This window comes from Serinus canaria, chromosome Z (genome assembly GCF_022539315.1).
Source record: "Serinus canaria isolate serCan28SL12 chromosome Z, serCan2020, whole genome shotgun sequence".
NCBI lineage: Eukaryota > Metazoa > Chordata > Aves > Passeriformes > Fringillidae > Serinus > Serinus canaria.
The window spans coordinates 59654032-59798210 of NC_066343.1; the positions used below are offsets into that span (position 1 = coordinate 59654032).

The 144179-nt window shown below is 36.9% G+C and overlaps 2 protein-coding genes across 2 annotated transcripts; both read right to left on the reverse strand.

Annotated features, from left to right (window-relative positions):
* Positions 1 to 1723: 1723 nt before the first annotated feature.
* Positions 1724 to 73995, reverse strand: ITGA1 (integrin subunit alpha 1). Its single transcript, XM_030237179.2, has 30 exons — positions 73247 to 73995; positions 44818 to 44938; positions 42567 to 42679; positions 41582 to 41670; positions 41378 to 41492; positions 40599 to 40726; positions 34650 to 34798; positions 32822 to 32972; positions 31054 to 31219; positions 28973 to 29046; positions 27845 to 27989; positions 26580 to 26722; positions 24777 to 24920; positions 23026 to 23280; positions 22477 to 22607; positions 20405 to 20568; positions 20078 to 20214; positions 19066 to 19176; positions 18500 to 18585; positions 18179 to 18314; positions 17147 to 17227; positions 15336 to 15412; positions 14562 to 14651; positions 13401 to 13503; positions 11547 to 11660; positions 9857 to 9961; positions 8672 to 8776; positions 7935 to 8027; positions 6350 to 6466; positions 1724 to 5524 (listed from the first exon to the last, which is right to left on the reverse strand). Exons 1-30 carry the CDS (start codon positions 73272 to 73274, stop codon positions 5480 to 5482), a joined length of 3516 nt encoding a protein of 1171 aa, XP_030093039.2. The 5' UTR covers positions 73275 to 73995; the 3' UTR covers positions 1724 to 5479.
* On the reverse strand, positions 62013 to 67415 carry PELO (pelota mRNA surveillance and ribosome rescue factor). Its single transcript, XM_018920635.3, has 2 exons — positions 66492 to 67415; positions 62013 to 65396 (listed from the first exon to the last, which is right to left on the reverse strand). Exons 1-2 carry the CDS (start codon positions 67215 to 67217, stop codon positions 64965 to 64967), a joined length of 1158 nt encoding a protein of 385 aa, XP_018776180.2. The 5' UTR covers positions 67218 to 67415; the 3' UTR covers positions 62013 to 64964.
* Positions 73996 to 144179: the final 70184 nt, after the last annotated feature.

Here is a 144179-nt window from a genome sequence, read left to right on the forward strand (position 1 = left end):
AGGACCATAGGTAATACTGAGCTAGATAAGTGAAGCTTTGCAATAAATATTAACTTCCGATATCAAATCAAGCTGAACCATAACCAAGAAATGTGTTTTCACCACCACTGAAAGTGAAAGGGTGAAGGGGATGGACAAAGCGTGCCAAGACAAATTGCCTCGCTAGATCTGTAAGTTAATCTGCTTCGAACACCTCTGCTCCCTATCCCATGTCTTTTAAAATCCCCAGGACATGCAACATTCAGAGAGCCCTTGAGGAATGTCTGTCCTTTCCGATAATGCTCAGAAACTGAGAAAAGAAGAAGGGCAGAAGGGTAAGAGCATGAGCAGGGAAAAGCAGAAAAGTAGCTCTATACCCCACTGTGCTAAAGTCAGAATCAAAATCTGCCTAAGGTCTTTCAGTGACTTTTTTTTTTTTAATTAATGAACAAAATCCGATTATCTCTGAGGTGCCAACCCTCAGTCTTTCTAACTAAACCATGATTTCACTGATTATAGCTCATTTTGTCTCCCACTTTTAAAAGCAGAATCCAGTTGTGCTGTCTAAATTGTGGTATCAGCCATTTGTTACTAAAACTCCATCAGCACTTTAATCTGTATGACTCTTTATTGTCACAGGCCTCAAATCACACCCACTGCATGAAATGGTATTATCTCTGAACTGTGAAGTGCTAAGGTCTTCTTCTGATAAACACAATGAATTATAATCCAATTCTGTGAAAATCACACATCACATTACAGTTCCTGCTGTGAGAAAATGATTCTGGTTATTCATTAATTCCACTGAAAAGCAATTTAGGCCAACCAACCAAAACTAGAAATTGATTTTTTTTCACCTGATTTTCATTGAAATGCTCCCACTGTCAAGGTCCAGCAAACTCTTAATGATCAGATACATACAGAGTAGTTAGTTTGGTCAGCACTCCCCCATGACTAGACAGGATGTTGCTGTTAGAGAGCTGTGATTCAGCATCAAAGTAGTCTTCGATGAGAGAACAGTTATTACATATTTTGTAATGTTTTCTAAAAGTTAATGGTGATATAAAAGGTATAATCTTTGCCTTCTAGGAAGTTTTGATACAAACATTTACTAGGTCTAAGGACATTAATGAAAATCATTTATAATTATGCAAGACCATAAACTATTTGGGTTACAGGAATAAGTTGTGCAGAGGAATCTGTGGACAGGAAGAATGTTAGATGAATGAATGAATGTGTCTTTCAACTTTTATTTAGTGTCATGGAAACAACTCTATGCCAGGAAGTCATATGATCTTCTAAAAAGCTTTCAAAATGGTTATTAAGCACAAAGTCCATGAATCTAATGACAATGTATTTCTGACAGCTTGACCACATCAAGCTTTCCTGGATGTTATGCTGTGCAAGAATGCTTGTTTCAACAATGCCTTTCTATTGACAGGTAGATGAATCTGTTTTTAGATACTGAGATGAGTTAATATCATTCTTATATCAATAACAAGCAAACAAACTACACAGGAGACTTGTTAGACTCTTAATTTCTTTTTTAATCAATAAAGCACATAGTATACTTTTACAGGAAAAAGAAAATGCTGTGCAGAATGTTGTGGTTTTCCTAAAAAGTATGTAAATCCCCGTTTATTCCTGTTAAGTGGTATAGTTAGGAGCAGTACAGTCTGATTACCTTATCTGCTTTTATTTTTGAATGGTCATCATCTATACAATAGGCAATTAGAGAAATTAACCAATTAGGTTATGCAGAATTCATTAGATGACTATGACCCTAACTCCAGCCTCTTGGTGCCAGGTGAGATGAAAACCCTTGGCTTCAGTTCAGGGTGGATTCCCCTGACTCAAGCTCTGAAGAAGAGGAACACTATGCTCAAAATGATTCAGCACAGGATATGTACTAAAGGGCTCAGGTAAAGGGTCAGGGTATGTGGGCTGTGTCTGTAGTAATGGCTCATAGTAATGACTTAGAGTGAAACCAGACAAACAAAGGAACTGCCCACGGAGCACAAGCAGCTGCTCAAGATTGCTCTAAGGGAGCTGTTTCCTAAGATTTGTAAAATCATGTATGGGATCACCAATCTCTAGAACAACCTGATATTGAGGCAGGAGTGAGCAGAGAATCCCTGCCCTATGAAAAAACAGCTTATCCATTTCCATTAAGTCACCTACTTCAGTGCTGAAGTTAGGAACTGAGCTGGGTGGGCCAGAATCCTTTAGTTGCCTAATCTCTCATTACACACCCAATTTATTATTAATTTTTACACAAATTTGCTTCAATAAAAAACATTTATCTTCATAGTTATTAGAATCATACTACAACCCTAATGTGTCTATTTTTAGCAATAAAACTGGTTACATGCTATAAAATTAAGTTCTGGTACCTTTAGTGCCTGCCAAATTTAAGTGAGATGTTCCTGATACTTGCAATATTGCTTTCAGTAGGTTTTTGTTGTATATCATGAAAAGCAGTAAAATACTGCTCTTCCAGTGCTGTGTGGAAAGGCTAGTATGGATAAAAATAGCAAGTTTACTAATGGCTAAGAATTGTGTAAGAATAATGTGCTATAGTGCTATCCCCTTGACATACTTGTATGTATGTATGTATACTTATCTTTTAAATAGATATTATAATTGAAAACATGATAATAGAACAAATTTGAAAAGAGAGAAAGCATCATGAAAGAGGAAAGCAGTGTGGTTATACAAAGCTTATTACTGTTTTTACAGTGCAAAGAAAGTCTAAAATGAAACACTGATCTTAAACATACTCTACATTGATAAATACTATTGATTTATTTTTGCATAGTCTTCATCTAGGGAAATAGACTGTTCTTTTGACTTATATATTTTTCAGTTAGGCTGATGCTTTAAAATAAGATATGAAATGTCATGGGAAAAATGAAAAGCTCTGGTTAACAGCTTATCATAACTAAATAGTGAAAGACTTATTAAAAGTATGATGCCTAAGAATTACATGTGTCTTAAACAACTTGTGAGTAATTTTATGAAGCCAGGAAAAATGACCTCATTGTTAACAAACTGAATGAATAATAATAAATACAAATATTTCCTCATCTACCATAGATTTCCTATGTGTGCATAGGTGAGTCACAATTCCTTCAAAATTCTGTTCCTTTACAAACTCATTAGAGCTTAAAAACACTGCTATGCCTTTTCAGAGATACTGTGAGAAAAAAAAAAATTACAATTTCAACGTGTTCAAATGCTATGGTGACAAGTGCTATTTAATCCTTTCAAACAAATGGGCAAAAAATACATTTTCCTAAAATAAATTTTATAAATCATTTTCCTAACTGAAATCACTGCTGTGATTTTTTACAGTTCAACAAATAGATTTTTGGTTTCTTTCACAATTAATGAAGCAGGGTTTCTATCTACAATTCCTCTATGTCACTTTTCTGCTTCCATTCCTGTTCTGTGCTCAGACCCCCTTCAGGCAGGGGGCCCTTCCAGCTGTCCAGATGAGCACAGACACCACATCCCACTGCCTCAGCAGATCTCCCAGGCTCTGCAAAGCTCAACCACCCACAGTGTTCCCACGGAGGGCTCTGCCCTCTCCTCTGAGTCATACTGCTACCTTCAGCAGACTGCTGCTATGAAATAACCACCTTTCCCACAGACACTAGGAGAAATTGCCAACACTTTCGAACTCAATCCTACTTGTTGCAGTCACAAAAGCCAGCCTTTCCCAATAGCTACTTTCTCTAACTTAGTTACTAAATAAAAGGTACTGAAGAGGAACATCACCTTTCAAGCAATGAAATACCTTCTGGCACACTTTGAGAGTTTTACCTGTCAGCGTGTTCAGCCCAATCTATATTCTCTTCTTGAAAAATAAGTGTTTATAAAATTTATCACTCTTTTTAAGCTTTTACTATAAAGACAGTGATAAGCAAAAACATTTTGGAAAACTTTTTTTTTTTTTTTTTTTTCCTTCAGTGATATTTGTCCCAAGAGGAGGAACAAATTTTCCTGGCTTCCTTAGCAAGGCAAAGCTTTTCTGCCAACAAGTATTTCTTACAGAACTTAGAACACCTCCTCAGCATTTTCTGATCTAGTGGCAATCAATACTGAGTCATGCTGAGGCGGCATTACACTTTGCCAGCTTGCATCCTTTTTCTCCTGTTAATTTCATGTGGCTCCAAGAAACACAGGAAGCTCTCAAGGTCATGGCACAGCCATGAGCCTCAAGGAGAGATCCTCATGGGAGGAAGACAAGTGCATGAAAGAAAGGAAGAAACTGAATGATCTAAATAGAAAGAAAAATTTTCTTAAAGAAACATTTTGCTATCTACATTTCAGTGTATTCTCATATAAACTTTTAATCTTTGACACAAAATAAACATCATTTTTAAGTGCTTATTTAGTATGCAAATTCTTCATCACTTCTTAAATTCCTAAGTAATACAGATGAGCTGTGACTTATAATACTAGAAGAAGCTTGCCAGTGATGAATTTCCTATCTGTGCTCTTTTGTTAATTTTCATTTTGTACACTTTAAATTCATTGGATTAAATAGCTACACAAGAAATTTACAGTGACAGTTTATGAAGCACCCTGCTGGCTACTCCAAGATATACAGCAAGAGTCAAACTTTCAGGGTGCCTCAAAACATTTTCTGCATAAATATGGACATTTCAATTTGCAGATAAAATTATGCCCCTGCTTATTTGAGTACAGTGTGCAATCAGATGGGCTTGAATGTCTTGTGCATTTTTAGGCCTGCCAAAAATATATTTCAAGTTCAAAGTGTTATGTGATTTAATGGATCAACCCTTTATGGTCCTTGACCATAAAAATCTCTTTCTTGGAATATCTTTCATTCAGCTGGATATGCTAAAATGAAAAGAAAGAGAAATCCATGGCATTTAAGTAATTTTTACCCAATATTCTGAAGGTGCTTCTGTCTTCTGAGTTGCCATTGCATCAGCTATCACAGAGTATTTGGTGCATTCTCAAAGTTTGCATGTTCTGCCTTGTGAATTGACAATCTACTTCTACAGAACAGACATTAGGAGGGAATTTTAAAAATTATGAATTTTCCTTTTGAAAATCTTAAGGTAATAAAAAAGACTGGGATTGCTACATACAAGCAGATGTGTTGTGTAATTTGGAATGAAAAATTATTCCACATACATAGGTATATAAAAATAAGATTACAAACTTTCTGTATTCAAAAATGTTAGAATCTTTGAACTCAGTTACTCTCCAAAAATGAGTAACGCTTAAAGTTATATTCATGAAGATCACAAAATGCTGCAAGGTTGTTAATTCTTTTTTTGCATCATTTCTTTGCATGTGCGCTTGGTTTTCTCCTTGTTTTTCTGCTTCTTGGGTTTTTTTGATGCACCAGCACTTGAAAGCATTGTAACCACTGCATATAAGTTCATAATTTTACAGTAACATTTTGGAGGCAGACCTGAGCAAAAAAATTTCTGTCTTTTTTAAATTTTCTTTTTTTTTTCTTTTATTTCTCCATTTTCTTCTTTAACGGCCTTTTGAAAAATCCAGCCTGCAGAAAAGAAGAAACATTATTAAGAACTGCTCAAAGCATACAAACCATACTGGTTACATTTATGTGTTTGTTCTTCCTACTATTTTAGTACTTGCACTGCTGTACAAAGTTAATGAATATGTTATCACGTCACTCTTTTTCCTGGAATAGAAAAGCTAAGTACAGTTAATATATAGTAGAGTGATTGCTGAATCATTGTTTTAACATATTGTCAAGGGTTAAAATGCTTCAAGTAATATTTGTTACTCAGTTGAATAAATAATATTTTATTTTATAAAATAAAATATTATTTAAAATTTAAAAAATGTAAATTAAAAATTTAAAAATTTTTTAAAAATTTAATTTAAAAAATTTAAAATGTAAAAATTTTTGAAAGATTATGAACGTTGAAATTTATAAACTGTAACCTTCTAACTTAATTATGAACAAAATATTTAGCCTGGGGAAGAGTGCCCACTTGTGGCAAGACTTACACCACAGGGCCTATCATCTCTTGCCCAACAGAATAAAAACCTAGTTGAAAAAGGTCACAGCAAAAGCTGATAGAAAAATCCCTTAATAAACCCTTGCTTGTACTATACTATCCTATTTTTCTTTTATTAACATCAGGGCAATATAGATTTCAATCAGGCAGCACTGCTCGCTCCACATCAGAAAAATGTGGTGTAATTAGTTATTTTGTAATTTCTTCAGGATTTCACGTTACTACTTTATCTAATACTAGATAAAATTATTTTCTTTGAGGTTCTAGTTATGAGAAAGAAATGACGGAGAATTTCGCATATTTGTTTAGGCTCCTGAACACAGGGACGTGCAGCTTACCTTCCACAGAGCAAATATAAGCAGTGCAAGAATCAAGAGTCCGGCGAAGATACTCAGGAGGATAACCCATAAGGGGACTGTACCCGGTGGGTGTTCTTTGGAAATCTTGATCATGGTCTGCAAAGTGTTCAGAGCATAAGGAGTAAATAATGTGTCCTTCTAAAATATCAAAACAGCAGCAGCAATTAATCTGTATGCAGTGATTTCCCAGGATACCACTTCATTTTTCCTGCAGGAATTAGTAGGAGGGAATTAAGAAAATAATCTCCAGCATGAAAGGCTGTGTTTACACTTTTGTAAGTATTTTGCATTTTTGTAAGTATTTTGTAAGTGCATTCATTTTTGATAGTGGCCCTGCTACAAGTCAGTAATCATTGTTCTAAAGGACACAGGACCAAAATCATGAGCAGTGGAAGAGTAAGCTAAGGAGTTTCTTCAGTACACTCTTCCTCACTCAGTGCCAGCCTCCCTGAAAGATGGAGGTAAGCAAAGTGTAAAAGCCTGTGTAGACACTACCTGGATTTTAAACATGGCATAACTGGTGTAAACCCAACAGAAACAAGTAATATTCACTTTTAAATAAATGTGATCATATAGGAGTTTGAATTAACTAAAGACTTTATTAGAGACCAAATTTATACATAAAAAGAGCGTTGAAGAACTGAAAACTAAGCATGAAATTGTCCCTAAAAAAGTTAAATCTGAAATTCCATGTCTCTCATTATCTGCAAGCCTCTCAGCTGTATTTTTACTCCTTGACTAAATTTTAATCTGCCACTTAAAAGAAATTTCTAGATACAAAACCAGCTAACAACGGACCATGAATTTTTTCAAATAATTTTCAAAAATATTTTGTGCAAGATGTAGTTCACACTGAATATTATTCTTCTAAATTTTGGACTATAAACAATAAAAACTCATAATAAGACTTCTGTGTAAAAAATGGACACTGTAGTAAGTAAGCTCCTCCATGTACAAGTTATCACAAAAGACCAATGTTTAAACATTATAAATGCTTAGAATTGAGAGTTGTAAAAGGATGAATAATACCTCTAAGAAAATTTTAGACATTTCTGTTTATGCCTGATGCCACTACTGTCATGTAATATATTTCCTTATCTAGGAAAATCCTAATGAATGTCTGAAAAATAAAGGGTCCTGTTTCAAATACACATCCTGGGTAGAAAAGTAGAAGGAAAGAATAAATAAGGAAATAGTAAAGAAAATACCAAGTATGACCAATTTGAATTGATTCAGAACAATTTTCAAATACAATTGATTCCTTAAAATAATCTTAATTATATTTTTAATTTACATAGCTACAGGAAGTATTTATATTACAGCAAGCAGAAAAAATCAGATAGTACTTATCCCTACCTAATTACATTGGAGTGCACTGGGCTTTTGGTGTTATATTCTGACTAATTCTGACATTTCTACTGTAATACAAAATCACTTCTGTTTAGAGTAGGTTAATGCATTACTAAAGTTAACAATCAGTTCGTTAGTAATGGATGAAAAATAATGTTTCCATAGCACAACAAAATTCTATGGAGAATAAATACATCAATTATCACACTCTTACCTCCAGTTTTTGATGGTCATTTCTCAAAATCAGTGATGAGTTCTCACTCCTAAGTAATGCTTTTACAACAAGGGTTAAGCTGTGAATACTGGCCTGAAAGAAGAGAGTAGTTGCTATGGTTTACACTTAGGTATTTTTAGTAGAAAACTTTGTAGCAATGAGAAGAGTGAAGGAAAAACTTAATGCTTTGGGAGGATGCTCAAAAACATGAAATTTAGTGAAACTGCTCATGTATGTCACTTCCAGCACACATTATTACTTGCAAGACAGCAGTACTGCTTTGAAAGTGTAGATAGCAGAGATTTCAAAATAATATTAATCAGTTCTGGAATACTAATGCCTCTCTTTTGTTTGGTTTTTTTTTTAATCAAAAAAATGCTTTCTAGAGTTTAGAAATCTTCACAGACTTACTTCAAAAATATGTGCTCCTTCTTATATCTGCTGGATTAGACTTTGTGGATGCATAAGTAGCTATTAGAAAAGGACCATCAATACAGAATAAGTAAGGATTGTCTTCTTATCATGGTTTTAAACTCCTGCTAAATTGTAAGTACTTTAAGGATAAGAAAGTGCGTGTGACCCAGTTTTAAGGAAATTTTAAAATAGCAAAAGAAACTACTTCAAATACTAGAGGAAACACTTAAGATTTGAAAGGCACAATTTTAATAGACATTAGAAACATTGGCTTACATTTCTCAAACCTGAAAGTATTCTGAATACAAACAGGATTTACTTACTTTTATGATGGTAGGTTTCCATACTCTCAATGAAACATTCACTTGATATATGTCAGATGGGACCAGGGCACAATTAATAGAGGCACAGCTGTAAGTATCACAGTCCTGTTTGAAAGGCACCAGCATGAGGTAATAGGAAGAGACTTTTCACATCATTAAAATAAAACCACATAAACTACTTTATATACAGATCACTTGCTATGATACCCATAATAAACTGGTATTGATTACTACAGCTTTTTATGTAGAAATGACACTGCATTATGTAAAACAGGTTGAGATATTTATGCTGTGCAGGAACAGACTCAGTTTTTGCAGGCTGGCAAGCCCTGAGGAATCTCTGTAGCTGCAGCTATGGAGTAAAAGTCATCAGAGAACTCCTAAGGGAGGCTCAGCTTGCAAGAGCAAGTGTTTTTCTACCAACCCAGCTATGGCTCTTCTGAAGTGTTTTGCAAATCTTGGGACGCCTGAATCTCTCAAGCAGGAAAATATGTGTGTGTGAAAATTCAAGTAGCTTTACTTCCTAGTATCACTTGCTAGCTGGGAGTACAGCAGGATTATGTTGTAAAAAGTTGGAAACCACTTAGCCTAGACTTTTTTCACCTCTGTGAAGGACAATTGTAGGCATGGCAAGATACTCTTCCCATGACATGGTTTCATTTGCACCAGAAACTCCACTTTCACCTCTGTGTGAGGACACCTTCCCCCGACAGGCTAACATAACTATAGCATCAAAATCCCTCTGTAACTCTTTCATCTAAATGTGAAGGGCTAGGCTTTTCCAAATGGGATCATCAATTACAGTTGCATGGGAAACCTGCCAGGTCATCTGGATGTCTAAAGAAGCTGAAAGGGACATAAGAAGCATCTAAAATATTACTATTTATTAATTACAATGGAAAAATAGACAGTAATGATTTATTCAGCTGCCAAATATGCTACTGCTATTTGCACATTTTTAAATTAAACACCAAACTATCTAAATTCAGTTCCACATTGACTTTTGCAGCCAAATAAAAGCCAAGCTCTAGTCAACATAAGAAAGGTTTTCTAAGTGATTAAAACAAAGTGTGATTCCAAATGATAACATTTCAAAACAGCTTTTACACATCTTTTTCAGAAGTACTCAGCTCCAAGATCTGGATTAATGTCTGGGATGAATATATATACTATGAATAGGCTTACCATAATTGTATCCCTTGTAGGTTCTTTTATTTTTGACAACACAAATGGTTTCCCAGTGCCAATCTTTAAGGGATCAACAGGGTAACTACTTTGGCAGATGGCATTCTGCAAGCAGAAATACAAATAAATATTTCTATTGTCTGGATATGCAATCTGGAAAAAAAATCTGGAAACAAGTCAACATTGATAATATTTAATATTTAATAACAATTATAATGTCTACTAGCCACTAAAATAAAATAGCATATTGCAAGAATGCAGAATAGAAAATTCAGATGTCTATGTATTGAAGTATCATCATTCAAACAGCACATGAAATATTTATGAGATAATTTAACTTTAACTCTATGCAGCTGCTTTAACACCTGTACAAGCAAACAAGAGGTTCCTGCAAGATGACCATTATGTGAACCAGCAAGAGTTGGCTATTAAATGAGCTAAACAGCTTTTGCATGGGAAACCACAGAGCTTCTGCCCTAGCAAGCAGACAGACAGGTTAAGTGCAGGATGCAGAATCCTCACTGGCAATATCCAGGGAGGGGGAGCGGATGCTGGAGCACTGATGGATCTCTGCGACTGCTCCACAGGTACCTAGGAAATCCTTTGGTGCCTTCAGTGTGCGGAAATTGATTTTTTTCAGTCAGGTCGTTGACTTTCACACTGCTAGCATGAAAAGGATTACAAATCCTCTGTAATGCACTTTGTCACACTCCTATCACTAGGTGTAGCTAGCAGGACATGAAATTTGTCTCAGAAAAAAACAAGGTTTACTGAGTTTATATGTAAACGTGTCAAATGGGGTGATTGACTAGGAATGACAATAATGAGGAAAGGAAATCAAGAACAGACACAAGTTTTTTGTGTTCTAAATATGGGTTTTTTTGCTCATTTGATATTTGTTTTGAAGTGAACCTCACTCATATATTTTGATTTATTTTTCAGCTGGGCAACACTGCAAAACTAAGTGAAATTATTAGCAGGGAGGTTCATGTGTATATGTCTCTGAGGGAAAGGAAAAAAAAAGGAGGTTTAGATCACTACTTAGTGAAAGCTGGGTTTTTCAGCCATGCTGTTATTGATATAGCTCTAGCTGTAACAACTACAGCTCTAGGATAATGGAATTTGTTGGAATTGTGATCTTTGCCAGTTGCACTGGAGGACTGAAATGGAAAAACTCAAATGAGAGCTGCAGTGAAGAGCATTTGAAACATACGACCTACCATCCCCTTCAAGAAGTCTCAGTGCCCCAGAGAAGGAAGAAGCCAGAGGACTGCTAGTGCTGGAGAGCAGACATGCATGAAAGTTAATTTCAGTACCCGAAAGAAGAGAAGTGACAGGAGGTTGGGCTCTAGATGAGCAGAGTGGTATTCGAGCGTTTGCAATAAGCACTTCTGACAATGAAGAGAATATGAGGCTCAATCTGAGTCTGGACATCTCAGCACTTGCAATACAACAAACTAGCCTTGTAACAGTACAGTTATTGTTCAACACCATTTTATATCTGCTTGTTTCCTTTTATGAAAATTTGTCCCTTTGTCTTCTTATGCACCTCTGTACATACTTTTAAAACAACAGTATCTTGTTATTTAGACTAAAAGCAATGCATAATCCTAAATGTTTGCAATTTACAGTTCCTTAAACATAAATTTCAAATTTAAATTGATCATAAAAATAGAAATTCCTATCTTACCTGGGAATGTGACAATGCAGTAAGGTAGAGAAGAGTGTTTTTGGCAGCTGTTACATTGGGAAATAAGATCTGCAGTGTGAGGTTTGGCATTGGGAATTGTTCACCTTTTTCAATCTATAAAAAAAGAAAAATGTTTTGACTAGTATTTTCCTCTTTTTGTTGGAATTTGATTGCGAGTTTTTTCCTTTCCTGTGTTTTTATTTTCTTCTGCTCCTTTTTATATTTTCACAGTTAGTTATGCAAAAAGTGCTTTATAGAGGAGAGAAGCCACTGTATCAGTGGGGCTCCTGCTGGCTCCTCCTCAGGTGTGCTTAGGTAATTGCTCTTGTGCTCTCCTGTTCCTCTCTTCTGTTTTCTCTGATGACAACAGGACATACCTGTAAGCAACAGCTCTTTCTGGAAAGACCTGCTGTGGTTGAGGATTGGAATTCCTAGGTGGAATTGCTAGCAGGGGAATTGGTGATACCACCTCTGAAGTGGACAAACTTAATAAATGCTCAAGAACCTTTTAAACTTTTTTCCTCCTGGCTACTTATTTGTGATTAGGTGATTGCAAAGATGAGTTTTAATTTACAAGACCATAAATGGTATGCTCTGCAATCCAGCAGCTTTTTGACTCAGAAAACATAGACTGGCAAATTAGATGAATAATGCCTCAGATATCCACAGCAGACAAAGAGAAAAGGTAGCAGAGAAAAACACTGTAGTGGCCTAAAAGAATAGGAAAAAACCCCTTTGTCATTGCTATTTAGTGAGAGCAGGAATTTTATCATATCCCGTTTTTTACAGATGAAAGTTGATTTAGAGACTTTCATGCTATTATTATATGGGACCCTTGATCAGTTTTGGATTTAACACTGTGAAACAGGATGCTCTCAAAATAACAAAATTCAGTTTTGCTGCAACTTTAGGTCAGACTTTTAATCACAGAATCATAACATTGTGGACTAGTTTAGGTTGGAAGAGACCTTAAAGATAATCTAAAGTTCCAAGCTCCTGCCATGGGTAGGGACACCTTCCTTCCACTAAAAGATGCTGCTCAAATCTGGCCTTGAACACTTCTAGGATGGGGCATCCACAACTTCTCCAGTGCCTCACCACCTAATATCCAATTTAAATCTACCTCCCTTTCAGTTAAAAGCCATTCCCCCTTGTCCTATAACTACCTGTCCTTGTCAAAACTGTTTCTCCTACTTCTTCTGCTCTCTTGAAGCCTCCCATCAGGTACTGGAAGGCCCCAATGAGGTCTCCAGAGAGTCTTCTCTTCTACAAATTGAATAGACCTGACTGTTCCAGACTGTCCTCACAGGAGTGGTGCTCCAGCCCTGTGATCATCTTTAGGACGCTCCTCTGGACCCACTTCAGAAGGTCCATGTCCTTATTTTGGGAGTTCTAGAGCTGGATGTAGTAGTCCAGAAGGATCTCACAAGAGTAGAGTCCACTGAATATCTTTCTCATGTGATTTTACTTTGCAGTATCCATTCAAGAAGGATGACCACGTTCTTGGAGTGTGGCATTTACCATTATAAATGTGACAGGATTTTGGAAATGGCTGTTCTAACCTGCAGCAGGGGTAGTCCAAGTTCTCATTTACCCAGGCATGCTCTCTTTTCCCAGCTGAGAATAGAATGTCTAAAACCCACCAGAACTACTCTGCAGGAGACCGACCATCTGAGACCTCCTAACTCACTGTGTTCCAAAGGAAGGAAGGAATAAAAAAGGTTTTAAGCACAACAAATGCATGTAGAGGGTTTAACATTTTGTATACTTGTTATTTAAGTAATTCAAACTGAATGGAAAAAAAACCCCACATTAAGACAGTACCTATGTCATACACTTTTAATTGTTACTTACCCTGTAATGCAGAGTAACTTCATCCCCGATCTGCTCTGTTGTGTTAATAGCAGTAGGGACAGTATCATTTGCTGCAATTATAACATGGTGCTCTTTGAAAACACTGTGGGTTAAAAAAACACGCAAAAAAGTAAGTCCACAAACTTCATAAAAACCCCTAGGAGTCAATAATATAGCTATTTTTATTATTTCATGAATTTCAGGACAGGTCTTGCAATTAAGAGTGCATTGCTGCATCCACTGAAGTCCAACTGCTCTGCTCCCTGAATAGACCCCACTTTTTATCACATACATTTAGAATGCTTTGTTCAGATATAACTACTAAAAAAGAAAATACTATTCCTAAAATTAATACTTTAGGATCTGATTTTGCTGTCCTTATTCTAGGTGTGCAATTCCTTATCCTGGGCATTGACATGTGAAACAGGCAGGATCCTGTAAAAGACAGACTTTAGCAAAACCAGAACAAAGCCAGCATACTCTAAATTCAGTCTTATTCCCTATAGGACACACAAAGTCTGGATGTGAACCACGAAATACATGCAAAATAAATTTGGCTTAATTATTTATACCTGAACACCACAAAATGTTGTTACCCAATAATATACAGAATGCTTTTCATCGATGGAATCTAACTGAATTCTGGATGTTTCTGAAAATAAAATGTACTACAAGACCTGCATTAAAGTATATGTCTGAACTTAAAAAAGCCCAAACACCCAAGAACCTAAAATGAAGGCTAATTTTCGAAGATGGAAATCAAACACCATACCATGCAATATTACAGCAATACTAATCCATGGCCATCAGGAAGCTGGAAGTATTTGCTTTCTTATGTAATGCTTTCTTATGCTTCCTTCATTCCTGAAATGCCTTTGAATGTATATAGCAAAGTGCAGGAACCAAGCAAAAGCTGCTGTTTTACTTGCAAACTGCCGACCAAATTTAAGTGGAGAACATGGAATTTCATCAAGTTAGGGACAGTAACTGCTCCACTATTTCATTATTTATCTTTTCACTGAAGCCTATACTTCCACTTTATGAGCTTTGAAGCTGTTGCCTGTAGATACTGAGCACATTTCAAAAACAAAACAACACTATATACTTTGAACAACTGCAATTTACTGTGCTAGCAAGTAAAGTACAGAGAAGTGACAATACCTCACAAATATTAATCCTACTTCATATTTTACTGGAATTGTAACATGTCCTCTGTTGTCACTCAGGGTCTCAGGTGGTTCTTCACTGTCACTGAAACAAAACAACATATGTCATTCAGATTAGACTGCTGGGTGGAAAGGGATCTTAGAAAATGAAATACCTATAGCTCTGGGTATGAAAGCATACTACTCATTTTCAGTCAAGTACTGTCTCCTAAAAATAAATTAAAAATATCTTTTACAAAAATGAATTATTTAAGTCCTGCACCAGCCCCAGCTCACAGATGCATCTTTGTTAAAGTTACAGATGGCAGGTGACTGAATGAAAACAGATCAATTAAAAGCCACACCATCCCTAGGTTTTGTAGGGACAGCAAACAGCGAGGGCAAGTGCATTCCTTTACCCTCTCAGGGACAACTTCTGCAATGCTCTTACTCTTTGAAGGCCAAACTTTCTGTTAACTGTGATTCATGCAAAAGTATGCAGTAATTCTCTAGGAGAATAAACCTTTGCTGAAGGTGAAATAACTGGAAATTATGACTTGCTTATAACTCTAAGGCTATAGAGAGTGTCAGCTATTTATTTAGTCCACTTAACCCACTGCTGCACTGAGTACATCTGTAAGGATGCCAGCTCTACAGAAAGTTTATCTGTAGCTTTACAGAAAATTTAAGTGTTTGTGAGCTCAGAAGCCACTCATGTTTTACTATGAAACACAAAACTGTGGAGCTTTCAAAAAAAAAAAAAAATCAGAAGGCAGAGATTGCGACTAACCTTGTTGCATATACATGAATAGTAGCATTTTCCAGGAGATAGGATGCGTTGAATTGGAATGATATTTTGAAGGAAATCTGTGTAGAGAAATACATTACACATTTTGAAAGGGAAAAAAAGCCCACCCTAACAGGGATTTATATAACGAAAAATGCACCAACTTTTGCTTTTATCTAGGGAATCCTTATCAATGTTTTACCAGTTTTCTATGAATCTGAATGAATCCACTATTTGGAATTTGCCCCAACCAAGAAGGAAATCCAATAGTTATTACTTATTAAACAAAAGCCTCAAATTTTCACAAACCTCAGGAAAAAAAATTATGTAGTATAATAGAAACACATGGCTAAATAATTCTTAACTGAAAGCAATTGGTCTTACAAGCAATTTATCAAAATCTCTTTTTCTTCTAATTAAAAAAAAAAAAAAAAAAAGAGGCTTCAAAGCCTGGCTATTGCAGTGGAGACAGTGGAGATGAGCTGCCTGTAGAAGGCTGCTGGATTGACACCTAACATACAGTAGAACCCCTAGAATACCAAAATAAAGGTTTACACTCTAAATAAAGGAGAGACCACTAGGTATCAAAAAAATCTGACTGTTATTACAATCAGGGAAAATCTATCACAACTTGGAATTACAAAAAATTTAGGAGCACTGTCGCAAATGTTCTTCCTCAAATATGACACTTAAGGGTAATTTTATACAAAGGAAAAGTTTTCTTATTTGTCACTGTATGAAATTTTCAGCTCAGATTTTTATCTTTCCTTTTATGCGTACAAATCTTTATTACAAAGTGATCCACAGAAAGCTGTTCTATTTATAATATTTAAAACAAAAAGCAGCTTTAGAAAGGAATATATTAGGGATCCTTATCAGTGAATCAGAGATTAATTGATTTTTGAATGCAAAGAAAAGTGTGAAATTTCTAAATTTAGGGTTTTACAGCTACAGACAAACTTACAAGCAAACATGAAAGGAAAATGTGAAAAATCCAGTAAAGCTGTGAATGGAACACTGTGGGCAGAGACATTGGACAATACACTTATTTGGCTTCAAGAAGGTAACAGCCGACTTTATCCCTACAAGTCCAAGACACAGGCTGGAATATTTGTGTGGGAGGCAGTGTAAGAAGACATTTCTCACGATCCTCCAGATCATGAGAAATGAGCATGACAGAGGGGCAAACAAGAAATTGCCAGGAAAGATTGTCTTGTTTGTAGGCAAATTGATATTTCCCAATTTAAGATCAAGGTTTGCTTTTTGAAGCCTTAGTTTAACTAAAGCTCCCTTTCCATCCCAACAGAGATGCAGACATCACTGGAGCTGTTCAAAATGGAGTTTGATTTTAAGTGGACTACTTGCTGGGAAGGCCTCTCATTCCCCACTGAGCAGAGGTGAAGTCTTGGTGCCTGATTTTGGCAGATCTGGGTTAGCACTTCCACACAACATCTTATTCTGACTTCAATGAAGGAACTACATTTTATATACAAAATAACTAAACTTTTAGACTCCAGGCTGTGGAAAGCCTCAAGACAGACACTTCTGGCCAGGTGAGCCACTTGTGTCACTTGCATTCTGACAGGCAATATGCATCTATTACATCCTTATGTACCACATCTGACTGCTCAGCTACTGAAAATCTGATGGTTTTCCATCTGGCTTTGTGCAGCTGATGTCAAGGATAGCCTGGGAAACACATATGGAGAGTTTTTGGGATGAACACAAGAGAAAAGGTCTTCACAGGTGATATAGACTGCCCTGGCTTTAGAATGACATAGGGCAAGAGAACTTGCATGCAGGGGACTTTTTACCTCTTCTGAAGGTTTTAGAAATGGATATCCCACTTTACAGGTGATGTTGTGATTAGATTCACAGCTATCTTTCTGTATATCCTGAAGGGAAAAAGACAGTGAAATCATGGCTTTGTGCAAACTCCTTTAAAATTTTGACTGAGCATCACAGACCTGTTGAACACTGCCACTTTTCACTGTCAGTATACTGTGAGAGTCAAAGCCTTAGCTGAACTAGAACAAACAGATGAAGCCACAAATTCTGCAAGACAATTTTCACCTATGGAAATTTATATCAATTACTTGCCATTATGCCTTTCCAATGACAGCGTTTGGAACAGTCACAATTATATGCCTACTGGATATCATGCAAATTAGACATGGGGTCTAGCAGACAACATATCTGTAATTACACAGCTTTCAATTGGAAATATGTTCTTAATGGAGCAATAAAAGTCACATTCATATTCCGTCAATTATTGCCCTAGGATCAGCAGCAGTGCTATGGATCCCTGACTACTCCTGATGTATAGCATCAGGACTGCTGACAGAAAAGAAACGGCCCTAAGTGCTTCCCATCTGAACTAGGGTGTATTTGGACCATATCTGCTGAGGCAGGAATAGAAACAGCCACTTTTGGAAATGCTGTCTGACGTAGGGTAGACACAGGCACTGATAGATCCTGTCCTACCATGACAGTGCTTTTCCTACACATGTGCAAAAGGAGAATTTTAGAGGCTCAGGAGTTCTACTGATAAAGAACAAGGCACTTCTGGCTCTACAGATGTACATCTGATGTTTGTCTAAGAGGCAGGCACTTTTTCTATGTGGCATTGTGAAATCTACATCTGTATTTTATGAACAGGGAGTCCACTCATGTCAAATAAATACACTTTTTTGGAGGCATAAGCAAGAAGAGCAGCCCTGGGAAATCTCTTTCAAACAACTGAAGTGATGCCAAAGCAGAAAAATTAGGGTTTAATACAAAGGCTTCCTCATATATCTCTAGCATTATATGTTATGATAATTGTGATAATGTAAAAATAATCCTACCTCAATGCCAGCAAAAATAATATTTGGAGAATACTGAACCAAAACTCTGGTATTATAAGCACTATCTTTTTTGTTCTTCACAGAGAGCTGGATGGTGAACTTATCGTTGCGTGACTTTACAATGAATGGAGAAGAGCTGTAAAATAAAGTAAGAATGTTGGACACTTTAACTATTGAATCTGTTTTCAGCATAAAGAGAAACTTCTTTCAGTCTCCAGACTATCTTGTTTCTTAATTAGAAAGGAAGCCCTGACAGAATTTATAATTCATATAGAAACTTTGTACAGATATCAAGCAATACAATAAACCCAGTGCAGTTACCTGTCTCCAGCTATGCTTGCTTTTACAGTCAGAACAAGATCAGAAATGCATACATTTTTGGCTCCACAATCTTTTGTGAAAGGAATCTGCAAAAAATAATATGTTAATTCTTAATTTTATTACATTTATTATCAAATGCTTGCATTTTAATGCATTATTTAATTTTGGTATGGGTAAAATATAAGCTTTCTCAACACTCCCTTCTAAATTATTCCCCTGGATTCTGAAAAGAGGCATTACTGGAAATATGAATGATGGCAAGCACCACCAAAGTAAAGAGGTAACACTCTGCTCCACCTACCTAAAACCTGACAATAAAATTTTTGGTAACTCTCTTCTATCTTCAGTCAGCTATGGACAACTTTGAAATCCCAGCATGGTTCACAAGCACATTGAATCAAACTTTTCATTCCTGAATATTCATTTGGAGGAAACCTCTCCTGGACAGCTCAATGACCCCCCCCCACCTTTCTAGACAATTTGTGGGCAATAGTTTCTGCTCTTGTGTGGGCTATGATTTGTACCTTAAATAAATTGGCTATTGAGACATAATCTTTCTGACTTACATATTCTGCTATTGAATTTGGCAAGTTGCTATCAAGAACAGGTCCACTCTCTGGATCAGAAAAATTGAATTCCAGCAAAACCTTTACAGAGTCCTGAAAATCAGGCTTATCCTAGAACATAAGGAAAACAAAACTGCTGTTATGGAAACTCACTTTGGTATCTAAGGAAGTTAAAAAGACTCAAAAATGCTGAGGTAAAAACTGTTCCTGTCACATTGTTGCCATTCTTCTAGAAAAGCATCTAAATGCTTGCAGTTAATGATGAAATATTAAATGTGCCAGGAATTTCTTATAAATATTTACTAAGGTTTTTGTGTATCTTATTACAAAATTTCAAATAGCCTGAGCATATCCCACAGACTTTCCTTAAAGAATATCTCAACTATTGACTCACAGACTTTTTTCTTCTAGTTGTGGTCAAAGGATCAGTAAGATAAGCATCAGCTGCATGACCTTTTGTGAAGTCAAACTTAGGCCTGCTGTTTGGTGAAGAAAATTCTGGGTATCATTTACCATTAGTTTTGCATTCAGACACAACTGTGAAGTTTTAAACGTTTTAAATGTGCTTACAGTATGCAACTCCACACATTAGCTACAATTTCAGCAAATTCATACTCACAGTTGCTTATTATGCTTTGCATGAGTAAATAATCTCTACTCCAAACCTAAAAGTTTATTTAGTGTATTTTATTGGGAGTAATTGCACCAAAATGCAAACTGAAGTTCTCTCACATGCTCCTGCTGAGTTTTGGGTGCACCTGAACTGCTAACCATGACAGCTGCTTGGTTCCACCAAGTGAGGTATGCTCTTTCTTAGACACAGAGACATAGCTAAAACAACTGCATATAAAAGTAAAATGTTAATACATGTATAAATAAATAACTCTAATTTTATGTACGCTTAAGATTAATTCTGAATACAGATTTTGTTGTCCAATGTGCAATTAATGGAATATATACTTGGGTAACACTAGTGTCAACATAAGAAAAATACTTTAAATGATTTACTTGCCAACATGTAGAAGTTATGTTTCGTACATTCTGATCCTTTGATAGTTATCTTTTTTTGCATTTTCCTCTCATGGCTTTCTGTGAACAAGCTTCGAGATATCTGCCTTTGTGCATCAAGGGTAATCCAATACTGCAGACCTGCAAAGGAGGTTGAGATCAATTTTATGAAGCACTTTGCTTCTACATATTCTTTTTTCCCAAAATATCTTAGATGCACTTTGAACACTGAATTTAGAAGAGCTGAATTCAATTTTTTAATTAATAAATGCATGCAAGCATAGAAGTTTTATAGCTTAAAGCTTCCATAGCTTAGTGCTTATCTACTTACTGGATTCAAATATATCTTCTTTTGACTTTAGTCTTGTCTTAAAACAAATAGTGGCATCTATGCATATTGTTTTTCTTATATTTATCTGACAATTCTGTTGCTGAATATTGATGCTTTTAGGTAAAAATTGCATGGAAACATTTACTTCAGCCACATCACGAGACCTTAGGAAAAAAAAACACAAAGAAAGTGCTTGGAAATAAGAGCAGCAACCTTTTTAAACTTAAAAATGAACTCACAAAATATGCAGCATTCAACATTCAGATACAGACACAGAATCACATAGAATCATTTAGGTTGGAAAAGACTTGAAGACCATTTGAGTCCAACTGTCAAAAATTTTATAGCTAGAAAGAAAAAATTCCTTAATGTTCTTTGGAAAATAACAGAAGCATAAAATCCACAACTGAAGTGAGATTCCTGTGGCACATGTTGATGGCACCATGCTGCAGTACAGCAGCTGACACAGCGTTGGCCATGTTGTGCCAATTAAGAGGCCATCTATTATTTAATGTATTCTGTCTTGGCTGTGTGATGCTATAAAAAAAACTGGCAGTTGCAATGCACTTCTCTGGCACATTTTCAGTCTGCATTTGTCTTTCTCCATTTAGGCAGATTACTGCATGCCTGTTAACTGCCATCACAGAGAGAACTCATCATACAGAAAACTGAAAAGTGAGCAACAAAAAGAGGAGGGAAAGAAATGTCCTCAGCAGCCAAAACATATAAAGCACTAGAGCATTTTTTAAAGCTCAGCCATCACTCAGGTGGGAAATACCCTGAAGAACTGGGGACAAGAACAACACGATGGTCAAGAAGAGTAATTAATTATATATTCTACACCTAATACCAGTAAAAGAGGAATTATGGAGGAAACAGTCACAGGATTTCTCCACAGTGCTGTACTTGTTTCAGAAAAGATAGTAGGTGAAATATTTCCAGAATCATTTAAGCAACTCTACAGAGTCAGATCCATTTTAAGAGAGACTGAAGGCCTAGACCTATCCTTGAGAGCATCACAGATGAGCATAATATTATACATAAGCTGGAGGGTATCAAACCATCTCTTAAGTTGTGGTAGACAAACAGCCTAATATTTGTCCCCAGTTTGTTTCACTTTAAATGTCCTTCGCCCCTGCAATGCATTCCTGTCTCATCCCTTAGTCCAATTCAGGTTCCTTTTGGGCATGAGATGCAGCATGTCAGTGTACTAAACTGTCAAAAAATTTAGCTGGTAAAGTAACTTTCTTCAGAATTGTGGTCTCAACAATGCAGTGAAGGACATCACACTGTGCTTACACATGGAACATTTAGAAAGACACTACTAGGTGAAGTTCAGAAGAAACTGGGATCTTGAGGAGGGTAGCAAGCCTTGACAAACTTGATCACATACCGGGTGAGTTAGGTGAAACAGCAGGATGGAGAAAGCAAGCAGCTGGGTTAACAATTGCCTTACCAGAAACAGAAATAGTTTAACTGCAGTTTAGAAATGAGGGATTGAATGTCATACTGTTTATTTGTCTTCTCCCTTAAAAGTTATATTGCTCACTACTAGATCTGAATCATACTCATATGAAGGAAATGAATTGACTGTTAAGCAGAAGGCTTAGTTTAATTTTACAGATTTTCTGTACAGACTCACATTGCAGTTTTCCTACTAAGAAATAAAATCAGTTTTCTTAGTGACCTCTTTACATTTGAACCTGTTCTTGATATTGTTAGTAAAATAATATGCAATATACTGTGAAAAAGAGAAAAATTCAGTTTTTTCCTATTTTACTTAGTGCCAAAGTGGAATCAGTTGCTATTTTGAAGGCAGTCTAGGAGAACAAGTTCTTCCTTCTAGGCTAGCAAGATTTCTATAGCATCCCTGTATTTATAATGCTATATGTTAAGTTTAATGCTCATTCCTCTAGAGAGATGTGAAAAGATGAATATTTGCAGTCAGTGTGAAAACATGGGATGAAACCAGTAACCTTACAAATTCCAAACAATCATGCATTCAAGTTACGCTGGTATCCAAGCAAAAGTGGGTTTTTTTCTGTCCTGACAGTTGCTGTGATTTTCCGTACCAGAAGAGGGCAGCCCCACCAAGGCCTCCGATGGTAACATCAATCAAGCCGTCATCGTTTAAATCCATTTCTCCGTGCACAGACTGGCCAAAAAATTTCACTTTTTCCCCATCTCCACCTGATGCAATACGCTGTGAAATGCATAAAGAGGTTAATGCAGTGCACTTAGTAGGGTTTTGTAACAGTCAAGATGCATTTGACGGCACTGAGATGGGGTTTTGGCTTTTTAACTACGTTAAATTTTCATTACAATACCCCTAAAATAGTTACCATGGTGATGAACACACTATAAATTTTCAGATTGCAAAATATCTGCTTTTCTGGCTGTTTAGAGCATGTCAGAAGGTTTCTAATAAAACCATGTGAGTATATTCTTTAACAATATTAAGACTCAGATTCAGTTAAATCAGTATGAGTATAAAAGCATAGAGCAATTTGAAAAAGCTGTTACAAGTGGTCAAGCCACAGCCTCATTCTGTGTTGGAAGGCAGGCTTATAAACATTATATACATTAGAGCAGCTGGCAATCTGCGGAGTTTTGCTTCATACCTGTGAATATTTTTTACTGATTGCTTTGCCACGGCCGTGATAAATATAAACAGCCCCCCGATGGTCATCCTCCAAGGGAGAGCCTATCACAATGTCATTGTATCCGTCCAGGTTGAGGTCCTTCACTGCAGCAATCGCAGTCCCGAAGCGTGCCCCGCACGGCTCATTCTTAAGAACTTTGCAGGTGTCCTGTTTTAATGGGGAGCAGCAGGTTTGCTTTATGGGTTCAAGACTCATCTGATATTCAAACTTGGTCTGTGGAAGAACAGATTTAGAGTTTGTGAGTTTGCGCCAACATTTCAGACATGCAGACTTTTAAGAGCTCCTGTCCAGAAGACAAATGGATGAATTAAACAGAACAATTACAAACTATTCCTGGTGATTACGTGCACTGTAGAAACTGTGATTCTACAACTATAATTCAAGTGTTCTTTCTGAGCAGCAAATGGCAATAACATTCTTGTTCCCTCTCCTTCTAGATGCTTCTGCATATTTCTTGAAATTAGAGGTTCACAGGAAAGCACAGTATCATAACAATGTTTGAATGCTATTGTAAGTAAACCACTTCATTCTTTAGGGAGTGTAAAGAGTTTTTTCTAAAAGCATTCTCTTAATCTGAGAAGCTAGCCAAATTTCTAATGAAACACAGATGGCAATACTGTTATTGCAGAACAAAAGATAGCATTTCTTTTACACAGGCAGAATTCTGCCCCCAGTAGACACATACGCTGTGGCCTAACACACATCTTCTGATCCAGTGTGTATACTGGACCAAAAACACACAGATACAAGGGCATGTAACCAATCTTTCCCATGAATTCCATGTCAGAAATAAGAAGCAGCAAGCAGTTACTGCATCTCCTTTATCTGGAGCTGGGTAACAGTAAACACAGGAAAAACAAATTTCAAACCCCACACTACTGGAGGACATGGAATTATTGTTTTCTCACCAATCCTATTCACCGGTAATTTGTTGTTGGCAGCATGCATGTAGAGACTGTAAGAATTCCTTGTCAAAAATATCCAGTCTCTCCAGGTCCTTTTCTTGAAATAGGGTTTTAGGAAATCATCATTGCTAAGACATATTTGATAATTGTAAAAACAGTACATGATGAAGGAGAGGGAGAGGGAGAGGGAGAGGGAGAGGAGAGGGAGAGGGAGAGGGAGAGGGAGAGGGAGAGGGAGAGGGAGAGGAGAGGAGAGGAGAGGAGAGGAGAGGAGAGGAGAGGAGAGGAGAGGAGAGGAGAGGAGAGGAGAGGAGAGGAGAGGAGTATGCACAGACAGTGGAAGAAAAGATTTAGATAATTAATAAAGTGAAGAGTATGTGGTATAATCCTCAGTCTAGTCAGACATTTAAAAGCTCTTGGGTCTATGGGGTTTAGCTCTAGGTTGCTAAGCCAGTCACAAGGATACTGGAGATCACACTTTTAGGATGGATGAGCCTTATTGTTCCCTAATCCATGAAAGCAAAAAAGAAGTGATGGAAACATAATCCTACAAATTTGTATCTGGGCCAAACCTCAGCCTATAATATATAGTACTTATCTACGTAATATACTCCATTTTCAAACTCTTGTTTGAGAATGGAGTTTATAATTAAGTTGCATTATAATCTCATTTGTCAAAACCATTTTCCCCTATTTTCAACAGGTCACCTTCCCCAGTTCAAATTACTGTGTTTCTTTAAAACAAGGATAAGAAGGCAGTAAAGAGCATGCTCTATTCCTTTTCAATAAAAATCATCTCCTTACCTTGTTCAGACTGTAAACATATACTTTCCCTTGCTCCTCTTTCTCAGTTCCCATATACATAGGAGCTCCAACAAGAAGAAGGTCTGTAAATGAGTCCCTATCGATGTCGACTGTGGTAATAACACCCCCAAAGTATGATCCAATCTGTAAGGAAACACAAAGTATACATCAGAGACAGAGTCAGCAACTTTGTGCTGCATTTCCTTTTCAGACACCTACTTCTTGCTTGCAACATATTAACCACTAGGTATAAATTTTCTTTACTAGCTAAATGTTTTTTGCCTGTTTGTCTTTGGAGCTTGTTTTCAGTTTTAGCATTTGGTGTCTGAATTTTTTTTATTAACAAGTGGGCCATTCAACTTTCCACTCTTCTGAGTTTGAAAGGATAAAAGGGTGCTTTCTACCTGTTATGGGGAGCATGACCTCTTAAGACAGCATTGGAATAAGAGTATCTTGGGGAAGCTAGTTTTCTCTTCAAAAAACAGGTAGAAAAGCTTGGACAAAAGCTCTGAGACAGCTCAGTGTACACAATCACCAAAATTCTCAAGTAATTTTTTTCAGAGGAACAAAGTCTACATGAAGAGATAGATACATTCTTAGATAGGAACAATCTATAGGATTTATCTGATTATATTCACAAATAAGCAAGATACCCTGCATTTCCTTTACACTTAAAAGGAGAAGCAGCCTCTTCTAGTCCAAGATACATCTCCTCTCACAGAGATGTAGTCGAGATGTCTCAAACCTTAAAAATCACAGATTCACAGAATGGGTCAGGCTGGAAGGGACCACAGTGAGTCACCTGGTCCAACCTCCCTGCTGGAGTAGGGTCATCCCAGAGCACACAGCACAGGATTGTGTCCAGATGGTTCTTATGGTTCTTAAATATCTCCAGTGAGGGAAACTCAAAATCTCCTTGGACAATCCATTCCAGTGGTCACCCACAAAGTAAAGCATTTCTTCCTCACGTTCAGGTGGAATTTCCTGTGCACCCCTCACTGCCTGTTGCCTCTTGTCCCATTGCTCGGCAGCAGCGAGCAGAGCCCGGTCCCTGCTCTGACCCCTCCCTGCAGACACTGACAGACACTGATGGGGTCCCCTCTCAGTTTTCTCTTCTCAAGGCTGAATAGGCCCATACCTACTTTAGTTCATTTACTCTAAAATGTTTGTTTGATTGAGTGATCGATTGATTTATTAGCTAAGTTGCAGACATCAGCTATAGATGAAAATTAGGTAACCTGAATGCTCCTGAGAGAAGCTGATACTGCAGCCTGGGGAGATGAGAATAGGCAGGTCTCTCAATTCTCATAAGAATAATAAGCATACTATTATCATAAGCATAATATTATCTTAATAATACCATCCTTAATTATGCAATTACATGGAGATTTTTCCTCATATGGTAACAGCGCTCAGTGAGCTGCTACCCAGTGTAACAAGCAACTATTCAATACTTCACTCTATCCCAGAAGATACCCTTGCACAGAACCCTGCTTGTCAAAACTCTTTCCTCCCAGTGACATGCTCTTCCATTCAGCAGACAGAAAAAAATTGCACGTACAGAGATGGCAACAACCACTTTGACAGTAGTGAAGATTTAACCCCCAAAGACAAAATTCCCAAGGATCTACTGTACAGTCCAATTTGCATTGCTAATTATACCAGAGGATCTGCCAAACTTTTTCTTCTGATCTTGCTTACAATTCCCAGTTTCATGTGCTCTTCTAATGAGTTCTCATTTAAAATACTTATTATTTCTTCTGCTATATTCTTTTTGTATGTTAATTATGAATGGATACTTACTTGTTCTCCATTTAATCTCTGAATCACTTGCACCTCTTTTCCTTCCATCTTATAAATGATAACCTGGCCAGTGTGATTGTATCGTGGCTGTCCTGCTATGTACAGCACACCTCCAGGTGTCAGTGCTGAATTCACAGTATATCCTAGGGAGAAGAAGGAAATCAAGATGCAATACACACAGAATGCATCAGATATACTTGCTGTGATTCAGAGCCTTGTAAGGTTTATTCCATATTTAGTTCTATTCATGGTAGAGAGCAATAGCAGTTAATGAAAAGGCCTTTTTTTTTTGTTTATAGTCTCAGAGTGAGGAGCACCCCTGGGTTATTAAGCCTGTTCCCAGGCTGGTGAGCCATGTTCACTTTGCCATTCTCACACAGCACGAGAAATAACTCATGAATAGCTGGTTGAAAAGCTACTTTCAAAGAACAGTTGTCCCTGGCCCACTGTCAAACTCAGAGTCTTCAATAAGTGATCCTGGGGATGTTTTGAACTCTGTTGTTTAATATTAACAACAGTTTGACAACTTTGGTGAAGGAAGACTTGAAAAATTTGCCGTGAAATTAAAACTGAAAGAGTTGCAAATATTACGGGAATTTACAACCTTAATTTGAAAACTACATTACCATATTAGAGTTGTAATAAAAGGCAACAGCTAAAGGCACTTGGCAATGAAAAAAGCTGTACTTAGGGAAAAACATTAAAATATTCTAGCATTGATTCTTTGTCAATGGAAGTATGACTTAAATGAGATAACAGAGGAAACAGAAGCATGAGGTACAGAAAGCAAGACCTAGAGGAGAGAGCAAGGCCACTGAAGCTTTTAGGCAGAAAAATAACCTGTCAATATGCAAAACATTATTATTAAAAAAAAAATGTTGGTCTTGCTGGTTTTGTCCATTGAGTGACAGAAAACAGCCTAATTTTAAGCAAATATTTGTACTTAATATTGCACAAGGCTTTTTAACTATCAAGGCATAGAAAAACTTAATAACAATACAAGAGGAATCTGTGAAATATTCTTTGAACAAATTAAACGTCTCTCTTGGGAAAGTCTAAATATAGTTAGGTCTGTGTTTGGACTTGTTTTCTAGTTGTAGGAGTTGCTATTTATTTTTTTAAAAGAACAAGAAGATCAGAGAGTAGAATTGCTCCCAGGCTCCTGTGATATAAAATATTCTGCAACATACTTCTTTTGAATGACTTTTGAGAGATGTCTTGTAGCATTTTTTGAAAAGTGCTGCAAGGTGGGCTATTTCTCTTACCTAGGTAGGCTGCGAGAGGTTCATTTCTCTCTGAACGCCTGTCACGAAAGGTGTCATTAGTTGGCATGGCAATACCAGTGTCTTTCACCATCAGCACTGTGCCATTCCAGTCATATGCTCCAACTGCTCCAAGCATGATCCAGTCCTTAAGGAGAGTGAAACAAAAAGCCTGTTCTCTATGTGAATCATCTTTTGTCTATGTGAATCATCTTTAGACATCCGTGGTTCAGGATGCTCACATTTGGGTAATGCTTCCTCCGTACTTACAAAGTTAGCCTTGCTTTTCCTATTATGGTATGGATCCTACAATCATAGGGTCATTGAAAGGCTTGGGTACAAATATCCTGAAAGATCATCCAGTTCCAACCCCCACTGCCATGGCAGGGATGCCACTAACTAGACCAGTTTATTCAGAGACCCATTCAACCTGTCTTGGAACACCTCCAGAGGCGCAGCATCCACAGCTGCTCTGTACAATCTGTTCCAGTGCCTCACTTTGCTCCAAGTAAAGAATTTCTTCCTAACATCTAATCTAAACCTCTGCTCCTTTAGTTTAAAATTTTTCTCCTTGTCCTACTGCCAGCAACCCATATAAAAAGTCATTCTCCCTCCTTTTTATAAGCCCCCTTTAAATACTAGAAGGATGGTCTAAGGTGTCCCTGGAGTCTTCTCTTCTCCAAGCGAAATACCCCAATCTCTCTCAGCCCGTCTTCACAGGACAGGTCCATCAGCCCTCTGGTCATCTTTGTGGCCCTGCTCTGGAACTGACTTTCAAGTTAAAACATTGCCCCTGGTTCTGTCACTCAGGGCTCTAGGAAAAAGTTTTTACTTAACCTTTCTTAACATATTTTTAGGCTATTTTCCTGATAGAAAGTGCTATGGGAACACTAAATTTAGAGTTCATGTGAAGTTTATATGTACTCTCTCAAGCTTTTTTTGTTCATAGATGCTCTTTACATACATTTTATAAATTTTATAAAAAAGGTAATTGGATTACAGGACACTCCAAAACTTCCAACAGCAAACAGGACTATACAAAGAAATCCAAAACACTTATTCCAAATTCATAGAACCACTAGCAAAAATCTACTTTGTAAAATAACTTCTATTTTCAAACAGTCTGTTTACCTGAGAATAATGAGCACTGAAACCAGCTTGAGACATTTCCATTTCAAAAGAGGAGGCCTGCTGATCTGTTGTTGCTGTTAAACAGAAAAAAAAAAATTAAAAAATAAATTTGTTGCAATCTGAAAAAGTAACTGAAAAGTGCTGTGAAAATGATCATATAATTGCAAAAGATAGCATAATTAAATAATCTATTTAGTGACTATAGTTTACTATACAGTTTTATAATAAACACAGAAATAAAGACCCATGTTGAATGCTACTATTAAGTATGGGAATTTCCATTTTAAGATCATGTCTCAGAACTTGTCCAACAAAGTTTCTGGGCTAAAACTGACCAGACTTGAACTCAGGCTGATGGTAAGTATGTTTGGAATGTTTGATTAATATGGTTAAGCCATTTTCCACTTGAGCTAAGTGAACAATAAAACACCAGCCATGTAACCCTGGCCTTGTATTCAAGCAACTAAAGTTTTGTAGGCATCTGGAGGAACTTTAAATGAAAAACACTTGATGTTTGTATGAACCTTTGCAAAAACAACATAGGAAAATCTCTGCTGTCCAAGATTCATAAGCTTCAGCAAAGTGCTTGGGAATGATAATCCTGCCCAGACAATTACATGAAGATCTGATTCTCTTAAATGACTTTGTATAAAAAAGTTGTATCAGGTGATTTTGTACTAGCTTCAGTATCTTGTCAAGTAGTCATATGCATGTTATTAAACTTTGATGGGCTGTTTTTCTTCCAGGTAAACTTGAAATATTGTCAGAGAAGAAAAAGCTCTTCCTTTTTCTCTACTTGAATAGAAAGATAAGCAGCCTATAAAAGATAATAGTCAAGGACTATTTTGCTACTCTAAGTGGCCAAGTAAGGGAACTATATTCTGTATGTTGATTCTTCCTTAAGAGCAAGATATGCTAACAGCAGTAGAGGCAAGCTATGAAATCTGCTCTAATACTGGTCCAGGAAGAGTTCACAGTTTGCTACCAGCTGAGTGCTGCAGCAAACCTTCAGCTGTGTGAATGAAACTGAGCCAGAGCAAGCCATGGTTGCATGAATTTCAGGCATCTGGACTATTAAATACTACTGAACTTTTCATACTCGGGAACTAAACCCCAGCAGTTGATTCCAGGGACGTGATGGCTTTCCTAATTGTCACAATTACAGCCAGTCGTAGGAAGGAGACATGATCTCAAATACAAAGTGTTTGGCATACAAACGAAGACTATCATGTTTCACAAGATGTAGCTGCTTTGCTGAGTCTGAACAAGTCATTTTTAGGCATAAAACTCTTAAGCTGCACATCTGCTGATAAACAATATTTTCATGCAGTAAAGGATGCTCCTTAATGAGCTGAGAAAGACAGGATTCTCAGCCTGAGGCAGAGGACAAAGCTGGTACTGTTGGAGTGTGCAGCTCAAAATACTACTTAGATAATGGCCCTTAGCCTAACTTTCCATTCAGATTTAAACTGCCAAGCATCTTACAAAGGATATTTTGTGAAAAAACATTTGTGCCTGCCTACGGGTTGGATAAAACATAAAATTGCTGTTAAAAGCAATGTCCATGCCATGAGACACAGAGGCATATGAAAAAGATTATGTGTAAAAATCCACTGACTGTCAGCAGGGGTTTTTGTTGGATTTGATTTTTCAAATCTCTCTCAATTTTTCTTCGAATTTTTTTAAAGAACCAAAATGAAGTTAAGAAATCCAAGAAAAAAAATCAAATGTAGGACTATACTAGCAAGAAAACCAGATGATCATGGGTTAGTTGGGGTATGATCTGGAAATGTTTTTTACCTAAAAGAGGGCAACTTTCTATTATCACATTAAAGCAGTTGTGGTTACTTACCCTTTTAGACTATTGTCTTCACAAGCTCCAACTCCTATGCATATAGTCACATCTGTATCTACTATTTTGATGCCTATTATAAAATATTTTTATAACTAGCACGGAAGAAATAATAGTATAATAAATTTCACAGAGCAGAATGCATTTCAGAGGAAGGTAAAACCAGATGTTCTTCTATTTGTTTCAGTTGTAATATAGGCATAAAGTAAAATTTTAAATAATGTCATACCTTCCAGGGCAAATATTCTCTCTCCAAGTGCTTCAACAATGGTTAAAAGAGCTAATTCATCTGAGACATTGAAAAAATGCTTTTCAGTAGGCTTACTGGCAATTGATTTTATTTCCTCTACAAATTTCTCAGTACTTAAATTTCCTCTGCTGTAGCTGCCAAGAATCTAAAGAAAATAAAAAAATCCCAAAGAAACAAAAAATAGTCAAGCGTATTATTTCATAACCTGTTTAAAAAGATATCATTGAGGTAAGTTGTCAGAGAATGGTGGAAAATCATATCTAACCTTAATATGTTCTGTTAAAACCTCTCTCAAATTGATTTGAAGCCATTCTTTCTCAAGGAGAACAGAACTCTATGATGGCTCAATTGTTTTTTTGAAAATTTCATTTGACAGGAAACAAAGCAACAAAATGGTGTGCCGTCTGCTATCCTCAACTGTGCTTTTCACCCCTTCTTCACAAAATTGTAATAATTCATTCTCTGATTTGTTGAAGTAGGCCATAATTTAAGGAAAAACCAACAAAACACTTCCCAACCCAGAGTACAATTTCACTGGCTTCTGCATAACCACCAGTTCTTATCAAAACATGCTACACATGCAATTAATGACAGGTGGATTAGGCACAGAATAGTTCTTTATTCTGTGAAGATTTGCCCTACAAATACATATAAGAACAACACTTCCATTCAGTGTTAACAACTTCAACACAATACAAGACTTTAGATTTGGTTTGCAGTTTTAACAACACTTCTGTAACAATTCAGGATACCTCGGAAAAAAATCACCTCACTTCTCTTCATTCCCAGACAAACAGACATTTTTCATATGAATAAAGGCTCTATAGAGTAAACTCAATTTGAGAGGGAGACATAAACTAAATTCCTATGCTCTAGCATCTCAGCCCACTGGAAAAATTAATATTTGGTTCTAAACAGGGATTTTATTGCTAAAATTGTTGCAGTGCCAAGGGCAACTTTTTCTTTAATTATTTCTAATTTTATGAAGAAAAACACTGAAAATCTGTATGCTGCTGGACTCAACTTTTGTTTTATGTATTTCTTTAAATTAAGTATAACATCTTTCTTTAAGTTTCATGGTTTCATAACGCCTCATTTTACCAAAAATATAAGATAGCAAAACAAAGAAAGATAACAATGGAGAGGCAACAACCCAATGTCCCTTCAAAATTAACAGCAGAAATAGAAGATTTGTGTATAAAATACACAAATATAGTGCAGTATTAACACCAAATCCATTACTAATGCTTTCATATTTCTTGATATGGTTTAACCTCTTTCTCATTCAGCTACTCTTTAGCATGCTTAGACATGACATACATGACAGCTTTAGAGTGCAAGCATACAACACAGACATAATGAACAAGTATTTTTTGATGGTTTACATTTCCTTTTTTTAAAAAACAGGTAATGTTTCTATAGAAGTTGCTTAGAATTTTATTAGTCCCTTTGCTCAGTGTTGCTTTTAACAAAAAGGATTTGGTTTAAAACTGTTCCTCAAACTCTTCCTCCTTTTTCCTCACAGAGACACACACACACATCATCACAAGGAAGACAGACAAATTGCTTGTCTTATTTCCTACAAAATCAGAAAGCAAATTTTTAATGGTTTTTTTCAGCTTTTTCCTCTCTGAAATAATTATATTTCCATAAAGATTCTGTGAGATGAACTTCTAAAACTGAAATTACATTTAGAAGACGGAACATGCTTTTAACATTCTGAATTTTCCCATTAAATTTCACTTACAGCAATAGCAAATCTCTGAATGTTTTCATCTTCACAATCATCAATCACTTCTTGTAATCTGTAGTTGTCATGTGATTCCCCATCAGTCACAATAACCATTACTTTTTGTACTCCTCTTCGTGCACCGTGAGCCTCAGTAAAAGCTTCTTCCCTAAAGGGACCATAAAGTGTTTTAGAGAAAAGCAATGTCAGCATTTAGCACATGCATCATATTTGCATAGCCAACCATAAATTACAAGATTTTTTATTAACTAGGAAGCAGGAAATGGAGATTAATGTTAACCATGAACAAACAACTGCAATTGGAACTTACATGACAGTTCACAGCCAAAGTTTCACAAGCATTCATTCATCATGCACTCACTTGAGAGCAATAGCACAAAATACAAATCTGGATAGTGAAAAATTCTTCCCCTCTAAAAATAAACTTCTGGCACTTCAAAACTGCATTTGGCATCTTAAAAGAAGACCCAGACAACACCCTACCTTTCCAAAAACCCATGCAGAAAACCCTCACCTACTTCCACCCTACAGCAGCACCTTCAAGTGGTCAAACTATTTACTCAGCTACCAGCCCACCTCTGCACACCTATGTGAATTAACCCTGGGTGCTGGGGACGTGGCAGAAGTAGGTTGCAGGTAAATGGAGGCAGATTGGGGCGCCCACTTGAATTCTACAGTTGCAGGTGGGCAAACAGGCTCTGAGGTTTTGGGTAGCTGTTCGCCCAGACTCTGGACCTAACAAGGCAAGGTTGGATTAGGGCTCTGGAGGACAAGGAAGGAAGCAGGGCTTCCTCTTTTCAGAAAAATGCCACTGAATTCTAGGACTGGCCACATGAGTGAAAGCTGAAATTTACCACTGAAAATGGCCAAGGGGGGAAGACTGTGAGAACAGAAGAAGGTTTTGATGACAGTTTCTGTATATACAAGCCTGCTGTAGTTTGTGGTGTGCAGGGGCTTAATGAACTAGATGTGGTTTCTGAAAACTTGGCAATTCTCAACTGGCTCTGCTTTCATGAACTTGTTTGAACTCCTAAAGCTTCCACTCCTATGTCAGGAAACCCTTAACATAAAAGAATTCAATTATACACCACATCAACAAAACTTTGGTCAGATAATCCAATCGTTCATCAGAAGGATGCTGCATATTTCATTAAATAGTTGTTTGTAAAGAGTGAATGCAATCTTTTGTACAATAAAAGCATGCTTTTGTGACGGAAGAAACAAGCCCATAAAAGAAAAAGGATACCAGGACAATGCTGTACAGTTTGAAATTTCCTGAGAGATTGACATTTACTGTCAGTTCTGTGAAAGTCAGATTTCATTTTTCTCATTTAAGAAGCATTTCTAAATATTGCTATTGCTCCAACAGGTCTTTAATCTCCCAGTGATCGAGAAACTTCAAAGATTTAGGATAGAAAACTTTTATGCCTTCTGACAAGTGTAGGCCCAAACACTATAATATTCAACTTCAGAATGAAAACAAATTAACGTTAAAAATTCTGTTTGTTTTGTTTTTCCTCTGAAAAGCTTGATTTTCCTCATCCCTCTGGTGATATTATGAGCCCTTTGCTTAGGCTTACAATCTTGCTCCGTATCTATTACAATAATTTTCCCAATTCCTCTATTCAGAAGACATCTGCCTTTCATACTCAATTACTCTAGGCGCTGGATAGAGTCCCTTTATCCACCTTCCTCACAAATAACGCTTGCTTAGCTAAAATGACGTTGTACATTAGCCACCCCATGTTTATAACACATAAAATCAGAATCACCACCCTGCCCTGTTTGTTTCTCCCACATGCAGGACAGCATCTCGTGTGCATACCTGGCCGTGTCTATTCCCAAGGCTGTCATGGTTTGTGTGCCGCCCCGCTGGCGTATTCTTGAGGCTGCAGCCATCACATCTTCTGTTGTGGAGTATGTATTGAGGTAAAATTCATGGACTACAGTCTGTCCATACTGAACAATTCCAACCTGAAACACAGAGTTCATGATTAAAATTTACTTCCCCTAAAGAAAATAACCCTGCCTCTTGCAGTAGGGTAAATGCCTGTTTGTACTTACAGCCAGGAGAAGAACTGAACTCTTTGTGTTTTACTCAGGATGAAACACCTATATGAGTTTGAGCAAGACTAGCTAGATGACAGTCTCCTGAAACATTTTTAAGTTTCTAAATTGCTTCTATTAAAAACTGGAATAAAGCCAAAAGCTGTCTCAAGTCTTTGTTTTTCCTGGCTTGAGGCAATCTGGATGGGAGCTCAGATTTCCTCTAGGCCAAGAAGACCAATGCCCTAGCCATCAGTCACAACTCCTCAAAACTATTTTCCTTATGGCATACAAAGTCATTTCTCACTCACAACTCTCTTCATTCCACTGAAATATAATATTTCTATATCCAATAGTTTATTTACTCTAAATTTAGCCTAAAACAGGAAGACCCAATTATTCTTATCTTGATGAAGAGACCAGGGACATCCATGACTTGCATGTGATATGACTTGCAGGAGGTAAGTCGAATTATCACCTGACAAGCACCAGAGGGTAAAACACGGGCTTTGTGATAGGGGATAGTAACGTAAAGCCTGTAGATGACCTCAGCAGAACAAGTCTTTGTCAGGAAGATTAACACATGGGATTGTGCAGTAACCACAAAATGCTTGAGGAAACCTGCTGCAAAACCAAGAGTGGGATAAAAAGATGAGCAATACTCTTAAATATTAATTAATTTCTCCCATTCATCTCTGTCAGTTTTAATATTTTGGCAGGTTCCTGACAGCTTTTACTGGGAAAAAGTCACACAATGTTCCATTAGCATATTTCAATTTTACGTTACACATGGCAATTTATAGGTGTTATTTAGGATAATGCAGTATTGCGTAGCATTTATATCTCACTCATCTATTATTAAAAGCACTCTAGCATTAAGTTATTGAAGATCAATAAGACCTCTGGGATGTTTCTGCCATCATATTACTTTAGAAGTGGCTTAGTATGTATTTTACAATTGCTTTACAGGGGTTTTTTTAAGGTATTTTCATAACCTCTCAGATTCTGCAAAGCATTTGTTTGCTTGCAGCAGAAGGGTTAGAATTGGATAAATATTTCACAGTAAACATCAATAACATGATCATTATGAAATGCTATTTACAAATGATTACGGGACTATAATTATATTGGCATGTGATAGCAAAATCTATTCCACTGATTTTTTTTTTTTCCACTGAAAACACAGTCAAATCTGTAAGAACTAATGTAGGCTCAAACTTATCACAAGTTGCTGCCTTTCAGATATTTGTCTCTTGGAGCTATGCCCTCTTCCATCTGCAGTAGAGAGAATGCAGAGCCTGCAATGTTCCTGTGAGCAGAGGGCTATTAACCCTGTTCAGTGTTTACAGAACCAGCCAGGGCACACTCTGTCTCATCACTCAGAACACTCATGTGGCACTGAATAAACTACAACCTGAGGATGAAATTTTTAACCCGTTCCCTCCAACGCAGCTATTTTGTGGTGTACATCTAAAGTGACACACCACATTATCTGAATAGGATATTGTTATTCTTTTAAAAAGACAGACAGCTGTGAACTGGTGATGAACAAGAGATTTGCATCATGCTTAATTTTCTGCAGGAAGAGCAATGGCTTAAAAATTCCAGTGTCATGCACCAATTGTAGCCAGAGACTACAGTATGCTGGGAAGCTGTTTGGTGTGGCTTCATGGCTCCTCTGCAGCTTTCGAGGTACCAGTAATGAAATAACCTACTGACTGCTGCCTGTGGGAAAAGCATCTGCCAGTCTTTCATGATTCGAGAGACCCATGTTGGTGTTGTCATTTTCCTAAAAAAAGATTACAGACTGACATTGAGTTGTATCATTTCCTGTTTGAAAGGAAATGTCCATGATCACAGCAAGTACACATTTTGAGCATTTCCTTCTCAGGAAGTGAATGGGAAGAACATCTGAGTCTGAAAACTACACTGTGCAGCTTAGCTTGTAAATCAGGAAGGAAGGGGGGCATGTGGTTATCTTATGGGATACAACTGTCATGTGTGACCCTTCCTTAGCACTAGCTTTGAAAACACTGATCATCATCTTCCTCATATTCCTTGGTATCAAAGACGAACCATTCCTCAATAAATGGTAACAAAAAACCTCTGAGGAAATGCTACTAGGCTTCATTTTACAGTCTCTTACAGGATCACAGGATGATCACCTTGCAAAATTAGAGTTATTATCTATTAGACAGCACTGAAGGTTTGAACTTATGTAGCCTTTTCATCTTATGAAAAACTGAAAGTGACACATCTACATGATGCATATGTGTCTTTATGGGACTTCAGCAAGCCCCTAGGAATGATGCTTACAGGCATTGTATGTTTTGATTTACTTGTTTAATTTATATCTGGAAAATGCAATACTGCTACACAGAAGGACATAATTCTGCTCTACCCCAGAGAACCTATTATTTTTCCCAGCAATCCTGACCATAATCTATTGAACATTCCTGTAATTCTTAAGTTTATGTTCCCTTCCCTAGCATTCCATGGCTTTTACATTACACAAGGGAATAATTCTTTAATTGTCCCCAGTTCCTGTGAAAAGTGTTGTACAAGTGATGGACTGTTCTACTTAGAAACAAAGCAGTTCTCAGGGCTATGATTTATTGTTTTCCCATAAATGAATACAGACCCTTATTTGGAAAGCACATTTTGGCTTTCCTAATAAATTATTAAGCTAATCAATTTGGCAAAAAACAACAAGTAAAATAACGAAATGAAAGGAAAACCATTTGGTACATGAAATCATATGTTAGAGTTTTCAACATTGGGATGTGGAGAGAAATCAGGAATATTTTTGGATGTACTGGTACTTAAGGTAAAAGAAAAGCAGAGATGCCTTGGGAAGCATTAATGAAAAATATCTTTTTTCATAAGAAGATCTTTTTAAAGGCATCTGAACAACAAAAATAAATTAATTCTCCCCCATTTTGTTTACTTCAAGACACAAGTTACTTGTAAACCCTTGTAAGACCTTTCTTCATCCTTAATCTTTGTAATATCTCTTAAATACACTTCTGTTCTTCTGAAGACAAAGCTAATCATAAGATATGACATGGCATGACTTATAAGTGTACTGATACAGTCCCTTTGGAGACACAGTAAGGTACAGGCCAAACATCTACAACTGCCTATGCCATACAATAATGTAAAAATAGAAATGGTCTAAAGATTTCTGAAGGCCTTTCCAGCATAGCTTTAAAGCTAGAATTGAACTTATGCAAGTATTCTGCTTTCTTTTTGAGAGAAATACACAGAAAGCTACTCATATGTAAATAGTTAGAAACCTACCCTTCTATAGTAAAAAGATAATTATCTCCAAAACAGTTAAAAATGAGGCAAAAAAAAAAGGCCAAGAGAAATATTTTGATTTTGTTCCAACTTTTACTATTTCTACATAATTCCTCCTTCTTTTTCCACTTTTTTATCATCACTTTCCATTTAATTTTTTTATACCAAAACTCAAGATATGCAGTTTAATCATCAGTATAGTGTTGTAGATTATCTGGAGAAGAGAAAAAGAAAGGGAAGGGAAAAAAATACCATAAACTTTGATTTTCTGCATCTGAAACTTCAGGCTTTCATTTTTAAATCTGTCAAACATGGGACACTGCACAATTTCTCTCAACTTGCTACAAGTCTAATGACCATTGTTCATGAAGGAGGTAAGTGGGGAAAAAAAAATCTCAAAAGCCTCTAATCAAAACACAGTTTTGAACAAGTCACACCCAATCTGCTAAGGAGGTATTCTCTAATCACCTCATTCCTTTCCTGTGCAAAACAATCCTAAGTCAGTGAAAGTCCACTGATTTCTACATTCACAGTAATAAAAAATTAAATTTAAAAAAACAATTTAATCAGACAAAAAATATATTATTCTTCCACTGCTTCTCTTCTTGGGCTCCCAGAGGAGAGAGGATAAATAAGCCTGCTCTGTTGTTTCTCCTGGTCCCTATTGTATAGTCATTTAAACATTTTTTCTGAGAAAGCAGACAGAGTGGGTGGGGGACAGAGTATAAACTCATTACTAACTTCAGATGCAGCAAAGTCCCCAAGTAGGAGGCTCAGAGGAGAGGAGAGAGATGAGATGAATTCTGGGGAAGGAGTAAGGTTAGAGCGACTGAGAAAATTCCACTAAACTTTTGTCATTTCCAGTTTTTGAGCCTCTCTCCTCCTTATCCCATTCTTATCTTCCTCTCAAATGTTTCTGCCCTGTAGCAGCCAGATGCCAAAGCTGACGTCCAAAAGTGAATATGTGTACGTGTGAGAAGAGGGGTAGCTATGCCAAACTCTGGGCACAAGGGATTTTGTAGGTGGAGATGGGAGGCTGCTGGAGTGCAGGCCAGAGAAGGACCTATTGTATTCCAAAGCTGAACATAACAGAGGTGTGGCACTGTAAAAATTTAGGAGTTGCTGGGTAAGGAAGAGGAGTGAGGGTGCAGTGGAGTTGATTGCCCTGTGTACCACTTCCATGAAGACCTTTGGGCAGAAGACAGTGATTATTTCCATGCAGCCAATGCCCGACACTGGGAAGTTCAGATTTAAGTATTTCAAAGTGATACATGTTTGAGTAATCATCTGTTTAAGGGAACAAAAAGATTTTTTTCCTTTCTGCTGGATTTGACAAAGTGTTTTTCCTTCTTCCTCACAATATCTGAAGAAGAGTGTGTTTAAAATAACAGGATATGATTGTGATGTTAACCATTTACAAGTTATTTTATCAGCCAGTGCTCAGTATAGACCATAGAGGACCTGGGTGGTAACTTGAAAACCTCAATTAACATGGAAAATTATGCATAATTCCCTGAAGATAGAGATATCCTTTACATCTTCTCACAGCCTCCCTTGTGAAGGCAGGAGCTGAATGTTAGGAACTAACCCAAAGTTGCAAAACTGCCTGTGGAATATAATTTATTACAGGAGGTCCTGCAAAACCCTTGATTTTGGGAGGCAGAAAACAGAGAAAGGAACGGAAGAAACAGTTTCTTCTGTTGCTGTCAATAAAGCTTTTTGTGTTAATATGTATCCCAGACTCAACTGTTTTCCCCTTCCCAGAGTTCTTTTAGAACTGATATTTACATAATCTGTTAAGCAGTGTGTGGGACATATGCCAGATCCTCAGGGGGTAATTGGTCACAGCTCCATTAATTCTGATGGAACCACGTTGATTTATAGCAGCTGGGAATTTGGCCCTCTCCACTTATTATATAAATGCAGCTTCTGCCATTAATAACATGCAGCTAAACAGCCACTCATTAATTAGGATCTCAAGGTTTAAAAGCTGCAGGCCCAATGTTCCACAGTACTAAGAATGCTGCTCCAAAAAGCTTACAATCAAAAGCTGTCCAAACCAGGCATGTGTGCCTCAGAAGAGCAGAAATGACCTTTGTGCAATGAAGTACAAAGGAAGACAAGAAGGGGCTGCGGAGAGGAAGGAAGTGGGAAAGGACAGTGTTCAAGCAGCCTCACTTAATGCAGTTAACTTTTGTCTCTAAGTTAGAAAGCTGGTTTCTCCAGACTGCCTGAGCAGTGGGGGGAGGGATTGCTGCTTGATGGCTGTGTACTGACTTCGTTGTGGTTTTAGCTATTTTGCTTTAGTATCCTGCTGCTCTAAGTTCTTGGAATTGAAGAGGTCCGTAGATGACACTAATATACCAATTCCTGTAAATTGTTTTTTCTTCTCAAACTTAAAAAGACCATAAAATATCTACCATGTTACCTGTGTTTGCTGAGGACCTATATCCATGTTTCTCAGGAGGCTGTTCAGAAAGTCTGTGACACTCTCCCATGGATAAATGCTGTTGGACCCATCAAGGACTATGACAATGTCCAACTGGGTTTTACACTCTGCAATACAAATTACCACATAAGAATTGACAAGGATTAGACTTATCTCACATGTCCAGCTACTTCTGTCATTAGTAACAAATGTATATCATTCTGCAGTGTGGCTGAACTGACATGCTTGATGACAAGTATCATTTTTCAACTTTTGCGTTGTACTTCACATAGCTTGCGTTCCCTTTATCTAGAAGTGTTCTTGTAAGCAGAAATTCAAGAATGGAAGATCACATAACTGGGGCATTTACAAGTGACCCCTACTTTAGTCAATGTCAATCTATTCTTCTACAATTTTTTCAGAGGACCAGGTCTTAAAGATTTTTATGTATGTTACTAAACTGGGTTTTAATTAGGTCTCAGTATGCCGTCATTATTTAAAAGGAGTCTTTTGGCCATAAGTTAAAAACATAAGCAACTATTTTTAGCAATTGTGTTTGGATGTTACATAGCACTGTAATGATTGTTTATACTGAGATAAATTCCAAAAGTGGGAAGAATTTAGGTTATATACAGACAATGAAAACATTTACTTAACTTGGTAATGCTGGTAGCTAAGTTAAGCAGTTCATTTTTTTCAGTATGCCTATGTGTATACATTTGTCTTGTTTGGCACTCTTTATTTTTGGACACACGGGAAAATTACTGCAGCATGCATACCTTGCACAGACGGAGCAATGGCCTCAACGGTTTCAAAAGTGGAGCTGACATTAGAACAAACTCCAGTTGTGTAATGCAAACGTCCACATTTATAAGCATAAAGTGGTCCACATGCCTTTAAAAAATGAAAAAGGGTGAAATGTTTTTGTTATGATATCCGAGAAAAAACCAGACTTTCAAAATTAGCAAAAAGTCCTTTCTTACCAGAAACCCTCCTTTTGGGTTAGTCACTAAGGTTGTTCCAAGAGTCATGTTTTCTTTTACTTCCACGACATTAGGAACTGAAGTAGAAGCTATAAATAGATTAAAATGTTAGGTATTTGGGAACATAAAACAAAATGTTAAATTATATATCCCCTAGTATGGAGCTTCCAGCTTCTAAAATAAAACCCAGACTGACACTGGTTTCATCAAATATTTTAGCACCCTTCCCCCTCCTTCTTCAACTGCAACAATCAAGAAAAATTTCTGAGCCTGGCTTTTATCCCAGAAAATTTGTCTGAGTTGCTGTCTCAAATAGTTTTCCTGAACCGCAAGAAAAGGAAAAAAAGTAAAAATAACAGCGCAATGAAAACAAGATACTACTACACATAGAGTTTTGTTAAGTAGGAAAAAAAATTCATTTTTTACCTTGTATTGCTATGACTGACTTAATAGCTTTTCTATTTGTTACTATTATGTTGCATTACTGACATTTAGGTTTTCAAGGAACACAAGGAGATAAAAAATATTCCAACAGGTAGCTTTAGTGAAGTTCATATTAAACAAGAATTTCCTTCCAGTCTACATTGGGTATCTCTTGACTTGACCAAGAAAATTATTAATATTTACCTTTGGCATATAAAGATGCATCAGCCTAGTTACATTTTCATCAAAAGCTTACTGATGGCATTATGAGGCCTCTTGGTTTCAGAGAACTTTGGAAAGGGTAATCCATGAAATTATGATCCAAGACCTTCCTAGCTCAATGGCCAGGCCTGCCAACCACAGTCAATTAATGTCAGTCATAATAAAGTTTTGATAACACAACCACATACCCATTCTGAAAGTATGAGCATGTTTTCCACAGGCTAGAGAGAAGTCTTAAAATAGATTTTTTCCTAATGCTACAAACACAACTTCCTTCACATTTAGCCCAAAGCAAATTTTGACTAGGAAAGCTGTGACACAGCTTTATTTCCTTTCATACCTGGTAAGTTCAGTTTCATGCAGGGTGATGGGCTGGCCCTTCCTACAGGGCATTTGTAGACATCGCCTGTTCTTTTCTCAGGTTGGCCAACTAGTGGTGAACCAATAAGTACCCTGCAAATTAAATAAGTTACCTGAAATGTCTTATTTCTAACAAGGCACAAAAGTGAACAAATAAAACTTACAGAGAGAGGACAGCTGCAGGAAGCTCTACACTAGCACTACAAGATGGAGAAAAAAAAAAAGTATCTATTATACCAGTCCAGATGCCACAGAAATAATAAGGACATGAAAAGGAAATGTGTCTATATAGCAAATTACGGAATATAATAACACTTAAAAAAATTCCAGAGGAAAACAAAAGCAAAATACGTGGGTAGACAACAATTCTTAGAAGTAATACAGAAGGAAAGATATGCTTTATTTAATATGTCCTAGATCTTTACAAGATCTCAGATGAAAACCTATTTTCCATACTCAGAGACCACATGCCAAAGGAGAGGCTCACAAGAAATCAGAGGAAGAATTTAGTCTTAAATAATGTGAAGCAGCACTGTAAGAGAGATGTTCTTCTCCATCATTAATTAAAAAAAGGGTTATTAAAAGAAATTTGAAAATTGTAAAATGCAGAGAAGCTGAGTGTGCCTGACACCCCCTGGGAGATGATCAATGGTCATCAAGTTCATGCCTGTGTGCTGCTCCTTTCTCAGAAAGAAAGAGCCCCATGAAGAGTGTCACATGGTCTAAAGGCTTATTTTGTCTTTTTGCATGTGGGAATCCCCAAGTTATTGAGAAAAAGCTGCAGTCAGGTTCAGAGACCATTTGTTGCTGGAAAGCTCTATCGGTGCCCTACAAGTTGCAGTAGAAAAATACTCTCAAGGCTGTTTTGTTACTTTTTAACTATCACATTTATTTATTGCTTATTTTTAGCTTACACATATTCTGCTTTAAATACTGACATGCTAAAACCATGCCAACTTACAGGAGCTCTGAAGTTCAATTTCAGAGTCCAGATCTGGCACACTACTTTATATCACTGTCTGGCTACTGGTAGATCCACCATTTCCAGCTCATATTATTGTTTGCTTTTGAAAGGTTTCAGGACTGCTTTCAACAATACAGCTTACTTTGCAAAATCCCAGCTCCTCGAATGGATTCCATTTCCTCAAGGTCTAAATTAGCTCACAGAAGGTCATTATTCCTCTTCTCTCATGACCCTCATACAAATGTGTATTTAAACATCCTACAATTGCAGCGGTCAATAACTAGCACATTCAGAAGCAGGCTCTGTTGTTTTATTTCTCTGAGCACTGTGTTGCAGTGGTGGTCAGATTCTCAGAGTCTGGCAGACCCAGCACTTGCAGTGGTGATTGCTCACCACAGAACAGTCTGGCCCATCTGTCACACAGCCTCATGCTGCCTGTCATTCCTGTGTGCCTGCAGGAGTCCCAGCATTTAGCAAGAATTGTCCAAAAGCTCTGGGAAAACCAGAGCCAGACGCAAAGAATAAAAGAAATCTCTTCCCCAAACCTTTCACCATGCAATTGTTATTTCAGCCCTCCAGCCCAGTCATCAGTCTCTGGGGTTTAACAAGGAAAAAGCATAGGCAGGTGTTTATCAAATGAGCAAGAAGCAATGAGATGAGTGAGCATGCCAAAATACAGCCTCTACTTAGAACAACAGGAAGGAAAAGAGAGGTTAAGATTAAGGCTCCAGGTCCCCTGTGCAAATATATTACCAGTTGCAAGACATACTTAGCCCTCCAAAAGGAAAGGCAGAGGGAGTACTGTGTTAATAAAAATTTTGACAGGTAAATCCTCCAACCGAGAGAGTTAAAAAATTCAGTTTAGACAATCCTTGACAGAGAACTTTAGAAAAAAATAAAAAAAACTTAATGCAGAAATAATTTCATTGTAAATACATTAACAGAAGGAAAAGGTAAAGATTTCATTTGGTGAATGGAAAAAAACAGAGCTCAGGCAAAACACAGTACTTTCTCAGTTCCATCAATCAGGGAATCTACCGCTTTTGTGAAGTCATTTATGTCTTTGAGGAGATAATTGGAGGCATACATGTGGATCTTTTTCTCTCACAATCTTTCCAGATTTCCTAAGGGCTGTGCATAAGTTAAAGAAATATGCTTGACAGAATCTGACCCTAACTTGAAAATAAAAGTACAGCACCTGAGTCACTGAACACCTGATAATTTGGAGTGTTCAGCTTAAAAAAAAAGAAAAAGAAAAAGAGCTTACCATTTCCCTTCCTCATTTTCATACTGTTGGACTGTGTACCCGAACATATCTTCTAGAGGCCCACTGAAGGTCAGTGCATTCTTCACATCAACATTTGAAGTGCAAACAAGGTGAAAGAAAGCTTTAAAAAAATATAAATATTTAAACAAATTAGTACGTAGCAGTACAAATAAACCCAAATACTTCTAGGAAACCAACATTCAATTATAACTTAATGAAAGGTACAAGACATGTTGAAAGTGGCACTTGGGGCTCACGTATCTCAGATTGTAAGAGACTTAAAACATACTTCCTCATACATAGACACATAACTAAATTCAGTGTTGTTAGCAACTGGACTTCTGTACTCCAAACATATTTTTCAAACTCCCATCAATCATTTTAAAATCAGTTCCAATGACAGGATGTAAAACATTATCGCCTTTAAGAATAAATAACTTTTTAGTTATTTATTTAGTTTAGTTATTATATTAGCTCCATTAATTTCTAAAGAAAAAATTTAATACAAAATATTCCCTCATTCAAGTAATTACTTCTAAAAGTTATTTAAATTGAGAAATTACTAATTTTTAACAGAAAATTTTTGAAGAAAAAACACATAGGAAAAAAATGAGGAAAAGCTTTCAGATGTACTTAATTTTAATCTATATTAGAGAAAAAGAAGTATATGGTTTTCTCTTAATTCCTGTAAACCATTTATATTTGGAAAAGAATAGAATTAATTTTCTATGCTCTCTATAGTATCTATTTGCAGAACTCTGATAATTGTGCATTTAGAAAAAGTTGCTATACAATGGCGATTATGGACCATGAAGAAATCAATCAAAAGAGTGAATGCTTCTTCTGACTGGTGTCCCATACCCTAAGGTTCAGTGATCATCACCAAGAAAAATACTGCAAAAGTTTGACTGTATAGCAAGTTTCAGAAACATTTGAGATAAAGGGTAAAAATCCAGCTTGAAGTGATAACTATAACTGCAAGGCCCATTAAGAAGCAAAACCTACTATTTGCATATAAAAATAAGGCTATTTATCTTTTCTGTATTTACTCTTTCTTATAGTGCTCTCTTCTATCTTTGTCCTGTAAATGAGTTTCAGAAGTAACCACTGACTCTGCTGCTGAAGCGCTGTATATTTAATTCACAAGAGTCAAAAATTAGGTGAATTTGGAGAACATTAAGACTGCTTAAAACCACAAATATACACAAATTTCATTTAATTTCAAAGAAGCATTTAATGAGCATTTGCTGACACTTAACAGTTATGTAAAAATACCCAAATACCTAATACTTGCTGCAAGTCAAAACATCTATATAATTTCCATTGCTAAACCACATCTGTGTTATTCACCATTGAGTTGACAAAATTCTCATGGAAAGCTTGTTACTATAATTAAGCTCCCAAGTGGTCAATGCTAATCTGTCTCTCTCAGCATCTTATTTCCTGCTTAATGCAGTAAAATTATCACAGAAGACCATTTGTCATTTAGTAAGTATTTCCAGTTTTACTGGACAGCAAAAAAAGGAAAAGTTTAATTTGTGTTATTTTAGTTTTTCTTCCTCCAGTCAGAGTCAGGAAACATAACACAGTGAAAATAAAAAAACCAAAACAGAGATTAGTTCTTCAGAAAATATTCACTGCAAATGATAAGAAAATATTAATCATTGACAGCGTGATGGGAAATAATTACTTGGAAAATAATTTTGTCTCCTTTAAAAATTTATGCTTAAAGAATCTCTGCTATGCCTGTTTATGTGCAATAGGCATTTTCCTCCCCTATTCTTAGTCATTCAAGTGTAATTAAAATGAACAAACCCAATTTTCAGGAATTCAATAAAGTAATGACTAGTACAAGTCTTCTTCTGTTAAGTTTCAATAAAAACAGAAATTTACTACTAAAAGAGTAGAACCAATTGCTACTATTGCTTTTCAAACCATATAAGGGATTGCAACTTGTCATTTACACTCACAATCTACCTCCTAGACAATGAAACAGTACTAATGAGTCACCTGCTAAAGTGACTACATTCATTATTTAGTTCAAGAAGAAATGTAGAAGCAAAATATACCCATTTCAACTTCTCTCTTAATGATCTCCAGAGGTTTGTTCACTTTAAGGACAGAACATCCTTCTAGAGGCAGGCTCTTCCCTTTCTCACCTTATGGTGATGTTCAATACATACCATGATATGAAATACCAAAGGCCACTAATTCCAGCCCTTTGGAATTTGATTTCTCCTGAAGCAGCCAAAAGTTAGGTGGGCACCCTGTACTCTGTTCACTTCATCATGATTTCCTCCACCATCATTTTATCATCTGCTGATAGATGAGGAGTTTCATCACAGTGATGTAGTATTGACAGCTATGGATTTTTACTCTGTAGTCATTACAGGACTTGGTCTTGAAGTTTCCTGAATTGGTTATGTAACATTCACAAAACTCTTAATTTTAGTGCATGTGTTTCTAATCCTCATAACAGCTGAAAATACGAAATGCTAGTAAGCAGACGAGTAAAAAATGCCAGGTATTTACTACCAACCACCCAAATCCTCATGCTTATGAGTAAGGTCAAATTAGAATCAACAATAATAATGTTTTCTTTTAAAAAATAAAGCTAGATGAACCAAAAGAAGCTAGATGGGCCAGACTGGTCATAAATAAAACTGAGGTGGTGACTCCAAACAGCAGAACAAACCTGTAGAACAAACCTGTAGACCTTGTTGGCAGCCTAGTTTAGCCTTTGAGGCTAAATGTAATGAGGATCTGAGTAACTCAATGGAAGACAAAACCACCCCAGTTTACAACCCACACAGAATGCACATCTGGTTCAGGAAATCCCTTTAGCTGGAGAAGAAGAGGAAACTGGAAGAGGAACATAACACATGACTGCGTGGTTACTTTTTGTCTGTAGCTATCAGCTTACACGTACTCCTGCAGACATGGTACTGGACAAAACATGATCTTGTTTGGATCCAGTATGGCTATGCCCTCACTCTTTCATCTTTCCCTTCTATCTTAGCCAGAAGTCAGACACTTTGAAGTTTGACTGCACACAAAAACTGTTTAGCATATTTTAATATGCAAATGTACTGCATGGCCTTCTCTGTGCTCTATGTGCTTTGAAACATTACGAGCATAATGTTTTTGCATGAAAGTAAGGGTCATGATAAGCAGTGTAACATTAACTTACAAATAATTAATGGTATATTTAATTATTTAAAGGTAGCTTGCTGCATTTTCCTGTAAAAGAAATCTTACAAGCCAAAGAGATGTTCAAATCTGCACTTGGTAAATGGAGAAGTGGAGTTTATTGTGACCTACATTACACATCTAGCTAACAATAATCTAGTGATTTATGGCAAACTGGCTTTCATGCTTTACTTCATTTTTTCCTAGAGAAAACACTGTTCACAGGAGCTAATGATTCAGAACATATAAAAATATTACTGATTGTGACTGTGAAAATTATATTATTAATATCTACCTTGAACTCTTTCAAACTTCCAGTTTCTGTCTAAGATGGCATGCATTCTCTACTATTTCTAGCTAACTTGTGTATGACTTAAGAAGAGTATTGGCAAAAGCACTGGAAAAAGGAAAACTAAAGGGGAGTTGGAGAGGATTCTCTTCAGAATTGTGGGAATTGAGGAGAAAAAAAATCATAAGGTATATAGTATTTGACTTAATCCCAAATAATATAGGTAAATTAAGATTTTCAACTATTTCATGTAGAGTTAACAGAATTACTGTAAACAGACCAAAATCAACTGACACAGTTCAGAAATGCAAAGTATATAGGTTTCTCAAAGGTTAAGACTGAAGTTCCAGTTTCATCTTCATGTTCTACAAGAAACAAGGCACTGCAGAAAACCTGGGACAATGTCCCTCTCACTACTGATTCCCACTGAGTGGAACATGAGCTGATACGTGTGCCATTCTTTGCTTAGCACAGCTTGTACCTATACATGAAAAGTTAACACTCAGTCACCAAGACGACAACACAAATATTATTTCTATTACAAACCTGGAGTAGTAGCTCATACTTGTCCAGTAGCCACTAATAAATTCTTTTCTGTTTTATTTAATGACTTCTTTTAACTAAACCTTTGGGCTGTCTGGATAGTTACTCTGCCTCCAAACCATGCAAAACCAGATTTTTCTGGGACTTGTTAACGAGCATATTGCCTGTCTGGCCACTCTAACCTCACAAACACAGAATTGGCTCCCTTATTTTCCTAAAAAGATTGATATAAACACAAGCCAAACTGGAGAACAAAGCCTAATACCTGGTTCTTTACTGATGAAAAATAGATCACCACAAATCACCCACAATAAATGCAACATGAAGACCAATTTAGACAAAAGAAGAGAATAAATTGAGTTAGGGTATTTTAACTGTGTATGGTCTGTAGCAAATAACAACTGCATCCTCTATAAATAGAGATTATCCCAAGAAATACAAATGTTTTCTTTCAAAAACAGGAAAGGATGAATTAACACAGCATTGGACAAGGTTAACACATTGGCTGTGCACTATTTCTCCCTGCCAGCATGTGGTTAAAAAGTTATTTTTTGCTTCACTTCACACTTACTGCTATAGCACTTGTTTTTATCAATTCATCTGCATTTTGCAGGAGACTGAAACAAAGCAGCTCTAGGTGCACCAAGGAGCACACCAAAACAAGTAGAAATGTTTTTTATAAGTATGCACAATTGGAAAACATTGGGAAATTTAAAAAAAGTTTAAAAGAATAAGACTGTCCCCATCTTGGAATATAAGAGAGAATGCAGAAATTTAAGCTGAAGACTAAAATAAGTTTAAAATGTTTTATGGAGTTCCCATATCTTTGAGTATCTTGGAAAATAAATGAAAAGAAAAATTGCCTTACGGTGTACAGCATGTACTGCAATCAATGGTATTGTAAATATATTTTAAAAACTTGCCAACAGAACAGGTGTGCCATACAGTAACAGGGAACTGCGCATGTGATCACAATGTACTGAGGTGTTATTAGAAAAGATGTCCTAAGTGTAAGACAGTAACTGACTGCCTTTAAAAGTATTTTACATTGATGTTGCAAAGACTGCCTGCCTCATCATCTTAGAAAGCCTATGAAATGAATCAGCAAAAAAAGATGCATGTGGGGTGCTGGTAAATGTGACTCATTGAGGGAAGCACTGTTGTGGCCTCCCACAAAAGCTTATTTTCAAAATGGTGGCAAAGAGTATCACGCTCTGCAATTTGAAAACTCTTTCACTTGAGGGAATTGATACCACTGTGTGTTGGCACCTGCAAGCCTGAGCTGCAGCTCTCAGCTAGCTGCAGTCGAGCCAGCTGCAGAGAACAAACTGTGTCCTCCAGTACACGCAGCCCTGAGCCTCACAAAATAAAACCTCCCCAAAGCTGGATCCTTTAGCTGCACCAACACAACACTGTGCACTTGGGTCAGGGCTGGGCTGCATCTGGCTGGAAGCAAGGAAGATTAAATGTGCTTCTACTTGCAAAGCAGAACTACATAAGTGCTGTTTTTAAAATAATGGCTCAAACATGTGAAAGTGGATTATTTGCTGGACCAGCAAATCTATACACTTCATTTTTTGCTTCACTTGTGATAATGTCACTGCAGAACTACACATCCTTTTCCTGTGAAAAAGAGATTTAGCCACTGACATGCCAAGTGGAAGAAAATACGACAGCATTGTACAGTTGCTGTCTGTGAGTTCAGGGGCCACAGTGCTCTGGTATTACTGCGGAAGGCCAAGGAGGTTGAGGCAGGAGTTCTTGTTGCATTCAGTTCTGCCTGGCTAAATATCAACATATTTCAAATAAAGCTGTATATATATTAAAAAAATCAACTTCAGACACTTTTTCAGTGGTGCTTAAATCAAGCCTTTTATTTTTCAGGGCTACAAAAGAACTTTTGTATGATTTTGCCTCTGGCATTTTTTCTTTAATCTTTAACCTTTGAAGAGCAAAAGACTGACTTTCTGGAAAGAGACTGAATAATTAATAAACCACTTCTTATTAAAAGTAGATAAATACCACAGAGGACCAAGAAATATATATTTGAAAGCAATTCCAGATGCAGTAGCCAAATGCTTTTCAAAACCAATTAAATGCTTTGTACAACCCATTAAATAAAGCTCTCTTTGCTGGCTTTGTACTAAGTATTTTGTGCTGGAAAATAGCTTTATAATGCAGTATCAAGTCTGAAAATATACTGAATCAATGCTTTGTAATGCAGCACCAAATGAATAACACGCTGCAACAGGCAAAACTTTTGGATATATAATAGCAGAGACCAAGAATACATCCCCTACTCAATTAGCAATAATGACAATAAAACTATTTTGTGCAAAATTTGGAAAGTGGCCCTCTCATCATCACAATCCTTTGCGCTTTGCAGTTTCTCACAAAGGAAAGGAAAAAGCCTTAGAAATATGCAGTCACATACAAAGAACTTTACAAGGTCTGCTTCTTGATTTGGGCAGACGTACAAAGTCTTTGCAAATTTAGCAGCTTGATGGAAGTGAAACAACTCCTACAAAATGTTGCATCTTGTTTCCAATCATTTCCAGTCCATCTTTTGGATGTAGCTCTTCCATCAACACTTAACTCCACACAAGTCCCTACGATTTTTGTATTCCCACAATGTCCATCCTCTTTTGCTATCAAAGTCCACTCCTTGTGAGCACCCCACTGGAACTTTCAATTCCTACCATACAGCTTTATGTGTAAGCCCCATATATCCAGGCAGAAACCATAGCTAAAATGAACATAAAATAACATAACTTAACATAACATAACCTAATTGTTTTCTGAAATAAAAACCATCAGTAAGAGTCAAATAGGACATTTAATTTGGTTTTCTACAGTCAAATAGGACATTTAATTTGGTTTTCTGCAACCACTTGTTCAGTTACGATGAATCCTAGCTTTTCTGGCTGATGTTCTGTAAGCTTGCCATTATGTAGCCTTCTTGAAATCAGCCTGGTAGGTCAAGTACACCTTGTGCTGCAGGAAACACAAGATACCAAGCCCCAAAGCCACTTTTTCCACAGTGATTTTTCATTTGACTTCATACTGCTAGTTAGGCTGTTTTTCCATACAAGCATACTTTATGTATTACAGGTCAATTTTGTTGCCTTTAGCCTAAAAAAACCCCACCTAAATAGATCCAATATGAACCTTACTGTTTCTTTTAAACAAGAATGATGATAATTGAGTATCAAGAGTGTTTTTTTTCATATCATGTGAAATAATTAATGAATATTTCTAAGTTTTCATTTCATGTTTCCTACAAAATTAAATTCTGTGACACCTGCTTAATGGGAGGAAGCCAAAATTATTTTTTTTGTTTTATTCTTGACCAAACAGCTGCTGTACTTTTTCTATCTTATCAAATCATATATATCATGTCACTTTGAACAATAGTTCCTCTAACTTTCTGTCTATGATTCAATCCAAAGATATACCTGGCTTGTGCAATAGGTAGCACAAATGATTGAAATGGTTTAAAAAATTGTATGATCATGCTTACATAGTGCCACTTTATTATGGTGAGCAATTGGTTATAATTGTTGTAAATGTATCTTTGAATCAGAGGTGCATTTTATAATGCAGAGTTTTCAAAACAGAATTTACTTTAGAGTTGAAGCTCATAAAAAAAAAATCACGTGCAAGGCTGTAGAATTATTTCAAGAAATTTCTAGGCAGAAAGTGAAATATGTGTTCAACAGTGTGAGCCATTTGTGATTCAATGGAGGTTTATTTTGAGAAGATGGAGACTGGTGACTTCCACCATCATGCAACATGGCCTACATCTTTCACAATTTTAGTATGCTAATTCAGGGACTAAGGAAAAAGAAAGTCCTGAATACTCATGACATTGGTGAATTCTTTGATATGAGGAAATCACTACTTGTCAGTGTTCAAATTTGAATTGAAAATGACATTGTCTACATAATTTTAAGTTTCTTTTGAATCCATACTTTGTATTTGCTTTTTTCATTAGCAACTTGCAAGCTATCTTTGAAAAAAAAACTGTCAAAAGTGACGAAAAAATGCTAAACACTGCAGGCAAATCAATGCACTTCTAAAGATAGACACATTGCCACTGTGCTGTTATTTATCCCTAAAAAAAATCTAAACTGACTTTAAGAGAATGTGAACCACATGGGAAATGTGATAGTCTGAGAATTGAAGCAAAAAATAATGCCTGACTGAAAACTCATGCAACTATCTCCCTGCCAGGACTGCTCCTTTCTCTCCCTGAGAAGGACCTCTCAAGATTACTCCTTGAGGAATTGAAAGACTCCTTGCAGCAGCACATTCTCAGTAGGTCATTAACAGCATGCTGAACTCTGACATCTTATCTAAGTGCCACAGAGGACTGACTGTCTGCGTACAATCCTTTGGACATAAGCATTGACCAAGTCTAGAACCAGGAGAGGATCTAGCTGGACTGGGATTGATTCCTCTCTGAAAAGAGTTTAGAAAGCAAGAGAGTCCTTTCTGAACCTGATGACACAACAGGAAAGTCTCCCTGACAGATTTATCTTTCTCTGCCCTCTATCCTGTCAGTCAAATGCACTTTGCCATCAAGTTTTGCTAAATCACCATCACATTAAACACTGAATTTTGTCAACTCACTGTTTTCTATCAATAACATATATTGGAGTTGCACTCTTATGAGTGAAGTACATCACTCCATTTGTGACATGGATGAAGGAAAATTATTTTTTTGCCAACCTGGCATGATTCCTTTACACTTTCATTTTCTCCCCCAGTTGTTTTCAGAGATTTTCAGTTAATTTTTCTCCAAGTCTTAAGCTAAGACAACTTTTTCCATTCATTTACTTCACAATGACTACTACCTTCTGTCTTTCATCACCTTGGGCTAAGCATAATCATTGGCTTGCTCTCAATCAAATCACTCAAAGCTTCAGAAGCAGAAGAAATCCTCCAAAAGGAAGTGCAAAAACCCTGATATGACCCTTTCACATGGAGCTAGCTAGAGCATCAAATCTAAGCCAGTTTTTACATGGTGCAACAAAAACATAGACTACCTGTATAAAATGCATCAATATCAATTTTGCAGTGATCCAATTTCTTTTGGAGTACAATGAAAGGGGAGAGATGGAAACTTATAAATACCTAGCTTTTCCTTTGGTCTTCAACAATTTTGCTATGCAGTGATTTTGGCGGGGGGGTGGGGGGGGAAGCCCAAAGGCAAGAAGAAAACTCAACCAAACAAAAATGACAGAGACAAATGGGGCAGAGACACACTTCAGAATTAAATCTCAGATATGTATATTGAAAGAAAAAATCAACTTGCAAAGCATAGTCAAGATTTATAGAGACAACTTACCTATTATTTCCCGTAATAAAACAGCTATCATAATTTTCATTGTAACACAACAGTTCATTTTTAGCTGAACCATGTTCTAGTACAATAAGAGGAAAGCACAATGTTTCTGTAGCTTCTTATGTCATGGCTACAGAGAGCTCTGTTTCCCTGTTTGTATGTATTCCCATAACACAGCAGAGACCTGAAAACTCTCAAACTTTAAAGTGCTTCTTAGCACTAAGACTCACTTTATTTTTCAGACAGACTTGTTACATAAAGATAACAGGTTCCAGAAAAACCATAAATCAAAATAATATTCACTAAACTGAACTCCATTTAAAAGATGCAGGGAAATACTGCAACAGTCTAACACAAAAAACACCTTTACTTATGTTAAGTACCTTACTAAAGTTGAAACAATTAAAAAACAATTAAATAATTGCACATGCAGCTTTCTGAGAGAGGAGCTGGAAAGTAAGGGATAAAACCTACTGCTGCTAAAAGAAAATTCTGAAGTTTAAAAATGCTTGACATTGAGCTTGGACTGAAAATATGAACCATTGTCTGAATAATTCCTTTTTTTTATTGCCTATGTTAATTCTTTGCAACAGATCAAATGCACTGTCAGTAATATTGTTCAAGATTTATTTTTTTTAAACTTTTTTTCCTGTTGGTAACCAAAAAATTGCTACTGTGAGAATATAGTTGATAAGAGATTGCTACAGGCAATAATGGAAAATAAGCCACGTATTTGTTGAAATGCTGGAATTTCTCCTTGAATGGTCCCCAGATGCTAGTGCTCTCACACAAGGTCAGATGGAAATGCCTCTTCATCCCCAACTGCACAGAACTGAAATGCCTGCAGGGAAAGCCAGCCTGTCCTGCATAAACATCAGGGAGCAGGTACTGTCTGTTTGCACAGATCAGGTCTGACCTGGTCATAGCAAAATCCTGAGCCTGTTCCAAGCATATGCCAGCATGGGTGATCACAGTGGCGACTTTCCATTATGACATACAGAGCTCTCCTTGTTTGAAATCTATGACTTTTCACTGCTAAAAAAGAAGATAATCCTCAGCCAGTTTGTTTCCTTAGCCATCTCTACCGATGAATTAACTGTGATGAGAAATTTTTTATTGTACTGGACAATTTAAAGAACATGTCTCTGTGATAACATGAAGAGTACACTTAGAATCGAGAAATCCAAGCAGATAAGAATGTGGAACTGCAAATGACCACAGTGATCACTAAATTAAATTTTCCATGGACTTAACTATAAAAATAGCTTCCTAATCTAGTAAGGGCTACAAAAAAACACACACATATAATGAAGAACACATCAGCCTAAGAAAAAAAGGTTTACTCATTTGGTCAACGACCAAAAGAATACTTGGTATTGCACTAGTCAATTCATAAGGCTGCTGCAAAAGATATTTTGCAGCTTAGCTCATTTTATGGTCCAAGATAATCACAAGGACTCTCACATCTTGATGTGTAACATGATAGTAGGTCATCTTCAGTCTGTCTTCAGTCTGCTCACCTGTGAGGTGAGCATAATTTAAAGCCAACAGATAAAAGTGAACTTTCTGTAAACAGATTCCTATACCAGTAAGCCAGAACTGGCATAGTGTTCATCTGTGACCATGAGAAAAAAAGACAAAATCAAAATGCCAACTTTCCATCAGTATCGCTCTTGAAATAAGAACAGAAGATGCACCTCTAACAAGAAACTTACTTCCTGAAATAATTATGAGGGATATGTTTGGAATAGAATATGGACAAGACTGGTGATTATTTCATTTCATTTGGCGATTATTTCATTTCACTGGTGATTATTTCATTTTACAGTTGGAAAACAAAGCAATTTTAAAAACTGCAGTAAAATTTTACAGGCTTTTAATATTCTTTTATGTGGTATATTTTTATGGTCAAGATACTTTTTCTTTAAGTGAAAAGCTAATAAATTCTCTAAAAGCCACTTCATCATATCTTATCAATACTGACTGGCAACATACTGAAAACTTTAGCTTAATATGCATCACCAACAATATCTACTAATTTTTAAAGACTCTGGCACTCAAGTACCAGTAAGAGCATGAACATCTCTTTTGTTGTATCATTGCTGTAGGAATAAACCAGTCGAAAGCACTGCAAAATTAATCTTAGGGTTTTTTACTGCAAATGTTCATTTTTATTCATCAATAAACAATTCAGGGAAATTTGGAACCAGCCATGAAGAGATTATAAAAGGAAGGTTTGTTTCCCCCCCAAAAATTAGAGCTGGATTCTAGAGGTAGAAAAACATCCTGTTTTTTAGATGCAGTTTAAGATAGAGTTTTCTACATGAATTACTGGCACTAATAACTTTCATTTCCCACCCACAGCACTGAAGTACACCCATGATTTTAAAGATATCTATCTGGACCAGGCCTATTCTGAAAGTATCCTTGTGATACCAGGAGTTCCATAAAGAACCTGTTACTCTTTCTTTCAAACATCTGCATCACCCTCACAGAACTACCATGGAAGTTTAATAGCGAGGAAATTGTGCAAGCTGAATTGAAATTTCCAAAACTAAGATCAGTTTTGAGATAATTTAAAAGTGACTCAGTCTTTTAAAGGGAAAAGGATCTGCAAGTCTTAAAAAAAGGACCTCTTAAAAAGGTACAAATGAACCTCATGCCCCCAACTTATATCCCATAATACTACTGTTGCATGTATGTGCTACCTTACCACAGATTTAACATCACCCTAATGCAAGTAGCACCTCAACTACAGTTTCAGCAGCAGAGTCTGGCAGATCACTTCCAGCTTTTCCTTCCTGCCCAGCTATGAGGCAGCACAGCAGCGCTGATGTAGAGGTCTTTTTGTTCTTTTTGGTCCACAGCCCTTTGGATAACACAGTTGCTTTTTTATGGGATACTGCAGTTGCCTTTGCAAGGAACAGACTTTACCAAGCTGTGCTGATAGATACAGAGGACTAACTCATAGCTACTCACTTAAGAATTACTGGAGAAAACATGCTTTCTAAAGGAAATACACTTAATGATCAATGACTTCAGTCTAATGCCTGTTTACAAATAAAACACCCAAAAATATTTTTTAATAGCATTTACGTTCCTGGCAGACATCTAACTGGCAGAGATGGAAAGGAAAGTACTCATTAAGCCCTTATCAGGTACCTAATCTAAGAATTTTTGCATCATTAGCTCAGACAGCTAATGCCTGTCTCACAGGAGCTCAGTGTAATGGTGAAATCTGGATGCAGTGTGAACATTTGTGCTAAGAACTGAACAGGGCAACATAATGCTCTGATAAAACCAGCAAGTGCTCTGCCTCTGTTCCAAGCATGGGTACAGAATTGATTCCTATCTGTTGCTGGTAACTACATCACATTTCTCAGGGCAAATTCCATGTAAAAGTGACCTTTTGCTCTGACTTTTTCTGACTGGAAGGCTGTTCCAACTTCTCATATTTTCAGTAGTAGGAACGTTCTGCTCTCTAACATACATTTATTTCTTGCCAGTCCTTATGTCAAAATAAAAGTGCTTAAAGTAGGGAACAAAGTAGTTTTAAAAAATGTTCTAGAAATAAGAAAAAAAGCTCAAATTCAAATTACTGCTGCCTAAAGCCCTAAGCATTGTTTCAGTGACATTTTCCACACTCTTTCCAAAAAAATCCACATCAGTTATAAATTTCTATTACCTATTTAGAAAAGAAAGACAAGTCTTCAAAATTACAAAAGGCTGGACTCACAGTTGTCAACATTAATTCTGTTTTTTCTAAACACTTCTCTTTGTTCAAAATAAAACACTTTATCTCATAAGAGCAATAAACAGGACCATGGAAATCTACACTTGGATAAAACAAATGCAGACAGCTTGAAGCAGTTTAGGTGGTCATATTTACCAAGAACACAATGCTCAACTGTGTGCTAATAGAGTTTTAACAACTGATTTCTGGGGCTCTGTTGAGAAAAGGTTTAAAAGCCTGCCAATTGACTGATTTGACTTAGCAGTTTTTTATCTCAGCTGAAATGACTTGAAAACTGTTAAAAACCACCAACAAACCTTGTTATATATGGCTTCATCTGTCTTTCTGTTTTTCTTCTCACAAGGTACCCTCTCAAAAAGTCTGTAAGGTTTATTTCAATCAGCTTCTCTTGGTCTGAGCTTTTTTTAAATTTCTGACCAGAAATTTTTCCTTTGCTTATCACACAGACTGCCAACACAACACAGTGAGGTTTTTGTTTCACAAAGCAGTATTTTTAAAAGAAGGTGGTTTTCAGACAGGTATGCAAGGAAAACAAAGACAGCCTTTCACAAGTGTCAGATACAGCAATAGGCAGGGTGGCTGGAAATTACTCCACAGTGAGATGATTAGCAAGGTCTCAATATCTCTAGAGTCTGTCTCAGGCTCAAAGCTCCTCTCCCCCAGAGACACACACACAGAGCTTAATCACATCAGCTGGCATCTTACCCTCAGCTGAGCATGAGTTGTTAGAACTGAGTTCAGATATTTCAAACATTTACTGCGTCTCCCTTTGGGGAAGAAGTCACATACCCAAAACACCATCTCATGTTTTCCATTAAACCACAGCTTTTCATCTTTCCTCACAGCTCTGGAACTTGGAACAGCTCTCCCAGGAGACAGCTGCTCTTTTTCTGCCTCTCACCACTGCTGTCCCAGTAGCTCCTACATACAGCTTTGCAGCGAGGGCAGCCAGTGTCCCAAGGGACTTGACTGTCCTGGCAGACTGCCAGTGTTTCCCCAGCACTATTTCTGCAAAGTCCATTTCAGCTTCTCTTAGACAACCTATCAGAACAGAAATTTCCACATAGGAGAGGAATAAATTATATGGGATACACCAGTTCTCTTTACCAAATGGAAGTGGTCTTATGGTACCTGTTTGGGCAAGATAAACAAAGGCAATTAATTTAACTTCTCTCGCACCTAAACAAAACTATTTATCTAAAACACTTGAACAATGCAGGTCAAAGAAAAGGCGATTTTCTTCAGCAAAACCTGCTGTAGCTTTCAGAGCTTCAGAAACCATTAAAGGAAATGTCCATGAGCATTTAAAAACTGTCAGACTTCCTGAATTTATCATTTGCTACCAAGTTCCTCCTACAGTAAACAAATCTTCCAGTCTTGAAGATAATTATCAACCCTGCATCCTGAGCCAATCCTGCAGCTATCAAAGCAACTACAACCCGAGAGTCAAGTTAGCTTTTTCTCTTACTGAATACACACACACACACATCTTCACATACCAACCCTTTCAAGTAAAAAGTGTGCTAAAAGTATTCATTCTAATCAAACAAAAAGTACTGCATGGTAAAGAATCTGCCTCTGCCCATCTTCAAAAGCAGATTTGCTGGTAGCCATCAGGTCCAAAATCTTTTTGAAACATGGAACACTATTCAAGGCTTTTTTTCTGCAAAGACTACAGATAGGAATGTGTTTGGTAGGAACAATCCTAGTTTTCAATTATTTTCCTTTCATGTTCAGACCAGAAATCTGAAAATTGCCTCCCTCATCTCTTCAGACATCATGCCTGAACCAGTTGTGATTTAGATATCTCAGACAAGATATAAGAATATCTATTTGCTCAATGTGGAAGTTGTACTTACCAATGACACTGACAGAAAAGGGACTACCTTTAGCTAGTGTTAGCTAGCACCTTAGTCTAGTGTTTACTATGAAAGAGAAAATGGCTTTAAGCTTTGTATCTTCTGTTCCATTTGACTTCTTAAACCCCTTACACTCTTTCTTCGCTATTCCAGGCTTGGCTTTGACTAAAAATTCCATTTTGGACCAGAGAAAACACTTCCCATCTCTTCTGGTATGTACATTCCTAAAAAGGAGGACTGGTTTCAATTAATTAACATTCTTTAATGGAATAGCTGCTTTGCCAGAGGATTCATGATCAGCTCTGATTTGACTTCTAAGTAATTATTAGAGTAGTATGACAGCAATTACATTAGCTGTGAATGTAGCATTTCCTAAAGAGGGCAATAAATTAAAGACTGATATAGCAAAAAACTGACAAGACCTGGCAGGGCTTGAAAGTTGCTGCTTCATGTTGCATTTCCCAGAAGACACTGACTTGGAAAGAAGGGCTGCTCTGATACCACTCCCCGCTCTGTTTCTTATACAGCTCTCAAGTGGGACAAAAGGAAGAATTATTTTTAGACAACAGAAAAAACAACTATGATTTCAGAAACCTTTTCCTCACACTTTATTTTAGGCTAAGAAACCTTAGGAGTAATTTTTTTTTTTCACAGGAAAGCCTACAGAGCATGTCTGAAACAGTCAAGTTCACAAGTTGAGAGGGGATAAGCAGTTTGGTTGTTAGACTGAAGAAACGTCTTTCCTTTGGATTCTGTATCATGCAAGCAGTTACCCTCAAATCCAAGTCAATGCCCTGTTTGAGTCAAGCATAAAATATGTGGCACGACTAAACATTACACGTATTCAGCAAGTCTTTGGGCAACTGTCACACAAGAGGCTTCACAGCCTGTGTTTACTCTTTCCACTGCTGAAAAAGCCCAGGCTCAATCCCTGTTGGAGCCTGAATTAAGAATAATTATCACAAGACCAAATGGTTACGCATTTTCTTAACCCTAAATTTGCAGACTAATGAAACATCAAAATACTTCTTTCCCACACAAAATCTGAATGAACCCTAAAAGCAATTTGTGGCCATTACAGGAGAAGGACAGATACTGGAAAATTATCTACTGCCACTGCTTATTACCACTCTCTCCCCACTATTTGTGAACCAAGTTAGAACTGAGAAATCTTCAGATTAAAGCAACTGAAGCAAGAAAAAAACAAAGAGTCTTAAATTCTGCCTATCTAAAAAGTATTTAAGTACTTTTCTCAAGTCATTCCTTCTTTTTTTATTTTTTTTATTATGTCTCCTGTAGGGATTCAGATTTTAGGTTATAAACAAGGATTCCTAATTGCAGACCTTCTAATTGTTGCTTCGTACTTTAAAAATTGCTTTCTTAGGTCTTTTGTAGAATCAATAGACTACACATTGTAGAAATATGACTTCAATAACACATTCTGACAATATGTGAGTTTTTCCTGCAAAACTCAGTGTCTATTCAGGACACATTTCAACTCTATTCCTTTATGACACAGGCTTCCTTTCTTTAAAAAAAGACCTATGAAAGTCTCAAAAAAAAGTGAATGAACTGGATGATCTAAAATAGGTATGCATATGAGTACATTTTCCTAGACCTATAATCCAGCTTCCACAAAGAAATTTGAGAGGCTCAAGTGATCTATCAGTCCAATAAGAACTGAGCTATAATACACCTTCACTGAACAAGGCAAACCAAGGTCAGCAGCTCAGAAGTTGTAAGAAATTTTTAGAGCGTAAGTTAGTTTTAAAATTCAGAGCTACTTAACCTGTGAGAGAACAGTTGCAAATGGAAATTTAGACATTTACACGGCTTTAAAAACATCATGTCTAGTCCCATTACAAAATAAACTGAAGAGCTATGGGCTCTTGTTACACTGGTGGTCCAAAGACCATTTATTACTAGCATTTTACTTATGCAAGGGTAAAGACAGGAGGAGGGAGATGAGGAATTCCCTAGTTAAATATTGTTAAATGCTTTACAATTTTACTGAAGGATTTATCTTTTATTTTGTCTTGTAATCAGTAGGATTATTTTGGTCTCTAGCTGGTGGTAATCTTGCATTTTGCACCAAGCTTCAGCTGATTAACAACCACAAAAAACATATATGATACGCGGATTTAAATGCCAAAGGTGACAAAACTAACAGACTGGGGCCTGTTCCAAAATACAAATTTGCAAGAGAGGCAAAAGAATAACTGAATAAATTTATTTGAATCACTATCTAGCACAGCAGAGTTCATGATCAATCTAATTTCATACTTTTTTAAGCTTTCTTCCTAACAAATGTAACAAGCTTCAGGAAGTCCTACAATGCGTCTTCATTAATTCTGAACACAGAAAAACTGGAAGCAAAACCACACTATTAATTCACAGAATTATGCCAGAATATAATCCTAAACATGGAGACAGTTCAAAATACAGATTTTAGTTTAGTTCCAAACAATAGACAAAAAAATATTTTCCCATGGCTGTAGCACTCACTCCTTTGATTTGCCGTTAGCATGCCTCTTCTGTGCAAGTGTTATCTATACACACAAACTAAAGTCTGCATTGAGCAAGGAACTTCGTCAGTATGGACTTTTCAACTGTTCAAAATTCCTTGAAACATGGAAGATACTGGCAACCCTGGAGATTGGCCAGGTCAAGCACTGAACACAGCCCATTTTCAATACCAAGCCCTTAAGCTGTTTCCTGAAACAGGATGCATTTGTATACATAGTGACTGTATATTTATTTTACAACAAAAATGCCTACCAAAAAGAAAAAAAATCCCACCCTTCCATACTTCTTTGGGCAGTTCCATTAGTATTTCTTTCAGAGACATAAAAACATTACAGCAAAAGCGAAAAAACAAACAAAAAAAAATTACACAAAATATAGTCAAGGCAGAATTTTAATTCTAAGTGTAAATAATTCAAAGAATCACTATCATCCCATTTTCTTAGCAGATGAAACAAAAATGCAACAAAATGGCCACTTCTTTTCCTTGATGGTAACTGGAGGCACAAAACACAAAACTGTCATTGAAATTACCCAGACCTCAGCAAAAACTCTTCACAACTTCTGGTTTACAATGGAATACTTGGAACCAATCTCATCTCATAAAATAGCAATCCATCCCACAACTAAAGAACAGTGATTTGTCTCTCAGAGAGTTTGTTGAGAAAAACTAAGAATTTCTGGTGCACTGCAAATTAGAATATGTCATTTGTGTACAGCTGCAACAAACTGGCATTACTTAGAAAAAGGGAATACACTACTATACCATCCTATATGCTATAAAAGCTTGGAGAAATGAATTACTTGTTTTGATATGAGTTTATTTAAGGCTCTAATTTGCTGCCTATAATTAATATTTCCTGGTCAATTTCTTCTGCTTGATGGTTTTAACATTAAACTAGATATAACAGGAATAAGGGTGCTTTTTAGCTAAAAAGTGTATAATAAACTTAGGCAAATTAAAAAAATAAATTAATTTAAGCAGTCTTAACTGCTAAACAAAGCCTACCCGAGCATCCTATGACTCGTGGCACCCAACACCATTCAAGACAAAAATGTAAAGCTCAAATAACATAATTTGTGTGTAAGCTGACTTTAAACAAGTGTCTCCATGGGCTTGTTTGTCTTCAACGAAAGAAGAATTGAGGTGTTACAGCTCTAATACAAGTTCTTTACAAGAATTTCTTAAGACTGTGGATGATGTAGAAGAGGTGAGATGGCTTTAATTCAAAAATACTTCTCTATCAAGAAGTTTAGATTGGTGCTTCAGCTACCAATAGATAGTATTAAATTCAGAGGACAGGCATCCTTGAACATGGGGCTATACTTAAAAATTATTTTCCTAAAACTATTCTACCCAGACTAGGAGTTTTGGTAGTTTTATTTTTTCCACTCTTTTATTAGTTCCACTCTTACAACACTTTCTATATTACAGAATTCTTCTGTGGTTCCTGTTCTCATCTTCCATCACATTTAAATATGGAATGCCTATTTACACACACAAGCCACATCATCAAACCTGGGTTTGAAACAATACAACCACATGTTACGTCTGAATCTGTAAGCAGTTTTTGCTTCCTCAACCTAAGATTTATGGTCCAGTGAAGAAAGAAAACTCTTTCTGGCTCTCAGTACTTTGAGCTGATCAAATAATTGAAAAGGTAGTTTTCACTTTTACAGTTTCCACTATCTTAAGCTGAAGTTTGATTTATAATTTTGTCATCTTTATTTCTGTATCACCATTTATGTATGTTTTTAAAGAGGTATACAAAGAGAATTCCAGATTATGAAATTACCTAAACTATATGCTATCAAAAGAATCATTGTGGAAGCTGAAGTCCTGATTTTTAAAGTTTTTTCCTATACTTTCTCAGAACCAAGTGCTAAATAATGCCATTTTTGCAGAATACAGTCAATGACATCTTGTTAGTCTTCAGGACAATTTCCCAAGGTAACAGCATTCAAAAAGATAACTGAATGGGTGCACTGAGAGTCACTATTTGCCCTGCATCTACAATTGAGTTAACAAAGAAATGATTAACTTAAAGGGTCTTGTTGCTGAAAGACTGCTTCAAGAGCTTCACAGAAATATTTAAGTGGTTAGACTTACATCACCACACAAAGCCCTAAGAGTTGATATTGCCCCAATTCCTTTGACACACCTTACGAAGAACAGGGAGCTCCTACGAAGATCAAGCACAGTTTTGACAGGTCTCCCAAGAAGTTTACATTTGTTTCATAATACTCTTTTCAAGCATCTAAACAGAAATAGTTTAAAGTGAATTTTTCCCTGTTAGTTTACTATTTTTTCCTACATAAGGAAAAATGTAGGAAAAAATAAGCTGGCAGTCTGCCTTAACATGCAGACTAAGCAGCACTGGGGAGGCAGATTAGTTTCTTGTACTGCTGGTGGTCCGGAACTGCAAAACGGTCAGCTCAGCACAATATACCAATAATTATTACCATATATCAGATATCAAGTAGTGTGCTGAGTAAAGCTATATATATGTAAGTACATGTTTACTATTAAAACGGTTTAATTACATGTCATGGTACATCTGCATACAGTATTCAGGTCAGGAGGACCTTTAATGTCATTTCAACATGACACAGAAAAGAAACTGTGGAATGAAGTCACTGTTATTAATCCTCCTCAGAGCTAGATTCATCTTCCTGGTCAGAGAGCTCAGCAACAGGAAAGCGCAGGATAGCTGCCACCCCTGTCAGCTGGCCCAGCTGCTCTCCAGACACATGGAGGCTGGAGAAAATGCGTACTGTGCCCATGTTCTCCCGTACACTATCTACCAATTTGACATATCGGGCACGTGTAGCCACATCCTGGTGCCGAAAAAGCTCATCACTGATCAGCAGGGTGTCAATGGCCATGGCTTCGTTGGCCTTCTCCACATGCTTCAGGCCATAAAAAGCCCGGTCAGGCTCATGCTGCAGCATTTTATAGAAGTCATCTAAGGCTTTGACCTCACCAGCTGCCTTAGTGTCAGAAAGACGGCTAGTTACAGCTGGGTCGCAGAGTGCTTCCTTCAGTGCGTATTTATGTCCTGAAGAAGAGTGGACCTAGAGTGAAAACAAAGTCAAAAATTTGGTGTTTTTGAGAAAAAGGACCATCTTGATTAACCAATCACTAAAACTATGATATGTAGCATTAACCTTGATAATTATTTGGGCAACTTATCTCCTTCTTGAAACACATGATTTTTTTCTGACTCTCCACTGCAGCCCAAAGCCTATACCAAATCTCTTAAACTGCCTTTCTAGCAGCATAAGAAAACTGCCTCTCTTATTCAAAGGCTGGATTAAATATGCGAGCTCAACAGCTCCCAAGGTAAGGCTACTTGAAACTACCAAGAAACTAAAATCTTAGCCTAAGCCTCTTTTCTAAAGCATTCAACAAAAGGAAGGACCCTTTACACTGCAGGCTTACAGCGAAGCATCAAATCTGTGCAATTGTTATGGTTGCAAAGCTGTGAAGTACATAAAAACTTCCCTCTGTTACCACTTTGCTACACATGGAAAAGGAAGGTTCTTGGTGCACTGGGTCTCCTAAGTACTGGGACCATTAAGCACTGAGACTCACTTCACTATCCCTCAACCTAAAAATAATAAAAACATCCTTATGAAAACTTATTTTAGGCTTTGAATATGACTATTTCAGTATAAGGCCAAACCCCCACCCACTCAAGCAGAGATGACTAAGAAACAAGGAAAAAAGCACAGCCTTTAACTATGTAGTACAAAACTAACAACAAAATTCTAGTTAACTTTGGTAATACAAAGTTAACTAACCTACAGCATATCGAGGTATTTTTAAAAAAACATCTTTAGAAAGCTGTTATTAAACATGCATGCTGTGCAGTGTGTCAAAGTAACAGTGCAAAGTATTTTCCAACTTGCACTTCACACTTAATTGAAGAGTAAATATGCCTTTACAGGGAGTTCGAAAATTCTCTACTCCACAATAAGCTAGGTGGGAACCATCCTTGTACTATGTATAACTCCTTTATTCTTTGGGAGGCATGAGAATAATTTCCTCATGATGCTCAGTCAGAAATTTATTTTTTAATGACTTATTTCCCACGTAACTACCTTTTACTATTACAAACTACTCTCAAGCCTCTTTTTACCCACTCTGGACACTGTTTAAATCCTTACCTGTAGGAACTTGGACCTGTTCTCCAGCAGAAGTTTGTTGTCAGTCTTGACTGCCTGCTGGAACATGTAGTCACAAAACTGCTCCCGCACAAAGCCTGGGCTAGCCACCAGTACACACTTCACCACCTCAAAGTTGATATGCCTCTGGATGGCTTGCACCACCTGCTCGTAAAACCTCTCCAGCGCCCGGTCGTGCTGACTGCAGTTCCCTTTCCGCTTGCGGGGGATGTTCACCTCCACCTTGGCACGAGTAAGCGTCATGCTCGGGGTGACCAGGCAGACGTGAGCCAAGCCCTCCTGCATGACCACGGCCGCCACATCGGCGCTCCAGGCCGGGTCGCAGGCCTGCTCGATGCGCTCCAGCACCACGCTGTCCCACTGCTTCTTCGCCAGGGTGAACTGACGGTTGGGCTCCAGCTCGATGGTGTGGTAGGCACCCATCTTCACATACTCGTTCTCTTGGATGTTCGTGCCCTTGACCCGCAGCTGGCAGGCCTGTGAATCGAAGTCGATCGTCTCCACGCAGAGGGTGAGGGTAGTGCGGATGCGGTTGCTGCCCACGCTGCCCGTGGACGACTCGGTCTGAACCTTGCGGATGGTGGAAGCACGCAGGCTGTCACCCACCTGCAGCAGGTTGTAGGTATGCCACATGTCCTCAGGCTCCTCGGGGATCAGCGTCACCTGCCCCGCATTATCCTTCTCCAGGTCCTTCCTCACCAGCTTCATCCTGGCGGCTCCTCGCGTCCCTCCCGCTGCGCCGCGGCGGCAGCGGGCGGCAGGCGTGCCCCGGGAGGAAAGGCCGAGGGCCGGAGCCGGCGGGACCGCACACTTCCGGACGGACTGACGGACGCACGAGAGGCCTCCCCGGAGCCCCCACTACCCGCGCTCCTCCGCGCGGCCGCCGCCGGCCCCAGCGCGCACGCGCAGCGTCCCCGGCCGCCCCGCGGCGCACGCGCACAGACCCCGCTCCCTCCCGAGGCGCCGCCGGGGCGCAGCGCGGGTAACCTGGCGGCGAGTCCCGAGGCTCCATCATCATCCTGCGGAAGGAAAAGTGCCGGGCGGTGTGAGGGAGGGGCGCTGGGAGGCTGCCGGGTGCTGCGAGCACTGGAAGTCGGCTAACTGCCTCGCCGGGGGGGAGGGAGTGACGTCCCCGCGTTCGTCGTTCCCCTCCAGCGCTTCACAGCGGCGGTCCAAACTCCCAAAGTCTCCTAACGCCGCACATTTCAAAACACGAGAGGAGAAAACCAAACCAAAGCCGAACGGGCAAAGCCAAGCAGTTGTGGAAACTTACAGGCACAGGTGGCAGAAGAGGCGAGAGGTACCGTCCCGTGGTTCAGCGAGGGCCGAGGAGCCAGGGGCCCGCGGTTCCCCCCCTGAAGCGGAGCGAGGCGGCCGGCGCCCATGGCAGTGAAAACGGCGCAGGCAGCGTCAGAACCTGACCTGCTGCTCTTAATTCCGGTTTAAAAGGTTTTGGTTAAAATTGCGAGTTCCACTTCAGCCAGTACTGAACCTTGACCGGCTTCCTTCCAGTTCTGACACGCTAAAGGGGCAGATAAGCGCGTTTCAAACGAAGCTGGATGTTCACATGGAGAAATAAGATGACTTGACATGATATTGCAAAGAAAATGGACCTGAACCATCAATACACAGCTGAATTTGCAGCCTAAACCAATTTAGCAAGCCAGAAATAATGAAAAATTATATCACTATACAAGAAGGGAGGAATATTGGAGAAGAGAGGGTTGTGTGAAATCTTCTCATAGCAGTCTTCCAGTATCTGACAGGGAAGAGGAAAGCTGGAGAGGGATTCTTCATCAGGAACTGTAGTGACAGGACAATAAATAATGTGTACAAACTGAAAGAGGGGAAATTTACGTTACATAACAGGAAGAAATGTTTCTTTGAGGCTGGTTACACACTAGAATAGTGCCTAATCCCTGGTTGCCCAGGGAGGTTGTGGTTTCCCCAGCCCTGGTACTCATTGGACAAGCCTTGAGGAAGCTGGGAATTGTCTAGAGGGAATTGTCCCTGCCCATGGCAGGGTGGGTTGGGACTAGATGATCTTTAATGTCCATTCCAGCTCCTTCAAATCTATAATTCTAGTTCTGTAGCTTATTTTTGAAACACTGTACAACACTAAAAACTCCATTTAACAATGAATATTGCAAATTTAGAACAAGGGAAAGAATGAAGAATAGAAAAAAATGCTTGCATGTGAAAGGATTAAATAAAAATAGGTTGAGAAGGTAGGCACACTAATGTGCCATGCTAAGTGTGTTAGAGCAATTGCAACAGATAAGTTTGTAATGATTACACACTTGATCTAATAATAGAAAAGCATGAGGGCATCTTCTTACACATGAGAAGGTGGTCACAAGGAAGTTTCTGGTTTCCATTAGCTATTTTTTAAATAAAAAATAACGCACTGTGATTATGGAATTTGCTGACTTGGAGAGGCTTTGGAGTCAAGAATTTGATGAGATATAAGACTACTGTGAGCAAAAATAATCCCATATCTCCCATCATGGTGTAACTATAAATTTCTCTGAAGTATCTAGCTGTAGTCAGTTGTGACAGGACAGTGAACTCAGATCTGACCCAGTAATGTGCATTCCTTTTCCCTAAGCTTGATAATGGTGTAAAAACAACTTTATCAGATATTACATAATAGGATTTATTTATCAGACCTCAGACTCTCTTCCTGTGAGTACACATGCCTTACTCTGTTAGCGTGAATAGTTTTACAGGATCAAGCAAGACCACCCAAGGGAATATAACATAAGCACATGTGTAAGTAACTGTTTTTTTTAACTTGTACATAATAATTTTGCATTTACATTTTAATGCAAAAGCAGAGGCAGAAAACTTCTGCATTCAGCTTTTCTTTAGGAGAGAGTATGCATTCAACTTTACTCTCAGAGTTCCTTATCTATATAAATGCTTAATGGTGAATTCATGACTTTATAGTTCCTCATCTATATAAATGCTGAATGGTGAATTTATGGCAAATTTTCTTCATTAGGTTCTTTCCAACTATAAAATTCCAAAAGTTGACCTCATGCTATTCTTTCAAGAAAAAATAGCTATGGTGCATATTTAACTTCCACATTGAAATGTATTTTTAACTTTTTATTCTTTTACAGCAGTGTATTTACAAACTTTTCTGTGCTTATTCATGCCAGTCAAATTTTACAAGCAGCCTCACATCCCTGGAGATGCAATATATTCTAGAAAAAGGTTGCAAGTTGGCATCCAGTATCATACAGTAGAAGATAAACATTCAGTTCAGGAAAACAGGTAACTTGCTGCATTTAAAAACTCCACAATAATGCACATGCGTGCATACAAACAGCCCATCTCACACACCCCAAAAGCAAAAACTCACAACAAAAAAAACCACAACCAAAGAAGACCAACTTTGAAACAAAGTTGCCACTCAAAATATTCAATTGACTGATGTAGAAAGAGACGTTTTGATATGGGCCTTTTCTCAAACAGCAAGCTATAAGATTTTATAGAGTTGTGAGCAGTGATCCACAAATATTTAGTGGCAAATGGATTACTTCAATGGATTTACCCACTATCAGCAGGACCATTGTCAACTTACAAAGGCTAATACTTACTAGAGGTGATGTTTTGCCTACTCTGGTAAAAAAGTAAATATAGGATATTATTATTTGTTTGAGTATGTCAAAGTATGAGCAGTAGAAGGAAAATATCTCAAAAAAATTAAGAGCCATAGAAGTTTCTAAGTTCATTCTAATTTTGCTAATGACAGGGAGAGAGATGAATTTGATCATGGTAGAGCCAAAACAAGTAGGTACTTTTAACTCTTCATACAGTTTTAACATAAGAGTTAAAAATTGCATAGCCTGTTCCAGCCTTGGTAAAGACTGAGACTATGTGTAGGACCTAAGAGTTCTTGCAGAATATACAATTTTATCAGTATTATTAATTGCTGCAATTTGACATCCATTTTTGGACCTTTTTAAGTACAATGCAAGATAAAAGGAAAATGGTGATAGCATATATTCTTAGGGGTTTTAGGGCTGTGTTGGTTATCTAAGGCTTTTCTGAAAATGTTTGAGTCACACTTCCCTATATCTTCAGTTCTTGGTCAACTACTTTATGAAGATGGGTTATATACAGATTTTAGACAAGAAGAGGTCATTTTCATAGGAAATCCCATCTCCTCCATATTATTTCCATTTTAGCTAGAATTCATGCAAACATGCTTACATTCTGGATAAGAAAAACTAATGGGAAAAAATCTCTGATGTAGGGGAAGGTCTGCTAAGAAATGTTGAACATTATCGTTGCAAGAGCAGAGGAAGATAAAAGAGACAGATGGAGAGGGAAACTTGGGAAAACATTTATTTTTATGCTTTGTCTTTGTTCTGTGGCTATCCTGCCTCTACAGACTCTAAACAAAGACCACTTCATTTTCTGCATACTGTTCTGTCTTTATCTATTTACCTTTATCTTTTCTCTTATAAAGATGAGTACAGCAAGACCATCATAAATAAAGAGAGAAGTTCAGGAGGGAACAGGTTTTGCATAGCACTGTTAAATGAAGAATCTTTTAAAGTAATGGAACCCTTTAAAGGGACTTCTTCATTCCTTAGCTGTTGAAATTTAGAGCTGGGGAAAACTTCAGCAGATCCCTAGTCAAACCTCTTACATAGAGGCCAGCTGAAGTAAACTCAACCATCCATTATAGTTTTCATCCAGCTTCATCAAAAGTCCTGGTGAAAGAGAAAGGGGTGGGCTTTTTTGGTAGCCTAGCAATTCTTTACCTGAAGAGTAAGAAATATTCTGAATATTCCCTGAGATTTATGCATTGTCACTTATATTGATTTTCTTTTGTCCTTTGTTGGATTTGGAGAACCAAGTATTCATCAATACCTTTGGAAACCAACATATGTGATCTGGAAAGTCATGACTTAGTGCTCTCACAGAACAAAGAAACATTGACATCTGGAATAATATCCTCAGCAATAATGTTTGGATAAACAGATATATGTGAAATGTTCAACATTTTGCCTTAGTTTTTTTTCTACTAGAGAGACAAGCTTACTAATTCAGTCTTTTGCCATAGATCGTTTTACTCAGCCCTTGTCAGGCTTCTCAATTCTCTGCACATCAGTCTATTTGCCTGTCAGACCTTCTGTGGTCAAGATTTTTAGAGGTCTCATCAAAACAAGCCAAAAAAAAAAAAAAAAAAGAACAAAAATCTATATAAATACACAAATGTACATAACATCTCTATGTGCCTCCTTTACTTTATATTCTTTTTGTCTGCTAGGATGTGCCAGATTATTTGCTGCTTTTTTTCTTTAAAGGAAGAATAGACTGTAATTTATCTTTAAATTATGTTTTAGTGCCACTATATTTTTCTTTGTGAAGAAAACCCCTTATCCATATTTTTATGATATTTTGACTTGTTTATGTAGGACTACTTCCCTTATTTACTAGAGACAACTTGAATCCTTTACCTGGTAATGCCTTCTCTTATTTCTAAGTCTATTCTCTTTCCCACCAATCTTTTAAAAAATAAACCCCCATGACACCACCACCAAAAAGTCATCACCTGGCAAATCCAGATGAGACTCGAAATGTTTTCCTATCTGACAGTAAACCTTTATTTCATTATTGATAAATTCATTATCTGTCAGCATTACCAGTGGTAACTCTGCAGCTCTGAAGTGAAGTTGTGGCTCACTAAATTGTTGCTGTTTTACAAAGTGTCCTTCTTTGAAGGAACACAAACAAAAGCATGTTTTGGAGTATGTCACTGTAATAGTAATGAAGACAGTTAAGAACAAGAACTAAATATGGCATGCCAAAATCCTATATTCAGATTTTCAGAATTTCCAGTGTCTGTCCAGTTTCTGTCTTGCATAATAAGCACAGAGGGAAGAGGGGAAAACTCTAGTTTTGCCTTTTCCCCACTTGCTGCTGCCTGCATTTGGACAGTTCTTATGAAATTGATTTCTTCCCCTGTTCCAGGGGGGGAACTGCTTCAGGTTCACTGTGTGCTGCTTGCCAGCGCATGAGCTGCTGTGGAGTTCAATGTCCAAGTTTCCAAGCCCATGAATCCTAGCACTGCCTTAGCTTCTTTCCCACTTCTAAGGATCCCCTGATTTCAGATCCAAAATGTGACTACAGATTGACTAGCTAGGGACATTGTTACTTGCTGCAGTCTATTTTCTAGGAAAGCAAGTAAGTCACTAACAGTCAATGAACCCCTAAAAGGAAATATTACATATTCCATCTCCGGATGAACTCATCTTTCTGAAGTGAGTGAGTGCTTCCTCACTTCCCTTTTACCAGTCAGAAGTCTGAAAGCCAAACAGAGGAAAGCGAAAAGTCTACCCTAATTAAAAAAAGCCTCCAAAACCAACCAAGAACCAAACCAACAAAATCAAATAAATTTGTTTCTTCCAAGCCAGATTCAATTACAGTATGCCTTCTCAGTCATTCATCCTCATCTAGCAACCACCCCTTCCTTGCCCGCAGATTCTGTAATTGGTTTTGGAATTACAGTTCCCAGAGAGAAGCAAAACGAGGAGGTTCCTCACAGCCTGCGGCTGGAGGGCAGCTCCGGGAAGGGCACTCCCGGGCCAGGGAGCTGGGCGGGAGGGCGCCGTCCCTTGGGTGCCAGACCCTACCAGCTTCACCCTCTTCCCGTCGGCAGCAGGGCTGCTTTAGGGACCCGGGTCTTCAAAGCAAGGCAGAAACAGGGCTTTACTCACCTGTCAGCATCCAGTAGGAGGCAGCCATGCCTGGGCTCCTGCGAGCCGGGGGCCGGGAGCCCGGGCGGAGGGCAGGGGTGGCGGGAGCGGTCCTGCCGCCGGCGCGCCCGGCTGAGCTGCGCTGCCGGTGGAGCTCAGCGCTCTGCACCGCCCGTCCGCCTCGCAGCCGAGTAAGGCATTTCCTGTTTGTTATCCAGTCTTTACGTTGCTTCTTCGCGTTTAAGGAGAGTTTAGCTTCCTCCCACCGCACACAGTTTCCCCCTCACCCACCCCCTAAAGGTCTCTGAGTTTTGGAAACCTCTCCGTTGAATTAGCCCAGCGTTAGGATGTACAAATAAAGCCAAATCTCCCCCACGAAACACTCTCTGAGAGCGCAGCAGACCTTAAAGGGACATCTCCCGGTTCATAATTAATTAAGTGTCTGCCGCCGGCCAGCCCCTGTCCCAGTAGGGCAGGAGTGAGCTGGGTGTGCTACACAGCCACCTCTCTCGCCGTAAGAACAGAAGAAACACGTCGTTGAGGTAGGGGGGTGTGTTTGACTGCTCGAGTTTAATTTCTCTGACATCACCCCTTAAAAACGCTCTCTTACGGTCGGTCATTTGCCTGCAAGAGGAAGCCAGCCACCCCCTCCCCATTCTCGGCGGCTCTGGAGACACAGTAACTCTTCAGACAGTGGGCGATTCTCTCAAGTCTCTGCGTCCTCCTGTGCTTCGCTGCATAAATACCAGACAGCTGCCTTTGCCCTCCTCTATCGAACGTTTGCATGGCATGCCTTCCCACTCTCCCTGCCCCCTAAAACGACTTCACTAGTAAATAAATGTATAAATAGCAAAGGTAATAATCAGCCAGGCCCTTGAGCAGAGATTTTCAGGGTTTGTTGCACACACAGGAAAGGAGTAGTTTTGCAGGACTTTTTGAACTTACCAGCTTTTTGAGCTTGCCACTCAAGTGGAGTGGCACCCTTTCAGTAGTGTATGAGATCCCACACTGGACCTGGTGAAAAATAATTTTATTGCTCATAAAACAAGGGAATCCATAGTCCCTCAAGAAAGAAAAAAAAAAGCCAAAATATAAGGATTTTGAAATTTTGGTGCTTCTAGAAAAATCCTTTATAATTTCCTTGACTTGGAGCAAAGAATTTGGTGAGTAAGTGGAAATTAGTGGAATTTGGTGAGTTCCTTTGAGACTAATAAACTGCAGCTTTTAATAAGCACTATAATAGCTTATTGCATATTCCAGCTTCTGTCTTAATTTCATGAGAACACTTAGGGTGCACCTTGTAGATCTGTGGAAATTTTAGAAAACTGCACCATTTTAAAGCTGGTTTTAAGAGCAAAGATACTCAGTGGGACTACTCAAAGTTGATGAAATTAAGTTCATGTGTAACTTCTGCTGAATGAGAATTTGAGCTTGGTTGGTTCCAGTTTAAAAGACAAGACACATTTTTTCCAGTCAAAGGTTTTATGCATAAAATTAAAGGAAATGGAAATAGCATCCAAACTAAAAGAAGACTGAGTTTATGGAAAACTGTCATTTCATTTTTGCCAGTCAGTTGTGTTACTACTACTGTTACTCCAAAACAGAGTTTGTAACCCAGTGTTCTAGAGCCAACAGCACACAGAGTTGATGTTGCGGTTTATTACAGAATTACAAGTCTGGGTGCTGAGTGGTAATCCACAGAAGTCAACACCGTCTGGGTTATAAAAGTGGGGGTTTTTTATACTCTTTTTAGTGATATATTCCACCTACCAAATACAGATGGACTGCTGTATTTTCTTGAAAAAAATCTAAACCAAGCAAGCAGACCAAACAACCAAACCTTTGTATTCCCTCTGTCACTGTACTTCAGCTAAATGAAGGAATTGAGCTTGGATTCAAATTATAGTGAAGGGTTATTTATTTATTTATTTATTCTGATTAAATGTATTACATCAGGGGAAGAAGCAGGGAAGCTAAAGATTTTCTCTTGGACTGAAATAAATGCAAGCCTATATGAAATATATTAAGCATTTGGTGAATATGTGGAGACTGTATATCATATTGGAGAATAGCACTTCTTGAGAATAAAAAGAAACATTTTTGGTGAAGAGTTATTCCTAATATTTACCAAATTATTCTTAATATTATGATTCATTAATTTGATTTTGTGGTGGTGTCCTATATGTCTTGCATAGGCAATGTCAAAAGGAAGACATTAGAAAAGATTAACTGCTGGACTGAGCTAACATTTCTTATTTATTTGAACACATTCAAGAAAGTAAAATACACAACAGACTTACAGACAACTATCTGTTTTGGAGTGTCATACCAGAAAAAACTCAAACCTCCTTTTCACAGTTCATGTTGCTGTATGTGCAGTAGTTCAAGCTGTGTTAATAACATGTTGCTAAATTCTCGGAGTTCAAGGTTTCATACAGTAGTAGTAAGGAGCAAATCTATTTTAAGCAGGAATCTCTAGATGAAGCTCAGTGAGGCCCAGAAGTAGATAAGATACTAGGTTTTTTTTAATGTGAGAAAACAAGTATTAGTTTCAGTGGATTGTAATAGTATACAAAATCATTACCCATAGTTATGGATAAAAGAAAAAGGTCAATTTAGTTAAAAGAATATAGTTAGCTTGCATGATTTATGTCTTTCTTAGATGTCACTGAATGCTGAGGAAGGATTTTTTCCTCAGTGCTATAAATGAAACATAATTTGTAACTTTGAACTGTGCCTCCTAACTCAGTTTCAGCAACTTGTTTTAGAATATGAGATATAGAATAAGTACACAGTAGTTTCATAGAATCTGATGAAGTATTTCTGATTAAAGATTAGCTTAAAGACTTTGAAAAACTAGACTTTGAAAAGGCAGCAAAAATTAAAAATATCAGAAAGACACAATTCCTCCCCCCTCTAGGAGGTGTTATTCCTGCAAAATAACCCCAACCAGTGGAAATGCTTTTTGTCCCAAAGGTCAGGGCTGAAGAAAGAGTAACCAAAGTTTTTCAAATAGTTTCAAAGGCAGGCAGTCTAACATAGTGTGACTCTAATTTACGTATAACTCATTTTTCATGGGTTTTTTTCTTCCCCTCTTAAAGAAGGTATGAGCAATTTTAATTTATTTTACTTGTTGTGTGAGAAGGATCTCTAATCTGTAACACAAGAGAGGAAGGCACAATGCAAGACTGACTTCAAATAGCCAGAAGTGTGTCTAATTTTCTTCTAATAAAGGAATAGTATGACAGCATTGATATTTTAAGAGAGATGTTTCATGCTTCTGCAGTGTTCATTGTTGTTATTACACTGAATGGAAAATACTACAGAATGTGTTCATATAATTTCTAAGTGAATATTTATCATTGATATCGCACATTATAATCTTGGATAGTTTACATTGCACTGTGGATTAGTGGTAATTTACATTTATGTTTTTTTCTTACACTTGCTTATCCACAGTCTCCAACACGTCTTTTACCTTGATGACTTTGTTGTTCATTTTTGTAATCTCCATTTTTTCCTATCTGATTCTAGGATCATACTAGAATTCACTAGGCATAACTTGTGGGTCTGTAGTCTGATTCTTATTATGTCTGAACTATTCAAGGGCTTCTTCTTCAAGTACCAGAACTAAGACCTTGCAGGATTTTGTATGAAGTACTCTATGCATAAATCTTTTCAAGTTTTACAGCTCAGCTTTTAACTGATATTTGATATTCTTGGGGAATGCCCATGCTTCAACTCCATCTGTATTTACCAGTGGTACAAATGTGCCAAAAATCCTTTTTGCTATACAAAAGGATCTCTATAAAATTTTTGTTTTGCAGACAGTGTTAGTTTAAATAATGTCGGTAGGAAATGTTATAGAAAATGCCCTTTGTGTCTGTGTTAAATCTATTCTCTACAATATCTTTCATTTCTTCTTGTTCTTTTTTTGGATTATGTATCAAATATCATAGTGTAACTGTGAATCAAATTAATATACAGCCTGTGTTCTTACTGAAAATTCTGATTTTCCTCCTTAGCGGTTCTCAAGTGTCTCACATCCTCAGCTGTGCTGCTTTTCTTTATGCATTTTCTCTAGGTACAAGTTTTTAAATATTCATTCTAAATTTGTAGAGATCAAAATTAGGAATACCACAAAAATACAGGAAGACCAGAAAGAGATGAGTTTGTACAGTATCATTTACTACTCTATATCTTCTACCAATCTTTTTAATTTTTGGGAGATTTCTGCTTGCTTATTTACTTACCTATGTACGTGTTTGTAAGTTATCTTTGAGCTCTATAGTACACTACCAAACTTTAGCATGAATATATAGTTCTTCAAACTATACACTACAGAACACAGTCTATTCCACATGAATGAGGTACTGACTTCTCTGGCCTGTCAAAATTTTGTGTGTCGGAGCACTGTTTCTGCAGCACTGACATCACTGCAGCTATGGCATTGAGTCTGAGGGGAATTGAACTGGTAATTTAAAGTGTGGAGGGTTGAAAAACAGAAATTATTATTGTGTTATACAAAATCAAGAACCTAGAAATTGCAATGTGTTTATAGGATTTTTGACTAAAGGTAGGTATAAAAACTCAGTTGTTAACATCAGTGCAGTAATTACGCTGCAATATACAAAGAAGATTTGCAATGAGGCCAGTGTGGAGGGTTAATTATTTTCATTAATGCCTTGGGCTTTCTGTAGTTCTGCACACACATTTCTTTTTCTTTTTATTACTGCTTCTTAGCAATTAAGTGTTTTGTTTTGTTTTTAACATGCTACTTGTGGTATGTTGTATAACCAATATTATTTATTGTTCAGATAGATTTCATTTATGAAGCTGTATAAAAGAATAACTTACTGAGAGCATGCTGTGAAGGGAGGCTAATTGATGTCACTAATTTCTCAAAATAATTACATAGTCTGTAGAATCTTACATTGTATTGCATTGCACTGTATTTGTTACCTTCACAGCTGGTCTGCATAACATAATTACTTATTACTGTTTGGTTACAGAAAAAAGGTAGCTTTGATTGTACTAACTCTGTGAAAACTAATTATATTAATTTTTTTCTTTCCCAATAGATAGAAACATCGTCTCTCTCCTTTTTCCTTGATGCACACATTCTTCTTCCTTGTCTATTGTGTTGCTTTCAATGCAAAAGCAGTATTCAAATTTGGATCACTGCCCAAGCTTTCCTTTAATCTTCTTAATAATGAAGAAAAAAAATCTTGCTTTTTTTGTAGGAACACAAATGTGGTCATGATGACAGCCTATGTTTTATGGCCTGCATTAAAATAGCAAAATAAAATACCAAAAATTTACCAACCAACTAAATGCCCCAAAAACCAACAAACAAAACAAACCTGCAAAAAACTAATATGAAAACTCAGCACAAGCAAACACACAAAACCCACACTAAAATGAAATAAACAATTCACCCCAGAAAAACAGCCCACACACAAGAAAGAAAAAGATCCCTTTAGTGCAGAAATTTCAGCTTTTTGCAAGAATTATCTCTTTTTTTTTAATGGTGTGATTTTACAAGAAATTAGAAGTTTGAAACAGCGAGGAACACATTGCTACCTTTTTTTGGTGGAGTTGCAAACCGGGCTCCTGCTTGGGTTTGAACTCCTGTAGATTGCAGTAACTCTGTTTCAGGGGTGCTACAATAATTTTTACCTGCAGAGACTCGTAATTCACATCCCACTGCTCCATCTACCTGTCTATTTAAGTAATTTGTTTTGTGGTCTGGAAGTCTGGATCTTTCTGAATGAGGATCATATTGAAATAGTGGACAGCTGACAGAGAAGGTAATATGCAAAATTTTGTTAGAAGATTAAAAAAGCACTTAGCTTCAAAGTCAGAATTATAAGTTGCTCTTCTTCTTCACATTGAAAGACTTTTTAAAAAGCATCTTCAGTTTCCCAGAGTCACGTCAAAACCAGCAGTCTTTTCCCTAACTAGTTGTAGTGTTCTGTTGAAACTAGTAATCTGTACTGGAGAGCTGAGGTTTCTTCAGGTCTGAAGCAATATGCTGAATTTTATCTGTGGAAACTGCTGCACTGAACATTTTTTTCCCATGCAGGCACAGTTGTGTAGCTCTTGAGATCATGAGATGTGCTCTCCTCAAGTGACCAATAGATTAACATGTGTGTCACATGACTGAATACACATGTATAAGCCCTGTCAGATGAGTACTATGCAGATAAATGAGGACATTTTGCTTTTCCATATCAACCCTTTTAAATAAGACAGACATGAGTATGATTGTGTGTGAAACAGGCGCGGCCAGGAAATCATGGAACAAGGCGGCAAATGTGAGGCTCCCAAGACTATCCATACCAGGACCACACTGCCTACACATCACCATAAGCCTTCAGCTAGCCAAAAGAACCTTTAAAATGACTGAATTGTCACTGGATACACCCAGTCCTTTTAGGTTAATTCTCTTAAATGGAAACGCTCTGAGCAGCACATGGACTGCGTGTTATCCTAGAAGAAGGAATCAGAGACCAGGATTCATGACCAGAATGAAAACTTAGTCTTCTTGTCAAAGGACTCAAAAGACCATTTCCCTTGCAGTGCAAATCACTGTGAATCAATTTGTCCTGAGCACACTCTGAGTGCATCTACAGGATCAGGTTCTTTAGTGAAACTGAAAAGAGCATCTGATCTGGAGGTTTGATCCAGACACCAAAGTGCTTTGGAAGCACAGTTCTAGCCATGCAAAAACCAAAATGCTATCCGGAGAACCCCATGGATAGACGAGCATCCAAACAGAGTAATTACCTCTAAGTTCAGAGAAGAGGTGAATGCAGAATTTTTAAATCAAATTTTTGAATTTAAATATGCAATTTATGTTACTAATTGCTTTACAGTATCAGTAGATTTAGATCACGGGGCAATCATATATTTGAGTTTATTTTTTAATTCGAAAAGAGAGATTTCTTAGAGCATTTTAATCAAATGGTGGTAATACTTTCTGATTAAAACCCCCATTTTTTAAAAGAAAAACCTCATTTTCCATTTCTGCAAAATGATCCTTAAGTGTAGCAAATATAACTTTAGCAATTCAAAGAAATTGTTTAAATTGTGTAGTTATAATGAAAGAGGAAGTTTCATTGTAATATAAGGCACTTTTGATTAGTAGCTTTTTGTTAGTTTAAAAATTCATTCTCTGTGAAAAACAAAACTGTTGCTCATGCTGTATTATTCTCCTTTTCAGCTGCTCAGCTACTGAGTTAGAAATCAATAGAAATGATACTGAAGATCTGTCATTGCTATGCCATTTTGCATGTCTAAATATGCCTAATTATTTGCATATCTAAAGATTTTCTATATGTTGTAAAAGTAGAATCTGAAAAAATAAAGATGCACATGTTTCCTCCAGCTCATAAGAAATTCTGAAATTTTAGAGACCAGAATGAACTCAAAATTTAAGGGGCAAATTGTTAGTTACAGAGAAATTTTCAGAATTCATGGTTAACATTGTATAAACCAAGAACCCCCAAAGACGGATGTGCAGTGTTTTACTATGTGTTCCATTGTGGAGTAGCATCTATTCAGATGCTAGTGATTCATTAATAGTGGCAGATTCAGAGTGACCTGAGGGTGGATTTGTATCCAGATAGAGGGGAAAATTATTAAAAAAAATTCATAAATGTATTATTTCATAGCATCTAAAGAAAGAATTTTTCTTCATCTTCAAGATATCTTTCAGTGTAATAAGCATGAACAATTTATTGTGCTTCTGCAGTCTATATAACTTTTATGTCTTCTCTCTAAAGAAATTGTGTTTCCTTCACCAGAGTTTTTTTATTACAGTATATAAGTGTCCAAGTATCCAGTGACCACTATGGGGTTATTAAAATAAACAACATATAAAACAGAGGCAGAATTAATTTTATTAATAATCTTCTTATTGATGAAGCAGTGGATGTGAGTTATGCCTGGATTAATTTGTATTTACTGTCTATGGAAATCTTATTTCTACAATAGGGCCTGGCTCAGAGGAAAGACCTTGGTTCAGGTCAGCATGTTTTGCAGTGGCTTTAAATTTAACTCAGCAATCCAAATAACTTCCTGTGGAGAAATTCAGGGCAATATTTTCCCCAAACTCTGCAGCCAAACTAGCCTTTTGACCTTGTCCAGAACACATAGGTTGCAGCTTCTCAAGTAAGTCAGTCTGGCACCATTATCAAATACCTGTGCACCTAACATACCTTTAGCTGCCTGACATCTTGAACCTCTTTAGAAGTTTTCCAGCCTCTAATGGAAGGTCTTGTGTCACCAGAACAGAACTGAGTTTAGACTGCTTAAAGAACTGGATTTTCAAGAGTGCTTTCAAGAGTGCTCTTGGAGCGCTCTCATTAAAATAAAATGAATGGTCTTATCACTGACCGTGTTTGTTCTCAGACCTATTTTATCTGATTTTAGAGTCTTTTCTGAAAAGGCCTTTCTTATGAGCTTTTCTAAAAGTATTTTACTAAGCCAAGGAGGAATACATATCTCAGATACCAAAATGTAGTAATGTCTTCTAGTAATTTCTTTCTTCAGTACACAGCTAAGTCATTATCACTGCTTTAAAGCTGCTTAAAATAAAGTAGAATATTTTCCTCAAAAATATTTTGGAGGGTTTCTCCTGAGATTTTGAAGTATTCTTCAGATGACTTTTGTTCAGGAATCCTCTGGAGTTGGTATCTCACCAGCTTTGTCCATTTGACATTTGTTGCCCATTCTATAAGCTGATTTGGGGACAGTAGTCACAGTCCTCCAGGAGCAGTATTTTGTAGATTAGCAGCACCTTTTCAAATGTGTTTCCTGGGCTCGTGAATTAATGGTCAGGCAGGGAGCTAAAGATTTCAATCCCAGTTTCCATGTTTATAATTACTTGGATGACATGAATACTGGTGTATGTGGATGCGTGGAGGTTGCTAGATACACTGTGACAATTAGGAAAATAAGGCTGGTAGTGGTGTGGTGATAGGAGCTTGTCTCCCTGAAGTATTCTTCTTGCATTGGAGAAAATAAGAACTGTATGGTCAACTGGAACAGGATGAAATTATACTTCACATCTGTCTGAGAAGATTCCACTGTTAGCATTTACCACACAAGAGAGCTCCTGACAAGGAGTAGACAGGAAACGTACATCTAATCCTTCAGGCACTGCCAGGCTGGGAATGAAACATGCTTCCATATCATTGGAAACTGCCCACTCATACAGGATACAGGCACAATTACATCTGTGAAATCTTATCAAAAGAAGCTAAAAAGAAAGATTGGACAGTGCTTCAGGAACCACGTATAAGAGATGACAGCAATGAGTTATAGGAACTGGACATAAGTTTTGTGAAGGAGAACCAAGCTTCTGTGGTGGCTGTGACTGTGCGACATGTGTATCCTGACACATCTTTAAAGGCTGTGATGGAAAAAGTGAAAAAATACCAACATCTTCACAAACTCATTCAGGAACTAACCAGCATGGTAGGCCTTGTAGTTATGGGCTTTCCCCTTGAAACGTGGGTAAAATATTACCATTGATATTATGAACTTTGGAGGACCTTGAGTCTCTGCAGATTGAGGCAAGAGAAGACAGCCTGGGTTTCCAGAAAGCTCCTTGCTTCTGTAGATGTTTTACATATGGTTTGCAAGTAAAGAATGTACTGTTGTATCCCCTTAATTCAAAAAAATACCAGTGAAGGCTGTGAGTGAAGGGCAGCCACAGTCCAGCTAACACCAGGCCTGGATGGATTCATATCATGACGTGTCACGTACCATCAATCTGAGACAGAATTCTACTGATTGTAACCGGGGTGGATGGGCCAACTGTACTTAACCCAGAAAAGGAACATGTATAAATTATGTGTGTTAATAATTCCAATAACTCATGTAAAAACATGTGAATTAATTTATAGCTAGTTTCATACTTACATTTATACTAGTTCTAATTGTGTGTTTGGGTCATGTAGAGCCAGCTGGTGGTATATAGAGCAGCATGAAGACCTTTCTAACTAGCAAGATAAAAAAAGGGGTACAGAAATAGGGAAGTTTAGACCACACTCATAAGTGTCTTATAGTCATAATATCTAATTTAAGATAAACAGCAATCTTGGCTACAGCTATGACAGCAAGATTTCCAGTAGTGATTACCATGCTGAATCAGAATTGAGTATTTCGCATGGGAAATAGCAAGACTGGAGAGAAGTGAGCTTTGAAAAGTCACAGGATTTCTTTTCAAAACAGTCACTCAGGCTAACAGAGAAAGAAACTGTGAGATCCAATTTTTTACTGTTTTTAGTCATGTGTTCAATGTAAAAGGAATTTATGCAGGAAATTATGTAGCAGTGTAGGTACGCACTATGATTTTCTACAAAGCATGAGCATTCAAGACAGTGAAACCCAATTTCCTATTTGACATTTTGCACGTGGTATCAGTATGTGATATTTTGTATTTTTATGAATGTATGTCAGGAATACTCTGAACTTGATCTTTTTTTAGTTATTGTCTTTTCCGAATTTTGTCTGCATAGACAGCTTGATAGACAAATTTGCAAGAGATCATTTGCGAAGATTGCTAGTAAATTATTATATTTTGTAGAAATAAAATTAGAGTAATTAGTATACTGATGTAAGAAATACAATGATACAAGCATTGCGATGAAAATCTTACAGAACTGACTTCTTATAATTTTATTTAACTCTTCTTGATAAATTATATTAGAGTAATTATTTTACATTGTTTAGCATAATTTGGACTATTTTGGAGGGGCAAAGAAACTTGTAAATTCAGATAATTACTCGGTATTGTTTTTTCTTTAATCAATTCACAATAAAAAAATTATATAATTTTAAAATAACCCAAGCTGTTAAATCAATCAATTTGATTAAATACTTTGTATATAATGTTGTCCTTGGTTCTGACATTTTATATTAAAAAAGGTAAGTTCCTGCATGTGTTTCAAGATCTATTCTACTGATTTTCTCCAAAATTTTAGGCCTGCAAAATATAGAAGATGGCCTGTTATAGCTAAGGAATTTCCTGTGTTGTGGCCATAAATTTGTTTTAGAATGAACAGACATTAAGGTCAAGGGAATTACTATGGCTGTTATGCTTGTTTAGTCCAACCTACTGCAGCACGCAAAGTTCTCATTAAACTTCTCAAAGTTCTCTTTTTAGGTTAGATAAAATATACATTTATATAATATTCAAAATATACCATTCTGCCAGTTTTAGAAACAAATTTTCATTCTTTTAATCTATCTAAGCTATTAGTTATTGTTTTTTTAAACAGTTTTTAGAATCTTCAGATTTGTCTTCAAGTCAGTAAGGCTGAGGAAGAAATTAGAAAACAAAGAAAAGGAATGGTGTTAGAACTGATACCCTTTTATTGTAAACCAAAGATTTTCCTTATTTTGAACACTGGCAATAACTTTTGTGTAAGCAGACAGTAGCTAAGCTTAACTTAAGTCTGTTTTTCAACTTTTTAATGGATTTCATTAGACAAGCATTAGCTACTTCATGAGAGCGAATATGCACTTAAAAGTATAAAAAAACATAGTATGTCATTAAAGAAATGCAGATTCTTACATGAAAATATTGCAGCCAGCCCTTAAACCAGCTCAGCGTGCTATGCTCAGATTCATGCTATTAAAAACTGAGTTCAGTCATGGATGTATTTTGACTAATTTAGGAGATGTGATGCAAAATCAGATTATATATAATATATAATTTACTATATACTATATATTATATACTAGATATTAGATATTAGATTAGATATTAAATTAGATATTAGGTATTAAATAATATATTAGATATTATACAATATAAATTTATATTTATATTCACACACACAAATAGAATGCCAACACTGTATTTGGGTTTAAAAGTGCAAATTGATTTGATTTGAATAGATCCTGGGAATTTCAAGGAGGAAAGTGAGAGGGGCTTAGTGGATAAGTTTTACAATATCTTCCAAAGATGATGAATATTGTGAAAAAAAGGAGAAAGGAGTGTAACCTTGCATAGAAGGAGGTAAAGTGTTAGGCTATAAGTCTGTCTATTAACCTAAAAGTCTGTCTATTATGAACACAAGCTAGTTTCCTGTTAACAAGGTGTTTTCCACTCTCCAGCATATTAAAAAAAAAGCAAAAGAAACCAAAACCACCTATTATAGATATAAACATTAACTTAAGCTCTGTTAATGTTTGTCAACATTCCACATGTAAATGAGTCCTGTTAAAGCAGTTGAGGCCGTAGCGTGGCAGATATACATAGGACAGTGTATAATTTTGACATTTTTTCCTGTCATGACCCCACAAAATGGGTTCCTAAAAACTTGGAATCTGAGCCTTTACATAGTCATAGCAACCAACAGAAAGGATTCTTCTCAATACCTGTGAACTGGAATTCTATTAATTTTTTGGTTTATTGATTTGTTTGAATGGTGAATTTTTCTTGGGAATGGAAGTAAAATTTCAAACGGAAAACTGACCATTTTTCCTGAAGAAGGGAAAACCAGCTCCAAAGTATACACTTTACATTGAAAGATGCTACTTGTAATGCACAAGGAGCCCAGTACTGGCTGTGTTTACCTCCAACTGTACTAAGTTCTGGTAGTAAAATGTATTGAAATAGTTGGTGATATCTTTACCTGAGCTGGTTAGTTTAGGTTTTTCTAATAACCAGCAAAGAGAATCAGGCTTTTCCAGCGTCCTAAAGATATCATATCATAAGAGGTCTGAAAAAGTTTAGGTAACTCATGAAGTAGTCTTTTCTTCTCTATGGTCTATGAGGCATTCTGGTGGATAGCTGAGAGGTAGAAGTCTAAACTGTAGATTTACAAATGTAAGTTTTGAATCCATGCTGGAAATGAAATCCTTAATTGGGAAAAAATCATGACTTAGCTATTCATAGCTTAATTAGAGACAGAATGTCAACACATGTTCTGAAGGGAATGTACACATAATGAAGGAGGTAGCTAGGATTGCAAAGATTGTTTTTCCAATTTTCCACCCATATGATTGATGTAACTGCTAATTACGGATCCATTGGTAGGGAGGACATCTTTATATTGCATCATGGCCCATAGAAAAATAAAAAAAGTGGGGATTCCCTTGTTCAGAGAATCATAAAGAGAGAAAACTGCTTCTGACCTGATATATTCAAAGAATGTCCCTGGGCATTTTCAGGGAGATAATTGTGCTCAATGTGTTTCTATAGTAGTCACAAATCTGTTTTGCATCTGTTGACAAACAAAGATTTATCGGCATAATTAAGAAGGGAGAAAAACCTCCACTTTCTCTAAGACAAATTAAAAACCCCACTGTTTTCACATATCTTTGTGATGACTGATTGTATCAGAGTTCATTGTTTGGATTACATGGGTATTGCTCAAATATTATTTTTAAGTGAGATCTCCTGTCACAGAAAGAGAAGAAGGAAAAGAATGAATAATGAAGGGTGTCAGGGTATGAAAAAGGCACTGGAAATCAGTGGATTTCCAGTATATAGATTTTCCTTTCAAATTCTCTTACATGCTTATTTATCTATATTGATAGACAGTAACACATGACAGATGGAGAATTCACAGTTGCAGTGCCTAGTCTTTTGTTATATTCTTTAAGGAAATATTTTTCCTTTTTTTTTTTTTTTTGTCTTTGTAAGGGCCCTGCTAAAATGCAAGAGAAAAATTTTGAGTAATTGTGGTGACCCCTTTTGGTCAAGGAAATGGTGTTTTCAAAAGATAACAAAAATATTCCCTATTCAGCTTCTAATTTGCTGATTTTAATCACCCTTCTGGAGTTGAAGATCATGCAATTATGCTGTCAGCTTATCAGTTCTATTGCATATGTGCCATTTTCCCAAGTAATCTTTGAACCGAGTAGTCAGTTTCAGATGATTCCATTTGAGGGAGAAGCAGAGGACTGGGTATGGTCTCACAAGTCTGGGGAAGTGTGGTCAAATTGTGTTAAATTAGATACTCATCTTTTCCACCAGTTCCTGTGTAGGATGATGTTAAAGTCTCAATGAAGCAGCATACATAATAGAAGAAAGATAATTATCATGCTTAGAAGTTCAGCATAGCAACAGCATTGTTGTCATGGCATGGGGAAAGGTTTTTGATAAGAGATGTGGGTGAAGGGAGAAAGAAGTCATAGTAGGTGAGGAGCTGTCTTTGCTCTCAGAAAATAGCCATTTTCCCCTCCCCTCCCCTCCCCTCCCCTCCCCTCCCCTCCCCTCCCCTCCCCTCCCCCTCCCCTCCCCTCCCCTCCCCTCCCCCTCCCCTCCCCTCCCCTCCCTCCCCTCCCTCCCCTCCCCTCCCCTCCCCTCCCCTCCCCTCCCCTCCCCTCCCCTCCCCTCCCCTCCCCTCCCCTCCCCTCCCCTCCCCTCCCCTCCCCTCCCTCCCTTCTTCCCCTTCCCCAATGAGAAATCCTAAAATTTTCAAGAGACATACATCTCCCATTTAGACAAACCATATTGAAAAAAAAATCAGATACTTTGAATGCTTGATTACATCAAAAAAGATTTTTAAGATATATTTAAAAATTACAGTCATTGATTGATTAATAATACTTGATTTTGTCTCTGTTGGTTTTTTTTTCACCTTGAAATAGGGAGTGAAATGCTGTGACTCAAGCAACACACGAGAGTATCTATGATAACTTGAATAGTATGATTATGGTATGATTTTTTAAAGCAGATGAACAATTTAAATTCACAGTACTTTTACTCTTGAAATACAACACTTATAATTAGGGTTATAAGCCTAATATGTATTTTCAATGACTCAAATACATAGTTACATATGCTGAGAGGAATTGCATTTTATGTCTAAACAATATGTATTATTATGTACTATTTGCTTATAGGAATAGGCTAGTGAAGTAGTTTTCTAAACCTAGTTTTTATATGCAGCTTAGCAGCTTCCTTTTCCAGCAACTTGCCAAAACCCAGACAGTTTTTCTCCAATGTCTTTCTGCAGCATGATGTTGTGAGTTATATTGTGATACAGGACGTCCAGAAATGCAGAATAGCCAGCACAATAGCAAGAAGGCAAGATGTTATTTATATTTTTTATCACCGGTTTTATTGGGTCATTTGTGCTCTATTTCCTGTTACAGAGGTCAGCGCAAAAGCAGATGCTATAATAATTAGTGGATTGTATTTTCCCACCTATGAAAGGCCATGGAAATTTTCATGCCAGCTTAACTTCTATCTAGAACAGAAATACTTGAGGGAAAACCATATACTCTATTTTGCTGTAAGAATTAAAAATATTGTGAGATGTATATTCTCAAGAGAACAGCGTTTAATACGAGGTAGAAAGGCTTTAAACATTTTATAACAAAGCAAATTCCTTGTAAACATAGTTTTCAGGAAATTTCGTATGCAAGCTATCCACGCCTTTTCCTGACAATGCATTGTATGATATCTCTGAAACCACAGTTCTTTATCCCAGGTCTAACACTTACAAGGATTATAGTTATCTTAGACAAATGGAGGGTCAAGGTTTAGTCTTTTTTGTTTAAATAAAAGTCACTGAGGAGTATTACTTAAAAGATGGTTGGATTTGAAACAATGTGTAGAAGTCAGCTCAAAGTGTAGGAGTTGGCGCAGAGTGTGCCTTGAAGTGTGATGGAATGTGCTTTCTCAAACAGACCACTGAGCACTCATGTTTGCATCTCATGCTTCTTATACACTGAACTGTGCAAGGTTTTCGAACTTATTGGAATAAAAAAATGGTTTTCCTGAATTAAGTTAATAGAATACTTCCTGTAAGAGATAAAATCAGTTTGATGAAATTTCCCTGGCTTTCTTTTTTATTGAGACAGATAGTTTTTTTCTTATTTCCCCAATACAACAAAACATGTTAAGCTTTTTAAAGCTCTTGATCTATTAAATAGTTTAGGTCATTCTTCACCTTTCAAGAAACAATATGTCTAAAATGTGCATTATTTGATTGCAACAAAATCTCATTGAGATTAATTTTTAACTGGCATCATAAAATTATCCGACAACAGGTTTCTCATGTGCAACCAAGTGGAAGACTGTAAAGGGGCATAAAATCTGAAAGGCAGACAAAAATAAATTAGGTGAATCCTTGGATGGAATCTAGTACCTGCCTATGCATTGCATAGTAGACACAGAATTTTTAGTCTTCATTTCTCTCACATTTCTAGACAGTCCAGACCCCCAAATTCAGTAGTGGAGAGGATTCCTTAATAAATAATGAAACTGCATTTTTTGCTAAAATATATATTCTGCATTTAAATGTGTCTGTCAAATCTAAGCCATTTGTCAAGCCTCATTGGACAGTCAGTAAAATGAAGTTTCCCCATAGCCATATCCAATCTATTTTTCTTAGAGCAGCTCTCTTGCACCTTCTTTTTTTCCACCAACCCCAGAAGAAGCCTAACTGCCAATTTAAGCTATGAGCACAACATTTAAATGGTTAAAAGTAGGGGCAGTGAAGTTTACCTTCTGTTATCTTTCTGTGTTTATGAACTGTGTGGAAGTATTACCGTTGTTATTATTAAGAAGATATCATTTGGTATCAGCTAGATCATAACTTGATATGGATGGGCATTTTGCTTTATTGCTTGTTTCCTCTCTCTCTAGTTCAATAGATTCTGAGCACCTTTTTTTTATCAAATCCTTTTTTAGTATCAAAATTTACCTATGTTTTATTGGAAATTTTTCAATGGTTTGGGTGTGTTTCTTTTTGTTCAAGTTAATTAACTTGGAAGTGAAAGTAGCTAAACAATACCGACCTTGAATAAACCAACATGATTTTAACACAATGTGAGTGAAATTCCAGTCCAAAATAAACAATGTGGTAAGTTCTTGAAATGATACAACATATTCTGTTAACCATTAAAAAAAGCTCTGTATGATTAACCTTATATTTGAACAGTCAGGATAAAAATAATTTGCACCTTTCCCCAGGTGTTTCATCTCTCAGGCATAGAAAAACAGATTTCATTGCTTGTCTACAGCAGGAGACCTGCAATGATTTATTAAATAAAAACAGGTCTCACCTAATGTGATGTTTCTAGCTGGGCGAATATATGTAAGATGAAATGAGACAAAAAGTTTACCTACTGAGGTTTTGCCCAGAACTATAATTTAATCTGTGGGTAGTTAGAGTCTGGACTGTCCTAGAATGATGTGTTGTAGGATGGCTTGAGAGGTTTTCCAGCCAAGCAGGAAATCTGAACTAAAATTATAGAAATTTCTTCATTTAAGATAAAGACTTTGCAAAATTGGCTTTTCTGTTTCAATGCTTGCGTAGATCTGAAGAAAATTTTCTGACATTGATATGATAAAACACTACATTCTTTAATCCTCAGGTTTGTTTGTTCTCAAACTGGGTCAATATTCTATGTTATATCAGGGACATGGTTTAAGTGGTGCACTTGACAGTGCTAGGTTAATTGTTACACTCGGTGACCTTAGAAGTGTTTTTCAACTGAAATGATTCCGTGATTCTATGATTCTATGTATATTTGCCAAAAATGGGTTTGACTGTATCCAATTTTTGACATCTGAGAATGTGGTGAAAGCTGTGTTTAAGTCTTCCTTTATTGCTAAAAAAAGAGAGAGTCTGTTTGGGAACTGATTCTTCCCATCTTACAGCAATACTTAGGAGAACCTACATTGTCAAGTTCTCTCTGGCAAGTGAATGAAAAAGGAGCAAAAAATGGATTTTAGAAGTCACTTGACATATAGATGGCTGCACATGGTAAGATTACTTGTACCTGAGAGTTCTAGGTACTAATAACTTCACAGAGAGAATCTTCCTCTTGCCTTCAGAAACAAGTCTGTTTCACATGTTAATATTGTCCCCAGACTAATTTAGTCCCTTTAGAGGAATTGTACTCAGAGCTGCTGGACTCTTACTGGAGGCAGCCATGTCCTTTCTGTTCCTTGAAAACTCAGTAACTTTGGTACAATATTATTTTTAGATTGGCAAATCCTTTCTTACTATGTCAATAATTTCATAGAGAACTTAATAGTAAAAATCTCCTGTTCTTGCGTGTATTACATCACTCTGGCTGGAGTACAGTGATCATTGCCAGGTCATGTATCCCCACAGTCTCTGAAAAATCACCAATAATTTCAGTGAATATTCAGAAAAAATGCACATTTCATAGATGAAATACCCATCTGTGAGGACTCTCACAGGGCAGAAAACTATTGTCCCTGAAGACCAGTTTCAGGGAAACCTCTCTCTCCATCTTAATACGAGTAGGGATTCACAACTGGCGTCACAGACAGTACTTCTTCCAGGAAATCATTATTTGCTTCCAATGTGAAAACCAAGTGTGCTCTGCACCCAGCTTCAGAAGCTGTGTCAGTTTCTGTTGTAATACTGTGGTAAATTAATGCTTTAGGTTTTATTGCCATAGCTTGCATTGGCTGCTACAGTTTTAGACTTCTTTAAAAATCAGCTGGATCTGTTACGTCTTGGCTGATAATTCCTAAACAAACCTGCCAATTTCTTCTGGTGCTTGATAGAAAATTCTAGTGGTTTTTAGGACAACTAAAATGCAAAATTATAGGGATTTTTCTTCCTTTTCAATTCCCTTTTTTTGTGTGCATTTTTAAATTTTTGACTGGAAAAAACCCTAAATCCATACAACTCCCCAAACCCATCAAAAATTAGTCCTGTTATTTTTGTCCGTTGCTAGAACTTCAAACATTAAACCATGAAACCACCAGCCCTCACTCCTCCTGTTAAATCACATCCCTAGAAACATGTGTATGCTAATAAGAAGAGATTTTGTTTCAGAATAAATGGACTTTTATTCTTGAGAATTGTAATGGTAATTCAATATTATCTTTTGACATAGTTGAAAATACTGACGTTCTTAAAAAGCCAATACAGTTTGAAATAGCTTAAAAGCAGCAAGACAATTTTAGCTGATTGCTGATTGCAGCATGGGAATTGCTGAGTCAAGTAATGACCTCTAGTTTCCTTTTACAAGAAAGTTCATTAGAGATGAAACTGATTTTGCAATGCTACTGTGGAAAAGACCATTTGACATTCAAGCTTGCAACAACAATATACTTCCTTGTCTTTTCTGTTGTGCAATAAATACATATTTGTTTTCACAGCATTTATATTTGCAAGAATTATTTTTTGCTTATGAAAGTAATCTTTTTAGACTGATTGAATTTATTCACTTAAACAAATACTATTTTAGTAATCAAATACTGCATGACTGAAATCCAAATATCAAATGCTTTTCTTAGTTTGTATCTATATATGATATAAACAAATTATTACTTTATGATAATTGAAACAACCTAACATTTTAACATTTCCAGATTTTAAGCCAGATTTTCTCAGATTTCTGCACTGATTTTTGTGTTTGCTACAAAGAATTTTATACATTGTTTTTCATCCAAAAGAAACAAAACAATTTACAATGTGACTTTCTTCCTACTAATTTCAATCCAACAAGATTATATCCCCACTTAAGGGAGAGGGCAAAATTATAGGTGATGGGATACATCCTAAATCTTTATTTTCAGTGGTTTTAAAGATTATGAAATTCTATTGTGATCGGTGAAAATTAAATTTATGTTGTGGCTTGGCATAAACACAAAATTAATTTTGTTGTCTCTAAATTCCATTTTAGAGCTTATGAAGGATGTTAGAGCAAAGCTGTAGCCAACTACTCTAACAAATCTCTGTTTAGGTTGTCACACTTTTATAGATGGCTTAGATTAATTTCTTGTTTCGTGGTTTGAGTATATATGAATTTTCCTTGTTCCATGAAGATTTTTGTGACCTGCTACCACAAAGCACCACTTCTGTTCCAAGCACTTTTCCCTATATCTTCACTAGGGCATGCATGTGGAATAGCCTCTCATTCATTTGAGTCTGACTGTTCTCTGTCCCACTAACTAACAGCTGTTAACATGTAAGGGCCCAAAAACCTTGCTTAAAAGGGCTCATGGTTTTTCACGTACTCTGAGTTACATAAATGGGAGAAACACCAACAAGATATCCTGAAGAGGTTAAAACAACCACAACAAAAATATACTGGCAGCTTTAGAAAATCAAAGAGCTTTGGCAAAAGATTTAGAGCAAAGAGAAAGATAGACCAGATATAGAAAAGAAAAAACATTACTACCATTTTTGGTTCCAGCAGTGCTCAGCTGGCAGAAATTCCAAGAGGAAGAAGGGTCAGGACACATGCTTGCCTTGTGTTTCATGTTAAATACCCTTTGGCCTTCCTGGGTCCTTCCTGAGGTGGGATTTCTGGTCTGGTGGCCACTTAGGAGATGGATGAGAGGTTTCAGAGGCGGGATGTGGAGTATTGTCTTCAAGTGTGCCAGAGGCTGGTGGGGCTGGGATACAATCCTGGGCTGGGGTGGGGTGTTTGGAGTAGTTCACTGCCTGACCAGAGCAAGGCCTGACCTGCCCCTGCCTTCACACCTGAAATATCTGAAGCCAGCAATTCTTCCAATCTCACACTGGAACAGTTGGATTCAATGATGCTGGCAAAAATGATTGCTGCTTGTTTGGAGCTGAAGTCTGACACTGCAAACTTGTAAGCTGCATTTCCCAAGGGTTTGAAGTCTAACACTACAAAATCATAAGTTGCGTTTCCCATCCCAGCTGGGGACTATAGATATATTTCAATATGGACACAAATATCCAGATGGCAAGTTATTTTTAGGAACATGCGACATTTTGTGGTCTCACTGAAAAAGTGTCTTTTGGACTTATTGTAATCTGTTTCATTTCAGGCCTTTTGCTGAGAGGAAAATTGAGGGCTACAAGAGTTAGAAGTCAAAAGAGAGCCCATCTGCCATAACAGGCAGCTACATCTGTGAGTGGAGTACACCAGTGCTTGTGTGAGGGAAATTGTTGGATGATCTCTGAGATCAGTGCTCCTCTCCTGGAAGTACTGACTAAAATTAGAATAAGAAGAATCTCTTGTAGATGAATCAAAAGGAATGAAATCCAGGGAAGAGGCATGTGGTGAACTTCTGGGAGCCAGGACTCTTAAAACAGATATCAGATGTCTAGAACGCATGCTCTAACATATTCTCCTCTCTCTCCTTTTTTTTTTTTTTTTTTGTTCTTAATGGGTAGGTTTGTCTTCACAGTAAGGCTTATTTTGTTTATTTGTTTTTTGTTTTTATTTTGTTTTGTTTTGGTTTTTTTAAACTTTGTGTGTGCTTTTAGCCTTGGAAAATCTTGGAAGCTGAGCTTTGTCAGTCATTTTTTGCATTATGCTTCCTGGAACCCTCTAGTCACCTTTGCTACAATGTAAAGATCACAGAATAGCAAGATGAAAGGAACAGGTGGAACCAGAAGTGATTTTGGATGACAAAAAGCAGAATTTCTCCCTCAGGGAAGCACCATCAGCCACAGCTGTCCTGAATTAAAAACTATCCAAATAGCAGAGATTATTTTTTAACTGTGATGCTTGCTGTCAATGATTTGACCTCCAAATTAGCTTGCAATGAAGTGGGATGAGCACGGGTTGCCGAGTGATAAATCAGCTTTTCAGTGCCCATTCATATCTTGGTTTCGTGACAATCCAAGTAGAGAGTGTCTAGGAACACATGTCCTCTACCTCAGTTTTTCCCACTCTGGTAGTCTCAGCACTTTGGTAGCCTTTGCTCTTCTGATCGCTTCACTCAGCTTTGGTTTTGAGATTAGAGTTGATAGCTAATGGCAGAAATACAGCATAGTAACAAATACAGGTTCTTGGGATCTGTCTTGAGGTCCTGAGGATCTTGAGATCTAGCAAGACTAATTGCTTTCTTTCCAGAGACTTTATGTACACATGCTCCCAAAATATGATTTCTCATCCCATCAGCCTAGAACCTGGAAGAACCAAGAAGTACCAGAGCCTAGAGCCTGTCATGTGGAGAGCCCTTTGTCAGGTGCATGGTGAGGAGAGGAGCTTGTGGATGTGGAGGGAGACTGGGCCTTCCATGGTTACAGACTGCCCCAAATCCTCTAGGACCCTACCGGGTACAATACTTAAGCAAGGCAATACTACTCCTGATGCAGGTGCACTGAGAAGGTAGAGAGTGAGAAAAAAGGATGGAAGTGGAATTTTCATTTGGGATGTCTTCAGTCCTGAACTTCCAGCTTCACTTCTTGCTGTAGGCACTGCCAATAAGAAGGAGGCTGAGTACAGGAGAGATGGCAACTCCTCCAAGGATCAGAACTGATTGATTTTGCTATCTGTTCAATTCTGACTAAAATTTATATAGATATGTGATCTAGTAAGGGACAGAACTGATACAACAATTCCCTGAGTGTTTCTTGAACCAATACTCACTATGAGCTCACAAATCTCTTGTTTGCATTTAAAAATTGGTTGCAGGAAGAAGAACAGAGAAAGTAAGATAACTGGAGTTCTCTGTATGCAATAACCTTGTAGTGCAGGATTCTGATTCCTCTTTTTTATTTCTGAGAGTAATATACTTGCTAGGTTTTTGTTTTGTGTTGCTGTTTTCACGCTCAATTTTATTTCTGACAGGATACTGACAGAAATAACACAGCATCAGTTGGAATGATGGAAGCTGTAATTAAATGTGTTTCTGGAATTACCTGTAAGGGCTGGAAGCATCATCTCTGTGTAAGAATACAAGTATTAAATGAAGGAATATGCAATGTCCTATTTATATTTGCCTCTGTAGTTTGTGGAGTAACTGAAATAACCAAGCAATCTCTGTTTTCACCACCCCCTTCTCTTAACATTGTAAAACTTTACAGTCCTTGATACATAGCTCTAGATATTGCTGATAAAAACCAGAGGGCAATTTTAATGAGAAGAAATCATAAATCTAGGATTTAGCTACCAAGAAAACAGATCAGAAGCTAAAGGACAACCAGGCTGTTTCTAGTTTAGCTAGATTTAACAGAAAATAAAAACACAAAGTGCTCTGTCCTTTGCCAGATATCTTTGTCATGAAAATACCATTCTGAATAAAGGAGAATGTTTTGAATAAAGGAGACAGTGTTTTAACTCCCATGAGAAATTGTGCAGGTACCAAGCCTGAGGACAGCCATTGTGCCAATAATTTGTGCCCAATTCCATTCCTTTGCAATCTTTTGCAAATCTTCTGCAAAATTTTTGCTGCATTTCTGGGAATGGGTTTTCTGTGCCCTCTCTTTGTCTCTCCCTCAGCTCAGAGTTGAATAGTGGTTCCATTCTTTTTCATTAAATTAAACTAACCTGTTATAGTTTAAGAACTCTGTTAGGAATTTCTAATTGATATTATGACAGAAATATCATGAAGTGTTTCAACGTCATAATCTAGTATGAACTGACAAGACTGTTATTTGTGCCGACAAATATGAGTCATAAAGCCATATAATCAGAAAAAGATGGGAACATTATATGATGTAACAGTGCACTAGTTCCTCCACTGACAGATGGAGACTTAAGGAATAACAGACTAGGGAGTGTGTGGGGCATGTGAGGAGTCAGGAGAGAGGCAGAGAGAAAGACAGGAAAAGAGGGGAGAGACAGAGCATTTTGGGGAGATGCCATGGGCGCTGTACCCTCCTGGTCACCACAAATCACTCCTCTGGGATTTTTTTATTGTTCCCTCCCCACCCTGCACCCCCACCAGTATTTCTTTTTAGTATGGTAGAGAAAGAAAACAGTGAAATATGTTGCCATGAGCGTTTTTAAAATATAAGTGTAAATTAATGGGAAATTAAATTTGTTTTAGAAGCCTGAATGTAGTGTGCTATAGTTACCTTATGCCCTGTTTATTAAATTCTAAGTGCAAACTGTTGATATTGTGGACTATGTGAAAAAGAGCATGTTCCAGTGAGGAGGCAGTCACTGAGGGGTGTGGAGTCTGCTGGGAGAAACAGGAAAACTTTCTTTCTGGGCCCAAGGAAGAAAGAAAGTTTCTTTGCCCTGTAAACCACAAAAAAACCCAACCAAATAAACAAGACCAACCAATCAGAAAATGCTCAGGATGAGAAGTGCCCAGGATGCAGCAGGAGTGCTTTCATCTGTCAGAAGGACAACATCTCTTAACCTGAGCAGGAACATTTTTGCTCTTAAAAGTAATGACAGGTCATGTGGGCTGGATTGCAAGAATTGCAAGAATTGGTAGTGAATGCTGGTCAGCTGTTTTTTGGTTCTACCTTTTTAAATGGAAGTATAATTTATTTTTAGCTGTTTCAAAATATAGATATAGTACTTCAGATCCAATAACATATAATGGGCTTAAAAATATAGATGCCAATGAAGCTGAGAATTAGGGAACAGAAATCCACTAAATAAATTGAGGAAAATTACTATTATCATTAGTGTTAGAATGTAAGTATTGTCTTTAAGTAAAAATTTTTTGTCACTTCTGGGTGTCTCATGCCAGTTTTTTAGACAACTTTAATAATCAGTGATGTTGGTGGAAACGATACTGATTGATGAATTTGGTGGATTTGTTTCTTTCTTGTTCTGCCATGAAAATCTGAATACATCTCCAGTTAAATCAGCAGAGTAAGAAAACTTTTTTTTTTCATTACTTCTTCTTCACTCTCTGCTGACAGTGAATTCCCAGAAAAATAACACTGTATAGTAGGTCTGAAACCAATATTGTTAACATCTAGGGAATCTGTTCTATTCCTTTCCCATTGGCAAAACTCTTCTATTGGATCAAGCTTGTAACTTAAGAGAGGAATATAATGCAACTGTGAATGCCTGCTGAGTTGTACTAACTCTTGTTTTGGTTGCTAGCGGGAGAGTTGGCTTTTATAAACAAAGCTATTTTTCATGACTTCATTGTCTTCATTTTTGCATACGGATTCATTTTCCTTCAGCCTCACTTACAAAATCTAGGAGCTTCTATGCTTGCTTGCCAGATGATGTTCACTGCAGTTATGAACAACAAATACGTTAGCAAAACAAATTTGGAAATATCTTAAACACCAACATTATTTTTCTGCATTATTGCTCATACTTATGTATTACTTAATTTCTTTAACTCAGGGAGTACCCAGAGACAGACTTGTGATGATGCTGAACAGGAGAGGGATGCTGAACAATGAGTGATGTGCGCGTGTTCTCTGACACCCCTAACAAACCCCACTTCTTTCCAAAATTCTAATGCAATAATTTCTGCTCTTCCCCATCCTCCTAGGGAGACATGCTAATATTGTGTTGTCTCTTATCCCCATCTTGAGCCCTCAGAGGCTCCCTCAAGCTTTCCCAGCTCTCTTTAGCCTGACTTCCACTGAACTATTCCAACCTGCTAAAACTCTCACCATTTCCCAGACTCCCACCTACCTCCAGGTCCTCCTGGATACCTCTCAGATACTTTTACAAAAATACTGTGCTGCTGAGCAGGAGAGTAGTTTTCTCTCTAGTAGGTATCAGACTTTAAAGAGGAATATACTAGAATGTGTAAACTTGGATCAAATAACAGTTTGAAGATTGCAGGAAACGCTAAATTTTTTACAAGTGCTTCCCGGCTTTTATTAATTGGAAAATTAATAAGAAATTGAAAATTAATAAGATAAGGCAATTGTACTGGGAGTTGCAATAGCTATTGCCATACCAAAAAACTAGAAAATGGAATTTGTTTTAGTAGTGCTCAATAGAACATATATATATATATATATATATATATATATATTTGTCTGCATTAGATGAGACTCCTTACTTAAAGACTTATCACCAGAATCACTCTGGGGAACAAAAGTCAATACCCAGCTAATTTTCAAATGGTCTTGTGATGTGATAAGGCCAATTACTTTCACTGTGCTGATGCCTCACAATGCTAAGCAAGAGAAACATATAAAGTATTTGTCTGGTATACTGTGCATTTGTTTTACTCAATGGTCTGTCCACACTTTCATGTTCTTGGTACCTTTTTTAAAACCTGTATTAAATAATTAGTAATTAGTGGGATTTTTAGACATTTTTCTCAGTGCAGCCACATAAAATTTATCTCATTCAGAAATGAGTTAAATTGTAACATAAAAATTGAGACCTGTATTCTATACAGCAAAGCCCTATTACTGCTTTTCATTTGAATTCCTCTGCAAATTGTATCAGGAAAGAGAGTTCAGAAGGATGCCTACTTTTAAAGTGGCTTTCTTCCATGCTTTACATCAGAGAAGCTGTAGTTACAATATTTTGTCCTTCCTCTATACCTGCTGCAAGAAAATTTCTGAGTTGTAGACTTAAAACCCAACCCAAACCAAGCAGGGAGGCAGAATGGCACTTCAATAGTGTGTAGTACCCTGGAATGATGGTGAAGGCATTAATGTGTCGGCCAAAACTGCAGTTGAGTGTGTTTCAGAAAGTATGTAAGTTTTTTTACTCAATATTCTGCCCTTATTTTAAAAATCCTGCAGTACACCAAGTGCACCCACATCATGCAGGAAAGTACTTGAATATGAATTTGAGTTTCATTTCTGGGGAATGCGAAGAAAAGACAGGTATGAAACTACTCAATGGAATAGTATGATGGATTCATCTTTTGCCTTTAAATATCTTTATATTGATAAGGATTTCCTCAGTGTCTTTGAGGGGACAGTCTTGGCTTTTGGAGAAACTATAGCTTACATATCTCCCTCCTAAACCTATTGTTATACACCAAGCTACTGATGCAAACCATGGGCAGCAGCAGACTTTTTGTGAAAAGTCCAGGAGTCATATTGTGGTAAGATTTTCAGCTACTGTTTTTAACTATTGCTAATATGTTCAGGAATTCTGTCAATCATTCCATGAAATTGTCAACACAGGAGAGGACAGATAGGACACAAATATCTGTTGGTCTTTGAATCAACTTCGCTTGATTGAATAGTTACTTGCAGCTTTGAATATGGACTGGAATAAATAACACCTGGAAGAGGAGTGCTTTGAGTAACCATGTGAGGTGTTTCGATTTCATACAGACGTGCACAGTATATCCAAAAGACCTTATATTGTCAAATATTATTAAAGACTCTACAATACTCCTTATTCAAACTGACATCAATTTCAGTGGGGATCTTCAACAAAAAATTACTCTTGCCAATCCGGTGCCCATGCTAGACCATTCCTATTACTCTATTAGTTTTTGTGGGTTTTTTTTTTCTCCTTTGTTTTAGATTTGTTTTTTTTTTGTTGTTGTTGTTCTTTTTTAAAGTAAGCTTATCTCTTTTACTCTGCACAGGAACCCTACTTTGTAAGAAAATATTACCCTAAAGTAATTATTTTTGAAGTGTTAGAAGGGGCCCAGATTTTTCATGCCACGCATAATTTTGTTGGTTTTATACAGATCCCCAGGAACTATTACAATTTTTATTCTCAATCTTTCAGTAAGCCAGAAAAATGAATGTGGGAACCATCACACTAAATCAGACCAGTGCTCCACTGAGTGCATGAGACTGTCAAATCTCTAATTAAAACCAACTGGTTGAAACTGGAACACATAAAACTACAGAAGATTGTGTTTAATGTCCATATCTTCTTGACTATTTGTCTCTGATCACATCTTAAAATCATAGTTAATGTTAGTCTCTGCTTTACAGCTGACAGTGTAATTGAAACACTCACTCTCTATGCGGCATTGTTTTCTTATTTTAGCTTTTCCATTACAAATAATGTGAGAATGTATGTGGCAAAGAAATCAAAATGGTATTAAGCTTATTGTGTTTTTCCTAGACTTAGGAAATAATTAATTACCACATCCAGGTGCTCTCAGAGCACTAAAATATTCTAGACCTGCTGTCAGACCAGCAAACAGTAAAACATTGCTGAGTGTCTGATTAGACATGTTTGTCTAATCTGATTAGACTCTTACAAAACTAGATATGTAATTGATATCATTCAGGTTTTAGTCAGTTGATATGGCACACATAAATTCCAAGAATGTGCACAAGATTGTGAGTGGGACTTCTAGAGTTCATTGGTGCCTGTCCAAATGGCAATGGAACATCTCTAATGTCTCTGTGCATGGTTCTATACACCACTGCAGTACAAAATACTTTGTCCAGGAGAACTGCAAATGACGTTTCTGATCACCCTGAAGTGCCATGCCAGCTCCTGCTACACCAGAAGGCAATACATCTATCTCCAAGGAATTATGAGGAAAATCAAATGAAGATGTTTTACATCTTCAAATACAAGGGTCCAAGTAATATCTTTACATGCAAAGATACTGATACCACAGATACTTATTTTGCCATCTACTTGTTCTCCTTTTACTTATAAAGAAGTTTTTTTTTTCTCTGTAGAAATACTGTATAGTAATTTGCAGAAGTTTCAAGTAGAAAAACAGTTATAATTTTCATTATATCTCTAATTTATAGCTATACATTATGTTTAATCCAGGGTAATAAGATTCTGCAACATTCTATTTTCAGTCATGCCATTATTGGTAATTAGAATGGTGGAATGATAAGTGATCAAATATTAATGCCAGCCTTTCATATTTATACACTACCTGTACTTCCTAGATATCTTTATAAGATTGTGAGTTTAAAAAGTTTGCCATACTTTCTCTCCATAGAAAAAAGATCAGCAATTTCCTTATATAATGCAGCAGGTTACCTGCTTTCTGACCTGGCTGAAAAGATAATTTATGCAGTCTTTTGACTGTTTCAGAAGGCCTGAAAAGAGAGGGAAAAAAAAGAGGAGAGGGGAGGAGGGAGGAGGGAAAGAGAATCCAAAGCCTGTTTCAAACATCAAATGCTAATTGCAGCTAAAGAAAAGCACCTGAATTTCTTCCACAAAGGGAGAAGAGTGTTGCCAGGAGCATTGCACTGACCATTTGACATTTCAGCTGTCTGCCCTGCAGCATATAATCATAGGGTGTATTTAAGTTCTCCAGCAATTGCAAGCCTACTAAAAATGTAGTATTCTGACAGCCATCAAGCTGAAGGAATGACAGGTAAAAAACACATATGAATATAAATTGCAGGGTGCTTTTTGTTATAAAAAGTGATTGAGCTTGCATTTGAGTAAGTTTTTTTTTCATTCTTCTTTGAAAATCTTGAAGTCACTTGGTAGCAATAACACAGTGTAATTGTTTTATGAAGCTATTATGAGTATTTAGCTTCATAATAACTACCTGTGCACTAAGTAGACAGAAATTTTTTCACTGTTGCAGGATGAGAGTCTTTGTGCCTTTGAAAAGTGCATGCCTTTTCCCTCATGTCGCACTGTTTCAGGGGTGGTTGTGAGAGATTTGGAAATCCATAGCTGTCTTTCTTGCCTACTCCATTGGAAGCTATCTCTGCTAACAGCAATAACCTCAGCTTCTTCACACAATAAAAATCCCAGAAGAAATATTTTTTATGCAATGGCTTCCACATCAAAATTACTGGGTGATCTATGAGGCAAAGCCTAAAGAAATGGAATAAAATATCAGCTTGGTGCCATTGGTGGAATCCCATGCCACAAGTAAATAGCAGTTGCTTACCTCCATGCTTGTGGAATTCTGTATGAAAGCATATTTTCAAATGCTAGAGTGCTTAGGTATGTCCCTACCAAACACAACACTGATATATAGGTATAACAGGAGGTATAATTTTACCAAGACAACAATAGTCGTTACCTCATACAAGAATTTTACTGTTAAAGGTCTCAAGCAGACAATAGTATACAGGCAGAATCTTGGAAAATTTACTGGAAAACATTTTTAAGCCACTAAATCAGGAACAGCATTTCCATTGCAGTCTGAATCAAAAATTTTCTTTCTCTTCAGTAAATATCTTGCTTGAAAGTTTTCTTCAGCTTCATCTCACCAGTGGCAAAGGGATGAGTTTGAACATCAGATATTAAGAAGATCCTTTATTTCAATACTTGCAAAGATATAGCATAAAATAAAGCTGTGATACAAGTCAGTCTCAAATTTGGAGTACTGTGGACACAGCTAAATGGGATTACTGAATGCAGCCAAAAATAATGGATGTCTTTATTCTTTCCAACTGAATATGCATTTCTTACCCTGTATAATTGCTTGATTTTTGCTTTGGGGCACTTTATTGGGTCTTGGAGGTGTAGTTTACACAGCTAAATCTTAATTTCTGATACATTGGTGGAAGCTGTGTCTAAATAATGACACAGAAATGAAAGTTTTGTGTGTGGCTTTTGTATTCATTTGGAAAAGCACAAAAAACCTTGCTTGCAAACCTGGTTTTGTATTAGACGGATGTACCTGAGTTTACATTGGAATAGTGTATAGTTTACAGCTAAAATAGTGTCTCCATAATAAATTACTACTGCAAGATTTATGAGAATATCAGCCTCAAAGTATGCCAAAATGGTGACTCAGGACCACCTACTGCAGCATTTTTCTTGAATAGTGAGAGGGTAAAGAAGCTCACTCACCCTTCAGGATATGCCTAATGCCAGGAGCACTCGAAAGCTCAAGAAATTATAGATTTAAGTACAGTACAAATGTAAGAAGACACATCTTGTGTTCTGATGTGAATAGGAACTTGAAAGCATTCACAGCAACCACAGAGCCAGACTGAGGGCAGATTCTGGGCTTAACTGTGGTATGAGATGTGTTCATTCTGTGTCTTGGCCACAAAACTTCTACAAACAGAGCTGAAATGAAGATATAAAAGGAAGTTAAAGTTGCTTTTCTGATTAAAAAAAAAAATACAGAAAGACGATATCAAAAGCAGGGCAAGAGGCCGCATACAATCCCATAGCTGAATATTCCTGAGGGGGAAAAAAGAAAGAAAAACAGGCTGACATGAAGAGGTTCCCCTATATTAATCTTAAAGCAAAAATCTGTGGTGACTACTGATCTGAGATGGTTTATTCCCCATCTCTAGCTGTTAAGTTTACAGATCTCAGCTGGGCCCATTTGGTATTTATCCTTTCTCTAGGGAGAGAAGGGAAAAAACAGAGTACAGACTTCCCAGTCTTTGAAAGCCCAAAATAATAGCTGTTACACTTCACATTGGCTGACCTTTGTGAGTGAGGACATGCCTCCAACTGGCTCAGATATTTTCTCAGTAGAGATGTCAGTGTGCTGCACATACTTCACGTTACTGAAGGAAGCTTTAGGCACTTCTTAGTAATCAGGAAGTAGCTTCCATTTTCATGAGAAGATTCCCTCCAAAGTGCACCTGGTGAGTTCACTGTGTTTAAATTGTGTGACACTGCTAAACCTAACAAATTGTATTACTTCATAAACTAAACATATGCTTTATTGCAATAGTGCATCAAGAAATGATGCCTTAAGACAGTTCTTTAGATAACTCTGTAAATACTATAAAAGGATTACTTCAAAATATGAAAGAACAAGAAAGACTGTTCCTTATGGCCTGTGCTATACACTTTATGACCAAGACTTCAACTGGACCCTGGTCTACCCATTTTCTTTCAACTTCAGAAATATGACAATGAATGTGGCTTAAAAACTAGGATTGATTTTTATCATGAGGGTATGTGTGCCTAAAACCACTTTCCTCCCTAAGAGTGCATCAGCCACTATTTTAAGGGCTGGGATCAAGTTTAATAAGGCTGTATCACAAACAGAAGAAGGGAAAAAGCATGACAAAATTAAATCAGCTTCAAAATAAAATTAAATTTCTTCCTATGCCAAAATGTTCTACTTACTGGGCTATACAAATACATCAAGGAAAAATGAGGGTAAATACTGAGGAAAGAAATATTATTTATAATCCCTCTTTGAATGATACTGAAAACTTACTTTTTTGGTAGCAATGAGAAAACAATGTTCTATGGCCATGTAAAGCACCTAAATTAGTAGATGGATTGCAAAGTGTGGAAAGTAGTGGCAAACACATTCTCAGTATTCGCATAGTGGTAGGCTATATTTTAGATCCCAGCCCACAAGAAGTTAAGAGAGGCTTGGAAGATCCATTTACATTTGCCTGGGATGGTATGGGTGAACTTTAGATAAAAGTGCTGGGAGTTAAATGAACTGGAACCTCTTGAGGATGGTGTGTGGAATATCTTCTTTTTACAGCTACTGCTCAGATGAATATGTTCTATTTGGCAGCTGCTATTTGGCCATCTTGTATCCATTTCCAAGTTCTGACAGCCAAGAGTGTGTAGTTCAAAATTATTTTTGTTAAAGACCTCTTCTACTGCAGTATTGATTTTAGTGAGCAGAATTAAAGGGCTCAGAATTCTTTCATCTCCAACCAAACACAGCAGCAGTTGAAAGCATGCAGACTGGACCTTTTGAAGACACCAATACCAGCTGAACATCTTGTGGGAAAAATCTTTGTGCTTACATGACCATGCTGCTCTGTGTTACGTATCTTGGAAACATAAGATTAATGTTGTGCAGGAAATACTGTAACAGGCCAGAAAGCTAAACAAAGAGCAGTCATTCCCCACTCTCAGCTATTTCAACAGCTTTCTTCTATTGTTACAGATGGCTCGACTAAAACCAGAAAGAAGTGAGTCTGAGGACCCCTCCTACAGGAAAACCTGCAGTGCAGCATAATGAGTAAGGAAATCTCTGCAAATTCTATTAGAGAGTCCTTCTCACTGGTTCCAAATGGAGAGGAGAGGAGGCAATATTCACTTTTCTGGGAACAGGGACACAGCAAATTCCTGTGCATATCAGCTACAGACTGATCTCAGGCATTCAGCTGCAGAGCAAACCATTCGGACATGGAGATATCTAACAAAATTGCACAAAAAATTATCCCTGGGGAGAAGCCTCAGGATTAATCATGCACATTATTATTATGAAAGAAGTTCCTTGCAGGTTTTTAAGGTTAAATGACATCAAGGCCCTCCCAAAATAAAAACAAAACAGATCATCAGGGAAATTGTTTCTGATTGTTAGGATATCAGAAAAGTGTTGCCAGATAAAACACTCTAAAGGAGATTTGTCTGAGAAACCATATGACACAATTTATTAGACAATGACCTGTGCACACAACAAGCTGCCATCTAGTTGCTAATACTGGGGTCATGAGGAGGGGAAGAAAAAAATTGCTATGACAGAGTGACCATAGCATTGCAAGCAGAAAGTTCAGCAAATTAACTTAAATTTCATGAAAATGTGATTCACAAAAAGAAATTTTCTTTTCCGAATTACAGACCAGGAGAGGCATGTATTCCTAAAACTTCTTAGAGTTTCAGGTACATAGGAAGTCTCTGTAGGAGAGTACTTTACACATTACTCAGCATGAAGAACAGTCTTCATAATCCTAAGTAGTCATGGTTTGGTCTGCATGTTGGATTTGTGTGGTAAGGTTTTGATAGCAGGAAGGCTACAGGGGTGCCTTCTGTGAGAAGCTGCTAGAAGCTTCCCCTATGTCTGATAAAGCCAATGCCAGCTGGCTCCAAAACCAGGCCACAGATCAAGGTTCAGCCATCAGCAATTGTGGTAGCACCTCTGGGATACTTAAGAAGGAGGAAGGACCCCAGTCCAATACCAGCAGCAGCAGTCAGAAGTGATGAATGGGAATGAGTGGAACAGCTCTGCAGATAAGGTCAGTGGAGAGGGAAGGAGAGGATGTGCTGCAGGTGTGAGAGCAGAGGTTCCCCTGCAGCCCAAGGAGGTTCATAATGGAGCACAGATCCACTTGCAGCCCAAGAAGACCCTGTGGGAAGGCCATGCTAGGGCAGGCTCCTGGAAGAACCTGTGGACCCTTGGAAAGAGTAATTTTGTGAAGCAGGTTTTTTAGCACTAACTATTACCCCACAGGGGACTCATGCCTCCTCCTGACAAACAGTAGCCTGTTGAAGGGACCATAATGAGGTAGTTCAAGAAGCATTGCAGCACATGGGAAGGATTCTCATTAGAGAAGTTAATAGAGAGCTCCTGTGGGAAGAGCCCCAAGCTGGAGCAAAGCGTGAGGAGTACTCCCTCTGAGGAGGAAGGAGCAGCAGAGATGATACCTCTGACTGCAACTGACCACAGCCCCCACTCCCCATAGCCCTGCACTGCTGTGGAGAGAGGAGCTAAGAAAATCAGAGCAAAGCTGAACCCTGGAAGAGGGAAGGGAATATGTTTTAGTATTTAGTTTTCTCCTTATCCTACTCTGAGTTTATTCGTATATAATTTTCCCCAAGTGGAATCTGTTTTCTCTCTTTTGGTAATTGTTGAGTCTCTCCCTGTCCTTATCTTGACCCATGGACTTAAGTTATATTTCTGCTCTAGTTCTCTGTATCTAGTTGAGGAGTGAAACAATCCTGCAGAGTGGCTGCAGAGGGCACCTGGTATCCAGGCAATGTCAACCCACCACAGGGCGTTTTAAGCAGGGTGAAATTGCATGTCTTTGTTTAAATTGAAATTAAAAAAATGCTATAGTGTGACAAGCAGCTCATGAAGAGAGAGGAAACAAAAAAAAAAAAAAAGAATGCTTACTGGAAAAGGGTGGACAAGGGAAACATGTAAATATTGGGTGAAACACATGAGAGAAAATGCATTCTGAAAGTAAACAGTGGCTGCAGTGTGAAGACTTGTCTTTTCCCTACATGCAGAACAGGGATGTGATGAACACAGTATTAATTGTCAATGTTGTTTCTACCTTTATTATGTATATATTATATTTAAGTACAACTAAATTCCTCAAGAACTGATAAGCCACAACTGCATGTGAAGTGTTAATACTATATCTAATTATTACCTTGCTTATAAAACTAGCACTTACAACCTCTAGAAGAAAAGCAGATTGACATAAGTTTTTCATCAGGAATTTGAGTTTCAGTTGCTAGAATGGCAGACTAGTACACTGCATTCCCATACATCAGTTTATCTGTTATTTTATCTCTTATAGAGTTGAAGCATTTCTCCCCAGCTTTCCATGCCCCAATGGCTGCCATTGTCCCATTGTGGGCTTTTCAAACACTGTTAGATCATTTTCCATCCTGCTTCTTGCATTTGGAAGGAGACCCTCAAGATTGCAATGTTTCTCTCTCCAGCTAAATGCATTTTTTTTGTTTTCATCTGTGGTGCTTCCAAAAATCTTCTGCAATAGTTATGTCACTGATGTGCCAAGTATCAAGATGATAAGACAGTAATTTTATTGCCTGTACTGGTTCATCTGGCTCTGTCCATCTGTTCCTGTAGACTGCATTTCCATTGGTTCCTGTAGACTGCAAGACATTTTCGGCCAGGATTGTAATTTTCTTCTGTGTTTGTAAACAACACAGAGCTAGAACTCCATCAGGGTTCTTAAGAGCTGGTAAACAGCAACAGCACCAAGCAACAGCAAAATAATGCATGCAGTAGAAATAGTTTTGTGGATAACTCTAACTGAGAAGATAATAAATATTTTTCCTAATCTTTTTTGGTGCCTTTATTTTTTATTTTTTTTTTAATATTTGAGTGAGTGGTATCAGCATGAATAGGCTAAAAGTGCTGCACTGAAGGGATTTGTGGCCAACATGTGGTTTGAAAGTAGCTTGAATTATTTTGAGGGAAATAGATAAATGAAAATCCTGGGGATTTGAGTAAAATTAAATGGTAGCTGGAATCTGTGCAGGTAGTCTTTAATGAATGGGAAAGGAAGTGAAGATACAAGAGTGTAATATATACAGTGAGAGAACACCGGAAGGAAGCATTGTCTAAAGTACACAGATGGTTGTCAGAAAATTATATTAAGTAGTGAAACAGATCTAGGACACAATAAAAAATAGAAGAGTTTTGATGGAAGTAGAATCACAAAGTGAAAATGGGTATGGGGCAGTTAAGACCATAAGTATTTGAAAACATTTAAGATGCCTGTCTTCCTGAAGAAAATAAGGGAAATTAAGTAAATCCAGTAAGGACTACTTCAGCAGTCAATTAAGAGGCAGAATAAACAAATTAATAAAGGAAGGTTTTTTTTTTTTTTATAAAGAAAACAAAGGAGTCTGCAAAAAAATTTAAAAGAACCAAAAATTTAAATAATTGTTAGTTTGATATTAAAAATAAAGGAAACAAAGGGATCATGTTTTACAGATTGTAATCTAGAAAACCATGTTCCAAATCTAAATGTAAAAGATGAAAAGATGGTAAACTATTGGTGAGAGCTGAAGCCCACTCAGGTATTGACTTTGTTACCCAGATGACTGTTTTGGTCTGATTTGGAGGCACACATATGTTAACATGCAGATACTGTCACATACTGCTTTGGACACATTTTTTCAATAGGTGTTTCAGAATTTCTGCGAGGGATCTTAGTATGCAAGGGGACGTTAATAACAGAGAGATAACCTGCATCAGGCCCATGGTCTATCTAAGACATATACATCAAGAATATTAGAACTAAAGGAAGCACTTCTGTATATAATTTAAGTATTAATTTATTCATTAAGATACCTTTACATTCAATTTATTTTCTAACTTTTCTGTTGATTTTTATGTGTTTGTTTGCTTTATGACTCATTTTTTTGTTTATTTTTTTTAAAGCACTTTATGTGTCAGCCATTCATAGCATAGACTTGTTTTCAGAGACTTTAGACTAATAAGTTTTTTTCAGACCAGTAAAAGCTGACTCAAAGTTGGCAAATTGCGTGAAGAAGTAATTGCTTGTATGCATCTCACTGGTCAAAAAAAAGATCATCTGACATTATAGGACAGAAACTTTGTGTGACCACGAATGACCACTGAAGCTTCCCTAGATAAGCCTCCATGTGTACCCGGAATCTAGACTGTAGTTGATAAGCCCCACAGTGGGAACTTGAGATAAGGTAAAGGAGGTGCTATTGTCTGCATGCTGTCTCAGACCTGTGGGGAGGTTAGCAAAGCTGGGGGAGAAGAAAATATCACTGGTAATGGACACAAAGAACACAGAATTTATGGGCTACCACCTCGCAACCCACAGACCCGGAGAAGTGAAAGACTAAGCATGTGGACTACTTAGGATTGGGGGGGAGAAAATAATTTAACTGGTAGAATAAGAGAACTCTCCAGCCAATGATCATTAATTCCTTTTTTTGCTAAAACATGTTGTGAAAAGTTTTGGATGGTCTCAGGCTTCCACCACTGATAGGGCCTGAGTAAAGAAGGATCAATAGGACACTGCTGAATCCACAACTGTTTGGATCTCTGTCTCTCTCACTCTCTCTCCCCCTGTCTCTTCTCTGTTTCTCTCTATTTCTCTATCTCTCATTTTATTGTTAAACAAAATCTCTACTGTTGAATTTGGCATATGGTCTCCTTTACACCTTAATTCAGGCCAAAGCAGCTCTCTCTAACTGGATCTTAATAATCACCATGGTAAGACTATGACAAGGAATGTATGGTTTGTGAAATGTCCGTGTGGTCTACCATTTAGTACCTATCCTTGATTTCTTGATGAAAAAAGAATTTGGGGATGATATTTCAAGAAGTTTTCTCCCTTACCTTTAGCCTTGCAACTGTAAAAGTCACCTAAACCCTCCCTCTTTTTGTTTGAAGCCATTCTCTCTTGTCCTATCACTACAGGCCCTTGTAAAATGTCACTCTCCAGCTCTCTTGTGGGCCCCCTTTAGGTACTGGAAAGCACTATAAAGTCTCCCCAGAGCCTCCTCCAGTCTGAACAGCTCCCATTCTTTCAGCCTCCCTTCAGAGGGGACTTGCTCCAGCCCTGGGATCATATTGGTGGCCTCCTCTGGACTTGTACTTCTAGGTCTGCTTCTTCCTTGCGTCCAGTCCCAGAGCTGGATGCAGCACTCCAGGTGGGATCTCTCCAGGGCAGAGCAGAGGGGCAGAGCTGGCTCTCTCACCCTGCTGGCCGTGCTGCTTTGACTGCAGCCCAGGATGTGTTTGTCTTTCTGGGCTGCCAGCACACATTCCTGGGTCACGCTGAACTTCTTGTCCATCAAGACCCCCAAGATCTCCTCAGGACTGCTCACAATCCATTCTCCAGCCAGCTCTATTCGTGCTTGGGATTGCCCTGGCCCGGGGGCAGGATCTTTCACTTGACATTGTTGAACTTCCAGAGGTTTGCATGTGTAAACCTCACATGTACATAAATCTCAGAGTAGTTTGTATGTTTACAAAGGGACATGTTCTGCTCTCAGAGCTGAGACAGAACATTTCTCTGCAATGACATTGCCCAAGGCCTTAGTCTGAGGTGACCCCTTTTATTTATTTTTTGAATAACCTGTATTTTGAGAGATAGCAGTAAGCTTGTCTTAAAGCAGAGGTTAATAATCTACTTGTGTTTTTATATTTCAGGCTAATAAAACTAGAGACTCTGAGTGTGATGAAAGATTGAAGAAAACAGAAAATACTGCATGAAGCATTTAAGGACAGATAGTAAAGACAAAGTTTTTACAATTAGTAAGTAATGCTGAGGTGACACATTAGCTTGTGATTAGTTTTCTGAAGAGCAAACTGCAACTACTGCAGTCAATAAGAAAGGAAAAGAATGACATAAAAAAGAGCATGCTGGCTATAAACAAATACAATGGTGAATGTAAATTGCAAGATAGTTTATAAAAAATTGCTTTGGTAGATTTAAGGATCAGTGGTGTCACACAGAACACTTAGAATTCATATTGGAATTCAGGGTTTCTGGATAAAACTCATAATTTCTGCTAACAAATAGAGGGTTTACTTCTATTTATAAAAGAAATAGGTGCATTGTGAAAATGCATGCTGCTGGTTCAATGGCTTCACATTAATTATTTTTGCAGGAACAGGTTTGAAAATACATAATACAATTTTGCATAATACAATAATGTAGTAAACAAACTGAAATTCTTCCCCAAGACATTAGAGAATACTATCTATACATCTGAATAATTAAGAATAGAGTAATATTTTGTAATACAAATAATGTTAAAAAGTAAAATGGAAATTTTAGAGGTAACTCAGCTGTTTTTTTCTTTGGCTTTAGTGGGTTTGGGATAGATCAAGACAAAAATCTCCATGTGAAGGCAGCTATGAGCTAATGAAAAATAGCATAAACAATTAATAGAAACACAAAAGGTTTTTAATGACAGTAATCCTGTCTTAGAATGTAGATATTTGTGGGACTGTTGAGAATTTTTTGCTTCTGTCTGTTGGGAGAATTTGGTCAGATTTCAGCATCAGAGATGTTCTTCTCATCATGAATTCCATATTTAGGCACAAGTTCAAAAGCCAATGATTTACTTGACAGAAAAATTTATCTCTCTGCAGCTGACGCAATTTGAGTTTCCCACTGGCTCCAAAGAGGAGCTGGAAGAAGCTATGTGTGAGAAGGTAGCTGTTGATCTCTCTAGCAGACTAATTCATCTTTTCTGCCTTTTAAATTAATTTTCCATCACTGCCAGATAAAGCAGTTTCAGTTGCTTACCATGCTATCAGACCAAGAGATTTTTTAGCTAGATGTTCTAGAAGAAGGCAAATTGGTTTAGATAGCCGAGGCAAAATCTGTGGATTTTGTAAAATGGAAAGAAAACCATAAAAAGTAAAATAAGTCAAAAATAAAACTAGCCTCAAATTTAGTCTTGGTATTATTGAAAGTATTGCTTAGCCAGGTACTAGTCAAAGTAGATTACTGTTTGCATAGGTAAGCAATTTTAATATGGTCAAACAGGAAAGAGCATTTTACTCTCACAGTGTGGCAAGCTATTTCCTCCTGTGCTTTCCCAACCCCCACTTCCTTCACTCCTTGTGTATAATGCTACTCTTTCCCCACTGTTAATGCTATTTTCTGGAATAGAAAATGGTTCCCTGTTTTGGTGGCCTGTAAAGCATTGGAGAATGTACAGACATTAGGAAAATTGTATGCTAAGCAAACGTATTTTGGATCTGAAATGTCCTCAGAACGTTTATTTACTATGCAACAATGATGTAAAAATCTTGACACAAATAGAAACATTAAGTTCCGGGGAAACAAACCAAATGATCATAGATTTTTGGCTAAAGTATCAGCTTGAAGAATAAAGCATTTGGCTTATTGTCTTGCTGTTGGCAGGATCCAACTCCTTCAGTGTTTATCGGGATCTGTAATTTTGGGTTTGGAGATTTCCCCACTTCATCACACAAATTAATTTCTCTCAAGCTTCTGTTTAATACACTGCTGTTGCTATAAAGTATTAAGGTAGAGAAGTAAGGTCATAATTCATTGAATTGCTATATGCTTTTGCGGAATAAATTCTCATATAAGACTTTCGTTTATACTTCTGTTGAAATAAGTGAAAGGGAGACAGAAGTTTCCTGACAAATGGGATATTCCATTTAACTTTTGCTGATATTACAAAATGGTGTATAATAATAGATTAGGAAGCAGCCAGTTTTAGGGGTAATTAGAATGTTCAGATATGTACACTGGCATAGTGTTAAGCTATCTTGATTTCTACCTCCAAAAGATGAGAGCAATCAGTTCTTAGGAGGTGATGTAAAATAAGCTGTTGTGCTGCATAGATCTTATGTATTGTTAATTCAGCTTTGATAATGCTGTAGACTGTTGGTGATGCTGAGGTAGATGAAACCGTAGGATATAGGATGGGCAGTGGAAGGAGAGGGAGGAAAAAAAATGGAAACCAATTGGACTCAGTTTAAAACAAGTTAAAGAGAGAATTCTTCATGCAACATCTGATGAGAGCAACCCCCCGCCAAAGGATATTGTGAATAATAAAAAAATCTACAAGGATTCAAGAATAAAACTTGACCGAATGGAAATACACTGAAGATTACAAACTGTATAGAAACCACTTCTATCTCATGAAGATCTGAAAAGACTCTCCTGTTTTAAGAAGGGACAATATATATCCTTGTCATGCTCTTACCTATACTCAGGTGTTTGCCTGTCAGCCAGCCCTACTGGAGACCAGACTGTGGGCTAAAGAGACTTTTGCTGTTATAGAGCAGATAATGTTCCTATATTTTAGGAATTGAAATTTAATACCTACTAATACAATAAATAATTTTCATGTACCATATGTATATATATATATATATATATAGATATATATATATATATTAGATATATATATATATATATATCTATATATATATATATATATATATATCTATATATAAATTCCATAGCTGAAAAATAAATGTACACCACAATATGTAATATGTAATATGTAATATGTAATATGTAATATGTAATATGTAATATGTAATATGTAATATGTAATATGTAATGTGTAATATGTATAGTTCCTCATTTTTAAATTTAATATTCCATTTAAAAATATTGTTGTAATTTTATCACTGTGTGTCTCCGCATGAACAATGATTGAACTATTAGGAAAGTTTAAACTGAAGGTGCTTAGAAGTTTTTCATATAGGAATCTCTATGCTTTGTAGTAGCTTCACTTGTCCAGAGTGAGCAATCAGACATCTCTGAATACCAGATATCTTCACTGGGACATTTAAAATAGAAGCCTTAGAGAATTTTGGTGGCATTATGAATGCTTATTTTAAAGAAAAACATATTTCCAGCCAAAACAGAAATACATATGGATAAATTTCTTTACAGTGAAAATCAGTGCAGACTGAAGGATACACCCATACAGATTAAATTGTGGGACTGCATTCCAAATACATTTGACAGTAGGATATCTAATCTATCTTTCTATCTATCTATCTATCTATCTATCTATCTATCTATCTATCTATCTATCTATCTATCTATCTATCTATCTAATCTATTAATCTACCTATCTTCTGTCTATCTCTAAACGTATTCCAAATATTCCCTGCCAGTTCTGTGAACAACACACTGAAGGTATTCCAAACAGGAGACATGTGACCAGTGATATATCACTTTGGATGCCTTTCAGATAGCATTCCATAAACCCTTTAACAACTGTTTGTATTGGTATGAAAAACAGTGCCATGCATTATGGAGTGAGAACTCATTGATTTATGAACATTTCGAAGGGACAATTCATTTGGTTCATCTGGTGTATGCAAGAACAAATTCTAGAAAAGCTCATGTGTCTTTTACACTTTTTTTACTGAAACTTTGAAGAACTGAGTTTTAATATTTGAAACATACAAGAAAATTTATGTTGACTTTAATTGTTTTCTGAAACCTGGTCCAAACACCTTGAAATGAGAACTCTGATTGGATCTTGGTTGGTCTTGGTTCAGTCTTTCAGTAATCAGAAAGTAAATATAGACTCTATTACAATCAGGCCATGTTTCCTCAAAACTTTATATTTAATTCTATACTTAAGTATTGAGATCTTCTAATATACATTTTATTTTAGTGCTTATTCTGCATTCTGCATGTTTAAATTGATTTCTTTTATTCTCTTTTCAATTATTAATGTCTAATGTCTGTCAGAGTTCTGCTGTTTCATGACCTTAATTCCTCTATTTGTGGTTTATTCACTTCTTATAAATAGGTAATTCTATTTTGTCCTTGTAATACCCTGTTTATGCGTGGAAACATTTGTGGAACACTGAAGCTATTTCGCTGTAGTATTTATGTGTGAGGAATCACGTGGCAGTATGATGAGTGAGTGGAGGTCATGTTTTCACTCTTTTCTTTTGTAAAGCAGTATTTAGTGGGTATGAGTAGCTGGGACTTTTGTTCAGCATCTGCATTTAATCAGCAGTTATTTCTCTGTTTCCTAGACTGGTTAGTATAATCCTTCACCACCTTATCTCTCTTCTCTGCCAACCAGTCAATAAAAGGAGGTTTTCTAACTTTCTCCTCTGTTTTTGTGGCCAGCCTTGATAAAATTGAAGTGTCTGATTTTTCTGTAAAGAAGTGGTAACATAGGTAAAATACCTGACTAAACAAAAGTTTTCAACTCTTTCTGTAAGTTTTGTGAAGCATGACTGAGTAGTGACTCAGCAACAAAGAGTAGGCTGAAAACATTTTTAAAAATACCTAAATTTAAGTTCAGGTATTAATATAAGTTTACTCTAATTATAATTGAAAAAGAGCAATGTTTTCATGGTTTTTGGCATAACAATGACATTACCATGTATCAAGATTTTTGAATTTGTCTTAAGGGATTTCCAGCCCTGAATGTCCCCCTCTCTACCTGAGACAAAAGTGCTTAATCTTTTGCATGCTTAATCATCCTCCATGTAAACAGTGGATCAAAACTGATATATATATCCATGGGAAATCACATGAAGAAACAGCAAAGTATCTTTTAAAATTATCTCCAGATGCTAATTTTTCCAGGAATAATTAACATTTGATAATTATTAAATAATTAAAATTTAATTCCCTGTTACTTTCCTCAGAGTGAATCTTATATGAGTTCTTTAATTTTATCATGTTGCCCATCTGCTCCCCATGCTCTCTGGTTGCCATCCTGCCCAAATAATATCGAAGGATTTTTATCCTGTGTTTAATACATATAAAACATCATCACTACAAGGACTAGGTTGGATTGCCCATTTGGCTATGCCCAAGGATTGCACATGAGCAATAATCAGTAAAAAAATCTCAGCAATTTTTCCTTCCTGTAGGTGAGAGGTTCATGAGACCCCGTGGAGATTGAAAACACAACAAAACTAATGGCCTGTTCACTCCAGGTCATGGGAACTGGGGAAGATGCCAAGAAATTAGTAAAATATGGAAAAAATGTTTAACCAGTTTATAAGTTAAGAGTTTGGAATCCTGTATCAAATGTTGTGATTTTAATATGTTGAAGAGCTGTCTTCTGTCCATGAAAGTGAAGGATTTTAAAATGTTCTCTATGGGGGCTAAAATCTGTCTCTATATACCAAAGACTTGAATTGTCTCAGAGTTTAAACCCTTGAGGAAGCCTACTCTTGAAGTGCAGTGGCACCATAAGGTAAACCATAAACTAAAATGGAAAAAAAATAATTCAAATGAAAGTATTTTTTCACTCTGCAATATATTGCACAAGCACAGACAGTAAGGTAGCTGTCATCCCTTGGAACTCTGCAACAAAATTGCTTGCTAGTGATATTCAACTCCAAAATCTTTGTTTCTCTCCTAAGAGTTTAAAGCAAGAAGAACTGTAGTTCCTGGGTTGTGAAATAAATCTTAAGTCTTTATCTTTAATGAGATTGTGTTACACATTACCCCAATTTTCCTTTCACTGAACTTCAAGGCACAGCTGAATGCTATCATTAAGGAATGTCTGGGGGCTGTTTTTTAAGAGTGGGAGGACAGGGCTATGTGTGGTGGTTTCTTTTTTTTTTTAATATATGATTTTCTTATCTGTTTGGACAACCATTAAATCATAAAAGTGGCTCAAATTAAAGTTATTCTGCTACCTTGTGGCTGTAGCTTGAAATATCATGTGTTCAGTGGTTGGATTTATAAAATTCTCCACAACAATGATATCCTTTGCTAAACTGCATCTGGAATACTGCACTTGATTTTAGAACTCTCCTCAGAACAGGAGATATGTCTCTTCTGCTGAAGACTGAGTGTCAGACATGGTAAATTCTTCCTTTTCCTTACACTTTTTCAATATCGCATAGCATAGAAACAGAGCATGGAGGGGAAATTTGCACTTCAGCAGTTCTTTTGGCTGGACATATTTCAAAATTGGTGAGAGCAGTCAGTCCAAGTTCAATGGAAAATGTCATACATAATCCTGGAGAACTTAAATCAGTGACAGCTGTAATATTTAAATGAGAAAGAACTCTGTTATTTCAGGATCAGAACTTTATGCACGTGAGTGTTGCAGAGATCCCACTTTAGATACCCTTTTAAAACTCTTCATACCTATCTTACTTTTGAATATTTTTTGATCTTCTTGAAATTAAAAAAACCCCATTTATTTCAGAGGAATGATTTCCTGGGCACTTGCAGTGACCATGTGTGTCATATTTCTTTACTAGTAGAGGACAATATACAGTATAAAGCTTTTTTCCACTCTGTGTGAATAATTGATCTATAGGGCTCTTCAAGACCTTTCTGGAAAGTTCTTTATGTGCTGCTTTAAACAACAGAAAAATGTGATTTTTTGGAAAGCTGAACTCATCCATTAGTCTGTTCTCCCTTTTCCCCAGGACTTTTTAGTATGATGTCCATCCTATGCCCAGATAAGTATTCTTCTGGTAGTAAATAGGGAATGTATAACTCATTTTAACTAAACATTTTCCTATTCTGATTTAATTAAAATGAGTTTAATTTGCTTATCATAAGAATTGCTATGTCAAGATTTTGGATCTCTAGACATTTTTAATTACCAAATTCTGCACAGATTATGCAAATTTTATTTAAATTTCTAAGTCCTCAGAATACCTCATTTGTGGTGCCTGACTGTATCTCTGCTAACATTGAAGCATGGCTAACCTAATACTTAAATAGTGTAGAAAGAGTGAGATGAGCCTCATAACCCTAATAATAACATTAAGATTATTACAACATCCAGGGTTCCATTCTGCTCTAGGTATTTTACAAACTACTTTATATAACTCCCATGTGTCACTCTATCTTCAGATGATCTCCAAACATCTACTCTCATTGAAACCAGTTTTAGATCTGTCCTGGTATTTTTAGCTATTCACAGCAGGAACTGTTTTAGAAACTTCATTAGTTTGTAAAATAGAGTAAAGTAGTGACTGAATAACATCCTAATTGCATCATCTTTCAAGCCAAAATCTACAGCAATAACTTATTTGTTGTAATATTGGTGATGATACTAAATTACTGCAATGAATCATTGTTGCTTATGATATTCCATATGTGCAGAACAGTCTTTCCATCATAATCTTCAAATTATGTTGCATTGAATCAGATTCATCTTGTATTTTATGTAGAAATCCATTAGCAAAACTTCTCAACATTGTACTCCTGCACGAGTTTTTAATTATATTTAGAGATATCTGATGTCCTGCTGGATAGAGTCCATTATGGAGAGAGCTGTTTAACATAAGAGAAGAAGAAAGCCTCAGTTCTGAGGTATTGATTCAAAATTCCATTAGAGGCCCTAAATACTAATTTTAGTACTTTTTTGTACTTTAAACATTTAAAAACTGTTTTTTGCTTTTGAGACTGAAGGACGAAGTCTCATTCTCTATCAGCAAAAGAACACCGAACAGATGTGAATATAGACCAGTGTCATACACTGATAAAATAAAGAAACGTTATGCAGCAGAAATTGTTTCAGAAAGCTTTTTCATCTGTGGAAGCTCCTGATAGAAGAGGAAGAAAGTTCTATTCATGTTCCAAATAAGTAATTTTGGTATAGAATGACACTACCATGTAAAACAGAAGGCACACAATTGTAGATTTTTATGGGGAGATACTAAGCACCATATTTGAACAAGAATATATTTATGAACATTTTTAATATTTTTATTAAATAGGAGATATTTGACTGGCCTACAAATTAAAGTTTCATTTTATTGTAGGAAATTCACAGTGTAGCTTTTACCTTCCTGTGGAACCTCATTCTCAAGGTATCTCACTGCTGACTTTTGGTGGCAAGATAGTTCTGTAATGTAGAAATGAAATCTTAGAAGTGAGGGATGTGTACATTATTTGGTATGACTGTATCCATGATGTCAGGGTAACAGGAATAATCTGGAATGATACTAAAGCAAATCCATGAATCCCAAACTGCTTTTTCCAAACTTTTAAAACAAATGTTTTTCTTAAAACATGTCTGCTGTGTGGCTTTGGTTTAAAAGTGTTCAGTATGTTAATGTATGTTAATCCATTCAGACTGATAAATTAGTATAGATATTTATGAGTCTCACTGCTATTTTTGATAGCATTTTAACTTTTCTCTGTCCTAGTCTAGGAGAAGAATTCCTTAGCAGGAAGACAGAATATTACTTTTGTGTGGATAGCATTGGATAAAAAATATGATGAAGTTAAAGTGTGCGAATTAGATATGAAAGTTAGGTATTCCATAAGAGCAAACTAAATGGCTTTTATATGGATGCATATCTGAAATAATAGGTTAAAATTTTGCCACCACGAATGAAAGTACTAGAGAATGCTCTCATCCAGACTTTCCCATATATCATGTTTTAAGCAGATGAACAGCAATTGCATTCAGCTGTTTCTTCATGCACAGAATCATCTTTAGATGGCTAAGTGAAAGCTATTTACTTTTTATGTCCCGTTATTTTAATTACTCATGCAGTCTGCCATGAAAACTGTGCTTATTTATTATGAAATCTTTGTGACTGACTTGTGATTGAAGAACTCTCTTTTTTAAAAAATATTCACCAGCATAAGCTAAAGTCAATTTAGATCAGAAGTTTTCCACAAGGAGGGGTTTTGTTTGCAATTACAGTTTGACACAAAGGGTGCATTCATTTCAGACTTCTTACTCAACAGGCCATACACCTTAGGATTTGAAATTACTACCCAATTCCAACCACTTTTAGAAGCTGAAGAAAGTCTTAACAAGAATGTTTCTATGGATTTTACACATGCAACAGCTGAGTGAGGGAGGAACCCAACTATTTTGTATATTCGATATATTCGATTCCCTAGAACAAAGTGGAAGCAGAACTCAATATCTACACATTTTATCTGGCAGGAGATGGCTGCTGGCCAGTTCTACAGACAGCCACAACACTGCTGATTCTTTTCCTGGTGAGGATAGGAAAAGATGTGTGTTGAATTATACAAGCAAAAAAATAAATACAATTTTTTCTGAAACAAAGCTTCACTGACTGTTTACCCTAAAACCACTTTAATTGTTAAGCTTTCATTCTTAACCTATAGTCAGCGAGTAAATGACTAGCTACAGTTTATCTTTGAGATCTATCACATCGGATTAATGTTATCATGTTGGGTTGTGATACAGTTGGTATTACTTCTGCTGATTTTACATATGACTAGACCAGTCTGGCAGCTGTGCAAATTGCATTTGAGGATCTGTACCTATATTGTAGCCAAATTTCCCTGGTATGACTTAAGCTCTATTCTGTTTACAACATTTCTCACCACACTGTGCCTCAGCTTTTAAAACACGCAGTTATAGAAAAATTTATGTGAAAGGGACCTCTGTGGGTCTTCTACTGCAGCCTCTTAGGGCACAGCTCACATCAAGCCTCAGTGTATGATGTCCAGCTGAGTTTCACAATCCCTAAGGAAGGAAATTCCACACTGTCTGCAAGCAATCTCTTCCAATCCTTCAGCACTACCATGGAGAACCATTTTTTAAAAAATTCAATTCCAATTTCCTCTGTTGAACCTTCTGACCCTTATTTTTTTCCCTTATGCATCTCTCTGATGAGAAAGCCAGAATGCACCTTCCAGTAGGGGAGTCTGCAATCCGGTCCCCTCTTCTTCAGGCATGCATGCACAGGGCCCCCTCAGATACCCCTAACAGCAGGTTCTCCAGTCCTTGATCACCTTAATGGTTTGTCCTCTTCTAGATTCTGTCACTTTTTAAAAATCATAGTCATGGAATGGTTTGGGTTGGAAGGGCCCTTAAAGAGCATCTAGTTCCAGCCTCCCTGTTGTGTGCCTGGGGCATAAACCTGGTTGCTCAGAGCTCCATCCCACTGGGCCTTAAACCCTTCCAAGGATGGGGCAGACACAACTTCTCTGTTCCACTGCATCACCACCCCCACAGGAAACATTTTTTTTCCTACTATCTTATACAAACCAACTCCCTTTTAGTCCGAAGCCGTTAAAGGTTAGCTGTATAAAACAAAACCCACTACTCCACAAGCAGCATTACAAGTTTCTAGTACTGCAGTGCCATCATTTGCATCAGTTTTTTGGTCACAATGTTGTTAATGCAGCCCAAAATATGTTTCATTTTCGTATTGCAAAGGTGCACTCCTCACTCACTATTGACCACGGTGAATATCCCTCATTCACAGTCTAATTGTTATGAGTCACATTTTAGTAAGCACTGAATAGCTTCTTCCTCAAGGGAGAGTCCTCTTTATTTTTTCTCCTCAAAATAAAGCAAAAAAAACAAATTGAAGAACTAAAACCTAAGCTGCTAATCACTTCCAGGTGATTTGACCTGCGTAATTACGGAGTAGTGTAGAGCGGAAGATGTTGCTGCTCTTCTTGTGTCTTGTCTCCATTTTTAATCTGTGTACCATAGTCACAGCATTTATTCACCTGAGGCTGTAAGGCTCTGACTTCAGTCTTGTGCTCCCTCATAATTTAACCCTGCTCTGGAGGTCTGGTTTGTGAGCAAAATTGCAGAGACCTGCATTCACCTGAGGAGTGGCAATTCCTGCATTGGGAACCTCAGATGAGAACTTCTGTTGAGACATTTCACCAGCAGGCTTGTTAGTGAACAGAGTCCTTCGGACTGTTGTCTTTGAAATGGACTTTGTGCATCTTCTGCTTTGAAAGGTTATGTCTGGTAATCAATCAGCTTGCTCTCAAGGTTGATTTCACCTGCTGTAAAACACTGGTGGCCTGCAGGAGTGTTCACTATGTTTTTTCCTTTCTACTTTGGTAAGACATAGCCCCTTGCTACATGCATGGATAGAGTAATTCCTAGAAATCCCTTTTCTAGTTCAGTAGGCTGGGCCTTTGTCTCATTTCAGTGACATGGATCTAAAAGGTGAGAAAAACCCACAGTTTTTATGAGTTTGAGCCGTAACATTCCTTAAATCTTAGTCTATATATTTAGGTTTTTTTATATGAATCAGAATATTTAAAAGGTATTCCAACTTCTTGGGAAAGCTTTTTCTTTCATGTTTGATTCTTATTAAGGTGATAATATCTGACTCATAATCTCTGTAACTGTTATATTTTTCAACTTTACAACCCTGGCTCCAGATGAGTTCCCACTGGGAGCTTTATTTTCTGAAACTGGATGTTTGGCATTTTCCAGGAATTGCTTATGGCCAAATATTTAAGCAAATGTCCCAGTGTCAGTGTTTTCCAACAAGCACAGGAGTACTCTCATGTTGTTGTTGGCATTACCACACATCATAAATTAAGTTTACTCTGAGGTTCCAATCAAGGATCAGGATGCATATGGTCTTAGAATTTGTGTGGATGCAGGGAAATGATAGAGGAAACAAGTTTACTCAGCAGTGGTTTGTGTAAGGAAGCAGGTACCTAATTCAGGAACCATACAGGACCTCTAATGAGGTGTATCAGTCACATGCTCTCATTTCAGCTTTATGTAGGTAACTAATAAACCAAGATGAAAAATCTTTTGGCAGACCCAGGAAAAGTGAGACTTGCCCATTCTTCTGAGGCTCATAGAGTTACAGAGAGGAGAGTTGTATCTATTGCATCCAGATGTGAATTAAATGCTTGTTACTCCCCCATCACGTATCTTAAATTCTAGCACTACCTACTGCCCACTAGCCTGGGGACTTCCATCACATCTCTGCCTTCATTCAGGATATTTTGAATCCAGATATCACAAAAGTGGATTTCATCCTTTCATCTTCCTGTAATTAAGAATTTGCTACAGTTATAAACTTGTTGTAGCTGAATGAAAAAAATTTCCACGTCCTTCCTTCTCTGAATATAACGTTGGTAATTCTAAGATACAGATTTGATTACAACATACAAGAAAATGTCTTTTCAAGTAAATTAATATTTATAAACTATCTACATGGAACTATTTTTCCATTTTTACTTAGACGTATGCATTTTCTTCGGCTGCCACAAGATGGGAGTGTTGACCCTTAAAGCTCCCATTTTGTTCTTAGGTTTTTCTTGACTCTCATGCTGTGCCAGGCAGAGACTTAGAGAATATGTTTTGTTCCTTTCTGAGCAAGTTCTCTGCAATGAACTAAACTGGAGAGAATTTCTAGGATGTTTAGAGAATTTTAGTTAGCCTTATTCCCCATATTAATTCAGGAGGTAAATATCACATTTACATTAAAAGAATTTCTTGCAACTAAACATCACATTTCTCTGATACAAATTCCAGAGTGGTTCTTTGTCAGTTCTGCACTGATCTGCCGCCTTTTCAGATAATGGGTTCCCTTTAGTACTCTCACAAGGCTGTAAGAATAAGCGGAGCAACAGATCAGAACACTCCTTGCTGCATTTACAGGTCACCATCTGTAAGTTGGAAAGAACACAGCTTATGTGATAAAATTTTGGGAAAGAGAGCTTATGTTAAGAAAACATTAAGGTCGAGAAAATCCCAGTTCAATGTTAGTATATGGGTAAATGGACAACTATTTGTTCTGCCTTTAAGCTTATATCTGAAAGGTTTGAGCAGGCAGAGATGTCCTCCTATTTGTCCTATCGTGGCCCTATACAGTGCCTGTGAAGGCACTAAAAGAAAATAGACCAATTCAAAAGTTTCTGAGCATTGAGGAGCATTCAGATATGAATGCTCTTGGCCTGTGCTTAAAGCATTCAAAACTTTATCTGCACATAATGTGACCCATATCCCTCTTACATCTGAAACACAGAATCATCCAATATGTCTTTTATTGGTTTTTCAATTTTTCATTGTCACACAAGTTCTCCCCTTCTCTTTCAGTTAAAGAGGGAAATATTTTATAAAGGAGTGTGTAGGAGGTACTTGGATATCTTGTTACCTGTTAGAGGAGATTTTATATGTATTCAGAAATCTTTGAACAGCCTTGAAAAAATGTCCTTATGGTTGATCCACCTGCTACAAAGAAGAGAACAAACGACTCGACTATTACATGCTGTGTGCGGGCATTAAAACAAATATAATCAGACAAAACATAATTTCTGTTTTTGTTAATTGGATGCGTGCTATACAGAAGCAATATTCTAATATATTTTCCAAAAAAAATTGACTCCTATTGAAATAATTCAAAGAAAAATCAGGTTATTTTCAGAAGCCCCTGCAAAATTTTAAATCTGGCTGTGGGGTTTGGTGTTTTGTTTGTTTATTTATTTAGGGTTTTTTAAAGTAATGTGCCAAAGTTTCTTTCTGTTTTGTTTTTTTTCCATTAAAAACTCTTTGAATTTATGCTGGGTTTAAACCAGTTTGTTAATATTAGGAAATAAGACACTTTCTTTGTTTGCTTGGGTTTTTTTTCTTTGTATATGTGGGAACTCAGCACATCACTCCTGATGTCCAGAGCTACCGAGAGAACCCTTGGGGGGCTCGGGGCCTTGGAATGTTGCCAAAAGCACTTGGTGGCTTGATTTTGATCCATCTAGGGATGTGCCATGGATGTATGAGGAGATGGAACCTGTGGGAATCACTCGGGTGTGAATGGTGAAGGGAAGACATAATTATAGGGTAAATCACAGATTTTGGGGTTTTGGTACAGGGGGGTTATGGAGACAAGATGGAGGAATCAGGGCATGTCACAAGACTCTTCTTTCTTCTTCTTGTCATCCATCTTCTGGTGTGGTGTTGGCACTTGGGGATTGGTCTGGGGTGAGAGTGTATCCGGTGACAAGGGTGATAGGTATTGGGGATAAAAGGTAAATATGATATACGTAGTTTTTGTTATAAAAGATGTGCCCGCCTCGGGGGTGGTCAGAGTGCCTTTGGCTGCCGTGCTGGTCAGATCCCGGTCGGGCAGAGAAGGGACTTTGTAGATAAGAAACAATAAACAATTCTGAAGACTGAAAAAACCTAGAGTCCAGACTCATCTTTTGAGGCCCAGCGTTCAAGAAGCATCCTAAGCGTGTGTGGGAGCAGAGACAGACAGCCGAACCCCATATGTAGAGATGATGTGAGTAAAAACAGTTTAGCCATTACACTTTGCCTTGGTAAATGCCATCTTTTCAGGGTTTGACATCTGTACCTAGCTACGAATAATTAGCCAGCTTTGGTCTGCATTTTAACAAGAAGAAAACTTGAATCTTCTTGTTCCTATACTGCAGACACACTGAGAACTTTAGTGGTAATGGTCCTTCTGTGTACACAATAACAAAAACAAAGACAGAGCCCACTTGTGTCAAGCAGAGACAAAATTGCAGCAGATATATTCGTGCTCTCCCCACATGCCTGAGCCTCCTGCTAAATCTGAAACCTTGTCTTCCCTCACTGTGATCCTTCTAAAAACTTGATATTTTGGCCTCTACAAGGATAAAAGAAACTGGTCTTCGACATGCTACAAAAATAGCTCAAGAAATATACCTTAGACTTAGACCCACGTTTAAGGGATTAAAAAAGAAATCTCACTGAGAGAGGAGGAAAGGACATGCAGCATTTTCATGGCAAATAGCATGATGTCTGTTTGGCAAAAGTGACCTTGGAACAGCCTGCTTTCTGCCCTCCTTCTCTCATTGCCTGTTTTTTCCCCTGGATGTGTAGTACTATGATAAATGGCTGACTGTAGGTTTCACAAAAGACTACTTCAGTGCCTCCTGAGTGTGACACTACAGCTCTTCTCTAGAGTGCCCTTTCAGGCCTTCCCAAGGCCCTCCTCAGCCATCTGGTGCATATTTAGGAAGGACAGGGATTATTCCCAGGTGAGAAGCAGACGTAGCTCAAGGAGTACAGAAAATTTACAGCTGGTTGTTAGTTTGGTCACATTTTGGGAATGCCTCTGGAAAAAATAGAGCTGGTTTTCTTTTCTATATGAGTACATTTTAATTAAGATTTTAAGTTCCTGGCTGTTAAACTCCTTGGTAGGAAGACACATATGAATACTTTTGCTTAAATGAGAACACTTTGGATGTACAAGTAGAAAGAATGAATCAGAAAACACAATACTGGAGATGCAACTTTATTTAAAAATGTTATCTGATTGAAGGAACCTGCTTATAGTACCAGGCTGTGTTACCTCTGTGGCAACTTCAAGAGGGGTCAATAGTTTATACATACTGTAAAATTGAAGGCAATCATGAAAATCCTATGTGTCCCCAGGCCTGGAAGGCTGAATTCAAGCATGTTTCCACACTCTGTGATCAGATTGGATCCAAAGGAGAATCACAATTTGGTTAGACAGGAGATGCAAGCTGAGAGGCAATGTCACGTCTGGGGTAGTTTACAGCCATGAGGGGCTTCAATGTGCACCTCATTTTTGGGGGAATTTAATAAACTGCCTCACATAGGGGATTTTCTATTGGTCTTTTGTGGATTTTATTATAAGCAAAACAACTCCGTGCATGCCTCAGAGCTGATGAGAAAATTCAGTAAGGTATTAAATGACTTCCATCTTATACCTCATACACTAATTCAGTAATTTCAAATGAACTGGCAGTCCTAAAAAACCAATGGTCCTTGTTAGATATTGAGTCTAAAAGGGTATTCTGTATTCCTGAGATGTCACCCAAAAGTAAGATATCATGCTATTGCAAGGGCAATATTGATGAGATATATGACTCTTTACTGTAGTTGGATTTATGTGGTTTTGTTTACTCATCTTACCATAATAAACTTTGAGTAGTGTTTGGTCATGGTTTTTTTCAGTATGGTGAAGAATATGTTAGCAAGCAGCATCACAGAAGTATGAAAAAGAGAGGCGCAATATTGTGAAAAACTTTAGAGTGATTCAGGTTTTTATCACCAGTGGTGACTAAAATATAGTAAAAAAAAATTTTCTCTAAAGGTCTAAAGGCAAGTGCATTAAAATGCTGAAGGCATTTTGAATTCACTGAGGGCTGTAAACAAACAAAAATATTTCCCATACTTTGTACAAGTTCAGAAAGCTCTGTGGAAGAAATCTAAAATATAAACCTTGTAGAGGTGGAACAGCAACATAAAGCATTTCTGATCTCTCTATTTTTTTTTCTGTCATCAGGTTGCAATCTGATGCAGCTGTACTGCTCAATGAGCCTGTCTGATGGGTAGAGATCATGTGGGCCATGTGCAGCATGGCCTGTTGTCTTTTCACTCTCCCTGGAACTGCCAAGACAGAACAAGGAAGGGACAAGGCAGGCTGGGGCTCCAGGGGAACTGAAATTCAATTACATGCCTCCTGTAGACCTAACCTCACTGTAAAAATTGGCCTGACAATTTTACCTTTAATCGTGCCTATGTGAACTCTCTTTGATGCTAAAGATGGGCTACCCTCATCCACCTTTCTTGTCATACTGTGAGCAAGCCTCACTAAATTGGTTAGCAAGATGAAGACCTTTCAGGAAACCCAGACATGAACAGCTTTCTCCAGCCCTTGAAAGTACATGGGATTGATCTGTTTGCTGTACAATCCCCAAGCCCCAGGCTATGGATAAAATTTCTTAGAAGAGAGGCAAAGTAAATCAATTCTATTCTGTTGCTGGGGTAAAGTTGGTCAATAGATGATATTTTAAAGCACCTCCATCAACAATTTATGAGATTTATTCAGTTTATGCGAAAGAGCACTCCATAATCATCACTACACAGTGATGGCCCAACAGGGTGTTGCTAACTGGATATCATTTAATAAAAGTTTTTCAAGTGCTCAGCATGCTTTCATCAGAGGGTGATTTTTGTTTTTATCCTTGTTTTGTATGAACATTAGGAGGTAATCAAGAAGTTATAAAAGTTGATGATTTATGAAGCTTTTGAAGTGGTGGGTGAAATTGTAGGCTGGATATAATGCTTATATTGATCACACTGTTGGTAAAAGCATGATAAGACTAAAAGTACTATTAAAAAAAAATTCATGAAAGGCTGTTAAATAGAGATCCAGTATTATTTAAATAACTTGATTTTGGTTAATAGTGGTCATGGTCAACACTGGGCAGTATTGTGTTGATAGGCATATAAACCTCACAAATATTACCATATTGACACTGCGTTTTCAGAATTGGAAAATTAGTTACATAGTTACCAGTCTCTCCCACATCAGCCCTTTATTTTCTTATATTTCCAGCAGTGTTCCTGTCTCTTACACTAGTAAACATTTGAAATTTTTTGTGCCATGCCTGTGGCTTCCTCCTAGTCTGCTTTCTCCTGGTTTGTTGATAAGTTTGTTTGGGTTTTTTTTACAATTCTACTTTTATTTACTTTTTCTTTTCTCATATTCTGAAATTACTTTGATTGTGGTCTTGCTTGTTTCAGTTTTAAAAGCCCAAGGGAGAACAAAGTCATAATTTTTCTTTTTTTGCATATAATGTCCAATATCTATTAATTCCTAGTACATATTATCCAAAATTTAAAAATCATTTCAAGAGCTTATTTTTAAGTGTTTGTTAGAATGTCTAGCTAAGTAATTTTTAACCTTTTTTTCTGTGACTATGCATTTATTTCCATTTCTAGCCATTTGCATTCTGAAGAGAGTGTCAGAATTTACAATTCTCTTCATGAAAAACTGCCACCCCCAACAAACAAAGACACAAACATTCCCCTCCCCACCCCCCCAAAAAAAAACCCAAACAAAAATAAACACAGCAGAAAAATTTTACCAATATTTTTTGGTTCCTATTTAGATTTTACTTTTACATCTCCCTCCTCTAAGTGGCACTCTGTTTCACTGCATGTAGTTGAAGAGCTGGTATGTTCATAGAATGCCTTTTCAGTTTACTACTTGTTATTTAAGTTAATGCATGCAAAGAACCCCAAGTTTGGAAAATAATCTGGTGCTATCCATTAGGGCTGTTCAGCTTCCCTCTCTGTCTTTGTAATGGGAAGAATTTGATTTCTTTATTTTTCTCATATGGGTGCTAGTTGACAATTTTCAGATAAAAATAGTGGTTTGTAACCTTTTGGAATGAGATCTCTGTTTTTTGCCTGCTTTATTTCTCACACATCTGATGTGCACATCACACCACAGTCATGATATGAGAAAGTCCAATCTTATTAAGAAAAAACTGCAAAATCTGTTTTAGACTGGGAATTGTTTTTCAAAGTAAACAAATGTGTGTGATGAAAAACACTTTTCAAGGACCTGACCTGAGAGTCTGCTGCCCTGGTCTCTATTTATGGGTGATCATCTGAGGTTCCCCAGGTCTCCACAGCCTATGTTGTAATTCTCTTGAACAGCAATTCTCCTTCAATCTAATCTACAAGCTATTTATGATGTCACCTTTTCTTTTCATTTATATAAGGAAATCAAGGTAAATCACTGAAATAAAATTATCAGTATTGTAAAACCAACATGAAAAGGATTCATTTACTGTTTTAATGTTAGACTTTGTATTTTGCTATTCTTCTACAATCTTCTTTTCACAATAATTTTAGATTTTTTTTTTCAGAAGCTTTTCAGAATCTCACTCACTGATATGAATAAAGCAATGTTCACTGGTGTTAGTTATTGTCTTCATTATATAACTGAACAAATATCTTAAGACATTTGAAATCGACGAAAAGACACAGTGCATCTGCTGGAAGTTTTTTTCAAATTAACTTAGAAAATAAGGTAATGTTGCTGCCAATAGAATTTTCTTTATTATTCATACAGCCACTGATATCGAGTGTATGAATCTCTTATCACGTCAAGAAATGCTGTCAAATCTCTGTGTACCTTTCAAAACTCTTGAAAATGTGGTGGGTTATCTCTGGAGTACTCCTGCAGCTGGGGAAATCTAGGTCATATTGGGAAGATTTTTCAAAACATTAAGTGTTGGTATGTCTCTATTGAAATGTTTGATTCCAAAAACCATAGGAAATCAGACTGGAACTCTGTGTTACATATACAGAAATTGTAACATATACTATAACCAGACTAAATTTGTGACTAAAGAATAAGAACAACTTTCATGTCTGCTGGTGATACACTTTAAATATAGTCTTTCCTGAAGCACATAGAGTAGTAAAGAACATTAAAAAAGTAAGCCAAAAGTAAAAAAAAAAAATCGATAAAGAGGGACCAGATTTCCCAGAAAAATTAGTAAATATCACTCCAAAAATTTAAAAAAACCCTTACTTTTTCAATAATTTATGCTCTTTTAAAATTCCTATTATACCTATGCTTGCTGAAATTTGACACAGCAACAGAGCCATTCCTCTTTTGATAGTGAAGAAGTAATAGTGAAGAGAAATTAAGCTTATAAAGAGAGTAGGTATTCTAGGGTTTGCTAGGCATATGTGTGCGATGTCAATTTGAGAATAAGAGAGTTGGGAATTTAAAAAGGAAAAAATGTTTAAATCCTTTAGTTTCCATAACACATGCAATGAAAGATTAACAACAGTGAGAAAAAGAATTTCTGCAGACATTAAACATTAGGAAAAAAAATGTGAAACAGAACACAAAGCAGTGGGGAGTGGCTAGCATAAGAATGACCTTACATCATATTCACCATGTGGACTTGAGATGTATGTCTGTGTTTATGGAAATCAGATCAGTGTGTAATCCTTTAAAAACTCATTTAGGCAGTATGACAGTTCTCTATGTTTTCATTCATGATGACATAAATGATAACAACATCGATAAGTCTAAAAAAAAAAAAAGAATAAGAAGGGAAGGAAGATTATATCATGGTTGACCTTTTTTTTCCCCTTGCTATAACATTTAACTGAAACATTGTGTGTAAATTCACTAAGCTACTGGATCATCTGGTTTGAACTTTGCAAGTTCAAGCTAGGGAATTGCACCATTTTCTCTTCATAAAGCTCCTTATTCTCACCTGAACAGATGTGAAAATAATCTTTTGAGGTGTGTTAGAAAATTGGCAATAACTTTTCTATATTTTTGCACTGGACACTGATCTTTTTTAGCATGGATTCCCACATGATATAAACCAGAACAGCTCTGCTGAAGCCACTGGAGCAAATCAATCAATACTGGCTAAGAATTTTGTCCCCAGTCAGTTTTTTGATGGGAAGGCAGAAAAGAGACTCTTCACTGTCATGTATAGAGAAAAAATCATGTGTCTTAGTGGGTTAGGCTAAAGACTGCCCTTTGGAAAAAAATATAAAAAAAAATCAGCGCCTCTTGGCTAAGCAAAATAATTGTGCAATTTTGAGTACAAACAATAGAGCCCTTTGAACTAAGGATATAGAGGCATGGAACTGTTTATTTACAAGGAAAAATGACCCACTTCTCTAGGAACATGACCCAATTTAATCTGCTAGGAAAAAAAAATTGAAATGCTATTTGACCTAAATTTTCTGAAGCAAAAGTTGTGTGGAAAACAGAGAAATGTCTTTATAGTTTGTGAGGCAGCTTCATTTACAGGTCATTTGCTCCCTGTGTCAGGCAGGATTGTGTTTCTTATAATAGGCTGTGATTAGGATTACCTGAAAACTTCCACAGAGCTTTGATCTGTCGTATCACTCTTTTGCAGCTGTCTTAGGGATGCAAGTACACTGTAAACACTGGTTTCACTTAAGTATACTCAGAGTCTCAGGACGGGCAAAGATAACATTTGGTGAGAATGAAGTACCTTTCTCAAACAGATGTGCAGGGGCAGGAAGACCTGATTCTTGAGCTGTTCAATCTGAGATAATTTGGCATGCTTTTTCCTAGGAGATCAGCCTACAATGCTACTGCTTTTAGAAATAGGCAGAAAAATTATCTTTTGATAAGTTTGGATGATCAGGATGGTGGAAATCTCATATGCCTGCCTGGTCTGAAGAAATTCATGCTCCCTTGTCCATGCAGGAGTCTTTCCCAGGAACAAACCTCCTCTGACTTTGACCTATTTATTTTTCTCTACGTATCCACCAATGTACTGAATCATCAGAGACAGTCAGAACTGGGTCACTGCAGAAGTATTTATTCACAATATTTCAATGGCAACTCTTTCTGTGTACTCTTCTCAATGTGAATACCAATCCTGAAATTTTAGACAACAATATAAGTGACCTGTGGTATTCAAATCAAGTTGTAGTTTTAATTGAAAGATCAGATATATCTATTTCTCTTCTCATATAAATCAAAAGCTGGAATGTTTGTGAATGCTTGATGGTCGCTTCTCCCCTGCCTCAACAAAACTGCAAATGCAAAATGACTAATAGATGCTTCATAAATTTTGCTTGCAGAATTATGGAGAGATTCAATAATTTGGAACAAAAAATAATATGAGCACTCTATCATCCAAGTTTTTGATAAAACTGACTGTGGGATAGCAGTAGCAAAAACTGGTTTGAGACTGTGACCTTTGGTCACAATTGTGATCAGTAAAATTATTTGAGATATGAGACAGTCTTCATCAAGTAAATTTCAGTATTTACTCCGTAGTTGTTACTTCTTGTATGTGTGTAGGCCATGTGCAACAAACAGGAGAATGGATTTTTTAAATAAATACTTTTGCTCATTTGCTATTTGGTAGGTGTTTGCATTACCTCTGTTTGACATTTTTGTCTTGCCTCTGGATGGGCAGCAAAAAGTCCTGTGTGAAAGATGCTTGGAAGTAAAAGAAGACTGAAGAAAATCCTCAAAGTACATGGTGACCAGAGGTAGGTGGACATTAAAGAATATCATTAGAGCTCAATAATCCTGCCTTTCTTGGTGATTTATCTTACTATAGGTAATTCTTTTGATGTCATAAAACTTCAGCTTTCACTCTCTGACACAGTGTCTATTACTGCTAGGATTTTTACTGCTGTCATGATAAACAAAATGATAACCTTTTTTCGCTGAAGGTGTGTGGTAAAATATAGCAGAGAGCAACAGATTTTCAGTCTACAGAAATCTTAACTTTCTATACTTCCTTTAGCAGAGGATACACTGAGTGGTTCATCCAGCCACTGAAAATGACTATATGTAAGTGTATAGATGCAGCTATATGACATGCACAAAGCCTGAGCTTGCCTTTCTTGTTACCCTTACTCAGGTCTATCTATATTGCAGAAACTCTAATAAAAGTCAAAAGAGTTCAGTAAGAATGGCAGAAGTAGATAGCAGCTATCTCAAGCACAAAAGTGGACCACACAGCAAAATTCTCCCAGCCCAGTTGCGCATATATCATAAATAAAGAGATTTTAGGAATGTCATCATACAAAATTTATTCCTTTCATTTGAAAAAAATTTCAGATACAAAATAACTTGCGGTATCTGTCCCATCTGTGCAACTGAAATCCTTGTTTTTTTCTGAAGATAAAATTATCTAGCACTATCAATTTTGACAGTGATTCTCAACAGAGAAATAATTTATCACAGATTTTTTCTTCTATCTTCTGTGGATTGATGTTGGTAATTTTAAGATACAGGGTTTAACATCTCTATACTAAACACAGCTCTCTAAATAGTGTTTGGAATTATTTGATTATTTTCTTCACAATACTGATCTACAAGTTTTCCACTTTCATATTTGCCCTTGTACTAGATGTGGAGCTAAGCACTTCTTGTATGTCACAAAGACAGATTTACAGCCTTGATTACTCATGGTTGTTGTAGCCATCAACAATAGGCATTTGCATATGAACTTTTCACAACAGACTCATTACAGATAGTATGTGGCCAGCCATGTTGTTTTTAATCATAAACTGGAATTTAACATTAGAAATTGAAGCTAATTAGGTAAAGATAGGAGCGCTGCCACTTGTTATACAGCTGGAAATAAATAATTGCGATTAGTGACAGAAAACAGTGGAGTGTTGGATTTTTGAGGCTAAGAAAGTTTTTAATTTTTTAAAGGAATACTTTAGAATTATTAATTTAGCCAATCTAACTACTAAAAAACATATGTTCAGAAATTCTTCTGACAAACACCACAGCAAAAAAAGAACACTGCTTTTAGAAGTGTTTCATATTGAAAAAGGGCTCTGGCAGTGCTTGGTTGACAGAAGCCTCCAACTCCAAGGTCACCTGCAGTTCCATCTTCCCCCTTCTTTTCCCTGCCCGCATTTCTGCTCAAAGTAGTACTTGCATTGTGATACAACTCCTAGAAACTATGAGAATCTAGTATTTTAAATCTAAATTATTTCATTACATTTAAGAGATGTTTTTTGCCTACTACACACATTCAGTATCTACATTTTAAAAATCTGCATTCTGGCACTTATTTTAGGTATATTTATTCAAAAATTATTATTTAAAAATAAATTTTCTTTTGAAGAGTACCTATGGTTTATACAGTATTAGTCAATAGAATATACTTTTTAATACTGTTTATTTAAAAATACTTGTGTTTATTAGCAGATGAATTCTTATTCAAATTCTTCTCTGAAGAATTTATTTAAATGTAATTCCTGCAGGTGAAGAATGGAAGATTACTTTTAAGAGAAAAAATTGGTTTATGCCCTTACTAAGTGCATCTGGCATAGAGTTTGCAGATTCAATTTTATAGTTCTGCACAATTTCTTACAGAAATGTGATTCAGGTACCGGCTTAAGAGTGAGGAATGAAATTAAAAAAACATAAAGGAGACCCTTCTCCCCCCATACACAAAAGATATAAAGTAAATTAACATTTACTGTGTTCTCTAAATCATCTTCTAGAATCTAATAACGTCTTTAATGGACATAACAGCATGACTGCTTAATAGCTTTTATTTTCCATTGTTGCTTTAGTGTCATACTTTTTGCCAAATCTCATTCCAGGAGTGCACAAATATCACTGCTGAGAGTGGAAGTGTGGTTTATTCCCATAGTTTGCTATTTGGGAAGACAAGTGAAGTAGAAGATGCAGTATTCTTTTGGCATTCATCTTGCTCTATTTGTTTCAAGCACTCTGCCCTTCCTCCTGCTGAATGAAACCATGGCTTTCTTTACTCCACTTGAAATAATCACCTGCCTTCTGGTGATTAATTTAGTTATGCAGATTTTGTTCTGCTTGTTTTTGGAGCCTCCCTGAGCTTTTAATCATCAAATCCATTGCTCATAAATCTTATTCCTTGCAGGCGTTTGCTGCCTCCAACATGGGTGGTATATTCTGAGCGGTGCACCCCTCACTCAGCACTCAAGAGGTCACACCCACATCCGAGTCCTCACCGCCAGTTCTGATGTAGCTGTTCAGCCCAAATTCAGCTGGTTCCTGTTCATTTTCTGAAAGTATTTCTTCCACTAACTGACTTTCTTTGTTCCAGACTCTTATCCAAAGCTTTTCCTCTCCGAAGCTGTTTTTTGCCAAATCCTGGTTCCGGGACAGAGTACAGAAAATCAACAGTTCTGACCATTGTTTACTTGGGAGGAAATGGGATCTTTTTCCCAGTTTCCACCTGGTAAGAGAGGCACTTTAGTCCTAAGAAATTTCCTTCATCTTTTGATGACCCTACCAGCAGGTTGTGTTCTGCAGTTTCTTACTCTCAGAGTAAGAAACTTAAATATTTTATTTTAATAAAATATCTTCCTTCATTCTAGTCAGCCTCACTAGCATCCTACAGTTCCTTTTGCTTTTGGCAACTCTCCCAGAACTCTGGGCTGAAGGCAGAAAGAAACCACACTGATTCTGTGGTTTCTAGAAGGGACCAAGGCTTCTTATTACATATTTCATGCAGCTGTGCTTTCTTGGCCATCTCTCTCACTTCCCCAGTTAAATCCCAGTCTTTTTTTTCTCCATTAGCACATATGGTTTTCTAAGATGATCAGGTCAATGACTCATTGTACACACTTGTTAAATGGGATAATTTTGAAGGTGTTCAGCAGTGAAGTGGTCTGGTTCAGTTTGGGTGTATTGCAATATACAATTGCTAGTCTTGATATTGGAAAGAATAGGTACTCTTATGTTATGCCTCCTTTAATATTGGTTGGCAGCTTTTCATGCTAAAATACACTAATTTATCAATATCTAACTTTAATAATCCCTATTAAACACCTTTAAATATGTTCACTTCCTTCATGGTTCAGTTAAGGAGGTTATGCAAATATAGATTTTGTCTCTGGGGCTGCATATGTGCGTGAATCTATGTATTTCCATATATATGTATACAGAGAAAACACTTATGCTTGAAATTATATTTCTTTCAAGATACATAAGGACAATAACTCACAGTCTATGGCTGCAGTATAAATTCCAAGAAATAACTTAAATTATTATTAGAATATGTATCAGATAGACAAATAATACACACGCATACACACACATAAAATACATTTTTAAAAATGGGTAATCTAAATTTTATTTCTATTGTAAGGGAAAAAAAGAAGAGGTTTTGAATCTGTCCATTTACATTGTAGCAATTCTACACAACTAACTAGATTTTTTGAAGAAAACATTTGATGAATGAACATTTGATGAACATTTGAAATACAAGTTTTTAGCATCAGAAACATTTTGGAAAAAAATCAGACAATATAAGGCCATGTTTGAATTAGAAAAAACTGTTTATATTATGGAAGGTTAATGAAAGTAGTTTTAGATTTATGTTTTCTTGTGGTAGTCTCTTTATTTTTTTTCCATAATCACTATGTTCCTACAAAAGAAACAAGGGTTTACTCTGCATTTGGAGGTTCTCAGAGAGCAATAGAAATGTGTTACAGGAACCTGTCTCCCTGTGAGTTCTCAGAGCTGTTTCCTGGTACAGTTCTGCAGATTCTATAGAAGTGAAATGCTTTCTTTGTGGTAATTATAAACATGTGTTTAAGGAAGGAGAAGTCCCCAGACTTCATGAATTGAGGAATTTTTATAATGACTGACTGTCACAGGCTTTAATACAAAGATAGAGATGGCTCTCCCTGTCCAGATGGCTGCTCCCATCTCATCCCTACCTTCCAGTCCCTTTTGTGTGCAGGTGTCAGTCCAATTACATTTCCTGACACCTGATAGCTGTGTTTATCTGTGGTTTCCAGATCATAGATTTTTCAGTGGATACACTGAAAATGGTAGGGAAGTGTCAGCAGTAACTTCATTCATACTAAAAGTCTGCATTCTAGATGTAAGGAAAGTACTGTTGCTTTTAATTGTACTGTGTTATGAGAAGTGGGAAAACAAAGAATAATGAAAACAGAGTTTCTAATAGTGAACATGTGGCATGTGTTATTTCTGTACCATAGAGAGGGGGTCCTCCATCGCACAGCAGCAGCAGTTTGAGCAGATCAGGGTGCTACAAGAAGGCTCTGGGAAAAACTTATAATGCTGCACTACAGCTCTGATGTTTGGGGTTATGCACTTTGAACAATCTTGCTGGGTTCATTACATTTTTTAATCCCTAGGATTAAGACTTGAGAGAATGAACTAAGGACTTTACAGAGCTAATCACCCATCCTGAATTTGTCTTGAGAAAAAGGGAGAAGCATGCATCTGGGATTTTGCTTCATTTGGCTGAATAATTCTCTCCCTGTTTCATTGACTAATTTGGTAATCCATTTTATAACTCTTCTTAGCCTCTTATGCCTCTTCCTAGCTTCTTGTATGGGCATGGGTCTCATGGTATCCCATAACTTCATCTTTTTGTAAAAGCTAAAATTCACTTCAACACATGGCTTTCATATACTCCACCTTGAGGGTATGATACGGCAGCATTCCAGCACTGGGTAAAAAGATTGTATGAAAGGGAAAATCACAAATATTTACAGCAAAGCTCTGCGTTCCTGTTCAGTACATGGTTTTTTTGACCCTATGACACACCAGGGAAGACACCCTCCTTCAGATTCAGGCTGCCATTTCTTTGCAGCTGTACTCTAATATAAATTTTTGAAAAGATTGCATGAACTATGGCTGAACTTCTCTTGGCTACTTTGCTGCTGAAAATTTTCCTTCATCACAAAACTCCCAATTAAGTTTTGGTGCATAAATGCCCCATAGCATCAAGTAAATGGTTGCTGGATGAAGCTGCGTGTGTTAACTATATATGAAATTCAAGAATGTTACATTTTTAATGGGATAAAACATTCTTATAGCAAAAAGGAAACAAGTACCTTACTTTCATTTATAGTACGATAGCCTAAAAGAGTTGGGAAGAAATTTTTCTTCCCTTATGTAATTATCTAGTTACATTAAAAGGGTGAAAGGGGATTTGATTTCCACTGAAATCTCAGGTGCTAGCCTCTGTAGGAAATATGATGATGACTAGATTAGATGAAGTAGCAGTCTACGTTAGGATGGAGACACCGATTATTCATAGGTTTTAAGACCCAGAAGGGACCATTATGATAATTTAGTCTGACCTCTTGTATAACATAAGCCTTATAATTTCACACAGTAATTCTTGTGCTGAACTCCTAATACATTCCTGTGCATTAGTAGACCAGTGCTGAAGCTTTACTTTGGCACAGAAAGAAAGTGAAAGTCACTAAGAAAGAATATTTTAGTCCTTTCCTTATCCTACTGGAAAGAATGATGATTTCACCTGAGTACATGAGAAAGGACAGTCATAAAGGTTTTAAGTGCACAAATCTATATTTCCATCCATCCAAAAATTGTATACCTTTATAAGACTAAGTTTAAAGGTAGTAGTTTATTTTAAATTGGTGAAGAAAATTATGGAATATTATAGCTTAGACTAACTGGAAATTAATCATACCTATTTCTTAAAATGTTTTTTCTGCATCACCTTTAGGACCATCAAGGCAGCTAGGGCACAGCTGGTTTATTTGGTGATGGAGGAGGCAGTGGGCTCCAAAATAATTTTCTTTTCTATGTTTCTAACTCTGTGTTAGTCCATTTTTAGTTATAATGCAGTTTAGTCTTCATTGCAGTGCTAGAATATGAACAAAGAGTAAAAGGCCATGTTCTTGGGTTCAGGTGGATCAGATCAGTGATAGTCAGCCAATTTGCATGTAATTGCCTCTGTTTATACCTGTGTACATGAAGTCCTTAGAAAGAGCTGGGTCAGGAGAGGATGTGGGGAAATCTGTTTTGCTTGTCATCTGTCTTAGCTGGAATTTTTTTGTTGGTTTGGTCGGGTTTTATCCCTCCATGTGTTATTTTGCCTGGAAAGGAAACCTCAACTGATTTCACTTTCAGTTTCCTTCCTACTTCTCAGGTTCTTGTGCTCTCTGTGAGTGTGTGTTTTCAGATGTTTGCATCAGGGAATGTGTGCCTTTTTTTTTGCTTGTAATGCTTTTTATTTGAAGTGTATGTAAAATATTATAGTGTGCTCACAAGGTACCATTTTTTTCAAAATGTGTACAAAGTTGAACCAAAATACTTTTTGACCAGTCTACTCACATAGAGATCTCAAAAACGTTCTGACTATATTACCTGAGATGCCAATGCCAGAACAAAGTGCAAAAGAGAAAAAGGAAATATATATGGGTTACATTTCTATTTATGGCTTCTTAGATGGATACTAGAGAAACTACACCATCTAACTTGAGGAAAATAGTAGGATTTAATCTGCTGCATCATTAGTTCTGAACATCTTCCTTTTCCTCTGCTGATACATACCTATTTGTCACATGCACCAGGACAGTCCCAACTTTATCCAAACTTGAGCAAAATTAGACACATGGTGCTGACACAGTCTTGACACCTGTGCTTCTCTACCATAAACATTTGTAAGTGTGGATAAATTCCACTGTTTGTGTAAGTGTGTCTGCAGGTATGAGAGTTGAGTCATCAAGTTTGGAGATTATGCAAAGCTTTAGGCTCTATAAATTTACAGTTTTTAGGAAATGGATTGCTCTTTGAAATGGGGCTTCTCAGCTTACAAGTTGAGTGCTTCAGGCAGCTTGCCAAGAGAACTTGTGATTGTTAACTTCCAAAAATTTGTGTCATGAGAAGTTTTGAGCTCTGATCTAGGCCACACTGGAGATATCAGGTACGTTAGCCTTCTCTTGATTGCTTTCTTTCCTGGATCCTTGCTCAACTACTTTACATTTTTGAAAAAACACGGAGCAAATAAAATGTATATGGACTGTGCCATACATCATTGAATGAACTCAATTCTTCTGCTAACTAGACTAAAGTTGCACCTGCAGGCACAGAACTGGCAACTGTAATATTATGAGAACAGGACTTGGGAATAAGACCCAGAAGGATGAGTATTTTCCATTGATGCCTATTATCATGTAATCACCCATTTCAGAATGGTTCTTTTATTATTTTTGTATTTTTTCATTATTCTTTATTCACATAGAGATAAGCACAAAACAAATGCTAACTGCAATTACTCTTGCCACCTAACATGGTGCTTTACCATCAAAATAGTATTCCTATTTTTTCCTGATTTTTCTAATTTTACTATTCCTGATAGAAGTAGCCACAAGTGAAAGTAACAATTTTCTTCCGTGATGGTATTTATTATTTCCTCAACTGCTGTTCCTATCTCTGAAAATAAATTCTATTATGCTTTTTATGTCCAAGAAACATGAAATTTTATTGTTATTTTATCATATATTTTTTGTCCTTGAGTTCAACTGTTAGGAATATAAAGAAATAATATTTGTTTTGTAGCTACCTCAGCCAGCTAACATATATAAGTAGCTTACAACATAAGAAATAAGGAAGTCACAATTCTGCCTCAGTCTTTGCTGACTCTTAAACACAGAATGAAATGTGAAGATATTTGTGAATCTGTAGCCTCTTCCTGGATTTAACATGGAAGCATATAAAACCAGGATGAATCAACTACCTGGAACTACAAATAGGTCTAATTCCCATTAGTTTTTGCATCCTAATTCTTCAGCAATAAGTGTATATATAATAGAAAATATATTTGCTTATAAGAAAAAAAAGTTCTTCAACCTATCACACACAGCCATACCCTCCCCAGGCAGAGAAGAAGGAGCACCTAAAACTTAACCTCTGAAAAGGAACCAGATATCTCTAGTCTGATGCTTTCAGAGAAACACGATTATGAGCCAAATAATCTCCCATTTTGTCCTCACTCTTTTAATCTGTGCAGGGCTATCTACCAAAAGGAAATACCAGTGTGCTGAGACAATGAAACTGAGGACAGCCTGTGTGAATATTTTAGATGTTTTAAGATATTTCCTACAATTCCCTATAATTAGGCTCCTGCTGACACATTGTCTGTCTTCCAGTGGTGATTCTCACTTTGAAATGAAACAGTCAAAACTATGATGATCCAAAGGAGCATTGGGCTTCTTGACTGATGGGAAAGGAATCTTTATTTTTTCATTTTCTCAGATGTCTCTCTCCATGAGCCAAAAGAGCCATCTTCTGTGTACTTGCATTTTCCATGTACCATGAGTTTACTGAGAACATTCAGCACAGCAGATGGCTGGGGACCTTACACTGCATGATATGAGCTTTATTAAAGGCCAGTCTGGGCCACAACACCAAAAGCCAAACACTAAAATGTGTGATAGCACTGGAAGAAAAAGAAGAGAGATAAAGATACATACTGATGCAAATGTCAGGAAAAAAAAAAAAATTGAAACTGGTTAGTGCAAGAGTAAGGAAAAATGGGATGGAAATTTCAGCCTTCAATGATCAGAAAAACTGTAATTTTCCAGAAGTGTAGGCAATATTTTTTTTTTCATCCAATAGATTGATTTAATAATAAAATTTTAAAGAGTGGAAAGAAAAGGAACATGAAAGATGCATAAAGTTTCAAAGTTATTTTTTGAAAACTTTTTCAAAAGCAGTTTCCCTTTTAATTTAATTACACTTTGAAATCTAAAACTTTGTTAGTAACATAACATCCATATTTAGGCATCATGGATCACCTTCTGTTGGTAAAATGTGAATTTTAAATCATATACTGTATTGTAAAATATCCTAATTTGTTTAATGTGTTTTTATCTCTTGCAATCATATCAACCCCGATTCAATTAGCCCAGTGGTGACTCCCTAGTTTTACTGCAATAGGATTTTTCTGTTTGACATATCTGATATGCAGAGGAGTTGCCTCCTGTCATTTCATTCAGAGACGGATGGAAATGCTAATTTTCTAGGGAGGAAATCTTTGTCTGCTGTTTTATTAGTAATATGACTCCAAATCATCTTACAGGTGTTTTTCAGTGGTAGGGTTAGACTCCATCTCAATCTGATAAGGAGTTCCTAATAAGAGGAAATTAGGTCAGCACTCACAGAAAAAATTAAGTGCCATATGTCCTGACTCTTCATAATGATCATTAAATCCCCAAAGGACTCCTATACAATACATGCAATTTTGAGAAAATAAAGAAAGTCTTCATGAAGTGGTTACAGTTTTCTGAGAGCTAATTAGGATCAAGATATTAGGTACTCTCATTAATATGAGAAGATAAAAAAAAAACTTGCCATAAACAGAGAATTCTGCAAACGGATCCCTTTTACCAGCCTTGATAGGTTTATTTTTATGCATGGACATAACTAAATATGAATCAAATTGGTATATTCTAAAATATAATTTGGAAAAAAGAGAATTTTTTCCCATGTAAATTACTCACATTCCTCTGTTTATAAACATTTTATAGAGATTTCCTTCATTTTTTAAGAAAAACTACTTTTTTTAGATTAGAGTTTTCCAAATCTCACAGACCATATTTATAAGCAATATAATATAAAGTGTTCAGGTACTGTTAGCCATCCATTATTTCTTATTATCTAAATTTGAAGAATGAAATATTCCAAGTATCTTATAAATTAATATTTGCTTTATATTTATGAAATTATAAGTGACAAATGTATTGACAATGGAGACAAAGTGAGATTTTATACCAGGTTTTAATGGTACATAGATCTGTGATCAGCTATTGTTGCCTTTTAGCAGCCTACCTATGGAAAAGAGGATCACTATTCTATGAAAAAGAGAATCACTATTCTCATGTGGCTCACCCTTACCACAGCCAGTGTTCATCCAGTGTGTTTTAGATGATGTTTACATGCATGTTACAGTTTAATTTTTAAAGAAGTACTGGAACTCGGTGCTTTGAAGCACAATTTGGGTTTGCTCTTTATATCAATAACTACAAAATGTCACTTCATTTTGGCCAAGTAACAATATACAAAAGAGTAGAAAAAAAGTGAAAATACACTATCAGGGAAATTAGATTATCCTGCATTCTTCAAAGCAGCACTAAATTATACATTGTGGCTATTAAAAAATATAGGTAAATGTAAAAACTCTACAAACACTGGGAATATGTTTTCTTTTTAGACTGCAGTGAAGCACCAACTGCAAATGTGTCATAAATATAATTTAGACAATGTAAATGGTAACTTCAAAATTCAATTGTTTTAGTTTTCAGCAGAAGTAAATTTTACTAACAAAAGTATTGAAAAGTCCTAACTATACTATGTAAAACATACTGTTGCCTGAGTTAACACATTTTGGAAAGGTAAAAGCTAATATAGATGTTTAACTCAGAGCAAATATCTCAGAAGCATTTGAAAACATGGTAGTTCTCTGAAAGAAAAAACTTTCCCTTGTTTTAAGAAGACACATTTTTCTGCTGCAAAATAAAACATATTCTAAAGAAGTATGATGCTGTTATTTGTCTTTGATTTATCTTAGTTTAAGAAGTGCTATTCAGAGAGAGATTTATTAACAGAAGAATTGCATTTTCTCACCCTTAATTAGCTCTAAGGACAAATTAAAGTTTATAGCCTTCAGGAAAGTGCAATGTTTATGTAAGCCAGGATGATCCAATGGTGCCATTGCTATTTCTACATAGATCACTACTTTTATCTAGTTTAGTTTCAAATTTTAAAAACATTTTGGTTAGA

Bases quoted from the DNA above. Each gene is read 5' to 3' on its own strand.
- PELO (XM_018920635.3), bottom strand. From the start codon at position 67,217: ATGAAGCTGGTGAGGAAGGACCTGGAGAAGGATAATGCGGGGCAGGTG. The intron at 65,397-66,491 runs GTAAGGATTTAA...TTTTCACTCTAG, and splicing joins ACAGGTCCAAGTTCCTACAG to GTCCACTCTTCTTCAGGACA.
- ITGA1 (XM_030237179.2), bottom strand. From the start codon at position 73,274: ATGGCTGCCTCCTACTGGATGCTGACAG. The intron at 22,608-23,025 runs GTATGAAGCAAA...TGCATTTCACAG, and splicing joins TCAGTAAAAAATATTCACAG to CGTATTGCATCAGGTGGAGA. The intron at 11,661-13,400 runs GTAAGTAACAAT...CTTTTTTTATAG, and splicing joins AAGTTACTCTGCATTACAGG to ATTGAAAAAGGTGAACAATT.